Genomic DNA, 127934 nt, shown 5'->3' on the forward strand with positions numbered 1-127934 from the left:
GAACATTCTTCTTTCTTACAAGATAGGAATCTTAACCAAAATAAATGAATTCTAACTTATATTAATTCTGCTTTGAACTTAATCTGAACTTCTGTGAACAGAACTTTTGGAGGATGTAAGAAAGCATCTCCTGTGCCAAGAGTTAAAATAAATATTACTAAATTACTAAATATTACTAAATCAGACTAATAGTTAAAATAAATATGACTAAATTACTGCCAATAGTTAAGATAAATATTACTAAATCAGATGAACATGCCCATTGTGGTTGTGCAAATGCTGAGTCAGCCAGTGGACTGTGAAAGTGCTTTGCTGATTTCTGCTGACAGAACTTAATAACAGAAGTATTTCTTCATAGCAAATAAAACTGCATTTCAAGTTACCTATTTCATTATTTACTCTATAGATTTTTAATTCATGTAATGCATACCAAAATCTCATGCATGTGGAAGGTTCTGGCTCCTCTGGTGTTTAACCTTTCCTCCCACACTGTGTTCTTACAGTGTTCCTGTCATATTTCAAACTCCTTTGGAGCACAGAAGATTTGGCATCTGGGAAACACGTGAGAGAAATTACCACAGGAAGAGAACAGCAGAGCAGAAGTGGAGATGAGCTGTGTGACCAGGACAGGAGTAACGTGAAAGAAGGAGAATTAAATAGTGAAGGAGTGGAGGCTCTGCTGGATGATGATGGAGACTTGGAAGTGGTCAGAAGGCCTCGAGGTGCCTCTGATTTGCAAGCAGAGGATCTTTTGAGGGATATAGTGTGCCCTGTAATTCTGATGAAAGGGAAGGAAGATGCTTTTGAAGATGAAGAGCAGGAGTGCACTTGCAGTGATGTTGTTAAAATAGGTAAATAATAAGTTTTCAGTCGGGGAGAAATGTGGCAGATACGTTTCAGTAAAACAAAAGAAAAATGGGTTTTCTTTAGGGATGGAACAGCAGTTTGTTAAGTGAAAGAAAATAATGATCACAATACTGTGACACTGCCACAATACTGTGATACTGCAAATAAAAATTTACCTTTTTTCTCTGGAAAGGGTTTAGGCAGTGGTATACCACAGGAAACTCAGTGCTTCTTAGTTAGAGTGGGTGTTTGGCATTATCCAGCATTATTGTATAGAATAAAGAGTGTTTAGTTCTATTTTTAAAAGGGAAGCATAGCCTTAGTTCCAAACTTGCCACTGTGGAACTTGATTTGAACAATTTTGAGGTAATTATTTTCTGTTCTCTCTCCTTTCCACAGAACACACTATGGCAACCCCCTTGGAAGACGTTGGTAAACAGGTACGTGTTCTGCCTTGTAGTGTCTTGATTTTCATGGAATGTGCTTCAGAGCTGGTTCAGTTTTAAGTGCCTCCCTTGTCCCCAGGTCTGGCGTGCTGCCTTCCTTCTGGCTGATCACATTCTCTTTCAAAGGGACACCTTCAGGGGCTGCTCTGTGCTGGAGCTGGGAGGTGGCACTGGAATTACCAGCATTATCATGGGAACAGTTGCCAAGAGAGTTTATTGCACAGGTAAGGCAGTTTTTTCAGTTAAATATTTTCATGAGACTTGCCAAAGCAGTGCTTTCATCCTGGTATTTTCAGACTCATCTGTTCAGTTATAGTTACTCAATTTTATTAGTGCATATCAATTTGTGTTATTTACTGAAAAATAACAGGAACATTCTCAAGGGGGTAAGAAATCTCAAGAGTTTAAAAGCAAGATATGTTGCAGTGAACTCAAGATAGTGTGTCCAGATTAAAATAGGTAGTGTAGGAATATGGCTTCTTTCTTCAAGGCTTTCAGCTTCGAACTGAAAGAGAAAAGGAAGGATTCTAGGGAAGCAATCAGTGGACAGACTTGCTCTGAATTTTCCTTAATCTCATGGGCTTGAGAGAAACTTTGAGTATTAGTCTGAGAGGCATACATGGCCCATACAAAATATTCCTGTTTTTAATATCATTATCACTTCTTTTCCAGATGTTGGTGATGATCTCCTGGCCATGTGTGAGCAAAATGTTGCATTAAACAAGCACCTGATGGAGCCAGGAGGTAGGTGCTGTATGGTCAGACTTTGACTCTCTGCTTTAGCCCAGGTGCTGTGTGAAAAGCCATTTGTGACTGATGTGATCTTTCTTCACCTCCAGGAGGGGAAATTAAAGTGAAAGAACTGGATTGGCTGAAAGATGAATTCTGCACTGGTAGGTGTTTATAATGGCTCCTTTTAGATTGGGCTGGGTGTTTGGTGTTACATGTTCAAAAGCCTCTCTTGGGCCTCCAAGAAAATTCTGGTTAATGACAATATTTGATACTGCCAGTTGAAAAGGTTTTATGTTTATTAGACTTTCAAGGAAAGATTCTTTTAATGAAGAATAATTTTTTAAAAGCATCATAAAATAGGAAGATTAATCAAAACTTATATAAGGGTATACCTGGGGTTTTGTTTAAAGGTGTGCTTGCTTTAATGTATTTAAAGCTGTGATCTTGCTACAGGATTGTGAATTCTGAAATGAAAGAAAACTTTTCCATGCCAGTCAGCCTTGGGAGGGTTGGACATAACACAGAGGAAGCAGAGGACTGGGGGAACTTCAGAAAATGAGCAGGGAAGGTTTTGATTTCCCTGGAGTGCTGTGCTCTGTTTATGGAGTAGCAGCTGCCCACAGGAGCCAAGAAGTTCCTTTTCTCCAGTCATTTGAGATATTTAATCATGTACACCCAAAGCCATATTCTTTCTTTCAGATCCTGAAGCTCCTTATAGCTGGTCTGAAGAAGAGATTGCTGATTTGCTTGATCACTGTTCTGTGATAATGGCAGCTGATGGTAGGGAAATATAAACAGTAAGCTTTTCAATCAAACACTCAAGCATTATGAGTAATAATTTAAATGTACCTAGTTTGCTTTTAAAATCTTATAGGTCAGATCCTTACCTAATTTGCCAAAGCTCTGCCTTAAGTGTTCCTGTCTGTATTTTTCTTTTCTTTTATTTACATTCTGAATTAGCAATTATGAGAACAGATGTTGCAAGCTGTAGCTCTTCCTTTTCTTTGGTGTGTCCTGCTTTCAAAGGAGATCTGGTTATAATGGTAAATTAATTATAGCCTGGTGGGGGTTTTTGTAAGGAAAGAGGCTCTCTACTGTCTGATATCCTGGCTTTTTTTAGCTTTGTAGTAAGATTATTTCCAGGCTGAGAGAATTCTTGTCAAAGCTTGTCAATTGTCTGATAAATTATTCCCATTCTGATGAGAGAAAGCTTAAAGAAAGCCTGGCATAAATAGCAGCAGTGAATACTCTTACAGGGTCAGTTGTTGCCATTAAAAATGTACTTTGCACTTAGAAAAAAAAGTGACTTGTTTGATTTGAGTAATCAAACTAAGGCCTGCTGTTTCATAATGGACACTTCAGTAAATTATATCCTTAATGATACATATGCTCCTAATCTTATTTTTTACAGTGTTCTATGATGATGACCTGACAGATGCCTTGTTCAGAACTCTGTATAGAATCACACATAACTTGAGAAATTCTTGCACAGTTTACTTAGCACTGGAAAAGAGGTGAGTATTACCAAGAACTTAATATAAAACGCACTAAAACTTTGTATGTTTTAATTAAAGGTTGGCTTCTGATTTTCATTGTATCAGATGATCACAGGCTGCAGTATATGTTCAGAATAAGCTCTTTTTTTTTCTACATGCTTAATTTTTATCAGTTCAGGATTTGAGTTTAACAGGAGTTTGCCTTTTGTTGTCCTACCTTTGTCTCACCTCTCACCTGAGATGTCCTCTGTGCAAATAAGGATAAATAGCTGGCTAGATTGATATAATGCCTGATAACATTTACTGTCTATTTTTGAGGTCACAGAATGGAATTAAGTGGTTTAGAATCAGGGTATTTATTTCTTAGCTTGAGCAACTCTAGAACAGTTTCTCTTGTTTGCTTTCAAGGAATCAATGCATGTTTTTAAGTAGTTGTGTGTTGCAGTCCATTCATAAGCTGATACACAAATAGGCTTTGCTTAAATCTCTAGAGATGTGCAAGTAATAACTCTTGCTGTGGTTTGCTGCCAGCTGTTTGTCCAGGAAGCCAAGCCAATGATTCTGTTGTGGCAAAGTGCCCTAAAATCAATGGGAAAGTTCATCCAAGAGTTATTGTGTACTGATGCTGACATAACATCTTCTCTGCTTTTCAGGAATGGGGAGTGTACATTTTTTTGGCTGCTGAAGGGAGTTAATTATGCTGAGAAGATTCTTTTCTTTTTTCATTAGCTGAGGGAAGTTACACACCTATTTAAGATGCCAGTATAGGAGAGATGTTCTAAATGAAATACTCTTTTGCCAGGCTGAACTTCACTTTAAGACATATGGATATTACATGTGAAGCCTACAGTCACTTTAGAAATACTCTAACTGATCTGGAGAACCTCCAAGATGGAAAAATGAAATATACAGTGGAGCACATTAAGCCTGATTTCTGCCAGTTCCTTGTTTATGAAAGGATTGAGCAGTTGGTAAGTGGCATTCATGAAAATAAATGTAATGTGTCAGGCTAATCATCTCAAATTAGTTATCGGCTGTTTATGGAACATGAAGGAAGAACAGAAGAATAAACATTATCTTTCATTTCTACTTAGTTTTTTTTGATTTAAAATGATCCTTGTTTGTGCTTACATAATCTGTACTAGATTGACATGTCCTGGTTTTGGCTGGGACAGAATTGATTTTCTATCACCAGCAGTAGGGTGGCTGAGATTGCACTCAGTTCCTCAAAGGAGAGAGACCTTTCCTTTGTAAAATGCCATTTTTGTGATTGAACTGGAAAATGGGACCAATATCTCTTCTCATTTATTTTCTTGCAGGAGAGCTTTCATTTCACACTTTCAGTAATTGCTTTCCCAGTTCAGAGTTCAGGACATAATGTTTTAATATCTATGAAGAAGTCAATTAGCTGTAAACTTCTGTTTTTGAGAAACATGTCAGATATATTATTTCTGGTTATCTAATTACCTTTCAAGCACTTATGGTTCTCTTTTTCCATTTTTTTTCCAATCTGTGTGCTCTTAGGAATATTATGCAGGGTAACAGCTAACAGACTTCTAGAACAATCCAATCTAATGAATCTTTATAGAGGAGATGCAAATCTTGCACTGGATTGCAAATCTGGTACCATGAAATTATGATGTTGTAGTGAACATACTGTGTGTACACATGGTGAGGTGACAGGGGCCACAGCTGCTTCATGTGATTGATTTATTTTACCTAATGCTGATACCTTCAGGCATAAAGTATGTGTAAAACTTGTTTGAAAGTTTAAAAGTATACAAAAGTAACCTGGTTTATAGATAAATGTGTAAACTCATTCCCTGGCTACTTTGAGGAAGGCTGCTGACCCTTGAAATCTCTGCATTTTTAAAATGCCAATGTTTTTATTTATCATTAAATCTATTGCCACAATTCAGAGACGTCATGGTGAAGAGTGTGTGATAGTCTGCTTAATTATCCTCTGTGGAGCAGACAAAGCATATATTAATATATTCTAAAGAAATGAAGTGATTATGCATTTTTCATCCTTGTTGTCTGTAGGATTGAAAAGGGGATTTGTGTTTATATAAGCCATGCATTTGTGAGACTTTGATTCCTCAGTAAATTATTTCTTCAGGTGTTTTTTTACCAGCATTATTGAAACCATTTGTCAACACAGGCTAAGAAAAATAGCAGGATTATCAGTCAAAATACGTGGGATTAGCAGGATTATCAATCAACATCATGCAGATCAGTGAATCACAGAATCACAGAACATTCTGTCATCCACAAGGACAATGGAATCCAACTCTTAAATGAATGGCCTCATACAGAGACCCAACCCACAACCTTGGCATATAATTATCACCATGCTCTGACAACTGGGCTAATTTCAAACTATTTTAAAACAAACTACTTTTTACTAAACACACATTTTTTTTTAAATCAATGAAGCAATCAGCTATAGTGCTCTGTTTCAAATAATTGTTCCAGGAAATTACAGACATGGATTTGATATCCATCCATGTGATAGATGGATACTATCTATAGATGGAGGTATAGAGTATGTCTTAAAACTTGTCTTACAGTGAGCATGTGGAATTTTTTCATAATTCCAACCTACTGATGTGAGAAAATACCTGTATGTGTTTTTTCTGCTCCTGCAGGAATTGTGGAAGATCATGGCTGAACACCTGACGTGACAGGCCCATGAGGAGAGGGAAGATCTTTACCTAAGGAGAAGGGCTGTTTTGGTGTTCTGTTAAGGATTTTCATCCCAAGAAAAGCCTCTTCCTGGTGGAATTGTGTTCTCAGAAAGTATTGCAATGCAGTTTTGCTTTACTTTTTTGGTTCTGGCACTTCGTTTCTTGGACTTGTGCAGTTGGAAGTGGTTTCTTAGATGTTTCCAAGTACCTGCTGGATGCCAGGCAGTGGCAGTGACAGGGTGACTTGCTCTTTGGGTTGATGACTTCACTTTTAGAGTTTGGCAAAGAAGTATTTACCCTTTTTCATGTGGCTGATTTGCAGATGCCGTGCATTTCCCTTTTCAGTTTACACAACATGGATGGACACTGTTCTCAATCTTATCCCAGTTCCAAATACAAATACACATTATTTGTATTTATGGACACTTGTGAAACAATGCTCTGGACAAGACTTGTTTGTCATGAATGAACTTTAAGAAATTTGTTTATGAAATTGGCCCTTAATTCTCAGTTTGTCCTATATAAATCACTCTAGTTTAGGGCCACTGTCTGACTTGAAAGGAAACAAGATGCATTTTGTTTGAGCCTCTAAAAATACTCCACAGAGGTTTTGGAGTAGGGGAGGTCAACCCTATGTTGTCCTGCAGGAATTTTAAGCTATTCTGTCCAGGGCAGGCTGAGGATGAGAAGATACCACATGAAGGGAGATGTTACAGCTCTTTAAATATTTGGAATTCTACCCTCAGCACACACATGTGAGTTTGGGAGTAGGGAAGTTGCCAAGAATGTCTTGCCCAAACAAAACTGGGCCTCCAATATCTTTCTTTTGGATTAAAATAAAACATATTTATTGAAACTCTCCTGTGTTATTAATGAATCAAAAAATCTGCTTGCACTTTTATAAATGTTATGTGTACTGCTGTGTTTATATCACTTTGCCATGGGAATCCTTGTGCCCACTGCATTCCTCAGCACCAGAAGGGTGTCAGTGATGGAGCTGTTCCAGCCTGGGACTTGTGGGAGGGTGAAAGATGTTCCTTAGAAGCATCTGAGGGACTTCTTGAAAGCCTGTTTTACATTTGGTGTAGGTCAGTTATTGCATAACCTGCTTGTGTGTCTTTAATGGGATGAAAGGTTATTAGATGATGATGGCCATTCCCTGTGAGTACAAAGTAAAAATTACATTATGTTCGTTACATATCTGCCTAGATTAATACAAAAATTCTCTCTCAGAGCCCTCATTTGAACTTCAAAGATGAAAAACTGTATTTTAATCCAAAGATTCCCAAACTAATGTTTGTTGGTTTGTTATGTAATGTTACTAACTTTGGTAGATTCAACTATTTTTGAATGTAGCTGCTTATTTCAGTAGTGATTTTTTGAGGGCTGTACAAGAATGTACAAGGCTGATGTGAAATAGTGTGAGCAGTTACAGAATCCTATGGTTTTTCTCACACAGGATTTCTCAAAGTCTTTGGAATTATCAACAGAAACTTAAGACCTATGAATATTTCTAGTCAGCTGGAGAGATTAAGTTTTCATTTGGAAAACTGATTTTCTCTTTTGCTAAATAAAGTCATCAGGCAGTTGGGAGCATTTCTGGACCTGGTTGGAAAATCCAGCAGTCATCCAGATGTATCATTTTCTGGAGAGAGGAACACAGAGGAGGTGAAGGGGAACCTGTGGAGCCCTCAAAAGGGAGTAGTGTCTTCTTGGGAAGAATCTTCTTGGGAAGTCTGGCAATGGATAGACACATGATCTTCCAGGAGGAATCTGGTTTGAAACAAATGATTTTCACTTTTGTCACTGCCATATGGTGCAACAACAAATGCCTTTTCTCAGTCTCCACCCATCTCCTGTTTTTATCTCTTAAGAGAAGCAAAGGTGACACAATTATAGAAATTAGTCAGGAGAAGAACTTGAACTTTATGTGACACCCAAGTAAGCATTGCAAACTAATTGCATTTATTTCTCAAATCTTTGTTGATGTGAGACTTGGAGAGTTGCTTTGTTGTGAATGTCTGTGTGTCATTTTGCAGTAGAAAAAAGCTGAAGACACTCCCTTGATGGGATAGATTCTGTATATTTATCATTGTTGGGTGTTCTCAAGTGTAGGTGGCTATTTGTAGGCCATCCTTGTAGCTCCATCTGCTGTACAACACTTTGAGTCAAAACATTTTACAGTTTGTTCAACACCCTGTTCCTTTCTAGTTTGACAATGTTGTATTTGGAGTAACAGTTTAGGTGGCATGCGTGGTTCTGCACTTCTCACCTAGACTTGCAGATGAAGCTACAGTGGAAATAATCCTGAAATGAAGGTGGTGTTTAATTGCCTGCTTTTTGGCAGCAGCTTTGCCTCCAGCAGTTTGGGGTTTTCAGGAAATATTCTAGGAAAAAGTGGATGTACTTTTTGTGTGTTGTGGTAGGAACTTCTCATTCCTCAGAAGATGAGGACTTAAATTGCATCTCAAAGTTTTATAGCAGGAAACTATCATGAGATTGTCTGTTCATTAACTCGACTGTTTGTGGACTTCCACATCCACCACCAGTGCCAGTTTTTTCCCCTTTTTAACAGGGAATTAAGGGCTATGTCCCTGGCAGTTGCATTTCTGGGTTTTGTTTTGTTTGCTTTGTTTTTTTTTTTGTTCTAGTAGACAGCACCTTAAAACTTGGAGAAATAATTTTTTCTGAGATTTCTACTTACTGAGCTTATTTTATGTTCTAGTTTTATATTTTCCCCTTTCATGGTGTCGGTTATAGCAATTTTGCAATTCCCAGAAAAACTAATTGTAAATGTAGTTTTCCATTGGATCAATGAGACATAATCCATCTACTCCTGTGATCAGTCAGGGCCACCAGTGGGGATCTGTTGCTGGGGGTATAAAGGAAGAGCAGAGCAGCTGTTTTGATAGCAATGGATATCTGGGTTCACACTGGAGTTATGTGTAACTGTGCTCCCAATGTGGCAGTGCAGGGTGGGTTAGCAAAGCTGATTTTCCTCGGTCCTGTGCCTGAAACCACATTACCCAGTCAGACTGGCACGAGTGTGACAGCCAAAGGCTGCTGGTGGTTTTAAAGACAGTTACTGGTGCTGAGTGTTGGGTACAGGAAACTGAAGAGTGCTTCTGAAAAGTGAGTGCTGCATTCCCGTCTGCTTGTTATGGCAGGGCAAGGAAAGCTGCCTGTCTCATAAGCTTGCAGAGATTTTTCAATCTGCAAGTAGATTGAGAATTATTCACTGAGTGAATAGCTAAATAACTTGTCTTTAAAATGCAGTTCACCTCCTGAGTGTGATCATGGCATTTGTAAGCTGAACACTATGGAGGTTCAAGTGCAGTAGGATCTGAAAATGAGCTCCCTCTTGCTGCCAGGCTGTCATGCTGTGACACAGGTCGAGAGGTTTGTGCTCTTTTACAGACTCATCTTGACCCTGACCTTCTGTGTGTCCTTTGCATCTGTGCTGGAAGTTGATGCATTAACAGAATAAAGAGAAATGTCTGCCTCCTCTTGGTGCCAGCAGTGCAGTCAGCTGTGTCAGTACAGCACATTGCCTCAGAGAAAGTTTCCCCCAGCAGATGGCACATGGAATTTCTTTAATACCAGCACCTAAAGGCAGTAACAAAATATCTACATATATATATGTGTGTATGTGTGTTTATTTACACATTGCCCAGGCCAGCCCCACTGGTGTGAGCAAGAAGAGAGGCAAAGGAACATCCCTAGCTTGTGAGCAAGCTGAGTGTATTCTCGAAGCTTTTTTGAGCAAATATTCAAATGGGATACTCATCAGATAGTAAGATATGCAAAATGTTAATAATAATTAGAAGTAACATAATTTCTGCCTGAAAGTTAAGTAAAAATGCATATAATAAATTAGGCAAGAAAGTTGACAGGGAATTAGACAAGATAGCAGTAAACTTTATGTTTTTCATGCTCTGTTCTTGTTCTATGGGATACCAGTAGCAGGTTTACATTGTAGCATGATCAGAAGGGGCACCAAGAAATTATCTGAAATTATCTGGTCTGTATTCCTCTCAAAGCAGAATCGTATTCATCTGAGAATCTTGCTAAGTGTTTGTTATCAAAGGCTCTCATCACAGAGATCCTGTAATCTGTTCTAGTGCTTCCTTGTCCTTTATGATACAAATAGCTGACTGCCATCTGAATGGCTCAACTGCCGCCTCTCTTGTGATTTTGGGCCATTAAATCTTTCTTACTGGAACAGACTGACAGACATGAGGGTTCTGGGCAGGGTAAGTGGAAATGAGGAGGCGTAGATGGCCTGGCCTCCAGTGGTGTGTGCAGGGACAGAAGGATCCTGTAACACCCTCTGCAAATTGATGGTGTTGCAGCACAAAATAACAACTCTGGCCTCTCAGAGCCTGCAGCGTTCCTGTCTTGCTTGTGGCCTCTCCATCTCTCTGTCTGGTGACCTTCAGCTGCTCTGCCATGATAGCTGCTCCAGGATTCTCCCTGGAGCCTCCCACGGAGGTCCTTGAGCGCTGGGCAGGGTCTGACAGCTCCCATCTCTTGATTTTCTTGAGTGCATCCCTTATGAGCGCTTCCCTTTTACCTTCTTGACTGCATCCCTTATGAGTCCCAGCTCTGAGAAGTCACCTGGACAGGGAGAGGGTGCCCGTGTGCTGCTCACAGGAGAGGGACGGAGGTGACATTTCTCTTACTGGACTTTTGTAGCCAGGTCTTAGGTTTTGAAGAAAACCAAGGCTGTGAATGAGACGTCAGTTCTGTAAGATAAGAGTCCAGGCAGGGTTGGACATGCTTGCCATAGGTTCTGTTGTGGATGAGGTACATAATAATATTTATTACTGGGCTGGAGATTCAGGGGCAGCATTGAGCCTATTGGTGTAGCAGAACCAAGCAGCAATTGAGCAGAAGAGCTCGTTATGGGATTTGGGCTGCTTCAGTCCACTACTGTCCACAACAAAAACGTGTTTTGTCTAGGTCAGGCTTAAATGCTGGTGAAGGTTTGGGTTTTAAGTTGAGTTTGACATAACACTAAGTTTAATTTAAATTTCTAATCACAGATAGAAGACCAAAAGACTTTCTCAGTTGCTGCCTTTGCTAAATTAAGTATATCCTAAGTAACAATAAGGAAAGAACAGTGGGTCTTTGTGGAGCTGTAACAGTGCAGGCACAGACTCCCACCGCGGTCAGCTAAGAGGCTCCGCTGCGCTTCTCGCGGGTGCGCGATGGATGGAGGAACCAGGCTCCGCTACACGGTGACTCCCGGAGCAGGGGGCGCGGGCAGGCGGAGCGGGGGAGGCGGGCAGGGAGAGGAAGGAGGGCGGGCAGCCCTGGCCGAGGGACGCGGCCGCTCCGAGCCCCGCCGCCCCGGCCCCGCCATCCCTGGGGGTCCGGCCGGCCCCGCCCCTCCCCACGGGGGCGAGCCCCGGCCGCGCTCTCCCATTGGCCGCGGCTGGCGCGGGGCCGCGAGCGGCAGCGCTGATTGGCTGCGGCGCGCGGGGCGGGCGGGGCGCGGCGGGGCCGGTAGGACGCGGCCGGCCCAGCGCAGCGCACCCAGCGCAGCCCGGCGCGGCCGCCGCAGGACCCGCGCAGCCTGCACAGCCCGGTGAGCGCCCGCACCGTCCGCACCACCCGGTGAGCGCCCGAGCCCCGCGGGGACACGGACAGACCGCTGCCTTCGCCGCCCGCCGCTCCCGCCCGGCAGCGGGACTCCCCGCGGGGCCCCGTCTCCATCCCCGCGGGCGGCGGTGCCCGCGTTGCCAGGGCAGCCGCGCGTCCCCCGCCGCTCCCCGGTGCCCTTCGCCGGCTCCCCGGCCCGGCGCACCCTGCGGGCAACGGGCCGCGATCGCGGGGCATCCGCTGGCGGGCGGGGATCGCGGGGCCGGTGCCGCGCTGCCCGCTCGGGGGCCCTGCCCTGCCCTGCCGGACCCGAGCGCGGGGTGGATCCCGGCGGAGCCCGGCTGGGCCCGGGGGACCGAGGGGCCGGGAGGGTTCGTGGTTCCCCGCGCGTTCGGCCGCGGCGGGCGGCGGGTGTGGGATGCTCCGTGCTCCGGCAGCGGCACCCGCGGCGGGCGGGGGGCCCGGCACGGACCCGCGGCGGGGAAGGGGGAAAGGGAACCGGAGGGCACCAAAGAAAGCGGCCGCGTACCGGGGGGAGAACGGCGGTGCCTTTGCGGGGAGGGCGCCCTGGCTGAGGTGCTGCAGGCAGCTGAGTAATGGTGTTGGTGGAGGCCTGGTGCTGCACTTCAGCTGGGGTTCAGCCGGGCTTTTCAGTTTCCTGTTTTCCAGCTGGTGCTGGTGATGCAAAACCCAAGCAGGAGCCAAATCTCACGCTTTTGATACATCCTTAGCATCACTTCACTTGCAGCGCTTAAAGTGGCGCGGGGCTCTTCAGCCAGGGCTTTGCCCCTGCCTGGCTTGTGCCCTGTGGTTCTCCATCTCTGTTTATGAAATAAACAGAGAAGGAAATTATATATAAAGAAACTGAACTACTCTGAGAGGTTTCCAAGTAATTTTGTAATCAGTAATGAATGTTCAGGCTTACAAATACTGGATTTTGCCCTACAGTTCAAAGGCACAGTTGATGGATATGGGCTCTTAAAAGGGTCTTTGCTCTTACAGTTTGAAATAAGGAATTTGGTAAAGGTTGAAAGCCAACTGGTATAAAAGGAGGGTAATAGTAGGGTTACCTTCTGGAAGCTCTGCAGTAAGGAAATTACCTATTGAATCCTGTTATAATCTGGTTGTTGTGTTTTAAATTGAATTAGCAATTTTGCAGTGCTTGTTGCACTGGTTTTTTGTTGTAATTGTCTTTTCTGTAGTGTCAGTATTGGGCAAATTCTGTCTGGAGGCAGTTTGTCTTCTCTGACTGGAGTTACAAATGCAGACTTGGAGGTCACTGATTCAAATGCAGGATCACAGCTCACCATACTGAAGCACAGTGTATGCAAAGAAGGCTAACATCTGGATTTTGCAGTGTTTCTCATCTGTAGTGTTTAAAGCACTCCTCAAACATCACTGGTCTGGCTGTATAGATGGAAAAGCTGTTATTGTGCATTGTAATATTGTTATTACATACTGGGTAGCCTTGTGGACTGGGAATCAGTGCTCAGGTCTTCTGTGCCTGCAGTGTGTGTGTGGCTCCTTCTGGACACCCCGAGTGCAGAGGACAGTGATTCAGAGATCTGCAGATAAATGGGGACCTGAGTCAGTAATACGTATGTGGTGCTATCAGACAGGCTGACCTCTTGCAAATTACATGTGGGAAAATGTGATAAAACTGTTTTATTTGTCTTTCATTAGGCCTGTAGTCTTCTGAGGGATGACAGCCTTGGAGGCATACTGTACAGTGAGGTGTCTTGTGCATCCAAACACAAAGTAAAGTCAAATAAGTGGATAAAATTGGATATTTATACCCAGAGGCAGTAAGCAGGCACAGCATGCAAATAAACACCAAGCAGATCAGTAGGTGTCCTGCTGGCAGCTGTGCTGTCATTGGGAAAGGAGAACATCCTGATCCGGATTTTTTCAGAAGCAGGGAGGAATTCAGATTCTTGCCTGTCATGTCTGTGTTCATTCAAACACAGTTCTTGGGGGTCAAACCAGCAGCTTGGGGTTCTCAGGTGGTTCCCTTGCCCTGTCTGCATGGTGTGATGCTTAGCAGCCAAGTCTGAGAGCAGTTTATCCAGTGCCTTCCTTGCCCCGGGCACGCTGGGCAGCAGCCCAGCTCTATCTCTCTGCCTGCGTGGGCAGGTGCAGCTGCACAGGCACCGCTCCTGCCCTGGCAGTGCAGAGTCTTCCTCTGGGTCTGTGTTCTGAGGGTTGGGCCTCAATTAAAACAGCTCAGATCTTGTCATGATGTACCTGTGCTGCTGCTTAGCCTCATAATTTCAGGAATTATTAGGGTTCGCAGGATTAGAGTTCACAGCTGCTCCAAGGCAAATTGGATCTGGTTCTTGGCTTGCTAGCTCTGTTTCATGGATTCTAGGATTGAGAGTCCATTCTAGAAACACTGCTAAATTTTTTTGTGTGTTTCAATTACAAATTAAATTCCCTTTCTTTCTTACCCAAATGAAAGCAGCTTGTGGAAGTGTCTCAGGAGAGAATGCTGTTGAGTGGCAGTGTGTGTAGGTGCTGTATGAACAGGGTGGCACTCACTGCTGTGTCTATTGTAAAGATGCAGCTGGGTTGGATCTTTAAATCTTACTGGATTGGCTGTATACCAAAAACTTTAAATCTAATGGGGACTCTGAACTTGGATGAATCTCCTTTGCTTTTGGTTTTGCCTTTGTCAGAGGGAGCAGGGAGGAGAATAGATCTTGAGTAATTCTCAGATTTCATGTAAGACCTTTCTCATTATTGTTTTCAAATACATTTTTGTTCCTCCTTGTATGTTGCACTTTGTCCTTCTGTGTGCACCACTTTTGTTCAAGCAGGCTTTTCCAGTAGTGCCTGTTCTCCTTTTGCAGTTCTTTTTAAGCTCTTAAGAGTTTTTCAGGCATAGTGATAAGTCTGAATCAAACAGGGAGGTGTCTTATCCCATTTGAAAGAATAAGGAACATGAAAGAGCTGGGTTCCGTCAGAAGGAAAGCAGCTGGTGCTGGTGTGTAGGGAGCTGTGAAAGTACAGGTAAATAATGCAAAAATGGCACATCAGGAGCAGTGAAACTTAAAGACCAAGAATCCACTACATAGATAATTATCACTGTGGGCCCATTGCCTGTGGAAGGTTGGATGTGCTTTAAAAGTTATGTAACAGATTTATCTTTCCAGGGGCTGAAAATACCCTATTCTTCTTAGAGATGGATCTGCTTTCAAATTTTTCTTTATGTATAGAAGTTGCCTTAGGGGTCAGACCTGCTACCAACTAAAAGTAGATAATTCTTCCAGCCACTGTTTTGTGGCTTGAAAACCACCTCTGTCCCCTCTTAGTTTTCTGAATGTTGTGATCGTGGTCCTGTTGCCTGAAATGACAGCTATGGCCCAGGAAAACAGAGAAAGTGATGTTTTCATAGCCATATGGTGTTTGTGCAAAAATAACAGTATTCTGGGGGTTTTCCAAAGCAAGCAAAGTGTCTAAAACAGAGAATATTGTTGTAAACTATTTCTGTGACTTTCTGATCTGTGGGAGTAAGGTTCTCTAGTGTATCCTTGTATGAGATTGCTTGTCTTTTCTTTCACAAATTATTCGACTCTTCATTTTCCATATTTAGCCAGTATTAGAAATTCAGCAGAAAAATGAGGTAGGAATCTTGCTTAAGTGTTGCAGCTCTTGGCTGTGTGGAAGAAGCAGCTTCTCTCTCTTGCTGCCCAGTCAAGGTACATCTGCTTGCAGAAGGGAGGATATTTTTGAGGGTATGATTTTCTTGCTGAAAAGAAATCCCACTTTTTGCAGCATGGAGTTTAGTTGGCTTTTCCTAGTTTGTGCATTTGGAGTATTTTGAATTTTGTGTGTGACAGCTTCTACAGCCATAAATTCTGTTGTGGAAATGGATGCATGTCCAGCAAGGGCAGTAATGATTTTATGGCTCCAGCAAGGAGCTGATCTCATGAAGTGCCTTTGTGAAGGGTGAGGGTTGGGCACCTGCAGTGTCCAGCACACAGGTCTGCCCTAGTGATGCACTCAACTTTTATAAAATAAAAACTGTGCTGTCCTGTTTGATGTGAGAAAGCACCGAAGTCACTCAGCTAAAAGTGCTGCCTTTAGTAAGTGAATGCTGTCAGCTTGAAGAAATGTGAACTTAGTTTTTCACACTTAATTCCTCTTTTTAGTGTCTTCTGCCATTATTTCAGTGAACCTCTCCCAGTTTTTATGCAGGAGATAAAGTATTTGTGTAGTAAGTGCTTGTGTTGTATCAAACTCCTGCTTGGGGCTCTGGCTGAAAGGCAGTGTGCTGTAGAATTTCTGTGGCAAGGTGCAAGGCACTTGGAAAGCAATAAAGCTTCAGACTTGGTGAGTTTCCCATTTACAATTTGTAATTTTCCTGAAATGCAACTTGGCATTGGCAGGGAGTGTTTACCTTCTTGTGACTCTTGGGAAACCTGGCAGTTTAAACACTGACATCTAGTTCTGCTGGTGTTCCTGGGGGATGTTCTGTAAAAAGTCAGCATGTCTCAAATACCCTCCAGGTGACAGGATGAAGTGCCAAACTTACTGGTTTAGCTGTGTAGTTGTAATTCTGGGAGTAGAAAAAACTTCTAAACCTATCTTCAGCTTTCCCTTATCTCAAACACTTAAAGAGATTCCTTATCCCAGCAGGAATTAACCTTGCTCTCTCCAAACAAAGTTCAATTTTAATTTTACAAATGAAAATACATTGCTTTGCAGCTGTTCTGCCGATATATAATTTTGTTTTACGTAGAAATTTTTTAGCCATGGCCTCAAAATGCCTAAAGTTTGAAACCTGGTGAGTTCAAGTACCTTGAAAATTGTCTGGATAACAGAGAAATTGGGCAATCCTGACCTGGCACCTGCTGGAATACAGTGATCCAATTTAACCCTGGCCTGTTTGGGTTGTGCCAATGTGCCTTTTCCAGGGTGTGGGCAGCTGGTGGAACCCAGACTGTTTGGGAATGCATCCCTGGGATGTCCTCCCAGGCAGAAATCTGTTCCTTTTCTCAGGAGGGGGCTGCTGTGTGGGAGAAGCCTGTAAATGCCTCCTTTGGCTTCTGGTGCATTTGTATTCTGTGCTGGCTCCCTTGGGGTGCCTTTGCTGGGTCAGTGGGGAGCTTTGGGTTCAGGTTCCTGTGTCAGTCTGCTCTCTGTTCCCCACAGACCATGTCACTGTCCTGGCTGTATGGGCCATGTTTGGGACCATGGGTGAGCCTGGAATTGGGATCAGAGCTTCTCTCATGTATTTCCTTTCATCTCTTCTGCCATCTGCACATCAGGAGCACCACATTTCCTCTCCTTTCAGCCTGCCCACAGTGTCAGTGCTCTCTCCATTTCCACTGCTCTTCCAGCCCTTGTGTTTATGGTGTCTCAGACCTGTTTTAAGAGCTTTTAGTCCTACCTGTCAGCTCTAAAAGCAGATGCTTCTGCCTAGAGGACCATTATATCTCTGCAGGAGACATGGCAGAACATGCACTGTCCTGCTGGGGGAAGGAGCTCTGTGTGGAGAGGGAAGCAGCAGGGGATGGGGTGAGCTGAGGGGAGCAGTGGGAGAGGTGTTGCCCTGCCTGTGGTGTCAGTGGACAGCTCAGCCTGGATACACAGCCTGCCTGTAGGTGGAATAGTTACAGGACTTTGGTTTCATCACTGATTTCTCACAGAACAGAATGGAGAGAAGACACATAAATTAGTGATGATGTTTTTGTGGTGTCCTATTTCTGATGTTTGGCTCAATTTTAAAGCATCCAGATTCCATCAGTAAGCCTTGCACAGGGCAGCAAGTTCCTCATAGAAATTTCTAACCCAGTGCTGGCTGATTTCATGGTGGCTTTGTTGCTTGTACTCTCAATATAAATCACCCCTTCCTCTTCCTCTTTCCTCCCAGCAAATGAACAACCCTACAGACTTTTTTCACAGGAGATACCACCTCCTGCCCTTCCAGGCCTTTTCCTTTCTGAATGAGGTCGTGCAGGAATACAGGCTTCAGAAGCCACTGAGGAAAACAGGAAATGAAAATTAGTTTGCAGGGAAAGGAAAGAATAATATCCCTCATTTGTATTTGTAACTCATCAAGCTCAATTTTGATTAAAGACTTTGAATATCACCACAGCATTCCAATTTTGGCTTCCTCTTTTAGTGAAGGATGAAATGCGGAGGTTTTTGGCAGCATCTCTTGACAACAAACACAACAGAAATCAACTCACATGTTTTAATTGGTCTGGCAGTTCTACAGAAGTGGGCATAAGTAACATAAATACAATGAAAATTAAGTATTTTAAATAAACTTGGTGTAACCTGATAGCAGTGATATTTTCTGTTTGTATTATGTTTCCTCTCAGTTTGTCTGTCAGGTTCCTTCTCAAATAATGGGAACCAGCCATCTTGTTCTTCTCTGTTTAATCTCTTTCCACATCTCTCAGGAATTACACATTTTTTTGCAAGGTTCTTGCTTCATATTGATGTTGTGATGTTCACAAAAAAAAATTAGGACCCTGGGAGCAAGATGGAGGTAGTAAGTTTGTACTGAAGCATTATTAACAGCTCTCACTGTATATATCTGATTATATAAATGATTGCCTCAGTGGGAATTAGAGAACATGACAGGTAAAAAAAAGCTGTTAGAAACCAAACCAAACTGCTCTGGAAAGATTTCAGGCATAAGATCTTTATGGCAACAGGCCAGAGGGTAATCCTGCCACAGGGGGCTGTGGCCAGGCTGAAAGCCATGACTTCTGCATCCTTAACAGCTGCATCTCTTCAGGCAAAACTGAGCACACTGAGACTCCTGTGGCAGGTGTGAGAGATGGGATTTACCTGTGTGGACTGAGCTGTGGGTGTGAGGGATGGGATTTACCTGTGTGGACCATGCTGTGGGTGTGAGGGATGGGATTTACCTTTATATGGACTGAGCTGTGGGTGTGAGGGATGGGATTTACCTGTGTGGACTGAGCTGCGGGTGTGAGGGATGGGATTTACCTGTATGGACTGAGCTGTGGTGAGGGATGGATTTACCTGTTGGACTCCAGGTGTGAGGGATGGGATTTACCTTTATATGGACTGAGCTGTGGGTGTGAGGGATGGAATTTACCTGTGTGGACTGAGCTGCAGGTGTGAGGGATGGGATTTACCTGTATGGACTGAGCTGTGAGTGTGAGGGATGGGATTTACCTGTATGAGCTCAGCTCCAGGTGTAAGGGATGGGATTTACCTGCATGGACCATGCTGTGGGTGTGAGGGATGGGATTTACCTGCATGGACTGAGCTGCCATTCCCTATCATGTTGTTCCCTCTCAGCTCCAGTATAAAGCAAGCCCTGTTTTTTGCTCCACAGCTATTGCTGCAATGCAGCTTCCTGGAGAGAGAAATAGGATTACACAATCAGAGTGTGCTGGTGGAGGTAGGAAAGCAGAGGATGAGCTGGGCTCGGATGAACTCCACATTCCTTGTTTGCGGGGTGGTTTTACCAGGTAATGGATCTACAGGGGAGCAGGTCTCTGTTTGTTCTGTGGTTTGGGCACTGGGTGTTGGAAGGGGCTGCTGGAATATGAGATGCTTCTGCCTTGGCTGTTGTGAGCAGCAGCTGAAGCAAAGCACAGAGAGAGCTGGTTTGTGTTACAAGGGGAGGGAGCAGAGGCAAGTGGAGACAATGACAAGCAGTGCAAGGGGCTGGATTCATGTTATAGGGCCTTTACTGATTGCAGCAATCTGTGCATTGCAGTAACTATCACTGACAAATCTTGTGCTTTTCTTCTTACAATAATGAAATTCAAATGTCATTTCCTTTTAGCAGTAACAGGAGACTGCTTGCCTAATTTTTCATCAGTAATTTTTTTTTCCTTTGGCCAAGAAGGTGATTGGAAAACACCTCTTGCTTCTGATGCAGGCTGTAGGATTCCTGCTGTTCATTTATCCATAAAAATTGGACCATTACCTGATTGTGTATCAGTTTAGGGTTTGTTGTTTTGCTTCTCTGTAGATTTTTGTCTAGTAGGATTTGGTTCAATCAAAATGAATTTTAGGACAGACTGTGGCCATGGGTGCCATGGGTAGGTGATGTTTCAACACGGAGTCAGCTATGGTGGCTCCTCAGGGTGGACTTCTTGTTCTTCACACTGCCTGGCTCTTTCCTTTCATTGTTTTGCTCTGAGCTGAACTTGTGACTCCACTGGACACCAGAAGGGTTTGCTGATTTTTCTGCCTCAAATTAGGAATATCTCTGGTGTGGATGGGAGACTGAATGATGGGAATAGGAAAGCTAGCTCAAAGTGAGGCTCTTCAGAAAACAAGCTCAGAAGGTGCTACTACCCTACAAATCCAAGGCTGGTTGTATCATTTTGGGATGCAACACTTGCATAAAGTATCCTTTTTTCCCAAAAAATATGCAGAGAAAATAAGTTTCCAGAGTGATGTGATTAATGTTAGGAAATGGCTCACAGCTTCTCTTTTGCTGTTCCAAATGGGAAAGAGAAGAGAAAGGAACTGTTTGTTATATCTGGTCAAAATCCACATGCAGCCTTGCATAACTGATCCTCTGCTCTGCCTGGTGGAGCAAGATTAGCAGGCTTGCAGCTACATTCCTCTCATCTCTTGTGAAACTGCAGCCTCTGGATATCGTTGATTTATTGTCACTGGTTAACAGCAGAGGGGGAGAAGGGGCAGCTTGAGATGATACTGGCACTAACCAAGCATGTGATGGATCTTCTGTGACAAATTACCTGATTACTGATAAATCCTGCAGTTGCATCCATTTGGTGAAACCCTGATTTTATGAAGGAGAAGGGAAATTTGCTGTTGTTAATTTCCTGAGCTTCTGTGACAGTGCCCTCTTGAGAGAGGTTAAGTACCAGTGAGGGCAGCACTCTAAAGGGAACCTCCCTGTCCCATTGTGCTCATGATGCCCTTATTTTTTAAGCTACCCTTAGGAAGATAAACACCTCCCACAAAAGGTTTTTGTTAAATAAATAAACAAGCTGTTCAACCCAACTACTACCTACTCCATACTGATTGTACTCATCCTGATTTGTTATCCTGGATTTTCCCACTGTACATGCAGCCTCTCTTAACATCACAGTAATACAAGGCATCCTTCATTAGTTTCATGATTCTGGGTCCCTCTTCTCTTACCCCAGCAAGTAAACTTTACTTGCTTAACCTGTATTAGCACTTCTATAAAGATTTGTCCAAATCTCTATGGAAGTTTTCCCAAAACTGATCAACTTTTTAACTACCTGAATGTGGTGCATAGAATGTCCACTTGGATGTGCCAGGCTGAAGAGCGGAGCCCAGTTTCTTGTGGGTGTCAGTGTTACCATGAGAGCCTTCACCAGTGAGTTGAGCCATTTGCACACTTAGTAAGCTCCAATTTATCTCCTCAAATTCCTATGCAGGTATTTAGTACCTGTGTGATAAAGCAGCAGATTCATTAGTTTGGTTAAACAGGCAGTGAATAAGCACAGTTCATGCAGCGGCCTTGTGGATTTTTCCCTAGTGGGTAACTTTCAGGTTTTGATCACCAGAGACTCTTCCAGTTCCCAGTTTTTCTACCTTGCCTTTAATTCAGCAGAGTTCTTTGGCTCATTCCCAACTCTACTTTTGTGAATGGGCCCAGAGAAGTAAAAGGGACCACTAGAGAAACATGTATCTTGCTGAATCAGATTGGCACTAGTTTCTTTCTCCATCTGGAGCCCAAAAATAATGTTCTAAACATACTAGGGAATTTAGTAACAGTCTTTTTAACACTGTGTACTTATCTGTGTTTCCTGAACTGTTTTGAAAACTCCCCAACTGCTGTTCCTTTTTACCTATTGCCTGAATAAACAGGAAATAACAAGACTTCTTAATAGCAGAATTTTCATAGTAATTGTGCTTAATTCCTATATTGCTTTCCTTCTGAATGTGAAGTTGTCAGGTTTAATGGGAATGAAAGCAGCTGACACCTGAAGAACAGAGGGGTGATCCCCCTGTGCCTGGGTCAGTGGTATTACAGCAGTTACTGATTAGTGAGGAGTGCAGGGGCAGGTCAGCTGTGCCCTGCACACATGCAACCTCTGACTCTTTCAAGCTCAACATCTGCCCACCAAATGAAATCCCTGCAGTTAGTGGTATTGATTGTGCTGAATTCCACTCTGTTCATGAGCCTTTTAACTTCTTTCACAAAAGAAAAGCTGCCTCTGTGCACAAAGTGTAAAGTTACTGGATGTGCTCGGGTAGGAAGCAGCCTTCTGGCCAGCCACAGGCTGGAAAGCTGCAGTGTGCTGGCTTTCCCACAAAGCTAAGCAATCCCAGTTGTCCTTTTTATTTTGATTTGCCCTTCATGGTAATCCTCTTCGGCCAAATACGATCCTTATCCTACTGCAAATGGTTAGCTCAGATTTTTGTAATTAACTTGGTGTCACCATTAATATAGTCTTACTTTGTTTCCTTCCAACTGTACTGAAATACTTTTTAATATATTTTAAGGTGAACCTAGTGATTACTGCTCACAGTACTTAAAAGTTGATCTGACACTCCTGTTTGTGCTACATTCCTTCTCCAAACACAACAAACCCTTAGGAGAGGCATTGCTTTCCCTCTCCATGCAGGTTTGGGGTCCTGAGACCCTGCTGTTGAGTCTTGTGCACCTCTGTTTTTTGAAGGAGGACTAAGACTTGGTGCATGTATCCTGCATGCTTTGCTCTCTGCATTGTGATGCTCATGTGTTTTGTCCCCATTTCTTGCAGATGTGTGTGACATTTAGGATTTTGACATCTTGTCTCTACCCTGGAGCTGCTGTTTCTGAGTGCTGAATTCTCCTCAAGTACTGTAGCTGTGTTGTTTGAAATGCTTTGTTTTTCTTAACAAAGTGTAGCAGAATCTTTCTAGGGTGTGAGGCAGGGGTTAAGGAGGGCTGTGGAGCTGCTTCTGGAGGAATTTGCCATCATTTGCAGTGAAATGGGCTGGTAACATAGTAACATTCCAATATTTTCCATAAAAACAAAACATCTTTGATGCTAACCATGTGCTTTTATTTGATGTTGTGGACCAGCCTGGCCAGAATCTGATCCCTGTTTTGTTTTGTATCATCATTGTGTATTTCAGAAGGATGTTTGTAGCATTGATACAGAGAAATATACAAACAGTTGGTTCTGCTGAAGCTGGAGATTACTTTCTAGCAGTGAAGGATTGTGTACTGAGTGAATCTTCCTTTGACAACTGCAAATCAGAGCAGAACATGAACTTAGTGCAGGTGGTTGGCCACATCTTTCCAATAACAGACTGTTTAAACAGATTTCTTTACCAATATTCTCTTGATTAAATCAAATGCAAATCCGTGGGGTTTTGGTTACAGCTCCCACTTTTGTGAACTGCATGTTTTTAATACATCTTAAATAAATTTTTAATAGTTATAGTTATGTCAAACCAAGTTTTTTGCCCTGCAACAGGACTTAAATAGTCATTGTCATCCTCTTTGTGCATGCAGCCTGCCAGGCAGGGTAATTGTGGGTATGGAGGATGAAAGCAGCCATACAGAGCAACAAGAATTCAGGCGTTACTCAGGAAGAGGCAGTTTGGTGTTAAGGCATTTGATGCAAGGGTTAAAGCAAAAGAAATCCACTACAAATAAAAGTCTGCAAGGGAGCTGTTGTCTCTGCAGGATGGGTTTCCAAGCAGTTGGACACAACATGACTCAGCATGAAGGGGCTCAGTGCTGACTGGAGTCTCTACATGATGGTGCCATATAACTTGTTAGCACTTTGCAGCACCAAGTTCTTCTCATCCAGCATCATTTTGGTTAATGAGTTCAGCCTCACATCATCCAAGGAAACACTCAGCAGAGGCACAAGAACCTCAGTCTCCCTTAGGAGCTGTAATCCTGATTATTACTAGTAAGAAATCACTGACACAATTAATTGCTCTTGAATTCAGTGTTTTATACATGATGAGTCTAAGCACCCATAGCTTTTCTCAGTTCTTGCCCCTCTGCTTTGTGATGTGTACCTGCATTAACCATCTGTCTGAATAAGATTGTGGCACTTTCTGTGGTAGATTATCTGGCTAACAGGTTCAGTTTAGAGCCACCAGTTTGTTCTAATGATTGGTAAGCAGTACAGGCCAGTTTAAATGTGCTGTTTACAGTCTGTGTATGTAATTAATAACAGATTTTAGATTATGAAGAAGGTGAGGAGTGAGGTTCAGTTTTTGCTTTGGAGCAAATCAACTGCTTGTTATGGGACCTGTCTTACAAATAACTGCAGTCAGGGCTCCTTTCTTGGCAGCTGCTCACAGTACTCACATGAGATCCCAGACTACAGTCTCCAGCAAAGGAGAAGGGAACCAGAACAGGATTAACCACGTTGGATTCTCTTCCTTGTTGGTGTTAGTAGCATATTGATTGGCAGTTTGTCTGGATGCTGATCAATTGCCCATTTTGTGTAAAGAAGCTCTGGAAAGCAACATGGTGACTTTAAAACTTGTACTCTCCCATTAATGGGTGAAAAGGTTGTGTGGATGCTGGTGTTGGTCTGTCAATGGCCTGGGCCAGGTAGTGTTACAGGAGACACTGCAGAGTGTGTCTGCTCTTCCTGCACGGCTTTGTCCCTCACTGTTCCTGTGTTAGCACAGTGACCATCACTGACTGTCCCTCACTGCTCCTGTGTTAGCACAGTGACCATCACTGACTGTCCCTCACTGCTCCTGTGTTAGCAGTGACCATCACTGACTGTCCCTCACTGTTCCTGTGTTAGCACAGTGACCATCACTGACTGTCCTCTGTCCGTGTACGCAGTGACCTCGACTCCCCTCAGTCTGTTTAGCGCAGTGACCATCATACTTCTCACTGCACTGTTAGCAGTGCCATCACTGATGTCTCATGTCCGTGTTAGCACAGTGACCATCACACATACTGTCCTACGCCCTGTGTTGACAGTGACCGTGTGCAACAGAGCACCACCAGCTAGCCATGCTGCTGCTGTGGCTGCTCTGAGAGAAGGGGGACAGGGAAGGTGATGCTGCAGGAGCTACACAAACTGGAATCATGCAGTTTCCAGGACCTTATCAGCCTCCTGTAAGCATTGCATCTTCCATCTTTGTCCCTTGCTGCTGATATCTGTCCTTGCTCTGCTGCCTCAGGCCCTTCCTTGCACCCAGCTCTGCTCATGCTGAACCAGCAGCACAAGTCTGGGGCTCGCTCTGGCTGCTCCCTCATCTCCCCCCTTGCAGACTGGGTGCAGCACCTCAGTCACAACCCTGTGCTGAGGAAGCATCCTGCCCAAGGCTTGCATCCCACAGCTGGATGTGGGATGGCTACAGAGCCTAAGGCAGGAGCCCCAGCTGGGGTCTCGTGCCTGGCTCCCTGCTGCACTGCAGCCCTGCCTGTTGGGGGGCACGAGCTCCCCCTCCTCTGCTCTGATTACTGAAGTGGGTAAGTCACCACCTCGCTTGTAATAATTACAGATTTCCTCTGTGATTTTTCACTTGTCTGTTGCCACAGCAACCGTGCAGTGGCTCGGCCGAAACGCTGTCACAGGGATTTAAATCTGAAGCGGCTCAGCCTCTCTGCATTCTGGCACATCTTCCCTCTTGCCCCCCAGCACCATGGCAACCTGGCCATGGTAGCCCAGCCTCGGCCATGGCACCCTGTGCTGCTTTTCCCTGCATCCCTGTGCCTGAAGGGAGGCTGCTGGTGTTCTGTGGGTATCCACATCCCCCCATTCCCGTCAGGAGCAGTGTGCAGCGGGCGGTGCTGCTGGGATGCTGCTGCCTGCCGTGCTGCCTGCGCACCACCTGGAGGGAATGAGCCAAACCAAGGTTATTTTGTGACACTCCTGTGCCTGGCTGTCACCCTCGGGAGATTTGCAAACCAGAGTCAAAATAAGGGGTTTAGGGGAAAAACCTGTTCTTCAACTTCCACAATTGTTGGAAATATTTCAAACCTCAACGCAATCTGGCTCTGCCTCTCGGAATTTGCTTTCAGAAAGCTGCTGGGGAGGCTTCTGGATGGACTCAGGCACCCACAATCCAGAGCCAGACCCTCTCAGGTTTGAAACGAGTCGTGTGCTCCTCTCTGCTGGCTTTGGCTGAGCACAGGCTGTAGCTGCCAGGAGCTGGTGCCATTAACCTTCATTAAGTGGGGCATCCCCCCAGCTGAGCTGCAGGGCTGCAGCACAGGGCTTCCTCCGGGTGATGCCTGTCCCCGCTGCGCTGCAAGGGGCTGGCAGCAATGGCATTCCTCACCAGCACAACCAGCAGCAGCCTGCACTGAAGGCAGGCAGGCTGTGAAGCAGGAGCAGCACTTCCAACCCGGGAGCTGGCTGTGGGCAGCTTGGAGAGCTGGAGTTTGGATCCGAGCCCTGTAAGTGCCTCTGCCGTGTGCCCGCGGGCATGGGGTGGGCACAGAGTGTGCCCTGCTGCACCCTCTGTGCCCAGGGGGAACGTGGGGATTGGGTGTGGGAAGGTGTGTGTGTGTTGTGCAGGGATAGCTGCTCCTGCTTTGCTTTCTGGACTCTTTATACAAGAAATCTCCTGCGTGGCTCTGCTGTTCATGTCCTCTGCTGGAATGGGGGTCACCTTGAGAAACCACAGCTCTCGCCCCGGCTCGAGATGTTTCCCTTGGTTTGGCGCAGGCTGGCTCCAAGTGAGCTGTTTTATGCCTTATGGCACAGGAAAATAAATTGTGCTTTTATTTGGTGCTGTTTATCTATTTTCCTGATCTCTGAGGAGGCAGCAGTAAGATGCTAGGAGTGAAATCTTGCAAGGAATATAACTGAATTTCTTTGGAAATACCACTTGAGGGTGTTTTGCAATACTTTCATTTTTTCAAAACTACAAAATGCTTGTGGAGCAACTAAACTGATAAACACGACTGTGCCATAATTTGTTTAATCCGTTGTGAGCTGGGCTGTTTTGGTCTGGGAAATGTGTGGAAATGAACAGGCATGGTTTGGATATGTTGTTGTCATCTGCATTTAAAAGAATGGATTTAAAATATGCTTAAAGGGGTGTTTAATATAGGCTTGAAGAGATGTTTTTATATGTACCTCACTGGTAAAGTTCACTGAAATATCAATGTGTAGGTTTTTTCAGGGGGAACTGCAAAGAAATTCCTAAAAGAAATTAGAATTTTTTAAGCTAATGTAAGTTTTCTTGTACTTGTTTTTTTTATCAGCATTTATGTGCCATTATACCATTTGTGTAGGTACTGTTGGCTTTGCATCTGGAACTCGCCCCATTTCTAGCAGATGCTTTTTCAATTCAATATTTTGTTTTCCTGAGACAATGCACTTTCACAGGGAAGGTATAGGCATGTCTCATCCCACCTTAGCTGTGCCAACAGTTCTTGGATCAGAAATGAGCTGCTCAGAAGTTTAGTGGGTCACCTGGATCCTAGTGTGCCATAATCACAACATTCCTGCCTTGTTCATTGGTTTAGGGACCAGGAGAGTTTCCCTGGCCCATTATTTTTTTGGAGAGAGGGTAAACAGAGACAAGGGCAGAAAGACTTTTATTTTAAGAAAAAAGAAAATCATATATTCATATCCAGCCACCAAGCCCTGCTTAGAGGGCACCTGAGGAGGAGAAATTGGACACATGAGTGTTGTGAGACTTTAGACTCCAAATGAGTTTTAAAACTTGATGGAAGGGCTGAAGCTGTTCTGGCTTTGCTGCTGGTTCAGCCCTGACCTGAGTGCAGGTGCCATGAGGCAGGTAGGGATTGCTGTGTCCTGCTGGATACTGGACAGTAATTCCAAGCTGTAGGTGAGAGGTTTTCATGTTGTGCAGTGCAGTTGGTTTGTGCTTTTGCTGCAGTGCTCACAGCAGACTGACTTGAATGCCAGCTGCATGTGGAGGGAGAGAAGAGCTGTGCAAAACCCCAGTTTATTATGCTTTTGTGTGCAATATTAGCTGTTTTGTCAAGACTTGAAGGACAAAACCAGTCTCTCCATTTCTGTTCTTCTGAGGCCTCGTGGGACTGTCCAACGCTGTTGGTGTCAATAAATAAATAGGCAACCCTGAATAACCAACACTTGAGCTTTACTTGTAACTATGACAACTGTGTCCTTGACAACTTCAGTACAATCATGGAGTTTTCAATTGCATCCTGTTCTACACAAAGCCATTAAGATTATTAGAGGCATAAACAGCCTGTCAGCTTGTGAAGTGGTTTTTGGCAGAATCCATGTAAGGATACACGTTTCCATGTGCAGGTCTGTTACTGGTGGGAATTGCCTGGGTGGGAATTGCTCCTGGTGGGAATTCCTGGGTGAGCTCTGCAGGGACAGGCTCTCCAGGCCTTGGGGACAGCCACACTTGGCTCTTTTTTGGCTGGTGCACATGAAATTGGGCTACATTAAGTGCTGAACGTCAGAATCCTCAGGACTCTTTCTGGCTGGGCCCTGCAGACCCAGCACACCTCTTTCAGTGTCCATCTCTATCCTGACCCTGCTGTGTGAGCTCCATGTTGTGGGGTGCTTGTAACCACCTTCACTTTTGGAGTACAAGGCTGTGGCCTTTGGTGGACCAAGATGGGGGATGAGCAGCTCCTTTATCTTTGCTGTGCCCTCTCATGAGGATGCTGCCTCTGTACTGTTCCTCTCAAAGATGAGTGTTCCAGTTCTGTTTTGTGCTAGGTTTGTATAGATATTTAATGAAAAAATCTAATGCCAGCCTTTTATGAATACCAGAAGTAAATTTTCTTGCAACTCCTCTTAACAGGACTTTTCAATTCTATTCTATTTCATTTGAGATAATTTTGGCCTAGCTCTGAATGAATTTCTAAATTCATGGTGTTACTCTTACAGACTTCTGCAAATGCTGCTGTAAGCTAATCCAAATTTGTTTCAGTACTTTGGGATAAAACCCCAGCAGAAGTAAAAGGACCTGTTGTATTTCATTGTGTGCACTCAGGCTTTGATGAATGCATAATCTATACTGAACTCTTAACTCTGCTCCTGGGACCAAGTAAACTGCAGTTAAATACACCAGCATGCTGCCAGGCCTCTTTATTTACATTGTTTACTACATTTAAGGGGCTAAAGCAGCAAGTCAGGATTTCTGACATCACCCTGTGCTCTGTCACTGACTGGTGAGCTCCTTCAGTTGTTTCCTGCTTTGATCTGCTGCATGAGGACTCCCCAAAGCAGGGTGGGGCTGTGCCATTTTCAAACAGCAAGGGCTGTGTTCTTTGGCTCTTTTTGTGCATGATGACATTGCATTACCTGATTCTTCCTCAAATGCAGACTAAGGAAGGACATGATTATGTTTAACAGATGGCAGCCTTCACTCTCTTCTTGCCCCTACTTATATTTATTTGCATGATTGTGGGGCTGTTCCAGACTCTGGGATCTCCTTGAGCTGTTACAGAAGTAAAATACCTGAGCTAAATCACCTATGTCCATAAAGATGCTTGTTCATGAGCACTACAAACCAGGAGATCTGCGCCCCTTTAACAAGTCCAGGATGGACCTGGGTCCTGCCTGACTTTTAAACATTGTCCTTTTTAGTGACAGCCGATTTGGGTCCTCAGTTTGCAGTTCCTCTGCTGTTAAAAGGCAGAAAGAGCAGTGTCAAAGCATGCTGAGCTGTGAAATAAAGACCCTTGGAGGGGCTCCCTCCTTGCAGCCTGTCTGTGCCAGCTCACCTGGGGTGCCAGGGCAGGCTGGCTGTGGGAAGGGAGGGTTGGCACTGGGGCACAGTGCTGGTGCTGCCCTGAGCTCTGAGAGGGCTCTGCAGCCTCTGCACCCCCCAGCAGCCCCTGTGCAGCTCACCGTGTGTGAGCCTACTGCTGGGTTCACATCCAGGTGGATCCAAGCAGACGGGACTAAGAGAATAGTTAGAGATGCTTGAAATGTCACAATTAGCACTTAGCACGACTGTACCCTTGCTGTGCAGCCTAGAAGAGTCAAGCAAAGGAAAACAGTAAAAAAAGGAATGAATTTGCCTTTGGAATCCTCCCTGCTCCCAAACCCAGTTTTTGGAAGCCTTGTGAAGTAATTGCCGAATGCAGCTTGTGCTGCTGTTTCTAAACCACTTAATTGTTCCTGGTTAAATGGGTTTGGAGCAGCTGAGGGACAGATGATTGTGCCCCCATGAATTTCAAACAGATTTCCGTGTCTTTGGCAGAGTTGCAAGAAAGAGATGCAAATGTGCAGAGCTGACTTCTCCTCCCACCCTGTTGGGTCTCAGTTCTGCCTTTACCTGTGCCCGACGCAGAGGATGTTTGCCAGGGCAGGCTCTGTGAGCTGCAGCCTGGCACTCCATGTCATGCTGCATTAGCTTCTCTGCTAGGCAGTGAGATTGCTGCACAGACTCCTAGTTTGTCTATTTTCTCTCTTGTATCAGGATCAAGCCCCCTCTTTCTAAAATTTTTCCAGGGTTTCCTCCCCAGGAAACACAAGGTCGTTCACTCACAGAAACAATACTTCTTTCTGTGTTCCCAGTAGGCTGCTGCTGCTGAATGACTGCTGTTCTCTCTAGTAACTAGTTTTATCTGTCAGAAATAATCTCTTGGTACAGAAATTTAGCAGCTGCTGTTAAAAAAAATACATCTAATTTCACAGCATGCATTAAAAAAATCCACATATCCTTATGTTTCATGTGTGTGATAAACCAGACCTAGCTTTCTCTTTGAAAATTAAAGTAATTTTTCTTACTAGAAGAATGTGGCTGCAACTTAAACACATGCAGAGGCAAACACAATTTATATAATGCAGAATTACAGACAAAATTATGCAAATGTATTTGGAAAACTAAGGTACTGAGATTCACTTCAGAATAGCAGTTCTGTGGAGTCATCTGCACCGATGGCGTGCTCCAGCTCAGACAGCTGCCAGTGGAGGAAAAACGTTTAAGGAAGACTTAGGGATCTTTTTCTAGAAGGGTGTCACATCTTTGTATTCTGATGGTCCTTCCCATCCCCTCTCCTGTCAGATATCTGGAATTGGTGGCAGTGTTTTGGCTGGATTTGGGGATTTGTGTGGCTGCAGTGGCTGTGGAGCAGCAGGGTGATGGAGCGTGCCATCGCTGCGGCTGGGACACGTGCAGGAGCTGATTCTGCTGGATTGCAACCTCTGCTGCTGCTGCTTGCAGTGCTGGATCAGCCTGGGCCACTGGGAATCGATCAGGAGATGGGTTATGGAGGCAGAATTCAGTCAGTTATTGTGATAACCAAATAATGTGTGCTTAGACTGAGATCCCAGTCACATCAGCTGTGAGAGCCTGTGTGCATAATGGAGATGGAAAAGGTGCTGGGTTTAGTTATAGTCACATGTGGTGTTATGTGATTTATTCTGACTCTGGACTAGAAAATGGTAAAACTTTTTATGTAAGAACTGTCAAGGAAAATTAGGGCTAAGCTACTTTATTTTTAAGCCTCATGCAGTATTTTTTTTTTTTTTTTACAAAGCCAATATCATTCCCAGTTATATTTTTCAGCCTCTAATGAATACTGCAGTTTAGCTATTAAAGGACTTGAGATAAGCAGTAAATATAATTAGAAATAAATAGCATTTCTGGAAGCAGACATAGGTGTGGTTCACCTAGGGAAGGAAGAAGGGAAACCTGGTAGAGCTGTGGAAGGTGTGTTTGATTTGTAGGTGAAGAGGCATCTCATCCTTGTGCAAAAGGAAAGTTGGGCAGCTGGCAGCAAAACCCCCATGGGACATCACTGAAGGGTATGAGAGCAAGGAGTGAACCTTGGTGGGTTGTTAAGTATGTTTGCACTGTCCTTTCGTGAGTTCCTGTGCTCACCTTTTAACAGTTTCCTAAAGACTAAAAAAGTAACACTTTATAGAGGAACTTATGGAGGGAATTGGAGATTGGAGTAATATAGAGCAGATAAACAGCTCTGAGCAGAGGACATCCATCGAGGTGCTGGTCATTTTCTTGTCATTTGGTTTTTGTTAGAGGGTGGCCATGAGATAAGAAATCCATGGTGTTGGGATATTTCTTCACACATTGATTATGCAAAAGTTAGCACAAGTAAAGCAAGAAGCTGCTATAGAAAACATTATGAATTAATTAAACTAATCTTGTCTTATAAGTGAAGTTTCTCTTTACTGAAAACAAAATTAACTAGTTCCCTCTGCAGTTGTGACCCAAAGCCTTAGGAAGGCAATCTTGCTTTTCCAGTGTGTGCACAAGTGTTGTGCAAGTGTTTGTTCATCTTGGCACATTGCAAACTACCTTGAATTTTAATTTGAACTAAGTGAAACCGAGTGCTGCGTCAATTGTCTGGGGAGGCACAGGGAATTTTTTTTCTTCCTGACTCTTAATAGGTCTGTGAATTTATAAATCTCTGTAGGCAAGAAATTTTTTATTTTCTTTTATATATTTTGAAAAAACCCACATGTGAAGGAGAACAAATAGTATTTCACATAAAGACAATCCAGAAATTAAATTTCTGATATTTTAGTTGTGGGTATGAGATACTTGCTGTCATGGTAGCAATAGCTCACTACTTCCCTGCATCTGGTCATGAACATCTGCTGGCATGTTTTATTGATGGCATAGGACTGATGGAAGCTGTGAACTGTGTTCTCTTTCTGCTGGAAGACCAGCTCAACTCTGAGTGTATTTGTTAAATAGAATTTTTTCCAGGTTTATGGATAATAGTGACATTTTGTCACTTGCAAGCCTCGGTCCGCTGCTGCTCCACGGTCTGCATCCAGCAAGGTGCAAATGCCAGGCAAAGGGCTGCAGTGTCCTACACTGAACAAGGGGCCACGCTGATAAGTGTGAAGTTTGAATTTAACCTGTGTCCTGGATAATAATTCAATGACCTGTTTTACCTAATCCTGACTTCCAGCCAGGCTTTCTGCACAAGTGATCCATAGTGAAAGGGAGGCATGTTATCTGTCATGCTGCTTGACTTTCCAAGGTCATTTTTATGTAACCAGCTGAGGTAGAACCATGGAATGGCTGAGCTTGGGAGGGAGCTGAGGGGTCTGGTCCAGCCCTCTGCCCAGCAGTGACACTAAAGCAATCTGCTCTGGACCATTTGAGTTGTGGATATCCCCAGGCATGGTGATTCCATACCCTCTCTGGGAAACCTGCTGGGAGTTTTCCTGTGCTTAGGTGGAGCTCAGAGTATTTTAGTTTGTGCCCATTGCCTCTTATCCCATCACTGGACACCTCTGAGAAGCCCTGGCTCCTTCTTTCCCATCAGGTATTTATTACTCATTGATGGGATGCAATCTGAGCCTTCAGGCTGGACAATTTCAGCTCTCACATTCTCTCTTCACAGAGTTGTAATTAATGGCTAAAAGGCTGGTTTTTTCAGGGGATTTATTTTCTTTTATTTCCTAATGCTTGTCCTCCTCTCTTTTGTATTAGATGAGGTTTTTCTCATAAACTTAGATCAAATCAAAAACGACAGCTTTGGCTTGACTGAAAACTTTTTTTTTTAAAGTTCAACACAGGCTATATATACAGAGAAAGTAGAGAGGAAGAGCAAGGGCAAATAGGTACTGACCTTCACCCCTGGCCCTGCTGAAGCTGGGACATTCATTTAGCCTAGAAGTCATTTACCTTAGCAAGACCAAGCCAAGAATCAGATGTGGGGCTCAATCCTGAGACTGCTCTGAACATCAGCATTAATCCATCAAACCCTGCTCTTGGTGCCTTTGGATGGGAATTAATGAAAGGGGGAATTAATGAAAGGAGTTGAACAGCACAGTAATAGTGGCTGCATCTACAGGGATATGATTAAGTGTTTGATTTTCTTCTTTTTTTTATTTTCCCAGAACATCAACCAGAAAGAAATCTCTCAAGATTGAGTCTTTTTCAGTAAAGAAAAGATAAAATGGCGTCAATGTTGCTTAGTCGACAGCTTACCTGTTGCCTGCAGCAAAACTCCAGACTGCTGGTATTTGGTAAGTGTTTCCTTGCATTTTCCTGCTTTGTACTTGGTAAGTCTTTCCTTGCACTTTCCTGCTTTGTGTTTGGTAAGTGTTAACTTTACTCTGGTGGACAGAATTCCAATTTAAACATTGCTGGGGTTTGTCCTGTGCTGTTGAGTCTTTCGGACCTTGAGGAATATAATGTTCTGTGTCTTAGATAACGATGTAGTGTAGTCTAAAGTGGACCACAATTGTAGTCCAAAGTATATCTGATTTTTTTGTATCAATGTATCAAGTTAATAATTTGCCCTGTAAATATGCTAACTGAAGTAAAGCTCTTCAGCCCTTGGAACTCTGCTTTTACTCTCTGGCACTACATGGTGCAGAGATGAGACAATCATCCATGAAAATGAGCTGGGTTTTCTCTTTGTGCTGTGGAGCACAACCTTGCCCATCTTCCCTTGTGAAGAGGTTTTGTGTGATTGGCATAAAGATGGGACCCTCACTGGGGTTGTGTGTTTCTGCCTTGAGTGAGCTCAAGTGTGAAATGAGAATCTGCCACACAGCTCAAACTACTTTCTTCTAAGTGAATGGCAAGTTTTGGCTTAGCCCTGGCTTGAAATTTAGCATGTGTGTGTGTATATTAAACCTGCAGTCTCTCTGAAATAGATAAAAAACCTAAATTCCTGTTGGCTGTATTGGACAAAGCAGTGTGGAATCTTATGAACATCCATTCCATGTACTATTACACTGAGTACAGTGTGGCTGAATGGCTTTTTTGTGACTGAGTAAATCTCAGTGTTTCTCCTGTCCTTCCACCCTCCTGCAGTGCCACTGTGCTCCTTCTGCCACTGCAGGATAAACCAAGCACACCCTTCCATTTGCTCAGAAACTTCAGCATCATTGATTTCCCTTTAAATAATACACTTCAGGGAGCAGCTGACCTTTGACTGAAGAACACCAAGTCAGGTCTTATAACTATTAGAAGATATTAGGTCAGTGCTTCAGTGCACGATATGTGTGTGTGTTCCTGGGAATGATTCACTGATTTTCCACCCTGGGCAGGAGCAGAGAGCATTGGGTCCATGGTGGGCAGTGGAAAGCAGGCCTGGTTAGCTGGCAGTCCTTGAGATAATCTCAGCATCCCTTAATGCTCCCTGTCCCTCCCAGTGTCTGTACAATTCCTGCTGCTTCCCAAGCACAGAGGTGCAGGTGGCCAGTGGAGGGCAGGTGCCCAAACTCCTCTTCCTCTCTCACCATCAGTGAGGGAGTGTAGATCCCCATAAGAAAGGAAGGCAGCTCTGGGCTCCATTAATCCATCCTTGCTTCCGGGAAACTTCCAAGGCTGCTAAAATACTGAAGCAAATAATAGAGAGCCCTGGCTGCAGGCTGTGTAAGGGACCTGTGGCCTTTGGGTGTGAGTGAGCAGAGGTCAGGAATGGTGGAGCAGGAGGAGAGCCCCTGACAGGAGGAGCTGTGTCCTGTGCCCTGCAGCCCCACAGAACAGGCAGGAGGCTCTGGTGGCTGTGGCCAAAGCTGGAGCTCCAGGCCATTTCCCTGAGCCCCACCTCAGGTTCCAGTGCTGCTGGGCTCTGTGGCTTTTAGGGAAGTGCTCAGGGTGACATCCAGGAGCTCTCTGCTCCAGAGTGCTCTCCTCCAAGGTATTTTTGAGCACTCGAGTTCAGAGCTTTACAGGCTAAAAAAGAGACTGTACATTACTCCCACAGAAATCCTGCAGTGCCATTTGGGCTGGTACATTTATTTTTTTTGTGGATAATGAAATGACAGTGTTGCCAAGGGGGGTGGAGGTGGAGAGGAGGGAATAGATTGCCTCTTGGTAGGTCTTTGTGTCTGTAGGCTGACATTTTTCAGTTGTATGTGTGCATTAAGCAAATCCTCCTGTTCATCTTGAATCTACGATAAATTTATTTACACAAAGAGATTTTTTTTCATCCTGACTATTTCTCTAGTTGGAAAATCTTTGTTACTTAACCACTGCACACTGTTCTCCTTACTCACACAATGTTAAACCCCGGCAAGGAAGCTAGAAATGGAAAATGGAAATCATTTAAGTTGATCAAAAGCAAAAGCTAAGCAAAGCACATGATAATATGTAATAAATGATAAGCAATACCCAACTTAAATCTTACCCAAAAATGTGAAGCCTGTAAGTATCATGCCCTTCTTGAAAATAAGCCCTTAATCAGGTATGCTTTTGTTTTCCCTCTCTGTTTGATCTGCCTGATTGTTTGCCCTCAAAGACAAGGTTCACTAGAATGTGAAGGGTGGCAGAATGACAATAGAGTGAGTAACTAACCTAATCCTCCTTTTACAAAGCCTCTGCATTGAAACCTCTGTGGGAATCAGCCAGGCAGGGCCAGCAGAGGCAGCTGATGGAGAAATGAGGGTGTATCTTGGTGTTACCATCTTACCTGAACTGAGTTCTGTTGCTGGTGTGCTGCAGGCTGATCACAGCTGGGAGTGTGCATGTCAGTGGTTATTCCCTTTGTGCCAGCTCTGGTTTTGCCAGCTGGGCACTGCAGCAGCAAGGCTGCTCTGGCTCCCTGCTTTGGGGGCAGTTGGTTGTTGGCTGGTAGGGCACTGCCAAAGCTATGAGGACAGGCTGGCATTCCAGAGATGTGGTTCACTTTCCTGCTGATTACCCAAAGGGCTTGAATTTGTCTTTGAATCCTGCACTGAAAGCATGGCAGAAGGTCAGGCTGCTGCCTGAAGGTAGCATCAGTTTGCATTAGTGCCTGCCCATGCCCTTCTACGATGCTGATCTGTTCTGCAGCTTCTGCAGCCTCCCCAGGCAATTTGCTTATTGCTGGACTGACCTTACCTTTAAAACTTTTTTCCTAATATTTAGCCTAAGTTTCACAACAGGAAAAAATCAAATCCTTGCTGTTTGTCCTGCCCTCAAAGGACCTGGAGGCTGGAATGTTTATTTTTTCTTTGCAGCAGCCTTTTAGATGTTTGATAACTACTGTCTCCCCCAAGACCTCACACTTTTCTCTCTGCTGAATTCTGTTTGAGTCTCTCCTTGTAGGTCCAGTTTTTCTCCTCCAGAGTCTGTGCCCTTCCAGTGCAGTGCTCTAGCACTTGTTGAGGCTGTGCCTCACCTAACTCAGCCTGTTTCCTGTCTCTCTGGAGAGGATAATAATGTTTAGCACCTGGGTGCACTGCAGTAAAGTCTGAGAGATGTTCATACTAGTTATTGACTTGTTCCCATCACAGTTACCACAAAGAGGCTGGAAAGCCATGAGAATGATTTATTCTCAGTCACACTTTTGTCTCCAGTATTGATCCTTGCTGAGACATTTTACTTTTTTTATTTGGTTTGTACATTAAGAGCATCCCTAAGGAAATCAGAGAGAACAGGCTGGATTTGTGTGAGGTATGTGTGGCAGAAGCAGAGAACAATCCCTTTCTTGGGATTGCAGAGGTCAGCCTGAGGTCAGCTTCCACTGGAGCCCTGGAAACTGGAGTGCAACCTCTCCTGCTGGACTGAGGAACGTTTACTCTTCTGTCTGATCAAACACTTCTACAAAAAGCTGAGCTGTATAAAAACAATCACATAAAACCTGTTGTTGTAAGCAGGCTCTGGTGCAAGGCAGAGTCCAAGCTGGGACTGCTGTTCTCAGTTCCTTTGGTGAATGTGATACTCCTATCCATTTTTCTGTGCCACAAAGGGAGGCTGTAGCAGTGCTGGCTGGTTTCCCACCTGGCTGTTCCTTGTGGTTGGCTGTTCACCTCCAGAGGTGCCCTGGTGAGCTCTGTAGCTGATGACCTGTTGGAAGAGAGAGGATGTTACAACTGGTTCAGATCACAAGAACTACAAGAGCAGTGGTTGGATGGACCTGTAACTCTTCTGAGGAGTTGATTTGGGATTGTGCTGGGATGGTGAAGGGAAATTTCTCTTGTTCTTTCTTCCAGGAGTTTCCACTTCTTTATGGCCTGTGTGGTATTAGTTTTTTCTTCATCTTTGGAGAATCCAAAGTGTGCATGTGGGAGTGCTGAAACACAGGCAATCTCATGTGGAAGAGCTTCTGATCTTGCAGCATAAGCACTCTGTAAATAGCAATCTCACTTTTCACAATGTTATGCAATAGTGATGTTCATTTCCCAAACATCTCTAGCTAGCCTGGCCTTTTGCCATTCCCTTTCAAGATCTGTTAGTAACAGATTCTACTTGTAACACATAAAGAGGACTCAGAGGAAATCACAGTCCTCCTACTTTTGGCTGTCAGGGCCTCCATGCTCTAAAAATCCTGTCTGGAAGGTGCTTTGATCGACACTGTGGAGGGGAAGTGTGAGGGAGTTGCCTGTCTGCAGTGGTGTGGCACAGGGCATGTGCTCCCTGGGCACTGCAGAGCTCCCCTTGCAGCCCTTCACAGCAAGACACTTGCGTCTGAGAGCTCTGCTTATGCCAGCATGGCCTTTCATTCCTCTTCTTTGCCTTTTCCTTGCAATTGTTCCTTCTCTTCATTACACCCATATCCTTTCAATGCCTCCACTGGAGTTTCTTCCAGCCAATATCCAGTTGTACACTCAGGAACTGTGTTAATGGGAGTGTTATTTTTGGTCAAACACATGAGAGGCTCAGGCTCTTTCTATCCCTGCCTTGATTGCAGCTCTGTTATCAGAGATCAGCTCTCAGCACAGACCTGCTAGCAGTGGTGCTTTGTGACTCCCAGCATCCCCAAATTAGCAGGGTGCACTTATATTAATTATGTTGCTATAGCAATGTGGCACTTTGTTAAAATTGCTGACTGGGACCCCTGGAGAGCAAGGGGGGCAGCGTGGGGAAGCAGAGTTGGGAAATGAGCTTTGCTGCCTGCTAGCAAGTGATAACATCCTGTTGGATGAAAAGGAAGGATGTGATAATTTGCTGGTGTTATTCAAGTGTTCAGAAAGATGATGTGTGATGAGAACTTTGAGAAGTCTGCAAGAAAAGTAGAATTTAACTTATTATGCCCACCTTCTTTAAGTAGGATGGGTAGAAAATTCTGTGCAAATTGTTCAGCCTGTGTGCTCTCTGAATGAAGTTCATTAACCTATGCTTGTGTTTTTACTTTTGCCATATAAAAAAGAGACTGCTTGGTTTACCAGGGATGAAAGGGGTGCTGGTTTTGGTCATGTCAGCTAAATGTAATTTAAGAGCTTTGGTAATGCTTCTTTAGAGAAGGACACTTGGTCAGAGACCATTAGCTCTACACACTTGGAACCTGAGAGCTGAGGTTATGTCATTTACTCCTGTTCTTAAGACAACATAAAACAAAATCCCCTTTTTCTAAGGCAGTTTGTTCACATGTCAACAGAAAATCAAGGGATTACCTTTTATTACAAAGTTAATGCTGTTAATTCACTGAAGGATGAGAATCCCACCAGGGATTCTCAGTTCTCAAAAATACCTTGCTTGGTCATAGTGACAACCTCAGTTTTTACCTGTCCCATCTCTGCTGTCTTTTTGGGAGGCAAAAACCCAGTCCTGGCCCGCAAATGTCTAAAACTCCCAAATATCCAGTTGGAGTAGCCTGAATTACATTGTGTCTCGTATCTTCAGGGTTTCTGTTGCAGGGTAAGTTGATATTAAAAAGTCAAACAGTAAAAATTCGGGCTGAGTTGCAAAGCTCATTGAGTACCTTCAAGATAGAAATGCCAGCTGAGCAGAGCCTGCTGCAGTTTCCCAGGGGATGAAGCACTACACTGAGTGACCTGATTTATTTGCATTTTCTTGCACCATCAGGAGACTGTGGTGCTGATGCTGGGGCTGGGGGGAAGCAAGGGAGACAGAGCATGGCCTGAAATCCTCCTCCAGGCTAAACAAAGCAGGTATTGATGCAGCCATCCATCACCCTGTCCAAGTGCCTGGAAAGCCTTTACAGGAGAGCAGCCACCTCCCAGAGCTGTGCTGTGAGCAGGGCCACAGCACTGGGGAGCAGGGGGCAGAACTGTGTCCTGCTGTTCTCCAGGGCATGCAGAACAAAGCCTTGCAGGGGGTGTGGAGAGAGGGGAGCCAGAAAGCCATGAGTGCCCAGGCAGGGTTCTGACCTCCTCTGTGCCTTTGGAGAGTGGCCTGAGCTCCTGTTTGGCTGCAGAGCAAGGGCAGTGGTGAGGCTGGAAATGAGGCAATGGGCTGTGAGAGGGAGCAGGGCTGGGGCCATACCCTGTGCTCAGAAAACTGCTGAAGTAGTTCTCAGCTGCTCCAAACTGCTGGGCTTCTTTGCCTTTGTCACCACAAGGCTTTGGACACGTCCCTGAGCACCAAGGGAGCATTGGGCTGCAGAAGTCTTGGGCCATGTGGCAGTAAGAGAGTTTGTGTCTGTGCTGTTCAGGTGCCCTTAGCCTGGAGAGCTCTTTGTGTGTCAGTGCTGTGGCTGGCACAGCCTGGGTGTGCCCCCAACATCCCCTGGCTGTGCCAATAGAGTCACCTTTGATCTTTTATATGCAGTAGCTTTCCCCCCCTCAGTGGAGCAGTTGCCATGCAGTCTCCAATTTACATGAATGTTAAACAGAATGACACAAAAGTGGTGTTGCTGTAACAAAACCTATTAATAGCTTTGCAGAGAGGCACTGACGCATCTGAATTAAAGCTGGGGAGAATAATCATCTTTGCAGACTAAGTTTTCCCAAGATGAGCAGTGACTTTAAGTACTCAAAGATGCTTTCAAAGGGCGGTGATTTTCCAAATAGTTTCTTGAAATCAGGCTTGCTTGAGACATCCCAGCTTGGGCTGATACAAGCTGAGGCAAATGTCTCGAGTCACTGTTGGAAATTTCAGCTGAATGGCTGTGCTCAGAGCACTGCTGAGCAGTATCACAGGATACCTTCTGTTTTCCTTCATAAATATTTGGTTTATTTAACAACTGTTACTTCCAAACCCAAAACATTTTCAGCACATTGCTGGAACAGAGCTCTGCAGTGAGAGGTGGGTATGGATGGAAGTGTACTGCCAGGGTTTCTGGTGGCAGTGCTGCACTCCAGGGATTTCCATGTGTTCGACTGCTGGCCTGGCAGCCCAGGCATCTCCCTCCCTGCCCCTCTGCCAAACTTGGCTGCAGTTTATTGGTTTAGCACCTGGCAGCAGGGCCTTGGCACAGCAGGATGTGGTGAGTGGTACCTGCAGACCCTGCTGCTCCAAGTGCCCCGGGCAAGAGCTGGTGTTGCCTGACTTGCCATGCTCAGCCTGGATCTGAGCTGCAGCTGGTGACAAGGAGAGCTGAGGATCTTCATGTTGGGCCATCCAGATTGCACCAGCTAAAATTTGCCTACCACAGATATTATAAAAGTTATGCCCTCTTCTTTCAGGTCTGAGTGTGATTCTCCCAAGTTAATACTCTTAAGATCAGTTTGTTGTTGATACCATGCTGGATAGAGGCTTGCAGATGCTCCATGTCAAAAATGTAATTGGCAGGAATGTTGCTTTAGTTCAATATGTAACCAGAGCAAGCTCAGTCTCTGCTGGTCACCTTGGTAGAGCTTTGGAGCCTGTACTTCCTTTTTTTGCAAATGTACAATCCCCATATTATCCCATAATCCCCTTAATGGAATATGTACATATTTGGAATACATGCTTACCAGAACTGACTCTCATATGAAGTTTGCCTAAACTCTGTGTTTTAAAACAATTATTTCAGAAAGGGAAGCAGAGCCTGTTATTGGTAAAGCACAGGATAGTTTTGCCTTGTGTTTTCATTAAGATGTCAATGTTATTACGTTTCCCTACACATGTGGATAAAAACCAGCAAGATCAGAAGGAAAACTGGTGCTGACTGGGACTCATATTTCAGAGCTGCACTGCAGGATGCTGGTTTATGTGAGACAAGGCCATTTACCTTTCTGAGACAAATCTTTCCCGAAGAGTGTTCTTTGGGCTATTGAAAAGCATCATACTGGATTTTTCCTGTGGACTCCATCAGGCTTTTTGGTTATTACTGGTAGTTGACCATCTCTGTGTAGGAGTGGGGAATTTATGGCAAAAGCTTGCACAGGGCATAATGGAGAGACTCAACAAAAGAGATGGAAAAAGATGTGCTCTCAATCCTCCTGTGCTTTGCCTCTGTTTCTCTAGGGTTGCCTTGTGATTTCCCTTGGGATTTTTTGGTTTGTTGTTTGTTTTAAACCACCTCACTGGTATTGGTTTTATTTTAAGACTGGTCAAAAATGAGATACATAGTTCACTTCAGACAGCTCAATGTAATTGGTCTCATCTGTCAAGTGTTTTCAGTCACGCAAGGTATGGATGTATCTTCTAAAAGGAGAGCACAGAAAATATGGTCTGTACTCAGATTTTCATTATTTCTTACAGGACACAGGTATATCAGTCAAGCTGCAGCTAAAATTGATGTGGATTTTGACTATGATGGACCTCTGATGAAGACAGAAGTTCCTGGACCACGATCTAGAGTAAGTTTCCAAAGTAGAGTAACTTGGTTTTTTTCTCTTTAGCTGTGTCTGACTTGCTAGAAAACAGATTCATTTCAAACCTTAAATCTGATATGAATAAATATAATTCCATAAGTCTATGCCCACATTTATCAGGAGGTTGAGAATGAAAAGATCATTAATAAAATGCCCCTCTCTGAGAGGCAGATCTGAATCTCAACTGCCAAGTTCCCATATAATAATAATTCCCATAAAATAATTTCAAAGCAAAAGAGCATCATTTTAATAAAACATCTGATCAGGCTTGGTCAGTTGTGCTCCTGTTGAAATAGAAGGTTTTCATTATGTGAAATAATGCTTTGGTTTTGAAATGAAGCAAGAGTTTTAATTTACTGGATGTTGTTTTACTCTGGCAGAGTCAGCATTTGTGCATTGTGGTGGGTTTTGGTTTTTGTGAGGTTTTTGTGTTGTTTTTAATAAAAAGGAGCTGTCTTTCTAGAACCAATGTACCAGTATCCCTTCTGTGTGACTCTGGCTTCTCTTATTTTCTGATTTCTCTCTTGTTTTCTCAGTTCAGTTGGTCAATATAGAAGAGGCAGCTTTCCCTTTTTGGAGATTTACAGTTAAACTGTGTTTGCAGCCCGTTTAGCTCTGCATGCCACAGGTCATAGTTTTGACTGTAATATTTGCAAGATGCACCATGAAAGTTCCTGTGGCAAGTAGAGTTGCCTGGTAAGCACACAGGACTACAAAGTTTGCATAAGATTTATAAGATTTATGGGATCATAAAAAAGAAATAAACATTCTCCATCAGTATTTGCTAATTACACACCTGAGACTGTGACATTTGTTTTTGTGCAGGAATTAATGAAGAAGCTGAATGGTATTCAGGTAATTTGTCAAGTTTTCTGTGTTTTGGGGGGTGTTAACACTTTGATTTCAGAACTTGTTTTAAAATCCTGGTTTGTATGTTTGTGCCACAAGGGAAGGTGAAACAATGACTCCAGGTTTCCACACTGAGTACATTATGTGTGGTTTATATATGCATTTAAATAAAATCTTTTGTAGTATATTTGGAATACTGCAGGATCATTTTGCTAGCATCAGGGATTTTTCTTTCAACATATGTGTTTAAACTATGTGTGTCTAAAGAAAAACTTCAAAATTGCTAGAGAGTGGCCAATGAAAGTAAGGTATATTATGGCTTGAGTTAAAAAATATGTCAGCCTGAGTACATATTGCCTTCCTAAGATGAGCAATTTCTCCATGCCTGTGCTTCATTTTTGTAGAAAAAGTAAAGACTTGCCCTTTTAACAGTCATTATAAAAATAGCTGTACAGTAATTCCCATGCCATGAATACAATGTGCCTTTTTATCCTAGCATTAGATATTTTTATCAGATTTGGCTGTGTAACCATTAGTTGCACCTTCCTACATACTACCACTTATGAAAGCACTCATTGTTTTTTTTCCTGAAGAATGCAGAAGCTGTGCACTTCTTTTGCAATTATGAAGAGAGCCGAGGGAATTACCTCGTAGACGTAGATGGCAATCGTATGTTGGATCTCTACTCTCAGATTTCTTCCGTCCCAATAGGTAGGAGGCACTTGTACCAAAGTGTTTTGTTTTGTCCTCAACCTGTTTTGTATTGTTATGTCATTTTCTCATTTTAGGCACCACCAGGGAAGTTGGTTGATTAATTTTAAAAAACAGCAGTGACATAATGAACACCTTGTTGTGATCAGGGACAGCTCACTTCTGTGTACTGTGTAGTGGTGGGTTTGAATAGTTGGAGGAACTACAAATTCTATACTTAAAGCTCTCTTAAAGTGCATAGTGGTGCCAGGAAGAGATCTAGTATTAATCTCAATTTGAATGTGCAAGTTCCACAATTCAGGTTGTCTTTGCTGGCTTGGATCTGTGACTTCATGACTCTGTAATAGTATATTACTGTTTTAAACATTAATAAGCATAATGTGGACATTTTTAACATGAAATTATATGCTTTAGTTAACAGTTCTATCTCAAAGTAAGTAGGAAAAAAAACAAAGGAGTGAGCTATGTGGGCTGCAGCAGGATGAAACAAGGCCAGCACTGAGCTGTGGTGCTGACTGAGAGCAAAGGTGGCAGCTCATTTGTCTGGGGGAGCAGGCACAGGGCCTGGCAAGTGCCTGGGAGAGTCAGCTGATTGCTTTGTGAGGCCTTGCAAGCAGAAGCAAGGCAGAAATGTGAGCCCCAACTGCAAGGCATGCACGTTTCAGTAGGAGTTCACTTCAGTCCACTTTGTTTGCTCCTCATCCATGGCTCCTCTCAGCTGCATAAAAATACACTCCTGCAGAAGTGCTGGGGTAATTTAAAAGGTAGATCTTGTTCTATGTATAGAAACTGTGATGACTCAAAATCATCCCTACAGGCCTCCTTTCCTGGGAAACAGAATTTGATGATGTTCAGGTTGTTAGCAAACTTCAGGCATCTGAGACCTTGTGACTGCTGTGGGTGTTCACTTACCCCAGCCTTCTTTGCAGCCAGTGTTGTTGCTGTCCTGCAGCACTCAGTGAAATCATTCCAGAACCCTGCAATGTCTGTAGCTTGTTTTCTCCATCACAAGTTCTCACTGCTTTGTATCTTTCAGGCTGCACTGAGATAATTTGGCCTCTGCTCATGAGGAAATAGGGGTGAGACACAGGAGCACAATGCTTGGATACCAGTGAGCTTGGATTTTGGGTTCTGGGAAAGGAGATGCATTTACATGGATTCCATTCTTCACACAGGAAATTGATTTGGAGAAACAAACCTCAGTCATGTAGTCAAATGCACGCTCCAAAGTATGAAAGTCAGTGCATACTCCAAAAGCATGAAATTGTACAGACAGTGCACTGGGGCTTTCTGACCTTCTGGAGCTGGATGGTGCAAGCACAACTCTTTTAATTCAGTTTTGTGTATAAAATATTGAAGTATTAAGGAGGGGATATTTTCCTAATGGGCAGAAATGGGCAGGGGCTCTGCAGTTTGCTTTCTCTGGTTGGTTGAAAGTGGTGAATAGAACAAGACTCCAGTGCTGTGACTGACCTCCTAAGCCATGTAGTTCCTCCTTCTCATGAGGCAATGCCCTCCCAAGGACAAGCTGGGTTTTATCCTTGGGAACTCATTCCTCAGTCCCAAAGGAGCTACAGCCCAGTGCTTCTTGCACCTTCTCAGATAATGGCTCTGGGAGTGCAGCAACAAAGAGTAAATGGATACTCCATACTTACAGGCTGACCTCAGCCTAACACACAACTTTAATTTATATATTTCAGTTGTGCTGAGTGACAAGATTATCTGAAGCTGCCCAGTTTACTAATAATGTCCTTCTTGGTGACAGAGGTAGGGCCTGAATTGGGAGAGCAAAACAAGATCACAAGGTGCTTGTTAGTCATCTGTGCTTATCTCTCTGCAAGTAAATACAATAAAACCTTTCATGAATCTGTCAGGACTCCCCAAGATTTAATAATGATCTGTTACACTAGAATATATTTATCAGCAGAGGTTGAGAAGTAATAAGTGCCTGTGTGGAGAGATAAGAAATAAAGTATAAAAAAACCCTAGGCAAAGATGCTCTAGGTTGTATCTTGGTGAAAAACAAAAATTGAAATAGTTTTTTACCACAGTTTTATGGGCAGTTGTAGCACAGCTGTCTTTTCATCCTGCATCTATTCTTTCTAATAGAGTTAGAAACCCCATGGAGCCAAATGCAAGAAGGATGTTATTGACATGTTTGCCAGCAAACACCCTGGAATAGCAAATGAAACAATGTGTTTTTCAGTGCTGGGAAGGTCTGCTTTGTTTGGGGAGATGCAGAGAGGAGTAGTTTGATATTATTGACAGCAGCCTGCTGCTCAGTTCAGAGGATTCTTTGGGCTTTCTCCATCTCATTATTTGAGCAGGCTCTAGTTGTTTTTCCTTTTGCAGACAGGCACATTCATGAGCCTGGAGGACATGTACGTTCCTGTCACACTGATCCAGACACCCAGCAAGAGAGATGGAGCAGGTGTCCTTCCTTAGAGCCAGCTCTGGGAGCAGATTTGTAGCCCTGCAAAGCCCTGTGCTGCTCATGGCACTGCAAGGAGTTCGTGCCTGTGTGCCACGCCAGCCTGGAGCTCTTTGCCTTGTCCACCACAGTTATAGAATTGTTATTCAAGCATTTACTTCTTCCTGGTGTCAGTTGCTGCCTGTGAGCCCACATGGCAGCTCAGCCCCTGTCACACAGCCCCTGTCACAGCAGCTGGGCTTGCAAGGCCCTCCCCTCCTTCCCTGGGGCCCCTCTTGAGGCCAGCCAGGGGCTCTGTACAAATCACAAACGGGACAGGGCTGCTGAGGAACTGCCTTGAGCTGTTTGATTTTCCACCATCACTCTCATTACATGGTTATGACAATGGAGAGATGCCAGCAGCTCACATCCCAGGCAGTAGACCAAGGATTTAATGTTACAACTTACTTTATAAGTTTTTTGACCAATCACACAAAGCAAAAGCACATTAACAGTAGTTCTATCTAATCACTATAAGCACAGGTACCTTTGGTTAAACAATGCTTGCTTATTTTAAATACAATACCTGCTTGTAAGCCTTAAAACACAATGCACAGAGCTCCATTATTAAGCTTCAACCTTCCTAATATCTTGCTAGATAAACTTTTCTGTAGCTTAGGGAGTTATTCTAGACAGGCGTTAATACACAGACCATTGATCTATTTGTCCTTGCTTTTCTACAGTTTAAATAATTTTTTTGCTGACCAATCTCATGGCTACTGATAAGCTAAGCTAATCACAGTTCTACTGCCTCTGGGGCCTGCCTTTTGGCAGCTTTCCCAAAACCCCCTAATTTTGGGGATTCCCACACCTCTGAGGAGGCACAAGGATGAGGGGATGCTAGGAGAACACCAGACCCTTGGCCTGAAGTGAAGAGAATGGGAGAGAGGTTCTGTGTGGGTGCAAAAGGGTAAATGAGGAGCAAATGAGAGGTTTGTGTTGTGTGTAGAGAATGACATCTCTGATACAATGGCATCTATGCATGGGAACACCAGCAACAGTTCTTACAGCAACGCCAGAGCTGACCCTTGAGCTTCCTGAGCAATAGGAGCTGTGCTTTGGAGGTTTCTAAAATGCTTGATTTGCTCTCAAAGGGGCTCTCAGTGGCACCCCCAGGTGCAGTTCTCAAGGACACAGCTCTCAATGTGTCATTCCCTCTTCCCATGACAGCAGATGCCATGCAGATTTAGCTGTTCTGTGTCCCAAATAGCCAGTATTATTATCTTCATAATAATTTTAACAGATTTATCAGCATGACATGCTGTTAAAACAATATGGATATTCTTTTGTTTTCAGCTAATATATTCAAAACTGCATTTATAATTGTTTTGTTAACACAGTCTCCTAATGCTCCATTGCTCAAACAGGATAATCAGGGCTGTTGTCATTCCACTGGAATGGGGATTCAGAAGCACAAAAAGCTTTTGTAACAAAATTACCATTGTCTGACTTCTTGAGCAGTAGGGAAGATGAGGTTTCCAACTGTTTCTACAAGGAAATTTAAAAGATAATGTTAATCTCTGGCATTGGTATTTCATACATTAGAGATCAGGCTCAAAATGAAATCTCTGGCCTCCTTCAAAGATTATTTTTCTTAACAGCAGATAAATCGGTTTTGCCTGTAAGCAAGCAAGTTATCCTTTAGACTATCAATGGGTATAAATTACGCACTGAAGCTGTCTTAGTTTCTTAGTAAGAAGGATAAACTGTTGCATCTTTTTTGCATCAAGCAAAATTTTGTCACAGTAAGGAAATGTGTGTGCCACAGCTCCCAGCAGCAGTGCTGGGCTGTGCCCTGTGCCCAGACAGGCTGCTGAGGGACAAAGAGCCCGGGGGTTTGTCCTACTTCAAAAGAAGTCCCATTATTAGCAGTTAAAAATATACAAGTTATACATAAACAGTCAAGCATGAAGTTATGGTTATTGTCTAGATTATGCTTTGCATTACTTCATTGAAACCAGATAAAAAGAACTGCTTTCTTTCTTTGTTCTTTTTAATTAGGTTACAGCCATCCCTCTCTGATAAAGCTTTTACAGCAGCCCCAGAACCTGGTAAGTGAATTAGAACATGAAGGACGTGAAGGAGTTCTCTCTCTCCTTGTTGTTGGCTTTCTCTTTTTTCCTCAGACTGATAGTGAATGCTAATGATTCCATTAATGTATGATAGGATCTGCTTGCTGTACTTCTCACTAGATGAAAAGAGTTTTGTGGTGTTTAAGAAAACACCAAAACCTCTGGGAAGTTTTACAAAAAGCAAACATTTGGGTGATGCAAGCACTTGATATATTTGCATCTACATTTAAATCCTAATTCAAACTTACTGTCTCAAGTTAACCATTTTAATAATGTTTTCTGAAGATTTATTTGAGCCTGAAAGCAAGCCCAAAACCTCGAGAGAGAATATAATATCTTGGACATGGTGCCCTACATCTGGAATGCTGTGGGAAGTTTAAGGATTTTTTTGAAGTTGGGGATAGTGACTGATTCCCATCTCCTAAGTGCACTCCAGCAGGGCAAAGAAATGCAGATATTTGAGTTCTCTGAGCTGATTTCCTTTATGGAGTATTCTTGTCTTCAAGTGAGAAATTCTGCCTTTCCCAGGACTGATACTTCTAGTTAAAAAAACCAAAAACAAAAAACCAACCAACCAAAAAAAAAAAAACCAAAACAAAACAAAAAACCCAAAACAAAAACCCAAACAATCAAAAAACCCCAGAACTAGAAATGCTGGAGTTATCAAAGGCAGATCTCGATACTTTGGAGGATCTGATATTTATTAATATTATTAACTCTTTATTAACTTTATTAACTCTTTATTAACTTAAACATCTTTATTAACTCATAAAGATGATTTCTGAGAATAATATCTTCACTATAATGCAGCAGTAGGCAAAACCAGATTTAAAAAACAAGCAAACAAAAATCCCCAAACCAATTAAAAAATCAAAAAGCCCATTTGCTGGAGGCAGTTGCTGATTTGCCCACTGGCGAAGGGCAGGTGACACTGAAGGAACTCCTCCAAAGTCCCACACAAGTGGCACAATTCCCATTAGTGTTAGCAAAGGGGTTGGTGTTTTCCTGGAAGAACTTTTGATTTGGTTTGTCTGTAATGCTCCACATGCCCTCTCTGCAGCCAGCTATAAACACAGAATGTGCATCTGTTTATTTGAGCCCACAGCAGCTTGATGTCAATGTGCTATTTTTCTCAGTTCTGGCTATCTCATTAACTACAAAAGAAAAATACTCTTTTCTGCTTAATGGCAAATGTTGTCAATTGACTGTGACAACCCATAATCAAATTCACAACAAATTTGTGCTCTTCTCTTTTCTACTTGATATGAACATTTACTTCTGAACTGAGATAAAAAGTCAAGTGTGATTTCTCATAGCTACTAAACAAAAGCTTTGTGTTAGCCTGTCATTAACATCTTGCTTAGGTTTTCTTTTAAGCTTGAGTCTGTTGAAACAGTGTTTTGGAAGTAAGACATTTAAACAATTTACAAAGTCCAAGCACATGCAGTGTTCTGTCTTGTGTGATACTTGGTTTTCCCTAGGAATCCTGATGAAATGTCCTTGCAGGTGCAGTGTGACCCTTACACCCCTAGGAATGAATATTTGTGCTGAGGAGAAGGACTCAAGGATGCTGATAAATGTGCAAGCTTGAGCTGCACTGAAAATATGAGTGTTTGTGGGGAGGCTGTGTGTCCCCTCTGGAGACCCATTGAGGCTTAACTTATCAAAGCTCAGCCTTTAATTTCAGCCATTACTTGTTCAACAAGAAAAACAACAAACAAAAGAAAAAGGCAAATAAAGCTGCTTGGCAGTTGGCAAATTTATTGAGCTTGTCCTTCTCTGAGAAAATTTAATTTAAAATAAAGAGTAGCATGGTATGAATCAAATAAGATTACCCACAAAGACCAAGAGCAGCAATGAATCAATTTTAATCCATGACACAATTTAAATTAATTGCATAAATGTGACATTCATCTCCATTAGTGGACTGGGGAGGCTGAGGGGCTTTTTGCAGAGCTGCTCCCTAGAAACCCCTGTGTGGGCTGCAGGCTGCTGTTCCCTGACACCAAAATTACCTTTCCCAAAGGTGGGAATCCTGATGTGGCCAGTCCACAGCACCACTGACATTAAGGGACCAATGTGGTGTCTTGTTCAACCTCCTGCTCCAAGATGGGTGGCTGTGAGATGGGACCAGGGTGCTCAGGGTTTTATTTTTGGGACCTTGAACACCTCCAAAGGAGCAGCCTGTTTCACTGCTTCACTGCAAAACCTTTTCCCTATACCCAAATCAGTATTTTTCATGGTTTGATTCATGCCCATGGCTTCTCATCTTCCACTGAAGAGCCTGGAGCCTGGTTCCACCTTGCCAGGCTTCCAAAATGGTCTGTCTTGAAGCTCAGTAAGGATGAAAATGCTGCTGTCCTAACTGAATTCAGCTACTAAAACTGAAAGCAAGTCATAAAGATTTTAAAGCATATTTCCTGTGTATAAGGAGAATGGAGATTGAGCAGCTGAAATGGCAATATTGAAGAGGAAATGTCAGTGTGAGTTAGCATGCACCTTTCCTAAAGTGTCCTGTGCAAGAATAAAGTAGTGAGGATTGGACAGAAAAACAAATGCTAAGGCAGGAATAGTAATCCCTAACTTAAAACCACTTGTGCCATGATACAGATTTCTGCCTGGCATTTATGATTAGAATAAAATGGAACTGCTTTGATATCAACATATTTTCCATGTGATAGTAAGACCTAACAATCCTCTTCCTTTGTCTTTTTAGAGCACTTTTATCAACAGACCTGCCCTAGGGATTTTACCTCCAGAAAACTTTACAGAAAAACTGAAGGAGTCTTTGCTATCAGTAAGTTTGAGATATCTGACTGATCACTATTATTATGACCACTGTTGTTATCATTTTGCACTATACTTGTGCTCAGTATTTCAAGAGTAATTTTCTGTCTTTGCTGACAGGTGGCTCCTAAGGGATTGTCACAGGTGATAACCATGTCTTGTGGATCCTGCTCTAATGAAAATGCCTTTAAAGCAATATTCATGTGGTACAGAGTAAGTAAAACATTCAGGTATTTTTGTAGGTTTAGATGCAGAAATGAGTACTTATTCATAATCAGAATTGTTATTGCAAAACAAAGTGAGGCTTGAAGGTTATCTTGCTCATGATGTTATGTTCAATCTAGTGTCAAATCTTTATTAAAACCTCTTAGTCTAAACTTTTACTTTATATTGACACAACTTTAGAAGTTTTAAAGTAAAGGAAATAAATAAAGTTTTGATTGTAGTTAGCATGTGAAAGCCATAGTCAGGCTTGAATTCAGTCTTGAATACCAGCATTCCTGGTTTGTGGTTCAGCCATAAATGCCTTGGTTACAACTACAGGAACACTCATGTTGAGTTGTTTGGGGCTTTTTACAGAACAAGGAGAGGGGCCATAATAATGTCACAAAAGAAGAACTGGAATCCTGCATGATTAACCAGGTAACATTAGTTCTTTAGCACACCTACAGAGGTACCACTGGTTTGGGCTTGGAAGGGAAGATTGGGAGGAAAAGTTTGGTTTGTTACATGCAAAGTGGAATCTGGGCTTTGTACATTTAGGAAATGGTGAAATAGAGACTGCTCCCCAGAAAGATCAGGGAGCCATCAGGAAGCATGGGGGTGCAGCACAGGGGAGCCCCAGCCTCTCTGAGCCCCCAGGCCACCCCCAGGCACAGCCACCCCTCAGTCATGTGCTCCTAATTTGTTTACAAAGTGGGGGACTGTGCTGAAGGCTCACCTTGCCTGAGCTCAGCTGTGCCACAGCATCCACCCCAAGGATTCACCCATGTTAGCCAGGGTTTGGGACCTGGGCCAGGGCTGGGTCACCAGTGTGCTTGCTGAAGGGGGGAGGCTGTAACAGTCTGTGGTGCCTGCTGGAAGGGGAGCTCAGGGGGCTCTGGGGGGATGTTTCTCCCTGGCTGACCCCTCTTTGTGCTCTGCTTGCAGCCCCCTGGCTGCCCTGAGTACGCCATACTCTCCTTCATGGGCGGCTTCCACGGCAGGACCCTGGGTAAGTGTCCCTTGTGCCCCTCAGCTCACTGTGCTTGTCCTTACACACACAGCACCACTGGGGAAGCTGGAGGTTCATTCAAGGTTGCCTTGGGAGCCCCACCAGTGCTGGAAGGGTTGAGTGACAGTAGGAATTGATTTTGTGGTTTTTAAAAAATTCTTTTCAGACAGGCTCTTATTTTCATTCTGAATGTGCAGTTTCCTGTCTGTACTCATGAAAATATAATTCCTGGGCTAAAATCACCATAAACATGCTGTCACTCACTTTTACTGGTTTGTATCAGCTCGGTCCTTGTTCTAAGCACGTTACCTGAGAGTGCTGTAGCTGTGAGCTTTGCATCTTTGGAGGGGTGAAACCCACCTTGTCTGAGCAGCCTGTTCAGACTGACAGGTTCTCCTGCTCTTCTAGAACACAGTGCATGTGGAATCTGATGCTTAAGGTCTAGAGCAATCCATTTAAGCCTGACTAAATCCAATTACCCAGTATTTCAATAGACTGTAAAAACACAGAGCAGTTAAGAGAATTCTACAGTCAGGCCATTTCATCTCTTGGTGGCTTTTTTCTTGTATTGATCCTAGATGGGTATTATTTTAATTTTTCCCTCTCTGGGCTTAGGTTGCTTAGCTACAACTCACTCTAAAGCAATTCACAAACTGGACATTCCTTCACTGGACTGGCCTATTGCTCCATTTCCAAGGCTAAAGTATCCCCTGGAAGACTTTGTGAAAGAGAATCAACAGGAAGAAGCCCGTTGTTTAGAGGAGGTAAAAAATTCCCTGGCAGCTTTCTGTTGTTTTTGATTTGAAATAATGAATAGTGTTGGTAGGATTAGTGCTTTTCACTAAAAGAATGTTTTCAGGGATTGGAACAGCCTGTGATTGGAGCAGCATTCACTGTTGTTTACAGTCAGACCTTTCTCCCTGCCAGCTCACTGGGGATTCAGGGCTGCAAGAGTGACACCAAAGTGAAATTTCACCCTCAGAACTTGGTTGTGTCACAGTGAACTCACCTGCCAGCTCTTGCCAAAGGGCCCTGGGCTGAGAGAGAGCACAGAGTGGGTAACTCTGGATAACCCTCTCTGCAGAGAGCACCTCTAAGAGTATTTCAGCCTTTCCAGCTTCTCCATGCAGCTTCTGGCATAAAGCTCTGATTGTGCAGGGATAGACCTGTGAGTCCACTTAGCCAGACCTGCCTCACTTCAGAGAGCACAGCACAGCACATTCCCTCCCTGGGCTGCCCCAGGGTAGCTCTGCTGGGAGAAATGCAATGCTGGATGCCATTATTTTACAAACAAACAAACAAACCAAAAAGCCAAACATTTTCTTAGCAAGTCCGTGCTGGGTGTACTGCCCCCCTTTGGAAAGCATTGCTTTGCACAGCCTGCAGGGGCTGTGGCCCTGAGGGCTGTGAGAGGGATTTCAGGCACAAACAGACCATTAATTGCACTAGGAGGTTAATGAGAATTATCTGTCAGCCCCTTACAACAACAGGATTTTTTGCACTATTTGATTAATTTTAATATATCTGAAGTGGGTGACTGGAAAAAATGAATTTTCCAGATTACTTTTTCTAATGCATTAGCACAGTTTTAGTTTCTGACACAAAATCTATCCCATATCACTTAGGTGCAATGACAGCAGTGGCACAGTGAGCTGCAGTGGTGCTCAGCACACTGCCAGCTGAACCTGGCTAGAGCTTTTACAGCACTGCAGATAAATGTGCAGCTAGTTACAGTGTGATTAGGACATGGTTTAAACCATTCAGGAACAAGAAGGCAGTGGTAAATGCTGGAGGAACCACTTGTTAATCCTTTGTGCCACCTTTATAGCCAGGAATGTCCATGCAAAGTTGAAATTCTGATGAGATTTAATCTAGCTGGGAAAAAATGTACAAATGTTCTGGAAGGAGGATGTACATTCATAAGTGTTTGATTTGCAGGTGGAAGACCTGATTGTAAAGTACAGGAAAAAGAAGAAGATTGTGGCTGGAATCATTGTGGAACCAATACAGTCAGAGGGTGGGGACAATCATGCTTCAGATGACTTCTTCAGAAAGCTAAGAGATATTGCCAGGAAGGTAATAAAACATTTATTTGAGCACTCAGGGGTAGCTAAAACATGCACTCACACATTGTGGGTATCTGCAGAAGCTTTGCCCTGCCCCAGGCTCTTGGAGGGTCTCACAGCCCTCCTTACCATCAGTCAGGGTATATATGTACCACATAGCAGCAATGCCTGCTCTCTTCCATTTCATTCACACTAAGACTTTCCTCAGTCCAATAAATAATCTTCTAATTTTAAAGTGAGAGGGAAATTACTCTGATTCGTTAGCTATGAATTCTGCAGGTGTGTTCTTTAAATGATCATGCTTGTTGGTTGAGGAGGTTCTGTTTCTGAAGAAGCAGGTTGTGAAAAGTATAAATTTTTAATTACATGGTTTTAATTGGAAAAAAAACCCTAAAACTCAACTTGAAACAAGCCATAGTGCTGATGTTCCAATAAAACAATGAAAAGGACAGATGTCTTGATATTTGGAATGTAAAGTTACTTATTTAGAAGCTATGACCCTCAGTAATACTTACTCCATGCTTTTTTTCACCCTCAAAACACTGTGTGCTGAAGAGATGCGGCCAAAAGTACTTAGCTATTGTTTTTAAATAACAGAATTATGATATAGTTTGCTCTCCCTGTCACAATTTTGGACAAAATAGTCCTTCATATAAAAATGTAGCTTTTTCAGCAGAATTGTCTGAAAAGGCAGCTTTTCATGCCCCCCAAAAAATGACCAGCTCATGCTGCTGGTACTGCCTCTTGCCACATAATGCCCAACTCTGGGCACAGAGACTTCATATTTCCAACAAACAAAGCCCCTAGAAATTACACTCTGCTTCCCTCAAGGGCTTTGAAAATGCCACCTCTGTTCTTCCCAGATGTTTTCAGGTATCCTCTGGAAATGCTCAAGACTACATAAAAACATGTACTTGATGAGTATGGGTAGAAAACAAATTTCTAGTTTTCAAGTTTCTAGAATTCACCTTCCTGAAAAAAGAGATGAATTTTTGTGGAATCTGACACGAGTGGCATTAGTGGAGTGGTTGAGGAGGGCAGTGAAGGGAGAGGAAGGAGGGGTGTAGCCTTGGCTTGTGCTGATGTGCTCACCAAGGGAGGTGTTCCTGGTCTGGAAAGGGGGGCTCACACTCTGCTCCTGGTGTTGATGAGCTCACCAAGGGAGGTGTTCCTGGTCTGGGAAAGGGGGCTCACACTCCCTGCTCCTCTCGTGTGTCTCTGCAGCATGGCTGTGCTTTCCTAGTGGACGAGGTGCAGACAGGAGGCGGCTGCACAGGAAAGTTCTGGGCACACGAGCACTGGGGCCTGGATGATCCAGCTGATGTGGTGACATTCAGTAAGAAGATGATGACAGGAGGATTTTTCCACAAAGAGGAGTTCAGGCCAAATGCTGTAAGATTTTTAATGAAACTTGGACTCTGTGCAGGTTGGTGACCCCCTGAGGAGTGACTGTGACATCCATGGAAGGGACAAGGTTTCCCCCAGCAGTGCAGGTTCATCTGGATGGGGCTGCTGTTTGTTCACACAACAGTTGTCATCACCTCTTCACTTTTATTCCAGTTGTTGTCAGTTACCAAGGTCATAAAGCTGATGGGGGGAGAGGAGAACTGGGTTAAGCCTAATGGAATAAACCTTCAGTACAAAATCCAACCACAAACTGACACCTTCTCCTGTAGGGCAACTTGGGAATTTCAGAGCTTGTATGTCAGCATTAGAGATTCTGTCAGCAAAATTTCTTCTTTGCACTAATGACTTTTTAGATGTAATAAATTAAAAGTCAAATAAAGGGGAAGAACATAAAGCTTGATGTAAATTCTGTATAGATGATGCTGATTTCCTGTCATCTGTAGCTGTGTTCCAGTGAGACATCAGAGTAGCAAGGCAGAGTGCACTAAATGAGAGGCATGAATTCATTACCCTGTGTTTCAGCTCAGCAATGGGATTTTCCTTTACAACATAAAAAAGGGGGGTTGGTGAGATTAGTGGATGCCTTTTCATACACCATGTTTACACTGCCAGTGTGATGCCTTTTCTTAATTTATAGTGATTTGCCTGCTAACATGTTCCACAATTCTTTTCCCACTCTTTCCCCAGCCCTACCGGATTTTTAACACTTGGCTTGGAGATCCATCCAAGAACCTTATGCTTGCTGAAGTCATTAAGGTTATTAAAACAGAAGACCTTCTAAACAATGCAACCCATGCTGGGAAAGCACTGCTGACTGGGCTGCTGGATTTGCAGGTAAACATCTGGAAGGATTGTGGATAAGAAGGAGAAATTGGTGCTGCAGTAGGATCTGATCTTATCCAGTTTAAACATGTGGGCTGAGGAGCTAGAGCTGGGGTCTAGACCATAACAGTAACTTCAACACAGGCTGAATAACTGTGTCCCATCTGGAATTGAAGTAAACTTTCTTTTACTGACTTAAAAATGCTGGGTTTGTGTGGCTTAATCCAATATAAAGGGTGATTCCCAAAATATCTGAAGATATGCACTGCAGCTAATTAAAGTACTCTGCTAGGTTTTGTTACTGTAAGCAGCTGGTATTTCCTTGTCCTAAAGTTCTTTTCAAAGGAAGGTCCTTTCATATTTTGTTCCAGTTCTGATGGGCTGTTGAAATAAGAAAATTGTATCTTTCCCTCCCTTGTTTAAGGGAAATTCCTTTCAGCTTCTACTGTGGAACTCTACAGACAGGCATTTAGAGACAGGCTTGCAGATGCTCAGCTTCCAAAGGCATTTTGCACAGAATAATCCCAAACACCTCCCCACACCTTTAACACATAGCAGGCAGGAGACAGAAAACACTATAATCTCCTGCTTTAGAGGGCAGGAATACAGCAAGTCCTATCCAAAAGATTGCTCTTCCAAAAGATGAGGGCTGTGACTGAGAATAAGTGATGCAGATACTCCTGGCAAGTGTCTCAGTGCAGGGTAAGCGTGAGCTGGTTTCCAGCCCCAGTGCAGATGGTTTATGCTCAGGTTTTCCTGCAGTCCACTGTAGATGTAAATAAGATGTGTTATGCTTGTTCCAAAGAATACTTTACTTGACCCAGCTCATGAGTCAGACTCACTCTCCCTCCCTGCTTTGTGTGGGGCTCTGCAGGCTGAGCAGAGCACCATGTGAGCCGTGCTCCACTCCAGCAGAGCGAGGAGGCAGCAGGGCTTCCACCTGGCACAGCCAGCCCTGCCACCAGTGCCCTCTGTTGCAGCACCTGCCATGTGCTTGTCTCTCCTCTCTGCAGGCTCGTTACCCCCATCTCATCAGCAGAGTGAGAGGAAGAGGAACATTCTGTTCGTTTGACACTCCAGATGATGCAACTAGAAACAAGTTAATTACAATAGCCAGAAACAAAGGTAAGAAACTGTGTGTGTGTGGATGAGCTACATCATGTGTAGCATTCACATGTGAAGGTAATGCTTCACATTTTCCTTTTCATATCCTGCATGAGTATTTCAGTGTCAGAGGACAGTAGGGAAATGACAAGGGTGAATTTAGACTTTCTGGAAATTATGTCAGAGGCAGAGCAGTCTGTTGCATGGTGTGTGTATTTACCAGCCTCTGCAGGTCTGAGGTTACTGGAAAAGATCTGTTTATGGGATGAGATTTTGTGACAACAGGTTCAGAGTCCTCTGCAGTGGCTTTAGGTGCCCATGGACATGGCTTACTTCTAGAAAAAGGAAAGTTAGATGAAAGTCAATGTCACTAAGGAAAACACAGGGAGAAGAATGATGAGTTTTATAAATACATATTTCCTATACCTAGGAACACCTAATGATTAAATACAAGTGCCTAAAATGGGCACAGATCTACAGTGGCATCCTCTTTTCCCACAGAACTGTTAACAGCTGCAGACAGGCCCAGGTATCTAGAGGGGAACCTTGGGATCCACACCTAAAATTCTCTCTTTAACTGTGTGGGCCCTGTGTTTGCTGCTATCTGTTTTTGCTGTTACTCCTATCTGTTGAAAGAAGCAGGCAGGGTACACCTAAACTGTGGTGAAACCTAACTTTTAAAGTATAAAAGAAAGACACCATTTTTTGTTCTTGGAAACTAAGCCAGCAGGGAGAGAAGGCAAGTGGTTTGTTTCATGGTAAACCGAGGTTCTGCTTTGAGGCAGGGTAAGCTCAGCTTAGTAATATGGGTTCCCATTCAAACATTTCTAAAAACTTATTTTGAGCTAAAAAGTTCATTTAAAACACTGCTGGGAGAGGTTTGCAGACACTGAGACATTTTAACTTCTTGTCATTAAAAACAAATTAGTTTAAAAACCAATGCAGAGAAACCTCCTGTGTCTTGCTGTGGCACCAGGACACTTGAGCAGGAGAGTACTGCAGCTCTGAAATCTCAGATGCTGTGTGAGCTCTGTGTTGGATGCATTCCTCCCACTGCTGTCAGGATTAGTCCCAATACTCCAAGTGTTTTATAGAACAGCCCCAGGCACCCACAGTGTTCTTCTAAACTGCTGTGAAGCACAACACAATGTGCTGTGTCGTGGTGTGGCTAGCAGGATCTGGGGAGCTTCTGTTGGCCCTCCACAGTGAGGGTATCCCCATTCACAGACCGGAATTCTTCTGGATACTTGGCAAAGATGGAAATGACTAGAGGACCTACTGTGTTCTCATTTCAGGGGTTGTCCTGGGAGGCTGTGGAGACAGATCCATCCGTTTTCGTCCCACGCTGATCTTCAAGGACCACCATGCACACCTCTTCCTGAACATCTTCAGTGACATCTTAGCAAACTTCAAGTAAAAAGCAGTTCCCTTGCACTGAACAGCTGATTATGAAATTAGTTTGCATTAATTCATGTCTTCTCTACTTACAAGATAAGTGTAAAGTCATAAACTGAGGTTTGTGTTCTGTCTGTGATCCTGCCCAAGGCAAGCTGCTCCATGCACACGCGCCCCAGGCAGAGCATTGGCACTGGTCACCAGCAGGGCCATGCAGCTGTCCCTCACTGTGCATCCCCAGAACCTCCCTCTTCTGGCCTGGGCCATGCTGACTGCAGAGTCCTCCTACAGCCGTGTCCCTGACTCTGCCCTGTCTGAGCAGGACCTGAAACACTCTGTTTCCACGGGTGACCCTGGTAGATTTGCCTCCAGAAGCAGCAAAGCGTGGCCAAAGGCTCAGAGCCACACTCCTGCCACACAGAGTGCCCTTCTCTAATGGCAGCTGGGATCAAATCAGTGTTCAAGGAAAGCTCTGCTTTCCACCACTGCCAAGCACAGTATTTTACAGAATAATTTCCAGCTTTATTCCCTCGAGTACAGGCATCTGCCACACCAGCTGCATCAGGGCAGCTCTGCCCAGCCTGCACTCACTGCTTCAGGGGCACTGGTGCCCTCAGCCACACCTGCAAGTGGCACTGAAGCCCTTGTCCTTTTGTCCTCATCACACGGGATGGGTTTTAAAACTTTTGACTTCTCTTACAAGCAGACTTGTACAGAGAAAACTCTACCCTGAGGTATGTAATCTGACAAAGCTTAGAGAACCATGCAAAGCACATTCTTCCACTTCTGCCAGCAGTCTAGAATGATTCCAGATTATTTTACTATTTGCCCAGAACACACAATAGCCATTAATTTATCTATTATAACTTCTACACGAATACTTGAGGTATTTTGTAAAACTAAGCAGAAATGCCATTATCTGGTATCAGAGCCACTACAGTGAAGGCCTAGTCCTGCCTGCACATTTATAATGCAAAGTAATTCTATTTTTGTTCTAATAGTATATTCTAAGTCATGGATAGTTCAGAGATCTTCTAGAAAGCCACAGGATCAAAAAATGTGTCAACAGTTCATTGATTTTTCTTCAGAGTTTTGGATGTCTCTTTACTGTTTGCTGAAGGCTGACTTGAACTAGATCTGGTGCCTTTCTTTTTCTTTTTCTTGGTCAGCATCTGGATTTTGTTTACTAATTTTAACTTTTTGTTGTGCACCAAAAAACAGGGACCACAATGGACTTTTACAGTTGCCCTTTCAGGACCTGACCACAATTTTTAAGTGCATAATAAGAAACAGAGAAGTTAAAAGATTTACATGTTTAATACAACTACCAAAATGTGAAAAGGTTCCTTACTTGCTTTGAGAAGTATTAATCATTGTTTTCCCATTTTAAAGTACTGGTATTGGGAAACTCAAGCACAGTCACTTCTGCCAGCTTAAACCCAGTGGGGTTTCTGTAAACCTCTGCAGAAAGCAGAATTCTGGTGCCAGCTGGGCAGAACCTGAGCAGGTTTTTGAACAGAGGTTGTAGAAATCTGGGGGAAGGACTGGTAAAAATTGGTGTTCAACAAAACTTCATTGTCATCGCTGTCCTCGTAAGCGTACTATCAGCAAAGGAAAGTCAAACCAAGAACTGGATTTGACAGCATTTTGGGAATTAGTTTGTTCAACATATCAGTGCAGTAGTTTTAGTGAATGTCTCTAGCAAGTCTTGTACTTTTACAGAAGCAAAGGTCCAGTAATTTGAAGTCTTACCACATCTTCACTTTTATTATGACTACTCTAGGTGTTTTTATAATTTTTACTGACACTCAGTAACTGTATAATTGTGTACAACATGTTGATGAAATCGTTAGAGAATACCATAGAAAGCACTGCAGCTCAAGCATATAAAGTTAATATTGTTTACAGCATACTGTAGACAGTGCCAAATAAATGTTTAAACAAATACTTAAGTACACTTCATGGTGTAACTAGTAACTGTACACAGATTCATAACAATGACATCAATCATGTGTAATCAATATTCTTAAATAAAATATTTATAATTGAACTTCTCCAGGGCTTTTCATTTTACACCCAGTACATGCCTGAACTGAGCCACTAGTGCATATTAAAGACATTCTGATTAAGATAAACCTCAAAAAATGCAGTATACCTGTACAGCTCAATGTATTTTGTTGTCATGGTGTTTACACCAAGGAATATTTGGATTTCTTCTGATATTGCTGTGCTACACAGTATCAGCCACAATTTAAACTCACAAAACCCCATTAGGAAAAGTTAAACATGAGAAATAGTAATTCAGGGTTACCCTGTGCTCTTAAATGGCAATTTTACTTCACTGATCCTTTGCTGATCTGCCAAGAAACAGAGGTTTCACTTCACATGAGGAAAAAATAAAGAACACTCCAGATTATTGGTGAGAGTCAGTTTATTTGCCAGTTTCACATTAAGCTAGAACTAGGAGGGGTGTAAGGAGTTATCTTGCTTCTGACAATTTAAAACATGTGTTACACATTATAGGTGATATATTTGGTTCTTTCTTGGGTTTAAATTCCTCATTTCTACCAAGATTTCAGAAAAGGAGAACTCATATCATTATCATGGAATAAGACCACAGTCCTTCATGGAGACAGGTGCTGCTTTTCCCATTCCAATGAGGAATGGCAATTCCTGTAAGAGGCTCCTGAAATATTGTCCCAGCCTTGAACTTAACAGCTGAGCTGCCAGTGTCTCTTTTGCCCAGCTCCACTCCCATCCTGGAGGACCCTCCTGAGGCCAGGACAGCTCACACACCTTCCCATTCCCTCAATTGCACTGATACATGAGCATGTCCCTCTCTGACATTCAGCAGTGCCCATCATATGGATGCACCAGACCAGCTTTAATGTCCAGAGGCTTCCCAGCCAACCTAAAATGAGCTAAAAGAAACACTGAGGTTGAAGTGAGGATGCTCTGGCAGCTCCTGCATTTCATTTCAAGAGATTTTTCATATTTCATAACCACCAAAGAGGCCAGTTTGGCCTCCTATGGCGCATTCCAAGGACAGTTCAGGCTTGGAATGCTGTGACATTACTGAATGCTACATGGAACAGACACTCCTCACACCACACACAAGCTGCAGGACCTTTAATCCAGTGGGCTGTGCCTTACCACTGTGACTTTGTACACTGGGTGCACTTACTGCAGGCTTTGCACAGGAAATGGACAGGGATGTGTAGTTTGGTGAACTATTTAAACCTCGTGGAATAAGCACAATGAACAAGGAAAGTCATTGGAAATGAGCTCTGTGTCACACAAATTCTCCAAATATTTGAGTAAATTTCTGTCTGTCTACAATCTGGCCATACTTAATTGTAAAATACAAAGTATCTGTACTGTTATACCGCTTGAACTGGTGAAGAAGCTCGTCCTTGCTATCTCCAACTTCATCCAAAGTCACCACTGTGTCTATGGGACAGTAAATGTCATTACGTCTTCCCCAAAATGTCAAGTGGGCCACTCTGACAGTTTGTCCAGTTTCACTTAAGTAGATTAATCCAATGATTCTTCTGAAAAAGTAGCTCATACCATACAGCATTGCCCCAGCAAAGACAGCAATGCCAGTTGTGTAGAGCAGGATATTCTGGGACACCTGGCCCTGCAGGTAGAGGTAGCAGATGGGAGGCAGCATGATCATGGAGGTGGCAGTCTGCAGCAGCTTCAGTCTCGACAGGATCCTGCAGTATTTTATCCCTGGGAACCTGTAGACCAGTTTGAACTCTTCTGTCCTGCCATGCACAGCCTTCTGCTGGACCACAGCAGCAGGGGCCAAGTGGGACAGACACACGGACGGCTCTCGTGGGCTCCTGAGGTAACTCCTGACACCGTGAGCTCGCTGGGCTTGTGACTGCAAACACTGCCACGAACCAGCAATCCAGGGCAGGCGAGCAGCTTCCCTTCTCCATGGCCTTGTCCAGAGCTCCTTCTGCAGCGATCTCCCAAAAGGTGCTGCTGTGCAGGCTGCGGTCCTGACAGTGCAGAGCCAAGCCTGTAAGGTAACATTCCCACAGGTCATCGTTTGAGTCCTCTTTAAAACCCAACCAGCGAGCTCAGAGCTGGTCCCTCGGGCTCCTACAGACAGTGAAGCACAATCCCGGGTCACTGTAACCTAAAACCAGTGATCTGATAAAAAAAACTGGTGTTTGTGCTCGCATCCCTCCCTGCAGACCAAGAGGGAAAACTGTGCTAACACAGCTGGTATCAGTGAGCTCAGTGACCGACACTGGCACACTCCCTGCCTCTCGCTGGCTGAGCAACATCCCAGCAAAGCTGCTGGAATCGCCGACTCGTTAAATAACCACTTAAACAGCAGTTTTAAGGAAACAGAAAGGTGGACTAAGCAAAGCACGGTAAAGGTGAGGAGAGCGCCATCAGGCCGAAGGAAGGAGCGGACGCTGGGAAGGCGCAAAGGCAGCAAGGGAAGTTCCGCGCTGCCCCCGCCACGCCGTGGGACACGTGGCGTGCAAGGACCCGTCACCGAGCGACCCGCGACAGGGATGGCGACAGGGATGGAAAAAGGGAAAGGCAAGGAAACGGGGAAAGGGGAGAAGGAGGGGAAGGAGGAACAACCCGCGCCAGCAACCCCGATCCTCACCGCCGCCATGGCCCCGCCGCCTCTCCGCGCCTGCCCCGCCCCGCCCCGCGCGCGGCCCGCCGGGAGGGGCGGCCCCGCGGAGCAGCCATGGCGGCGCCGCCCTCAGCGCTCTGCCTGTTCGACGTGGATGGCACCCTCACGGCGCCGCGCCAGGCGAGTGCGGGACGGGGCTGCGGGGAGCGGGGCGGACGGCACACCGCGGGGCGGACGGCACACCGCGGGGGCCCGGCTGTGCCGTGTGCCGCGGGCTCCGTGAGCGCACTTCATTCATTTAACGCTGCTTAAGGACCCGCACGGGCTGGTTGTTGCGGAATGGAGGCGCTGGCCTCAGGCAAATCTGACGGCTCTGTTTTGGACCGTAGAAAATCTCGGCGGAGATGGCGGCGTTCATGCAGCGTCTGCGGCAGAAGATGAAGGTGGGGGTGGTGGGCGGCTCGGACCTGGCCAAGATCCGCGAGCAGCTGGGCGAGGACGGTAAGGGCGATCCCTGTGGGGCGATCCTCAATGAGGCGATCCCGCAATGAGGTGATCCCCCTGGGGCCATCCGCGCTCCGGGCCCCGGGCAGCCGCCAAGGACACGTGGAGGTTGAGCCCCGTCCATCCCCTTCTTCCCTTGCTTGTAATTGTCTTCCTGGGAGTGCTGTATTGCACTCAGGCTGTGGGGAGTGCAACCCGACTTTGGAAATCGCAGGCTGTTTGCGCTGTGCAGGTATCTCGATATTAAATTAACAGGTTGTTGCTAGTGGTGAAATCCTGCCTTGGTGTCAGAGCTTTGTCACTCTGCTGTGTGCAGTGCACGCCTGTATGTGACATACACGTGTGGGCTGCTCAGCTGCCAAGCACATCCCTGAGGACCTGGATTTGTTCACTGTGGGGTTATGTAGCTATGGATTCTTGCCTTAGTCCTGTATTCTTAATGGTCTTTACTTAATTGATGCCACTGACAGCCTCCTGTAGTGCCCAGGCAGCTCAGAGTTTGTTTGCCTTCCAAGTGGTCTCCAGTAAACCATATCATCTTGTGTGGTGCTGAGACTCACAGCTCCCAGACATCTGCTGAAGATTAGTGACACTGAGGAAACAAACCTAAAAGGGCATTACCTGACTTGCTTTCAGGCCAGGCCATGTGCCAGGTGTTTGATCATTCCTTTACACTTAATGCAAAGAGTTATACACCTCTAAGTAAAGCCACAGGTAAGTCAACTGACTTCACATGATTTGAGGTGTGTGTTAATCATAGTGAGAAATGGGACTAGCATTAATCGTGTGCTTGATGCTATGCTGCTGAAATTCTCATGCTTTAGGAGCTAATGTTTGCTGTATTTTAAGCTGTTTAACATTTAAGACAATTCTGCATTAAGCATTGATGGGAAATGATGAGTTACTGTCTTTTTGCTTGTTTGCAGTGATTGAGAAATATGACTATGTGTTCTCAGAAAATGGCCTGGTAGCATACAAAGATGGGAAATTCCTGAGCAAGCAGGTGAGTGTGAAATTTCCAACAGTGAGAAAAAGAAATTTTCTAAACAAGATTTTGATTTATTTGTACAGTGTAGTCCTTTGTAATCACCCTTTCAAAGATCAAAGTTTCTGCTGCTTTCATATGTTAGTCCTGTTAATGGATCATTCATTTGGCATGTAATGTTTAACATAAATAATGGAGAGCAAACACTTAAAGAGATCCTGGCTGAATTTGCTGCCCTGACCAGTGGTTCCAGTTTACTGCAGGAACAAGCTCCATTTCTTTGTGCTTTGCTATAGCACAGCACATGCAGACATGTGCAGACATTAAAACCCTTTTTGTTTAGGGCTGCTGCCTATGGCACAGTTTCCTTCTGAAGCAGGTACAACTAGGAATCATATTAAAGGATAGTTTGGTGTTATAAAGTGAATAAAAATGAGAGCCTTTAGCTAGTACCATGTGAGCCTCAGCTGATGTTACTGATTGAAGGCATGTTTGTTTCTCTGTGGTATTAACCATGCCTGATTACCCAATGTCTGTGTTTTCCATGTGACTTGCTTTTAGAATCTCAGATTCTGGACCCTTGGTTGAATGGTGTTTGTTTTGTTAGAGCATTCAGGGCCACCTGGGCGAGGACATCCTTCAAGATGTCATCAACTACTGCCTGGGTTACCTTGCAAAGATCAGACTGCCAAAGAAGAGGTATGTGCACACAGACATCTCAGTTCTCCATGGGGGATATAAAGCTCAGCTCAGGGTGCTCAGCAAAAAAAAATAAAATAGAGTAATTTCTGTTTAGGGAACAGCACTGTGTGTGTGAAACAGAGCTCTGGCCATGCATACAAAGAGAGGTCCCCAGCTGGAGCACAGGGATTGAAATACTGATCAGCACTTTGTGTCAGAGGGAAGGAGATTCAGTTTTGAAGCAGGAGTGTTCCCTTGCCATGTTTGGAATTCAGAGATGAGGAGTGCAGCCAGAGCAGCTCTGTGTGTGAGGTGTGAGGTGCAGCTGTGCAGACCCTGAAATGTGCTGGGTGAGGCCGGGCAGGACACTGCCCACACTGCTGGGAATTCTGCAGCTTCACCCCACACTGACAGCCTGGCCTGTCAGGCTCTGGGCTTGATGGGATGCTCCAGTCACACTTGTTAAACCAAATGGTGCTTTTAAAAGCCAGTAAGGATGATGATGAGCTTGCCAGATCCAAAGTCCTAAAGGCTTACTGGTGCCAGAGGTACCTGCATGTAGTGAGACAGCTGATTCCCACTGCCCTTAGAATTAAATGGAAATTTATTGTGATATTTAGTGCTTTGAGCAGTTTTCTCATCTATTTTCTGTCTTGTGATCAATTCCCTTGCAGAGGCACTTTCATTGAGTTCAGAAATGGGATGTTAAATGTGTCCCCCATTGGAAGAAACTGCAGCCAGGAAGAGCGACTTGAGTTCTATGAATTTGATAAAGTGAGTTACAACTCTTGAAAAATCCCCAGCTCTCCTGGAGGAGGCAGTTATGGCCAGGTTATGATTTTTTTTAAACTTTCATTGTTTGTGCAATTCTATTTTTTTTTCATTTTAATCCTTTCCATGTGGTTTAACTAATTTGTTCATTCAGGAAATAAACAATGTGGGGTTTTTTGTTAGAATAGCAAGGATTACTTGCAGAAGAGTGGGTTTGGCTCATGTTTTTAATCCAATATCCAGAGTACTGAACATCCTGCCTCTGGGGTTTCTAAAAAACCCTGTCCTAGGTAAAACCATACTTTATGATGTCCTTTATAGTGTAACCAGCCTGGGTCCATTCAAATCAATAAAACCATTCTTTTTTAGAGGTGGTTTTGGGTTATCTTTTCACTGGTAAATCAACACAGTTACAGCATGTAACTGTTGTTTGGTTTTGTTTTCTTTTTTTCTTAACAGAAGGAGCATATAAGAGAGAAATTTGTAGCTGATCTACAAAGAGAATTTGCAGGCAAAGGCCTCACATTTTCAATAGGTAATACTTTAAAAGAATGTCATTTAAAACATCAATTAATTAAATTTCATTTAAGTCATTCTCTCTTATGGCTGTGACATCCCATCTCATTTGTGTGACAGGTCTCTCTGGGGGTGGTTGCAGGCAAGACTGAGCCTCTTTTTCCTCTCAGCCTTTTATTGGGACATTTTAATTGAAATCCATCAACAAAGAGAACTTCATTTCTTGTCATCAGTTCATTGTCCTTTAATGTCAGTTGTGTGACTGATTCTGCTCATTTTGGAGCATATTAGATGCTTTGGATTAGTCAGAGTTGTTTCTGTGAATCAGTTTTGATCAGAGCTACTCCCTCAGTGCTGTTCCAGTTGCCCTTGGTTCTTCAGCTGTACCTGCACTGTGTGGGAGGAAGGAAAGAATCCAAAAGCAAGTGCAAGCTTAAGGAAAAAAAATACAGTAAGGGGGAATTAAAAGTATGGTTGGCATTAGTGCTAAAGCCCTAAGGCAAAAGTGAACTGCAGTGCAGCTCTCCTCTCCCCTTTATGTTGTAAATACTTTATATAAGGTATTTTTATTTGTTGTAGATACACCTGCTTCAGCTGGGAATCATGCTCTTAGGTATTGGTGAAGGCCAAGGGCTCAGAACTGGAACAGCTGCTGAAAGGGCTGATTTCTTCCCTTTCCTACTCTGAAAGCCCTAGCAAATCTTTTGCCTATGATTTTATGGCTGTACATACATCAGTGGCTGTGTTCATGTGTCCTTTCTATCTAAAAGTAAAAAGATTAAATGTAATTATTTTAAAAGGTTCATTTGGATAGCAGTGAGTGTTTGGGAACATGCTCAGAGACTTTGTTGAATGGATAAAAAAATCTCTGAATCACATCTCTAATAACTGATACCCTATAAAACACTTTCTGTACTTGCAGGACTTAACTCCAGAGTGTCACAACATTTCTTGTCTTCTGCAAAGCTCCCTCTGCCTAAAATCTTGCCCAGTTTAGGGTTTTTTTCACTTTCTCTCCCTTCAGAAATACATTGTTAAAATGTAACAAGTCGTGGTTCCTCTCTCTCCTAGGAGGGCAGATCAGCATCGATGTGTTCCCAGAGGGCTGGGATAAAAGGTACTGCTTAGGAATTGTTGCCAAGGATGGATACAAGACTATTTATTTCTTTGGAGACAAGACCATGCCAGTGAGTACATTAATTTGACACACTCATTTGAGAGCTGCTGTAATTAAACCTCAAGGAGTGCAGGTTCTAACCTTGTAACCTTAATCCTGACAAGAGCTGAAGTCAGGGCATAAACGTGTCCATGTTTACCTGGCTGCAGATGGGAAGTTTTCCTTCTGTTTCCTGAGCTGAACACAGGGTTCTTGCCTTAACAGAGGCTGTTTTAAAACTGAGCTTGTGTAATTCTGTTAAACACCTAGGTGACATGACTGTGTGAAACTGATTGTCCTGCTTGGTTAGTTTAGATTGGTTTTTGTTGGCTGGTGTTTATTAAACATATTTATTTCCTGTCTCATTTAACACTGTGCCTTTGCTCACTGCTCTGTCTCCACCCTGGGGAACTGAGCAGAGTCCCTTGTCCCTCATCATGGGGAAGAGCTCTGCAGGGCAGTTCAGAGGCTTTTAAAAATCAGAGACCTGACAAGAGCTTGTGAGGGCACTGGCAAGCACAAGGACTTGCTTGAAATTAAAGCTGTCTGAATTTGGCCAAAGGACACTGTCAGCCTGTTTTATAAGAAAAGGCTTGGTTTGATAAGAACTCACAGTTACAAAACTCTTAAATTACACAGGACTTTATACATTTAAAAAAAAAAAAGGTTTATAAGAGAAAGACAAGCTTAAAATTTAAGTTTTTTCCCCCTGACATCAGCTGCAAAAGTAATCACCTGTCCCTGTGGCACAGAGCTCACAGACAGTTCATGTCAGACCCTCTAAGTGGCAGTGCAGCTCTTCCAGAGAGTTGAAGTACTGAGAGCTGATGCTGACCTGTGGGAGCAGTGTGGCAAACAGAAATTTGGGAATGAAGCTGTGGATGGAGTTTGGGGATCTGTGCTCATCCAGGGCAGTGCTGGTGCTCACTGAGCCTAATCACTGCAGGCCCTTGGAAAAAGTCCATTTTTCCCTGTTTCCTTTCATGTGTCCCTATTTGTGACTGTCCTTGATGTTAAATAAAATTAAATCATCTTCTGCTTCCAGGGAGGGAATGACTATGAAATTTTCACAGACTCCAGAACAGAAGGCCACAGTGTCACATCCCCGGAGGATACAAGAAGAATCTGTGAAGAGCTATTTTTTAAATAAAAGACTTCAGACTTCACACTTTGAGGACAGTTAGAACAGCAAAATAACTTGAAACATCATCTTCATTCTGGATTGTTTTTATGTAATTGGCCATGAATAGCAGGTGCTTTGCAGGTCAGCCATTACTAAAGGGAAATGTTTTACTTGAAGACCCCTTGCTGCCTGGGGGAACACAGCAGAGCTCATTGAGCACCATCCTTTCAATTTCCAATCCCATAAATTGTTTTCTTTTTGCTTGGTTGTGGGGTTGGGTTATATTTTGGGTTGGTTTTTAAGATATCTGTAAACTTAACTAATTAATTACAATTTAGGGAGGGAAGGGGAGGCATAATCTGCCTCTAGTTGATTCCTGGTCTTAAAATTGGCCTGCAAGGCTTAATCCCTAGTTTTTTACGTTGAGGCAGCTTTTTAAAAGATGCAGTTGATTTTTTTAAATATTTACCTTATGCTATATGAATTAACATGAATTATAAGACACTTTCTTGTCTAAAACTGGAAGATGAATGAAAGGGAAAAGTTTTATTTCTTCCTGGGGTTGGGAAGATGGCACTGGACCAGAAGTCCCTGACTGCCATCCCTAGGAGTGCTGGAGCAGCTGGTGCCAAAGTTCCCTCCTCAGGATGGATGTGGTGCCAAGGCACAACTCAGGTCATGCTACCTACACTCTGTGCAGACCAAATCTAAAAAGTTATTTGTAAAAATTAATTAAAATAACTTCACCAGATTAGCAAAATATATTTCTGCCACTTTCTGATCATTTTCTGAGATTCCTGGTTAAGGCATTAAGGGTAGCTTGAGATTTTTCATACTACAAAAATGACCTAAACTATGTTTCTGTTGAAATTCAAGTCAATGTCTGACATTCTGTGTAACTGTTAATTACTGTTAATTACTTTTCTCAGCTGGTATTAGGAAAGTAATCTTGAGTATAAACGGTTTGATTTAGTAAAGGAGAATAAAATCTGATTTTATCATTAAAATACCCTGTGTTGATTTATCATTATGGAAAATAAAATACTTGAAGCAGACCTGTTGCATGCTGCCTGTCTGTACCAAAATATTAATAATTTGAATTTTTTCAGTTCCAGGTTCACGGGATACTTGCACAGTAAAAAAGCAGAGAATAGAATCTTGGTACCACCCAAAAGGACTTACAAAATCAGAGGGGGAGTGCAGTGCACCTCATGCACCAAAACTGTTTGATCTTCCCTAACTAATTCCTGTGTTAATGGGAGCTGACTTAGGACCACAACCATCCCTAGTCCAAGAATGCTGTTTAAGGACAGTTTAAGAGCTGCTGCTTTGATTGTTTTCAGCCCCAAAGACATTTCTGGCTGCTCTGTCCTGGGAGCCTCCTCTGACAGGTGCTGGCCTTGTTATTCCCTCATTGTTCTGCTAAGTGCAGTCAGTGGCTGGGAAAACATTTCCTTACATAAAACTGAAGTCACCACACAGGGGTGCCTGTGCAGGCACCTGCATTTTCCTCTTTAAAGCTGATCCTCCTCAGCACCAGCTACCCAGGGAGCAGACTGGAACACATGGAAGCACTGAAATGGTTGCATTTATTGTAAAGAAAGCAGGGGGTGATATTCCAACAAGCTGCACAGTGATAAACCCACCACTACCAAGGCTTATGGGTCATAAAGACAGAACCAAACCCAAACCCCAGCACACCACAGTGTAACAGGCACAGCTAAGGGAAAACAAACCAGCACAGCAGTTCTGAGCCCACATCACAGCTGGGCACAGATCAGCTGCTGTGAAAGGCTCAGGACAGCTCCTGACAGCCAGCACCTCTTGGTGAAGCTCCAAACACACAACTGAAGCTACACTGTTTCATACAACTAACAAGAGTTCTGCTTTTTTTTGTTTGTTTTTATTTGCAAAGTCAATAAAAATCCACTGTTAGGAAAATAACAGAAAAATGCTTCATTTGAAAGAAAAAAATATATATGGAAGGCAAATAGGAACAAAACCAATTTAGTAGCACTACAACTACACAAAAGTCTGGGGAAGGGTGGCCCTATCACATCCTACCAAGGGAGTTTGCCAGGGAAACAGATGCAGAATTTACTTCACCAAGGCAGCTGAGCCTGCTGAGAACTCAGTCAGTGTTTAACACACCTGGGCAGCACACACCTGCTGTGCAGCAGTGCAGGTGCCCTGCCTGCCCCTGGCACACCATGCCAGTCAGCTGCATGCAGTCTGGAAGGCAAATCTTCAGCCTGGTCAAAATTCAGACACCCTCTGAGGCTGTGAAGTATCCACTACTCTACGGTTTTCTACCACTTACCTTGGAGCAAATTTAAATTTGGGATGGATTTTTTTTTTTTTTTTAATACTGGCCTATAAAATCTGTTGCTAATCAACCATCAAGGCACCTAAGTAAATTCACAAACAACCCCAGCTTTACCAGTACAACACAATTTCCACACCATTTGCAGGGGTGCACCTGATGGGCATCTGGAGCACAACCCCCTGATGGAGATTTTTCACCCTGTGGCAGCTGCTCTGTTTGTGAACTTCCTTCCATGAGGAAAACAAGTCAGCAATGAACACCTCTGTGTGCCAGCCAGGGCATTCAGGCACTAAATCAGCAATAAAGGTACTGCAGCCCTGGAGAGCAGCCCAGGGGGCTCAGGGCTCAGAGCTGGGCTGGACCACCTGCACAAGAAGAGCTCTCCTTGAAACCTCTCCCCCCTTCCCCTGGGCATTTCCTGGAATCAGTTCACAAGACAAAAGAAAACCCAAACCTCCCTTCCTCCACCAAGCACACAAACTAGGTCTCTTTAAATACATTTCTTGTAAACACATTACGCTAGATTTTTTCATTAGCATTTGAATTGCCTTTTTTTTTTTTTTAAATCAGGCCAGCTGTAAAAAGTGGTAATTTTGGCCTGCATCTGCTTTATTGACAATGCAGTATTTCCTCACACACAGAATTCTTCAGGCAGGTCCTGCAGCCAGTTGCTGAGCAGAGCCCACCTGGCAGCAGCCACGCTCCAGGGGACGCCTCAGGAGCTGATGACGTGCCCTGACCAGGTCTCGTGCTTGGTGCCAGGGGCCAGGTGGGTGATCACCACCTCCACTGCCTGCAGCTTCTCGTTCTTGGGAGGGATGGTGCACATCTTGTAGGTGACCTCGTCGCCTGCCACGGGAACGTACTCGCCTTCAATGCTGTGGAGGGAAGCTCCAGTTAGTCAGGAGTCACAGAAACACTCGTTCTCTTCTGCAGCTGACTGAATTTTTTATCGTAATTGTTAGCTTAGATGCTCAAAGTACTTCAGGGATTTTATAGAGCCTGTCATCTGTCAAAGTCTGAGGCTGATTTTGGTTGTCTCACAATGAAATCCTATGAAAATACCATAAACACGACCATCACCTTAAAAAATCAACCAACCACAAGAAGTACAAAATAAAACCCAGTAAAACCCACAAAAATCCCCACTTTAACCTGCCTTAAAGAATATTCAGGTGAGCCCAGGCTTGGACTGAGAACTGTGCACCAACGCCTCACTTGAGCAGCACTAGAGGGCAGGGCTGACACTTACTTCAGGGAAATGGTTTTTAAACTAAAGAAAATTGATCTCTTTTTGGCTGGTTTTCCCCCCACTTCTCACTTAGGCTTTTGAAGTTTCAGTTTGGGGTTTTTTTTTCATTTTTTCTTAAGAAGAACTGCACCATGTAATGGCAAGATTTTCCCTTTAGGTTACTCCACCATAACACAGTTTGAGGTATTAAATAAAAAAGGAGCCCAGGTGAGATATGGTATCAAATATTTCAAAATTACTTGCTGTGAGAAAAGAGAGTGTTGTCATCTTATTGCAGGGGTTCCATACTGTTGTCTCCTTATCACAACAGTTCCATACCTTCTTGGTGTTTCTCTTTGGCATCTCCTCACAGCACTGACTCTTTCCTCTTCCCAAAGCAGCCACTGACTCCAGTTCCCTTCTCACCCAGCCACCCCACTCTTTTCTAGCACTCTGCTTCTCATTGCTTACAGCTGTGGCCTGGTAAAGTCAGGCCTGCTCCTGATCTTTGATAATTGGCCCAGCTGCAACTCCTTAGGGGTGAAATTCCTTTCTACACTATCTTTATTCTCTTCTATTCTATCCCCCTACAAGAGAGCCCTGCTATCCTGATGTATGAGCCTGCACAAGCCTCCACCCAGCACTCAGGGGCATTTCCAGGAGGCTCCTCCTGGCCTCAGCTCCCCCAGAGTGATGCTGCAAGACCTGCACTGTGCATTTGCTACTGCACATGAGCCCGGGTTTGGAATCAGTGGGAGATGCCAAAGGAGCTTCACCTTCTGTTCAGAACAAGGTGCTGATGGCACAGAGAGCTGCAAACAGCCCTCCTCACCTCCACCCTGTGCTTGAGATCAGAGCTTTGTAATAAAAATCCCAGCATGTGCCACTGAGCACTGGCAGAGATTCCTCCCTCCTGCCTTGCCATGAGGCTCTGACAGTACAGAAGATGCCACTTCACCTTTCTTTAAATGTACCCACACCTACACGCTCAGCTTCCCCTGCCCTGAATTTCTCAGTGAAGGTTTTCAGTGTTTCTCAGCAGTATCTGTATTTTGGAACAGATCAACACTAATAATAAATTCTACTGGATGCCTAATTGGTGAGACTTGCTTGTGAACTCCTGAAGTCCAGATTTGGGTCCAGCAAAGAAAAAATAAGTGGTCTAGGTCAGGAGTTTGTAGTGCACCACTGAGTTTGGTATTTGCCTTCTCTGAGAGCACACTGGGAGACTGATCACCCCACCCAGGAATTTTAACCCATGTTTTGTTTATAGCAGAAATCTCAGATTTTAGCAGTGCCCTTCATATCCACTCTCATTTTGTGACCCATTAATCTTAGGGATTTTCTATTGCAGGAAAGGCTGGCAGGACTGATAGGAGGCAAACACACTGGTCCCTACTGGGAGTTCTAACCTCACATCAGAGTTTGCTTCTCCCCACAGTTCTGCAAAACTTCTCCAGCTTTGCTTCTCCCAGCCCTTCCCCTTTTGAGGGCTCCTGTGAGAGCCCTGCCCTGCAGGTCAGCTCAGGCTGTGGGGAGCCAGAGCAGCCCAGACAGGACAGGGTAACCAGGCAAGTACAAGGGAAGCTGAAAATGACCCCTACATCAAGACTTCTCCCATGGGAAACTCAAAAGAAAAGTCATTGTTTGCTAGCTGATTGTATCAACATGATAGTGAAAATGCTCCTGTATCTAAATATGAATCTAAAACTTGCTATGAGGAGTTAAAGGCACTCCCAAGGCCTGGGGTTTGAAATGTTTGAGGGAATAAAGTCTTTAAGAGTTTATTTCCCTGGAAATGCCTCTACTCCAGAGCTGCCCTGACTGTGGCCATCAGACCCAGCAGGGAATATCCTGAGCTGAACCCTTCAGAGCAGTGCCTGGGAAAATGGGAGTAAATTGAAGGCAGAAGAAATATTTACAGCAAAAATGAAGATAAAGCCTCCTTCATCAGACCTGACAGCCCTTTCCAACCCACACAGGCTGATCCAGCTGACCTTTATTTACTTCCAGAGTCTGCAGGCCACCCTGTCAGCCCAGCCCAGCATCACTGGACAGGCTCTCACATCTGACCTTTGCTGTGCTGTGCTCTCCAGTCACTGCCTCCATCTGTGCCCCATTTCCCCCAGTTCCAACAGGTTTAAGATCCTTTCAGGTGTGGAGGGATTGCACACCCAACCCTTGCTGTCCTTCCAGGAGCAGACACTAATTTACCTTTTCTAGTGCCACAGAGCCAGAAGGTTACCCTGACCTTGAAACAGCAGTTTTGCAGTGAGGATGTACGGGAACCTGATGAGGGAACATAAAATCCCCAACAAGAGACACAGGAAAGGGTTGAAAGAGTCAAACCAGAAGTGAAAATAAAAATGGCATATAAAAAAAATAGCATCACCTTTCCTACTTAAACCTCTTGAATCTCGAGGAGGATCAAAGGAGCCTTGATCCTTTGTGGCAAAAAAAAATAAAAAGAGAAAAAAAAATCTTGCTATAAAGCTAAAACCACTAAAAGTGAACCAGATCTCCCCTTGGTGCTCCAGGCACCAGTGCAGAGCCCCTGGCCCTGCGGGAGCAGGAACTCATCACCACAGCACAGCCACCCCCAAACGGATGCCCTGCCCAGGAAGGGATCTCAGGTTTGGCTGAAACATCTTTTTTTTACACAAACAGGAACTTTACATGTTTTTTAAAACCTCTGTAAAACAGGATAAGCCACGGTTAGTGAAATAAACATTTGAAATCTGCAAAAGTAGGTAAATATGGTTAATGCAAAAGGAAAGTGGATTCACAGTCTCCCAAAGCACCAATATAAAAAAGCTTTAAGCTCCTGAAAAATGGAGGTAAATGAGGAATCACTTGATTATTCAAAATCAAGTGAGGAAGAAGTACAGCTTGAGCATTAAAAAGGACGGGTGTTTTGTTAGGGAATGTTTTGTTTAGATGGAAATATGAATATGTACCTGGACAGGTTCAGGTAAGGTGTGTGCTGCAGGTACACTGGTAACAAAGTGATTCTGCTTTTCCAAGAAATAAGAGCAAGTGAATCAGTACACACACACACAGGACGTGGCTAATACAGCCACACTGCAGGCAGGGAGAGGAGAAGCAGAGGCCCAGCCTGCAGGACACACTCAGCTGTCACTGGAAGCCACCACGTCCCTCAGGCCAGGAGGGGACTCTTGGGCACTGCCTGTTAGCCCCTGTCTGCCAAGGAAAAAGAAAAAACCCAAAATATTTGCTGACCCCCATTTCTTATGCTGAATCATGAGGTTGAGTTCTCGTGTTCCTGCTACTGAAGGGATGAGATTGTGCCCAGAATGTGCAGAGCCCTGAGCACTGCCCAGCCCAGGCAGGGGCACTTTTCTCTGCTAGAGAGCATTTCTTGCAGGGCTGAGCATTATGCTGACAGCATCAGATCCTTTCTTGGTTCCACTGCTTGTCCAAGCTGACACTACAGGTGACTGGGGCTTGTGATAAAACCTCATTCAACCCCAGGACAGCTTCATTTGATCCCTGCTTTTCTGTCTTTCCTCACTTGTTGAGGTGACCCTACCCCTCCTTTGCATAGCTGTGTATAAAGGTTGTGGCCGCACAAACATCTCCAATTTCATTCTCTGCTTTTGGCCTTTAAACCTTCCTCCCACATATCAGATATTCTTTTTTCTCCTGCAGGTTTGTGACCCCTAGCTATTTTTGGTGCCCAACAAACATTAGATCATTAGCTCACTGCCCCCAGGGCGCAGGAAAAGCAGGAGGACAAAGGTCTGCAGGCTGAACAGAGCTGAGGGTGAGCAGTGTCCCCTGGGCAGTGTTTGCCACTAAAGCTGCTGCTGGGACAGACACAGAGCCACTCCAGCCCTGCTGCCACCACTTGTGATGCTTGGGAGGAGAAACAAACCACACCCAGACTTGTGGAGGGATGCAGAAAGGACAATCTGGTGGCACTCAGAGGGGGTGACACGGTGGCAGTGCAGGCAGAGCCCTGCACAGAGCTGGGGGAGATCCTCCAGCAGGAAGCAAACCTCCAGCACTGGGCAGGAAATGAACTGGAAAAGATCAGAGAGAGTAAACAGAGCTCTTGGAACACTCAACCTACAACAGCCATTCTGTAAACAATGTAAGTTACCTGGAAAATTTGGTAAAGGAAGTTAAACAGGGACTTTTTTGATGTTACATGTTGATTAAATAATTTTAGATCTGTATTTTTTACTTTCACGCTCCATATATATTAAATGTTGATCTAGAGGAATGTGGAGGTTTCCACTGCTGTTTGAGATATTGGAGTGCACTTTCAATTCAAAATGTTGAATATCTACATACCCAGGAATCTTAAGACACTTCAACAACTTCAAATTCAAGCTAAAAATAGGAAATGCTTCCCTGATGTCAGAGTCAGAGAGAGACACAATAGAGTGAGTTTTAGATTATCCAGCACCTCCCATTTCCCAGCTCAGTGCCAGTCTGGTATGGTGGAGCATTTTATCCTGCACTATTTTTAGGGAACTGGGAGGTTATTAGGAAATTACCTAAATAAGGAATGTTCTAGTTCTTCCTCCCCACAGCTGCTATTCATATTCCAGGGCTCTAGTTAAACCTCTTGGGACACAGCCAAAGTCACGTGGAAACATTTAGGAACAAGAGTTTTCAGTGAATTCTGAGCCTTGCTGGTCACCAAGCCTGCCATGGGTGACACAATGACACCTCCATGGGCTCTGTTACCTCCTGGGCTTCTTAAAGTTCATTTAACACCTTGACATTTGCTTCAAGAAACCTGAGGTGTTTTTAACAGCAAGATACACCAGAGTAATGAACCACTGTGAGTTACTAATCCCAAATGCCCTCCCATGCACTCCCTGTGCAAGCCAGCACAAAGCCAGCAGTGACTCAGGGAGCTGCAGGGCTGCCTGTCCCCACCAGTCACACCAGGGACTGGGACAGATGAGTGTAAAGAGGCTCAGACTGAAGAATCCCAGCTGTTAATATCCAAGGTCTCTCCTCCAGGATCCCCTGAGCTGGAGCAGAGACACTTCCCAGCTGCCCTTGTCTCCCAGTTCAGTGGATGCACATCCTGTGCCCAGCTCTCCACTGGCCATGGTGTGTGAATCCCCATCCAGGGATAGTATGGCTCCAAATCTGCTAATTCCAGCACAGACACCCTGTGAGGAGGGAACAGGAGAGAGCCTTGCAGGGATGCCTCTGTGGGCTCAGTCACACACAGACACCTGCTCCTGCACACAGCCAGCCTGGATCCTGCCACAACCCCACCCAACACAGTTTGGATCATGGAGGGGGATCATTATTGCATTATTCACTGCAATAATGACCACAGCAACCTGACTCTCCTGCATGCAGCACTGCAAAGGGAGTTTTCTGAGCCAGGTGTGGAGGTGGAGAGCCATTAGGAAAAAGATTTTCCATGTTCTATTCATTTCCAAACCCCTCTTGAGAAAGATCTGGAATTCTGCTGCCTCTCCTCCCTGCCCCAGATAATTTACCTATTTCAGACCCTTCACCCTGCAGCAGAGCATCAGAAGGGGAGCCCATGAGGAAGGATGTGTGCTGTCCAAAGCATGTAATCCATCCAGGATTTTGGAGGCAATCAGAAAACTGAGATTTGGCTTCCCAGCACTCCCAGAGCAGTTGGCTGCAGTCAGCAGAAACTGCTTTGCTGGTAGCTCACAGAAAAGCCAGAGAGGCCAGAGAAGTTTGTTCTCTCAGCTCAGATTCAGCTCTCAGATCATTTAGAATTACCAGATAATTTTAATTTCCAGCCCATATTGTTCCACTCCAGCAGAGGAGCAGCACCACAGAGAAGCCAGGAGATGTGGCACTAGTGCTGTGCACCAAAGAGTGATCTGGCAGGAAATCAGAGGAAAGGAAGCTGGAGTGCAGCAGCAGAAAGGGACATCCCCAGCTGGGAGCCCAGAGCCCTCGGGTGCTCAGCCCTGCTGAGTTACAGACACTGGGGCAAACCTGAGATCACACCACGATGGAGAAGTGAGCACAGCAATATGCCCAGGATGTCCCTGGGGTGCTGTGTGCCCGTGCCCCTGGGGGAAGCACAGCATCAGTTCTCCAGAGCCATCACTGCCCACGGGTCAGGAGCCCAGCCTGAAGGACAGCCTGAAGGCCTCTCTGCAATGCAGCATTTTCCCCTTCAGAGCCAAGTGCTGGCAAACTGCAGAAAACCCACAAGCACTGAATGTTTTTTCTTTTCATTAAATATGCTGCTTTTGCAAAACAAAATCTTTTAAAACACCAAGAGTGTGGTCATTCATCCATCACCGCTCTCTGATGAGCCACCTCCTTGCCTTGCCCTTGCAGGTACACAGGCTCCAGGCCAAATCCCAGATAAATGCAAAATCCTGGGGCACAAAGCATCTCCATCATGTGCCCACTCCCAAATGCTCAGGGGAAGCAGAAGGGTGGGTGCAGTGCTCTGATGCACAACACTTGGTCTGCTCCCGCAGGCTCCCCCATCCCTCAGCAGCCCAGTGGGAAGGGAAGCTGGTGTGAGCCTGTCTGAAACAGCGACAGCCAGCACTGCAGGGATTGCTGTCTGCCCTCGGGGAACATCCCACAGCTACAGGTGGGACAGCAGGAGGGGGAGAGGGAGGCCACCAGAGGCACTGTGTGTGCTGACAGCCACAGCAGGGAGCGTCTGGGGAGCTGAATTACTCCTGGCAGGGAACAGGAGCCAAGGAGGTGGCACACAGGAGGACACAGCTCTCACACTGGTGCTGTAACACCACCATCAGTTTGGTGACAGTGGAAATGGAAGCACTGACAGTACATGTTGCTATTAAAAATGTAATTATGGTCTTTTTAAAAATTTCACTCCAGGCAAATGAATTCGCCTTTGCTTCCTGCTTTCCAGAGATGTTATCTGAATTACTATCTCAGCAACTCCTCTGCCTCCATGCTTGCCAGCTAGGGGTTTATATTCACTACAGCAAGCACATTTTGTATTTGTTCTAGAGAGGGGTGAAGTATGAATCTGAGAAAAACAAAACCTCATCACACCAAAGAGCCATGACATTTCCCTAGCACAACTATTTATACCAAGCTGAGAACTGTCTGCAGTAAGCACAAGGATGCAGGGCTCACTTGTACCCAATCAGTTAAAAAAGAGAAGTGGCTCCACACAAGTGTTATCAAACACCAAAACAAATCATCTCTGCAGCCTTCAGAGCCACTCATTGAATCAAAGCCAGCAGACAAAAAGCCCCTTCCAAAGCCATGCAGGCAGACCCTGGCAGGCTGCAGGACTGGGCAGGGAGCAGCTGCTGAGGTGCAGCACAGCCCCGGGCAGGTCCTGCAGCTGGGGAGGGACAACCCCAAGCGCCAGCACGGGCTGGGCTCACCCTCTGGATGGCAGCTCTGCAGAGAGGGACCTGGGCGTGCTGCTGGGTGACAAGTGACCATGATGTGCCCTGGGGGCCAGCAGGGCCAGGGGGAGCCTGGGGTGCCCTGGGGGAGCGTGGCCAGCAAGGCAGGGAGGTGACCCTGCCCTCTGCCCAGCCCACTGAGGCACAGCTGCAGGGCTGTGTCCCCTCTGCCCAGCCCACTGAGGCACAGCTGCAGGGCTGTGTCCCTGTCTCTGCCCAGCCCCACTGGGGCACAGCTGCAGGGCTGTGTCCCTGTCTCTGCCCAGCCCACTGAGGCACAGCTGCAGGGCTGTGTCCCTGTCTCTGCCCAGCCCACTGAGGCACAGCTGCAGGGCTGTGTCCCTGTCTCTGCCCAGCCCACTGAGGCACAGCTGCAGGGCTGTGCCAGCTCTGGGCTCCTCAAGGAGCCACCAGAGAGGTTCCACAGAGGCCACAGAGATGGTGAGGGTCTGCAGCATCCCCTGAGAGGAGAGACTGCAGGAGCTGGGCCAGTCCAGTTTGGAGGAGGCAGGACTGAGAGGGGATCTCATCAGATGGAATTATCTCAGGCAGTTGCCAAGAGGATGAGGCCAGGCTCTTTCCAGTGGTGCCCAGCAACAGGACAAGGAGCAATGGCCATAAACTGAACACCACAAGTTCCACCCCATCATAAGGAAGAAATTCTTTATGTCAAGGGTGACTGGATCTGCCCAGGGAGAGGTGAACTCTCCCTGTCTGGGGACATTCCAAACCCACCTGGATGCATTCCTGTAACCTGCTCTAGCTCACCCTGCCTTGCCAGGGCCATTGGATATTCTCCACAGGCTCCTTCCAACCCTAACAATTCTGTGATCCCATATTTCTACCCACATCTCACAAGTACAACTCAATAAAGCAGATTTGGTGCAACTTGCACTAATGAAACATGTCTCCATGTCCACATTCCTGAACATATACACAGAAAATTTTGCAGACATGAAGTGAAGCTTTTCAATGTCACAAACATTTGACTTTATTTCTGGGCTAATGCTCACTTATAAAAAGAAAATGCCAATCCAAGTGTTGCTATTATCTCACAAAAAATAAAGAAACTTACAGGAAACAGACATCCCATCCTGTGGAAGACATTTTCACTAAAGTATAACCTCAGAGCTCCTCAAAGCTTAGGGGAGAAAATAATTTAATTCCTCAAATTAAAAGTTTATGTTGAAAATCATAATAATCTGCATGTCAGGCAGCTGGTGCCTATGCTTAAAACCTTCACTAATCATCACAGCTTAGTGATGAGCACAGAGGAACAGTCTATCTTGGTGAATCCAAACTGGCATAACCATTTTATGCAAGCTCCTGAAATCCCAGCTTTTGGGAAGAATTTGGGAGGAACAATCCGCTTTCATTTCATGAGAAGATGCCTGTACCACACTGAGACAGTGAACAGGCTAACATCTCCCTCACATTCAGGTTTAACTGAATAAATAGATGGAAAAGAATCACTTGATAAACATGAGGAGGATCTGAAAACTCTGTGCAAACCAGAGCCACTGGAGTCCCCTGAGCCACAGGCCTGGTTACAGAATGCTGCCACAAAAAGCAATTCCAGTTAATAAAGAGCAATCTATCAAATTCACTGTGAAATAAACTGAAATGAAAGGCATTACTAATTTGTCCTTCCAGTGTTGCCTTGCATCAGAATTAAGACAGTGACACCATCACCCTCCAGCACTAAAAGCTGTTTCCAGCAACTCAAATATACTCTGAGTAATTAAAGAACACAATGTGCTGAAACCTTCAGTACTTCAATAATAGCACTTTTCACTAACAGGTTGAGGCAGAAACATCAGCTATTTTTGAACTGAAGCTCTGAGAGAGTACCTACATGTGAAACATTTCAAACAGGGGCCCATTCCTGCTACAATAGAAAATGCTGTTGACTTCAAGAGAGCAGAATTGACCTAGAGAAGCTGGAAAAACACAAAACACTTCAGTCCTACAAAATCTATGTGAACTAAGATGTTTCTGAGAGAGCAAGGAAAAGAGCCTTAGAGCACACAGATTCTGCCAGAAGCAGGGCATGGTTTGCCTGCTGTGAGAGGGGAGGAGAGGTGGAGGTCCACGGTGAAAGCCAAGTCAGTAAACCCCACAAAGGGCTCAGAGCCTGTTTGGGGCAGGAGGAGATCGCCAGGGAGGGAGAGGACCCTCAGCACTGGGCCTGCCAACCATGGGGTGGGAAAAGCCTCTGCAGAAAGGCACAGGTGCCACAGGAGTGGGTGGGGAACAGGAGGTGCCCTGCAGCCTTCTCCTGCAGGGACAGCACAGCACATGGAGCCTGCTCCTGGTGTGAAAGGCACTGAAATGACACAGCTGAGAGCAGAGAGAGCCAGGCTGGGCTGTGTCTGAGAGCCCAGAGCTCCCACCCTGCCCACAGAGCAGCTCTGCCCCTCTGAGCCCTGCCCTGCTCAGCCTCCCCACACAGGGTGGTGCAAGGATGGAGGAGCAGAGAACCTCCAGTGCCAGCCAAACAAACACTGCAAACACCTCCACAAGTGGGGCTGGCCATAAACTTTTACAACCTTTTGGCTGGTTCAGGAGGGAGGGAGTGGGTGGCAGGCAGGGGAGGGTGGCACAGCTCTCCAGTTACTCCAGTACAGTTTATTATTGATGGCTCTCAGAGCAGTGTGAGAGCAGATGGGATCAATACACCAACAGCACAGCCCACCAGAGGGGACTCCTGTCACAGGGGCCTCGCACAGAGCACCAAAAATCACACAAAAATCACACAAAGCTATTTTTGTAATGTCACTTGGGACCTCAGCATAGGAGACATATGGGAGTCTTAAACAGGGAAACAGAAAAAACATCTCTGGAGTTGCTACTGAGGGGAGGGGAATTGAGGGCAAGCACACCTTGTGCACCCAGAATCAAATCCAAGATAAAGATGTGTTGGGCCACAGGATAGGAACCTGAAAGAGCTGTTCACATTTTGTACAGACAAACAAAACAGCAACCCCAATCAAAAAGTCATCCCCGGGGTTTTAAAAGGAATAATTTCACATAACTGAAGAAAATTTTACTGAACTAGTTGGAAGAGAAAATGTACAAGGAAAAAAAAAAACATGACTGAAAATAGACAGTTCTTTAAAAGGAATTCATTAGAAGGCTGAAAATTCATGTTTCTGCAAGAAGGCTGTTGTAACTGAACCCCTGCTGATCAGTAACTGTATAGGTCAGACTAGATGTTCACAGTTAAATTTTTTAAATTGTGACATAGGAAATGCTATTTTTAAGTTATTCAGAAAATGAGGAGAAATGGTGCATTTGCATTAGACAAAAGAGAAAGGAGATATTAAAAATGTCACTTCCTTGGGTTGAACACAAGTCAGACCACTGAACCTATCTGCACCCATGAGCCCTACAAAGCTCTGGGTTGTCAATGCCCATGGTGCAGCAACATTCCAGAAACCTGGAGGAAAGCCAAGTGCTCCTTCTCCAAGGACATGTGCTGCACACACAGCCAGGAAAGACAGCTGGGGCAATGGGAGCAGGTCTGGTGAGGTTTTGTTGACTTACCACTGGATAACTCTGAACAACAGATAAGGATTTTACAGCTTCAGTACTGTGAGCACTAGGTAAAATAAAACTGGTGGTAGATCTAGAAGAGGTTACAGGAGGATAAACATCAGTCTTAACACACACCCTCAGAGACCAACAGCACTGGTCAACATCCCAGCCTAGGAACAAATATTAAAATTGCCCATTAAACCTTGCAGATTAGCCAGGCCATAAACACCAAGGGCAGAGTGTGGGGTGTGCTGGGCAGGCAGGGAATGTCCCAGGGGATGTGCTGGGCAGGCAGGGCTGTCCCAGGGGATGTGCTGGGCATTGCTGGGCAGGCAGGGCTGTCCCAGGGATGTGCTGGGCATTGCTGGGCAGGCAGGGCTGTCCCAGGGGATGTGCTGCCCTGCAGCCAAGCCAGGAGCCTCACATCCAGGAATCAGGAATGCAGCCACGGCTGGGAATGCCAGGCTGGATCTGCACCAAACTTTGACACTGCAGAGGATGCTGAGGTCACAGCAGGTAAGCAACTCTGCAAACATTGGGGATAAAGGGCTAATGCGATTATGGGATGTACAGAAAGAGAAACAGAGCAGAACTGGAGGAGATTTTATCTCCTTACACTGTAACTGTGTGTGCAGTGTATAGTCTTAACATTATGCTTAAATTCTTCAGTCTCTTTTCTAAGCATGCAGCAAAGACTGGCTTAGACTGGAGAAAAATTCTCAGCAAGGGACTTAAAAAGCTTTATCTGCTTAGTTTATCAAAAGGTAAATTCAGAGGGGGTGGTTCTCAGTGTGTTCAGAACAAAAAGGGTTCAAGCACTAATGAACCCTTTAACAGAGAAAGCTTCAGCTATAAATTGCTCACAACCTAAGCTAGATAAATTCAAGGAAGTAATAAAGTGTGACTTTTCTCAACAGTAAAGGCAATTAACCTTTAGTTTAATAATGGTACAAGCAGTGTAAAGTAAAAGTAGTGAATTTTCAGTGTTATAAATCTTTACATTAAAACTAGATACTGCATGAAATATTTGCTTCAGGTGAATGCAAGTTTCTGGGTCTGGGCAAAACTCATAGCTTATTCTAAGAGATTTAAGGATCATCTTCTAGTTTTTAACTCAACAGATTTATAATAATAACAGGAAAAGAACTGCATAATCTATGCTGCCAGTAACATCTGCATAACCCTTCTTTGCTGGAGTGAGGATGACAGATTATAAACCAGATTGTGCCTGAAATGTTGAGAGCAGTTGGTAATGAAGGCAAAGCAGAGCTGCAGCTCCCCTTGGGCATATACTGTATTTGCAGGGAACCCCTGACGAGGGGGAGAGAGAAATGATGCATCTGACTCCATCTTATCAGAAGGCTAATTAATTATTTTATTATACTGTATTATTCTATACTATATTACATTACATCTAAACTGAATCTGCCAAGCACTCAACTCTGCACACACTGCCCAGAATCTCGTGACTGTCAGCCCACACACACACACACCTGGCCCTGACAGGCCAAGGAAACAAAACCCCATCACTCAGGGTAAACAACCTCCACATTGCATTCTGCTTTGGCACAAACACAGGCACAGCAAATGAGATAAGAATATTCTTGGGAAGAGCTGTGCCTTGCTTTTCTCTGTGCAGAGCAGTGTGGGGCTGGAGGCAGACAGGCAGAACTCACTCAGAGATGTGCACGAAGATGTCGGGCCCTCCGTCGGCGGGGGTGATGAAGCCGTGGCCCTTGGAGCGGCAGAAGCACTTGCAGACCCCTTTGTAGATGGGCCCCTCCGAGGCTCTCACCGTGCTGCAGGAGGAAGCACAAAGAGCAGCTCAGGGCTGGGCACGCTCCCACTGCCACCAGGGCACACTGGGCAAAGGCACAGTGGCCAAGCCCTCCCTCCCTCCCTCCCTGTGAGCTCTGCAGCAGCGCCCGGCTCTCACTGCCACACACTGCACTGCCGGGGCCTTTGGAAGGGACACGCAGATGAAGATGATGTTTGCTAGCATATAATGCATCAACTGCCATCTTGAATTGAACTGCTCCATCACTGGATGAAGTTTTCCTCCAGACAACATACTAAATGTGAGAATCTTCCACTTCCAGACACCATCCTGCCTTTGCTTCCTGCTTTCCAGAGATGTTATCTGAATTACTATCTCAGCAACTCCTCTGCCTCCATGCTTGCCAGCTAGCAATATTACTATTCACTGTATATTCACTACAGCAAGCATATTTTGTGTTTGTTCTAAAGATGGGTGAAGTGAAATATGAATCTGAGAAAAACAAAATCTCATCACACCAAAGAGCCATGACATTTCCCCAGCACAATTATTTCTACCAGATTGAGAACTGTCTGCAGTAAGCACAAGGATGCAGGGCTCCCTTGTACCCAATCAGTTAAAAAAGAGAAGTAGCTCCACACAAGTGTTATCAAACACCAAAACAAATAATCTCTGCTAAATGTATGAATCTTCTACCTTTCATGAGTTTGGGAATACCAGTGTCTACCTAAGTGCTGTGCTTTCACAGATTTCACAGGAAGCGTGAAGCCAGCTGTAGTGCAAACAGCCAGACTCATGCCTGAGCTCCTCCTCCACTGCCAAGGGACCTGTATTTTAAATGAGACACATTTTCAGAACCTGCAATACTGCAATACTGCCATCAAAAAAAAAAAAGACTTGTCCTGAAAATTGTGTGGTTAAATCCTTTTCTGCATCAAATACACTGATCCAGGGTTTGGATCCAGGGATCCAAGCTCACTCAAACACTTCCATTAATGAAAACCCACTGGTTTAGACATATTATGGGTTTTACTCTGAGCATTGCTAGCTCAGAACCTTCTTCATGCCAGGAATATCCAGTAGGTTCCATGTTAGAAGAGGATTTTGTTGCAATTCTTCAAACACAATGACAGTGCAGCCATTTGTTTGTGTGCATCATGGCAACTTGAACATCATTGTCCCAAATGTTTAAATTTTACTGAAGTCTAAATGAAATTGTTTTTAAAAAATGGTAACAGCTTTGTTCCTTAAATCAAACTAACAATAAAGAAATGCAGTTGAAAGCGCTAAAGAAAGAAATCTCCATTAAATCACTTCATTTCCAGCTCTATAAAGCTGTCAACACACCTGACCTCATAAGTGCTTGTTACACAGAAAAGCACTCACTGTCCTAAACAAGCTATTAAAGTTCAATTGCATCTTTCAAAGAGATATGGCACTGTGGGGGATGAGGCCCCCCACTCTCAGTGAACCAAAATTAAATAATCCCACTGAATAATAAGCCACTGCCTGTCACATTTGTCTCTTTATACAACTGCTCACCTAGAGCTCGTTTAAAGAGGACACACACACAATTCAGAGCTATTTTGGTTTTCAGGACAAACAAATACAGCAAGATTCCTACACTAATTAATGATTAAAGAACTGTGGAAGCCAAATAACAAATTCTTTCTTTTTGTAAGAACCAAACTAAGATTAACAGCTGAGAAGATTTACAAAGAGTTCATTATTAACACAGCACTGAAGCAAGCTAGCTTGGACTTGCTTTTCAAGGGCAACCCCAATTATTAAGTCAATTATGTTCCTTTCAGCAATCTACTTCCATCAGGAAGTTCAGGGCATTTGAAAGCTTTTGGAACTGACAAAATATAAACTTTTTTTCTGCTTCTCTTCTTTTTTTGCCTCATTTTGAATTCAGAAGTAATAATATGAAGCATCAGTGAGACTTATTATTTAAATCCTCATGGATAACTCTGGAAGAAAAGAGCTGGATAACACTGCCAGAAGTAAAAGGGGAAAAGCACAGAAACCAGAGTGAGTGGCCCAAAACAGGCTGGCTGTGGGGCAGAGATCTTACTGCCACAGCTTTCATTCAGCACTGCCAGACCTTCCTCACACAGAAATAAAAGGCTGTGGCAGAAGCTTCACATTGCACCCAGATTCAAAGGCTCTGAGATGAACACAGGAGCCCACATTGCCTTCCTCAGGTCAGCTCCTCACTGGGAGGCCCCTGACAAGCACTGGGAATTCTTTGCAATGGCCAAACCTGGCCACACCATCCTCAGCTGCTGCACTGGGGAGGGGATCCCTCTGGACAGGGCTCACAGGAGCCTGCACAGCGCCATAGGACCCCAGGAAAGACCAGGGAAAGCCAGCTCTGCTGAAAGATCACTACTAAAAGCAACAAATATTACCTTGCTTCATGGAAAACCTCACTCAAAAAACCTTAGAGAAAGAGATATGGCGTGACACCCTGATAACCCATATTCTTTAACAGGTCTATTTGAACAATCTTAAGATGAAGGCATGAAAGGTGAATAAGAAAAGGAAACAAGGAAATAATAAATAACCTCACTGAATAATAAGCCACTTTCCTCTGAAAAGTGATGGAGCATCCCTAAAATGTACCCTTGATGACATTAGCACAGGTGTCAGGAGTAAAAACCCAAAACTTCCAGTGAAGTTTGGTCCAGTGCCTCAGGGGCAGTGAGAAGGGAGACCAGGCCAAAAAAAAATCTGGATCTGAGAAGGAAGCACCAACACAAACTGGTCCTGGAAGCGACAACTCAATGTCAGAAGTGAAGCAAAGCTTCAGACAACAAACTCTGTTTTGATAAATCTTGGTGTATTTTCCCCTCTCTGTAAAACTTTTGTCTTAAAGAGCCAAGTGACTTCAAACATCCTTTTCTAAAACAGAGCATTGAAAAACTGTAGGACATTTGGACAAAGTCCAAAGGCATCAGAACTTCTTGGAGAAGAGTATCACAAAGCATCTTCAGACACCAGGCCCCCTCCAGCCCTGTGCAGGGGCTGCTGGTCGTGTCCTGTTACTGCTGAGTAAGAAATGACACAGATTATTAGAAGGTTGGTTTGCAGAACAGTAGTTTCAATATGAAAATTCTCTCCTTTTATAAATAGATTTGACATATTCTACTTGATTGGTTAATTAATAAAAACATTTTTCTTCTCTTCTTTTATAGATAGTTAAAAGAATATTGCAATTCTTTTATGGATAGATGTGAAAATTCTCTTCTTTTATAGATAGGTTTGATATTGGTTGGTTCTTTTATAGATAGTTAAAAGAACATTGCAATTCTCTTCTTTTATAGATAGATACGAAAATTCTCTTATAGATAGGTTTGATATTAGTTGGTTCTTTTATAGATAGTTAAAAGAATATTGCAATTCTCTCCTCTTATAGATAGATATGAAAATTCTCTTCTTTTATAAATAGGTTTGATATAGGTTGGTTCTTTTATAGATAGTTAAAAGAACATTGCAATTCTCTCCTCTTATAGATAGATATGAAAATTCTCTCCTTTTATAAATAGGTTTGATATAGGTTGGTTCTTTTATAGATAGTTAAAAGAATATTGCAATTCTTTTATAGATAGATATGAAAATTCTCTTTTTTTATAAATAGGTTGACATTGATTGGTTATTTTAAAATTAAGAATATGTTATTAATATAAATTCTCTTTTTTATATATTAATTGTTGGTATTAATAATTAAAAAGTATTAATTAATAAAATTTATTAATTGTTGGTTAACTAAAATAAATAATTTAATTTTATATAAAAATTTTTTATTGTGAGCCTGCCACAATCTCCCAGCAGCTAGGAAGCCAATAGTCCACACCTTCATTAAACCTCCAGCTGGCTCAGGCGTGCTTACAAACACTTTTTGAAAAGAACAGAAACAGAGCAGGGAAACACCGCTTGTAGGTTGTTTACACCAATAAGTTATCATGGTTCTAACTCTGTAGAAGCGCCCCAAATGCGCGGTGAGAAGGGGCATTTCCCGCTCCCAGAGCGCCCGGCGGGCGGTACTCACGCCGAGAAGGTCCGCGTGCGGCGGGTGGGCAGCGGGCTGGGGATGAGGTAGCCCCGCAGCGGGGACGGGGAGCGCTCCCGCGGCCGCCGGCTCTCGGGCAGGTGCAGCGAGCTGGGCGGCGCGGGGCCGGGGCACGGCGGCGAGGAGGAGGAGGAGGAGGAGCTGGGCTCCGCAGACATTCCTGAGGCCGGAGCAGAGCCTGGAGAGACGAGAGATCTGATTTAGCCCCAGACGGGGATTGTCATTAATGCTACAGATGCTTGCGATGCTGATTTTGTAAGCGTGACTCACTTCCTGCAGACGTACACACGGACACGGCTCCACCAGCTCTGCTGTGTATCAGTGAGCTGGTGTTTTGTAAAGTTTATTTCTTTTGAAATGTCACCGTTTTGTCAGCTGTAGTAGGAAGCTCCTCTGCAAACAGATTACTCCACAACTAACGTGTTTGCTCACTCCTGCCTTACTCACAGGCTCTGAGCCCCAGCTCCTGCTCTTGGTGTGCCCCACACACCTCCCACACTGATGGGCCTTGACCACAGAGGAGTTGCACACAAACACACACCACAAGAAAGAAGCCCTTGAAGAAGAAATGCTGAGATAAAGCTGCACCTCCAGTGCTGCAGGTTGGTTTTGCTGTGTGATCACCATGATAACTTCATTGCTGCTGCTGCTCACTTATTAACACAGCTCTGTCAGCTCATAACACCTCCAGCCTGACTGTGAGTAGAGAAGCAGAGGAGAGCTCCTTAATTCCCCTCAGACTGAGCCAGCCAGCTGATTTGCTGTGCCTGGGAAGGAGCACAGCAAAGCTGGGAGGCAGTGCCAGCCCTGAGGAGCTGACCCCTCCTGCCGGGGAGGTCTGGCAGACCCAGCAATCCCCTTTGGGAGCTCTGAGCCTGCCACAACCTCCCAGCAGCAAGGAAGCCAACAGTCCACACCTTCATTCAAACCTCCAGGTGTGCTCTTGCTCAGGTCCTACAGCCCAGGAGGGAGAAGATGCCCTTCTCAGCACGCCAACAGCAATACATCTCATCACACAACAGGCAGAACTCCCAGAATCCATGCAAGGGGCAGGGTCAGAAACAGCAGCACTTTCACACACACAAATGCATGGCTCACAGCAGCAGTGGCAGAAATAAGAGGAAATAACCAGCACTGCTCTGATATTACTATGCAAGTCCCCAGCCACACTGAAAGGGGAAGATGATTTGCAAAAATAACCAATAACCCACTACAGTTTTACTTAAGAAGACTAAAAATATCTGGTTATCTGGATGAGTTAGCAAAAAATGTGGCCATCTGAGACAAGAAAATATCACGAAGGCAAGAAAAGCTGCCTTTAAGACCAATAATTTAATTGAACTGAAATCTCTCATATCCATTATGCACCCTCCTCTTGACACCCACACTCCCCAGCCCATGAATTATGGAGTGGATCCTTGACATGACATTTGAGAGATGCAGCCTTCTTGTCAATGACAAATCCATATTATTTCTTCCTGAAAATAAAGACTAAAATTAAAAAGGCTTCTTAAGAATGAAGTCACCAGGGAACAAAGGCTTTTGTCTTTAATTGCTCAGGGTGCTCAGAAGATAGAAGTGAATAGACAGTCATACTCCCTCCTCTACCAGCTTGAGCTTTCCTCACTGTTCTCAAGAACAACTCAGCTAAGAACAAAACCTCAGCTTTAGGGATGGAATTTCAAATATGGATGGTATCTGTCACCCATGAGCTAATGCCCTGCCCAGTGTCACAGCACAGACCGAGATGATAACACCAAAGGGTCAGGATTTTCCAAACTTCCTCCTCCTCAAAATAGACCTGCTGTGCTGGCTGGTACAGAGGAAGTCTCAATTTTCTAAACCCCTCTCCTCTGGACACCTTGCTTTCAAGGAATGTGCTTGACAGGGCAGGACCATAGCCCGAGTAAGTCACAGGAAAAATAACAGCAAACAATTAAAACCTTATTCTGATAACTCAGCACACATGGGCTGAGTGAAAACATAGCTTTTAGAATCACATGCTTTCTCTCCTCATCTAAATATAAACCAGCTTGTCAGGTGACAAGCAAAATGCAGAGTATTCACCCATCTACTGCAATAGAGCCACAGAGTGCTGCCAGTCCCCTTCCTCAAACAAGGCTAGAGAGGCAGAATTTTCCCTCCTTTCTGCAAAACACAGACAAACCACAAAAATATTCACAAATAAAGAAGACTAAATGGAGTTAGAAGTGTGCTACCATGTGTTATTGTTCCCATTTGTATTATTTTGGTGCCCTCTGCTCCGCACACATTAAATAAACCAGTGATGTAGAACATTCAGTGCAGTGTCACTGTACAAATGTCCTTTTTGTTCTCTGCCCACAGTAAAGGTGCATGAATAGCCTCAACTCTCATCACTTCTATTACAGGAGCCCTGCATTGTGCTCAGAGCTGGGTGAGACCTGACCCAAAACCACACAGCTGAAGGCAGACAGCAGCAGCCACACTTGGCTTCACCATCACCACAACCAGTGGGGACATGGGGGATGCAGAGCCATGCTGCAGCTCAGGCTCTACAGGCAGGATGGTGCATCCCTGCCCAGGAGAGTGCACTGACTCATCCCTCTGCCCCTGGGCTTCTCTGCCAGCTGTACAAACGAGTGAGAAGGATGGGAGCCTGACCGACCGAGCTGAACCGTGTGCGTACTGCAGGATGGCAGCAGCTCCCACCTCTATGGCAGAGGATCAGCTCATCTGGACCTTCACAAAGACAAAGGTGCAGCTGGGCTGTCTCAGTTGGTGCTGGTGTGGCCACTTGTTGACGTTGTTCATGCAGGATTAGCTCATTTCCCTTGGCAGCCCTCCTGCAGGAGCACAGACACTCTCCCCACTCGCAGGCGCAGCTGGAGGCCGGGCAGTGTTGACACAGGAAGCCTACAGCAAAAACTCAAAACAAAACAAAACCCACACCCCAGCCCTCCCAGCCACCTCCTCACAAATGCTTTGCCTTCCCGAGGCAGTTACCAGCAGTCTGCAGAGATGTTTCCCAGATGTTATCCTGGGCTCTGAACTGACTCCTGTAAATCAAGGATCACCCCTGGAACTTGGATGGCAGCTCTTCCTCAGCACCCACAAATTCCTTCCTCTCTTTTTGACTCTGTGACTAGCTGAAGAAACTTTCCTGCAGCTCTCAGAAGCCCCCTACATCTCCAAACTGATGTCCATCAGGTTTTCCCCTAAAATCAGGGAAACCCCTGGTTTTCCTCCAGCCCAGCCAGCACTCTCCCCTTGGCCACGGCAAGGACATCACCCCACAAAGCCCAGCAGCAGTGCAGGCACCCCGAGCTGCCAGCAGCACCCATTCCCCTGTGCCAGCACTGCAGAAAGGGCAGCAGTGAGATCCCAGCCAGGCCAGGGAGCAGGGACAGCACAGCCAGCAGCTCTCCTCTGCTTGAGCCAGCAAAACGTGTGCCTGCGGGGATTTACAGAGTGAATGCAGCATGACGTAGGGTGGTGATGTTTTCAGGCTCTTTAGGAAACTCCAGCCACGTGCCACATTACCCTGAAATCGCCCCATATTTCAACATGCATCATTTATCTTTCTCCAATGAGATTTTTTAAAAAATATTTATGTTTAGGAATGCACTGAACTGGAATAGAAATAAAATGAATTACAGTAACGTCATGGCAAAAGTAGACTAATTTAACATTTCAAAGCAAAAATATTTTTTAACATACCTCTTTTAGAAAAATAGGCCAATGTGTGCAGAAAGAGACCCCAAAATGTCATCTACAACAAGTGACCTACAAAGCACCTGTAACAAGTGAACTACAAAGAGCACAATACATGCAGGAGAAATTTCTGAAATTCTCCATGAAAAATAAATTTTAAAAGTGATAAGGTTGGGGGTATATAAATGTCACCATAATTTCTCTATACATCTATACATCCTATTTCTCTTAAAATGTGCCCCATACCTCTAGGAATACCCTAAAAATAGCAGGTTTGGGGAAGTTATCCATTCTGACCAGCACAACACTACCACAAAAATCTTATTTATCTCAGAAATCTTATCTCACTACCACAGAAATCTTATCTCAGAGCCCTTTGTGGCACTGGGACCCCGTGCACACAAGGATCCCAGCACTGCCCCTGCACCTCAGGGTGTGAAGCACTTACAAAACACAAACAGTTACGAAACAGCTTCCAGAGCTTCCCCTTGCAGCTCAGTCTGCATGACTAACTTTCCACAATTAATACTGGTATTTCAATTAGCACTGAAACTCAGAGGAGTTGCAACATGCATGTGACATGTCACAGAGGATTATGGTATAGGCATGATGCTCTTGGAGGCTGCAGAGTGCCCACACACTGGAGTGATTTGTCACTTAATGGAGACCAGGACATGTCCAGTAAAAGCCTAATTATAAGGTAAGCAAAATACAACAAGGAAAATTTCTCTAGCTTGTTTGGGTGTACAAATTAATTTGGATTGAAACAGGGTTTAGTTTACAAACAGCAGCAGCTATTTCCAAGCAGTCTCAGCACTGAACACTTTGTGCCCAGATGCTGGGGGTGCCCTTCTGCTCCTGCAGTGAGCAGTGTCTGTGTCTGTGTCTGAAGGAAACCCTGCTCAGGCAGCACAAACCCACCCTGCCCAGCAGTGACCACAGAGAGGGATGGGGAGGAACCCAGTCAGCAGCAGCCTATACAGCACACTGACAGAGATGACTGCCTGCAGTCCCATGTTTTCCATTGTTCATCAAAGCTCAAAAAGAAAAAAGGTTTAGGTGAAGGAACTGGATGGTTAGTCAGGTTAAGTACATGTTTCAACTGGTTTAGGATTATACTGAAGGATATATGGCGATACCCTGTGGCTCATTTCATCAAAAATACAGAGGAATCAGGATTTTCTCTCACTGGAAATCCAGTATTGATAATGCACAAACTTGTTGCTCCAAGCTGAGCAGAGCTAGCCAGGGTCCTCCCCTGGAGTGAGCACAGGAGGCTGTCACAGATGCACTGTCAGCTGCCAGGGGACAGAGTGTGCAAAATCCCATGGCAAGGACCAGCTTCCATCCTGCCCCTTGTAAAAAGGGTACTTCAGTGGGACCAGAACAGTGGTAAGGCAACTTCCTCAGGACGTGGCACAGAGCTGTCCCAAGGCCAGCACTCCTTCCCTCACACTCTCTCACAGGAGAAGCCCAAGCCCTCAGTTTGCTTATAAAATCTCTTTGATCCAGCCCCTTCTGTTTAAAGAACAGATTGCAGGAGGTGGAAAGCCCTCCCGAGCTCATGGTGAGCCTGGACAAACAGTGACAGGTTCCAGACAAGCATCCTCCTCTGGGAGCTCTTGCAGGCAAGGATGAAGATGGTGGTTGAAGATGATGATGATGGTGGTAATTAGGTGCAAGTGTTGCCCAGTGACTTAATTTGCTGCGCACCTGTAGTATTGGCTGATGTAATCAAATATTTAAATGACAGCAGAAAAGGGGTGGGGGGGTTCTCACCTGGGCAGGACACCACAGCCTGTCACCAAGCAGGCAGGTGGCAGTGTCCTGTGGGATGGGCTGGCACACCCATCCCTGTGCCCAGAGCACACCCAGGGGCACTGAGCCAGCACCAGCCTGGGGTGAGATGCCCAGCATCCTGCCTGGCTTTTGGTCTGCCAGTGCCTGCTGGGTGAGCTGCCAGGCTCCAGCGCTGGCTTTCCTGTGGCAGCAGGGACACCCTGTCACAGCAGTGCCCAGCTGCTCCCAAAGCCACTGCCAGCTGGGACACCCTGTCACTGCAGTGCCCAGCTGCTCCCAATGCCACTGCCAGCTGGGCCACCCTGTCACAGCAGTGCCCAGCTGCTCCCAAAGCCACTGCCAGCTGGGACACCCTGTCACAGCAGTGCCCAGCTGCTCCCAATGCCACTGCCAGCAGGGCCACCCTGTCACAGCAGTGCCCAGCTGCTCCCAAAGCCATGCCAGCAGGGACACCCTGTCACAGCAGTGCCCAGCTGCTCCCAATGCCACTGCCAGCTGGGCCACCCTGTCACAGCAGTGCCCAGCTGCTCCCAATGCCACTGCCAGCTGGGCCACCCTGTCACTGCAGTGCCCAGCTGCTCCCAAAGCCACTGCCAGGTGCCCCCACAGTGCCAGAACCCAGAGCAGAAGCACAGACACCAGCTCCCACAGCCCAGCCCCAACCCAGGTGCTCCTTCCCTGAAGCCAAGGACACAAGAGGTCACCCCCAGGAGCCAGTGTTGGTGTCCCCAGTCTCCAGAGAGCTGTGATAAGGGTACAGGGCAGTGTGAAGGGAGATCCCAAAGCACCCTGGGGAACATCAGGATGACTTTACTTGATCCAACACTGGTGGCCAGGTGAGGCAGCCCAGGTCAGAGTTAAACACAAGGTGAGTGCAGTGTGGTGCTTATCTCAACACCTTTCCTGCATCCTCATTTAAAGAAATGGCAAACTAAAGGTTGCATAGTGGTATTCAATAACCTGCTAGTAGAATTTTCAGGCCCTTCCTGAGCTCATATAATCTTTTAACCTCTGCAGTATCCTGTGGCAGGAAATCTCACAGCTTAACTGTCTATGAAAAAAGGGCCTCCACTCCTTTTAGTGGACTGTGAGGAGAGGCCCTTTTGACAGGGAAATTAAGAAAGGACAGTGAGACCAAAAGGCAACCGCAAATTAGAAAAGGAATATGTAAAGAAACAAATGGGAAAAGCATTAGCTTGGAGGAGCACACAAGAAAGGGTGTACAGACTTATTCAGAAATCAAACCTTAAATTTTCTAGCAGAAGTGACATAAAGAGGGTAGAGAGCAAGAATGGTTACAAGCTATTTCTGGTGATTTTGCACCCCTCCCCTTTAAATTTCCGAGCACAAATGAAAAACCCTGTGCCTTTTTAAAACAAAACACTCCCCACTTTGTCACTTGAATGGCTGCCATGACTCTTTCTTAGACAATAAACCCCACTAGTATTAAATATTTCTGAAGATTTATCTTTGTCAACAAGTTGGCTGGTTTGGGCCAGAAAGCAGATATTATCTATTCAATGTTTTGTGGTCCCCAGCACAGAACCATTGTGCTGGTCACTCCAAGTTCCTGCTGCCTTCATCACTCCTCCATCAGCCAGGGCTGGGAACTCTGCTCTGGGATAGCAGAGGCAACACTTCATATATCTCATCCTAAACTTGTTAACATGCTCAGTCACAGTGAGCTGATGTGTTTCCCAGACAAAACACAATATATGGCAGAAAAGGGAATTTTCTGTCCCTTCCAGTGGTTGCTTCCCTGCATTGAAACCCAGCTCCTCCTTCAGTGTTTTTGCAAGTCTGAAGATTTCCCTCTGCCATTGCTTCCATGCTGGAGCATCCTCCGTGAATTTATTCCAGGATTTATTTCATATTGGCAGAAAATATTTATACCAGAACATGAAAATCTCTCATGTGTCTTGTGTCTAAGCATCTTAAAACTCATCTACAAGGCAAATGGGTTATGCAGTGTCATACTATTATAAAGAAGTTATACATATGTAAATCCCTAGGCACTTTTGAAAAGTTCTCCCCTTTTCAGCCTCCTCTGACATCACAAAACTTCAGGCACAATTGTGGTTAAGTTTGCTCATGTGCAACTTTGAGCCTTTTAAGGCTACTGAAATCCCCTGAAATATTTATGTGGCTCAAGTGTTACTCAGAACAATTAGTTCACTGTGTTTCCTCCCTAATCAACATTTTCAATAGGGGAAAACAGTTCACATTACAGAGATCTATAACCATGGAAATTTATGAGGCATACGTGTATTGGCAAAGAAAAATATAAATCCTCTGAGAGTATTTCATCTGCCAGCATTGCAGCAAGCTGCAGTTGGCAGGGTACAGAGTCAGAAACCACTCAAAACCAGCCTGATCCTCACACCAGCTCTGTGAGGCACCCAGAGACCCCAGATGCCCTTCTGGACAGGCCAGGCTCTAATTTCTGGTTCTCGCAATGCACAGACCACGTTCCAGTCTCACTGCCTGACACTTTCTATGCGTATTTTTAAGCATCCCAGGCTAATAACTTGGGTCTATTTCAAAAAAATCACTCAGAAATCAATTAAACAAAATGTTTGTGATGGACATAGAATTATGAACCTACATCAATATCAAGTAATGGCCAAAAGAAATAAAATTGACTGAAATACAGTAAGAAACAGAGCTTCCCAGCTCTGCATTTGATGGAATGATAGACCTAAAATTTAATGGAGAAACTTATAGATGGATGGATGGAAGGATGGATAGATTAGATTAGATTAGATAGATAGATAGATAGATGTTTAAAGATCACAGGCCCACTTAGAAACTGCATTTGTTTTTTCTTCCCTTCATTACATCCATCAACACAATTTCCAGTGTATCTCACCATGCTGTACCCAAGTTTGTGCTTGTGACCCCGAGACCCCTCTCAGTGTCCTCATGCTCCAGCAGGAGGCAAGTGCTCCATCAACACTAATGGTAAAACTAATGGTTACCTCTTAACTCTCAGCTAAAATTGCCTTAATATGTTTAACTGAGGTCTGTAAGATAAGAATTACATAAACATACACAATTCACAGGTCTGGGTTTTCTTACATAGCCAAACAACATGTGGAACAGAGAATATGTAAGCTAACACAGACAACCAAACTCCTTGGCTGAACAGAAAATGCTGCATTTTGCCTCACAGAGCTGCTCAGTGCTGGCAGCACACCCATCCCCACTGCCAGCTGCTGCTTCACAGAGCTCTGTGTGATGTGATGTGCTGCACTGACAGGCAGCCCCTCCACGTGCAGACCTGTGGGCATCCAGAGCACACCCCACAGCTCACAGCCTCCAGAGCTGCTCCAGGGACACCAGCCATCCCAATAAACACCCCAAATCCTCTGCCTGCTACACACCCTCCATCACATCCTCTCATATGGCAGCTGGGAAAGCACCACCACTGATGATGCTGTTTAGAGTTTTAGGGAAAAAATTCTTTTTAAGTCTCAAACATGCTTACAGTAGCCCTAGTCCAGCCAGCAGGCAACACATGGGGAAACAGGCCTGTGGGGAGTGTGACTGCCCTCCCTGATTATCCTGTGTGCACAAACCAGTCTTTCTGGCTCAGCACATCCAGCCTGTGCTCTCAGCAATGGCAGAAGGAGTCACACTGTGCTGCAGTGGCTGCAAAACCGCAGAGCCAGCACGGGCACGTGTGCGGGGCTGCGTTTCGTGCCTATTACACACAACAAAACTATTCACTGCCTGTGAGTTCCAGAGCCACGGCCCCGTGCTGTGCTGGGCAGCACAGAGCTGTCCAGAACCACAGGCACTGTTGTTGTGTTGTTTGTGGCTGCTCTGTTAGTGCTCAAAAGCCAGCACAGACCACAGCAAGGGAAGGGCTGTCACTGCCATATCTGCTGAAAAATCCCTCACCACGATTTCTTCTCCTGGGAAGATGAGAAGCCTCAGAGAAAAAAACAATATTATCTAATTTGCTTCTCCCTCTTTTGCTGCTTTGGAATGTGGCTGGAGATTGGTTACCAACAGGTGCAGGTTTGATTGGGTTCATGCGAATTGTTTTTAATTAATGACCAATCACCATCAGCTCTGTCGGACTCTGAGGAGTCAGTCACAAGTTTTTTATTATCATTCCTGTTAAACCTTCTGTCTGTACCCTTTCTCTGTTCTTTAGTATAGTTTTAGTATAGCATTCTTTAATATAATATCATAAAACAATAAACTAGCCTTCTAAGAACATGGAGTCAGATTCATCAATTTCTCCTTCCTGGAGAGATACCACAGGAAATACCTGGAAATACCAGGAAATTTCACCCCCAGCAAATACCACAAAGGGGCAACTCAAGCTTTTCAGGCAAGGTAAAAATCAAGTGTTATAGTTGAAAAAAAGCAGGCAAATCTTGAGGCGTGTACATTCTTCAGGTATAAAACTAAACTTCCATATAGCAGCACATGTTTAATAGGAAATTATACCAAAGTTTTGCGTTAGAGTAATCACTACCACAAAAAACTGCATCTACTTCAATCACAGGGGAAATGGGACACACAAGCAGAGCAAACACTGCACGCAGGAGCAGCAGTGAATGCCTTTATGAAGGATTGTTTTGATTCAATTTACCTGTTTAGCCACATGCTAATAGCTACATGACCTTACAAAACTGGGCCAGAGCCACTACCAAGAGAGATGTGAGATCAGTAAAGAAACAAAGACAGGGATATATTTAACAGTGCCTTTGTTATTTTTATCTAGAGCAATGCTTTGTGTGAAACCCAGTGTTACACAGCTGAGGATCCTCAGGGTCTGCCTGCCTCAGGAACAAGCCCCAAGTCCAGAACAAGCCATCTCATGGGAGTGCATGCACATCTCGTGGGTTCACCCTGGTCCTGGTGGCCAGGAGAGCCCAGACTGCACAGCTCCACATCATGGGGTACCAGAGAGGGCTCCTCCTCAGGATCCATGCCAGGGAACAGGCAATGCAGCCACACTGCAATGTTCAAGAACAAATTTGATTAAAATCCCAGATCCCAGCTGTACCAGTCTAGTGAGTGTCCAGCAAAACCACTTTTGTCCCCATGGGGCTGTGGAAAGTGCTGAGACAGCTCTGCACTACCTTTGTCTCTAATTTCATTCCTCTGGGATGTTTTTCAGGTGAGGTTTGTCTACCTGAAGAGCTTGAGGGATGGAAGGGAAGGTGAGCTTGTGAAAAATGGGCAGTGCAGGCAGCAGCATGGTGACATTGTGATGCTGAGATGCTGCTGGCAGTGCCTGGGCAGCAGCTCTGCCAGATTCAGCCTGGACTGGGTTCCAGCAGTGAGTTCCTGCCCTGAAATCCCTGCTGCCATGGCTAAAATACCCTGCAGTGGATCACACATCCCCAGGGACAGAGACCATGTTTGTCTAAGGCTGGTACAGGGAGGAAAGAAAAAAATCAATGTAAAAAAAATGTATCAGAAAACAGTGGAACGGCACAAATATTTAAGTATATCAAGATACTTCTTCTACTCCTGGTGTCCTAAACATTGGTGAGAATAATTTCTAGGACTGACACAGTTCCTAGGGTAGGGAAAAATCATCCTTCTGTATAGAAAAAAAAGAGAACATCTTACACATGAGACCTGTGTAAGATTCAAACACACTTTCTGGAACATCATATAGCAGAAAATCAATATTCACTCTATTTTCTGTCTCCCCAACCTGTAAAATGAAGAATCCACTACTTTAATAGTTTGAAACAACTTTAAGAACTGCTCCTACCAGTCTCCATCACAAAGAGGCTCCATGAAAAGTCTATCACCATGTTTCATTATTCTCATTGCTAGATTTCCTTCAAATATTGGAGAAAATAAAGTCACAGTCTCCACAGTTGAGTAAATTTTGCCTTTCCTGGCTGAGATCAGCAGAGCTCCTGCTCTGGACCTGCCACTGCCCAGAAAGGCACTGCCTTGATGAGCTGGGTGAGAAGATCCAAACCATGTATTTAATGTGTATTTACACTCCAGCAACAGGCATAAATTTTGTAAACAGGAAATTCTTTGACGTTGCTTTCTGGCAGTTTCATTTACTCTTTTAAGAAATTGACAAGTTGAAATCACGCCCAAGACTTACTTTTATCAAATGACTGATGTAACTGAAAACAAATGCCTTTGACCAGCTTTCTGAAGTCATATCATGAAGGGAAAGGCAGCAGACAAGAAGCACTGAGAAGGCAGGAGCTCATAAAACAATATAGTCCATTTTGCCAGAGGGCCTCCATCAGCGTGACTGGCTGTGCAATGTAAACAAACCAAACATTAAACCAGGACTGACATAAAAAGAAAATTCCTCCCCCACTGGACAGGCAAGATTAAATGTTTATTTCCTGGACACAGTCTAGTCTTAGTCTAGTCATCTTAAATAGCAAATGGCAAAGAATTTGAAACCTTGGGAAAAGCAGCACTCCTGGAAATCAGAGTTGTGCCTGGAGGAACACCCCATGGCAGAGGGGTCACCATGCCTCCCACCCTGCCTAAAGCCAGCTCTGGGAAGACATGGTGGACATCAGATGCTGAATGGGCTGCAAACCTCCTGCAAACAGCCAACTGGTATACTGTCTTTGGAAGCAGAGGTTCCCACTCCAGTTCTCAGCAATTTCATGTTTTGGTTTTGCTGTTAGTCACCAAGATCTGCAGTTGCAGCAGGCAGCTGCAGCCTGTCCTCCACCATGGGATGAGTACACCATGGCTGATGTGACAAGTGGCTGAGAAGGACAGACCCTTTGCTAGAGGCTCTGCCAGCGTGCTGTGGGAGCTCTCCCCACGCTGGCCACGCTCCTCTGGAACCTCCTGGCTGCAGCCCCATCAGTGAGTGCCCCATCCAGCCTGGCTTCAGCTCCCAGGCAGTCCCATGTATTTTGGCACACAAGCTCTCACCTGGATAACACCAGCACACACTTTGCTTCCCTCCTCAGGACCAGCCTTAACTCTTAGTGCTCTGTCACTTCCCCAGTCATGTGCTGCTCATGAGACATGGCACAGGACCAGCAAGGTTTAATATTCCAGAGGAAATACCAGGTCAAGGTTCTCTGTTTCCCTTGGTCCTGCACAAAGCGCTCTGTGATCAGATCAGGCATGGAGCCATCGGGGTAGGGAACACGTGGTGCACACAGGCCTGCTTGCTTTTTCCAGAGAGAGGTAATAGAGCCCTCCCTTGCAGTTCCCAATCCCCTGGGGATTTAACTGCAGGTTGTTTTGTTCTCTCTGTGCCTTCACCCCTCGGCTATCTGATCACTGGGAGGCTGCAGCTCAAGCCCAGGTTTACCTTCCCAGATCCCAGTGCTGGGCAAGAAGTATGGTCACAGGCCACCAATTATTGCCCAAACAGCTGGGCAAGCACCCAAAGGCCAAATTCATAATTGCTGTCCTTGAAACAGCCCTATTTAAACATCTGTTGAGACCTTGACCCTATCACCAGCTCCTCCCTGCAGAAATACACAATTCAAGGTGAGCAGAGCCTAACACTCGCACCATGGGTCAAAAATTTAATGTTCATTTTCTTTAGACTTCTATTCAGCTTCCAAACTGCATTAATAATGCAAGAGCTTCAACGTGAGTGGCACTACACCCAAGACAATCATTATTTTTTAAAGATTGGATAGGTTACTTTGTTATATATATATTTATCTATCTATATTTTAAATCGACCCAAAGAAAAAAAGCTGCTGTGCAAACCAGTGACAAATAAAGAACCAGCAAAGCCCTGGAATCCATCAGTAGGACCGTAGCACTGAGGAACCACAGGGATGCAGCTGATTTCTGTGAGGCAGGAGGGGTTTGCAGGCTGCTGAAGCCTGTCCATTAGAGCAGGCTCAGGCTCCCGGGCAGCACCCACGCCCCACCTACCCCGGGGCACTGCAGCCAAGCCTGGGCAGATGCGATCTGACTCACATGGGATTGCACAGCTTCCCTCGGGGGGGCAAACACACCACTTTAGTGTGCTCCACATGCCCCAAAAATGACAGAAACGAAAGCTGAGTGTCTCCCTGCACAATGCAGAGACAAAGAAAGCGTCAGTTTGGTTCCTCTCCCGGCTGCCACCGAGGCGTGCACGATGCTCCGAGGTGTCACCTCCTGTCAGAGGGGATCCCATCTCTGCATCTTCTGCACCTTAGCCTTTTTCTCAACCAGTAGCAGAGGGGAAAAACCAAGATCACAGCAGAAAGTGATCCAGCTCTGCTTGTTTACAAAAGCCAGGAGGCATCTGTTTATTCTTGGGAAAGGGAGGCTGTGGGAAGCGATGGTGAACACAGCGCCGGCTGCTCGCTGGGCTCTGCAGGCCAACGTGGGCTCCAGCAGGCCAGCCACAGGCACACACGGCCAGAGAAGGAGAGCAGCACACAGACAGACACTGGAGCTGCCTGGCCTGCTGAGGATGGCTCAGACAGACCCTGGGAGCTGCTGAGGATGGCTCAGACAGACCCTGGGAGCACTCCCTGGCCTTCTGAGTGTGGCTCAGACAGACCCTGGAGCTCTCTGGTCCGCTCAGGGTGGCTCAGACAGGCCCTGGGAGAGCATCTTGCCCAGCTGAGGCCTCTCCAGCCGCGCCCAGGAGCCCCCACAGCCCCGGGAGCGGAAAGCTGGGAGCTGCAATCACTGCGGGAGGGGAGGAAATAAAGATCACTGATCCCACATGGGAGTTGCCTCAGAAACCAGGAAAAGACACAGCGAGAGGAGGAAGCAGAACAATTGTCTCTGCCCTGCTCTGAGAGAAAAGGCAAAGCAGTTAGTCAGATGAATGCTTTCTGTTTTTCATTCTATCTGGACAGTGCTGGGGACTGATGCATCATGCAAACCCAAATCACCTCTCTGCAGCTCTCCTTTCTTTACAGTGCTTCAGCTGGGGTTTTTGTTTGGTTTTCCATATCAACCTGTTGCAAAAAGCAGGATTTCAGTTTTTAAAACTGTTGTGCAGAAAGAAAAACAAGCATTTCATTCCCTTTTTTTTTTCCTCTTCAAAGACTGCCACCCCTGTGCTGTGCACAATGCTGTTCCCAGCCTACTGGCCCCAGGAGGTGGCAGCTGCCACCCCAGGATGGGATGTGATCCCCACTCATCCTTCCCCTTGATGTTTATGGGCTTTACACTTTGCAAGCTGAATTCTTCTCCTTAGTCTCTGCCAGAAACCTTCCAGATGAGGGGCAGATTAATCAACAACTCTCACCACCAACATCCAGAATATTTATCAACCTAGACTTGAACAGTTACGATACCAATAAATTTTGCCAATGCTGATCCCCATCAGTCCTTTCCCAAGTTTCAAGCAGTTACTATCAATCTCTGCCAACTCTACTCCATGCTCAGTGATTCAAAAACCATTCCTTACAGAAATTTGAGACAAAAATAGACAAAAAGATGCAATAAACAACTTCAGCTTTCACCCTGAAGACACCCCAGCCACAATAAAAGAGACCCCAACCCCTTCTGCACCCCACAGCCCACTCAGGGTGAAATGGAAGCAGGGGAAGGATTTATTTACTTCTGTCACTGTCAGGCTTGGCACCAAGAACAACCTTGGCACAGCCTGCTGGTCCTATCACCTGGAAAGAGCCCCACACACCACATTTCCTCCCAGGAACCACATTTGGTGGGGTGCACAAACAGGGCCTGGCAGTTTAATGTTAGAGAGCTCTACTGAAGCAGATACCTTCATGTTCATGGTAGGTTTCATTTTACAGCTGGATATAAAACCTGGATTCACCCTAAGGACAGCACTACCCAAAGCCACAGTGGTAAGAGACAGAAGGCAGCATCACCTGGCCTTATCTGGTTAATTTCAAATTAGTTTCAGGTAAGCATTTCTGTGTTACATGCACATAAAGGAGAGGATGGTGCTGGTCAAAACATTTACAGCCCTGGGCACAGCAGAGGCAGAAGCTCAGGGCACTGCAGGGTAGCTGCAGCCAGCAGCAGGTGCCCAGGACGGGGGGGACGGGGCAGCATCACAACCATGCCCTGGGTCACCTCACACGTGGGTATCACAGCACACACGGGCCGTGGGACGAGCTCCTGCCTCAGCTCTGCCCCTGCAAGGGGCCACCTGGGAAAAACGTGCTTTCTCTCCTTTACACCCCCACGTAGAAAGTGAAAATAAACCCATTGTCAGAGAACAGGCTCATCTTTCCCACAGTTCCTGTGGCACACACAACTTTTTCTTCCTGTAAACACCCAAAGCCTTCATATGAGTTGGGGCTTTTTTTAACTTTTTTGCTGTATATTAGTTAAACCTCTTCAGATTTAATGATATACTAAGAGGTATTTGTGAAAGCCCAAGCCCTCTGCAGCTACATTAACAGGCCTTGCTATCGTCCATTATTAATAATCAACAGAAGGAAAGAAATTATGTTTGCCAAACATAAGATAATAATCAGAAAGTAATGGTTAAGAACAGCAGTCAAAAAAATCCTTTCAACCTCGCAAAAATTACAACTAGGAGAGTCACGTCAAAGCAGCCTGAAAGTTTTCTGAGACTCTCCAAGAAATCAAATCTAGCACCACAAAAGATTTCGCAAACATTTCTCAGAAGTAGCTCGACAGATCCAGCAAAAACAGTATCAGAAAAGAGCTCCAAATCCCCTCCTTGGAAGCCAAATTCAGAGGCACAGATCCAAAAATCAGCCTCGGAGGCTTCTCTGCAAGAGCAAGAAGTGACACGCACACACATCCAACATGCCAAGGGAGCACGATTAAAGGGTTGCTTCCCGATTTTTTTGTTTTCCCCGTTCTCCTGAGCAGAAGCGCTGACTGTAAGAGCGGGCAGTTCACGCTACAGCCCCAGAGTGTTTAGCGAGGCTCCGAGTTCTGCAGTGCCCCTGTGAGCAGCCAGCGCTGGCTCCTTTCTCTCCCCAGGGCTCCAAAGCGCTGGTTTAGCGCTCTTTGTCTCGCTCGCCATCTCCAAAACGAGCCATCCTCCGAGTAACAACATCACACCGCCGCTCCAAAGCGCAACAAGACGGCGAAAGTGCTAAAAACCCGCAACAAACAAACAAACCAAAACAAAGGAAACTGGCGCTGATCTCTGAGACGAAATCAATCCACCACTCCGGAGGAGGAGAGGGCGGCACCGGCACCTCCCGGGCGCTCCCCGAGCCCGCTCCCCCCGGCCCGGCCACCCAAACCCCCGAGGGATGCTCGGTCCGAGCCCCCGGGACAGACCCCGCTCACCTGGGCTGGGCTGGACGGGCTGGCGGCGGCCCCGCTGCCCGGGCTGTGTCGGGCTGGCCCGCTCGCTGTGCCGGGAGGGCCGGGCCGGGCCGGGCCAGCCCCGCTCCGCCCCGCTCCGCCCCACTCCGCCCGGGGACACCTGGCCCGGCCAACAGCGCCGCAACTTGTCCGGGCTGCTGCGGGCACAGAGCGCCGGCACGACAGTAACACACAGCAGCCGAGTGGAATCGGTGCGAAGGGAAGGATGGCACGGGCACAGGGCTGAGTGGAACCAGCGGAGTTCCAGATGGATAATCCTGCCTGGTGAACCCTCCCCAATGGTGCGGTGGGGACGCGGAACGCGGCTGTGCTGTGCGCTGTGCCGAGACAGCACACGGTGTGTGCTCTGTGCTGGCATCGTTTGGGTGTGCTTGGCATCCCCTGCACGAGCAGAGCTGTCACACAGAGCCTGCAGCAGGACAGCTGATGGCACAGCCCAGGGCGGCAGTGACAGCAGGCTCCCAGTTAATGGTCACAGACTTTACTGGGAGCACAAAAATCCCCCAGAGATCTTGGGACAAAGCGTGCTGTCTTCATCCAGCATCCAGCTTCAGCAATGCTTTCATTTGTGAATTATTTCCCTAGCTGATAATAACCCACAGTATTTTTAAAATGGTTTTACAAAGAGAGCTTAGAAAGTTAATCCATTCTAGTTCTTTTCCACTTGTAGATACCAGACAAAGCATGCCCTCATATCATTACAAAGGTAAGGCTATGGAGACAGAAGTATACACTCTTTTAGCTGGCCAAAATCACACAAGAAACAGCACAAAACAATTTGTGATAAAACTACTGCGCACAAGCCTTAGTAGGGTTGTTTTTTTTTTTTTGAGGAAAAGCAAACAGAAGACCCATAACAGAGTGTGTTTGGCCTGAGACAGAGCATCTAGAAAAGGCTTCATAAAATGCAGCAACCAGCTTCCTATGTCAACCACATGGTTCCCTTCCAAAGTACTTTACCTCTCCATGCCATTCTGTTCCACACAAGATCTCACATCTTTCTAAGGTACAGTTACAGGACTGATGACTCCTTTTGCTTAAAATATTAATTAAAGCTACAATTAAATATTTATTCCTGGCAATCTTTTCTCCTTTGTTTTGTGTGCCAAAACTGCTTTTTCCAAGGTGGAGGAGGATGAGTGCACTGCATGAGCAAGCACTGTTCAGAGCAGTCCCCCAGCCACACAATCTGGGAATGCAGCTGTGCTTTCCTCGAAGGTTCAGCACTCCTGAGTCATCCCCCTTGCTTCCCTCTCTCCCTCTGTTTCTCAGACACAGAGCTCATGGGAGTTCCATGGTAATGGATGCCCCCAGCCTCAGGCTGGTTTCCAACAACAGGGGGGGGGTTTGAGGGACCCTCCTGTGGGTGTGAGTGCAGTGTACCCCCAGCTAGGAAATGGGAATTTGCCTACCTCTTTTTTTCTCCAACAGCTGCTGGAGACAGGAGTGGTTCCAGCTTCCCCAACTTGTCTCCCCGTTCTTCTCCTTTCTCCCAGCACAATTACTGGCCATCAGTTAATCATTTCCAGCCCTCGTGCCTACCTTGCTCGTCCTGTCGCTGGCGTGGGGGGCCGGCAGCAGGGCAGCTCCTTCCCAGGATGCAGGCAGGGCTGGGGATGTTCCCCAGAGCCAGTGCTGCTGGCTGGGCCAGCAAGGAGCACCTCGCAGCTGGGAGGAGGGCAGGAGGAAGGCCAGAGCTGCAGGACTCACCTGCCTCTCTCCTCCCTGCTCACTCAGACACAGCTCTGGGCTGTTGCAGGGACTGAGCACTTCCCTCAACAGTCCTGACAGGAAAAAAAAACCAGAAGGATTTCTTGATAGCATAGCATCATTATACCCCTTTTCATTCATTTAAAGTATTCAAAGTGCAATTACTTACACAATTTGAGTCAAGGAAATGAGTGTGTAGGGGGAAGATGTATCAGGTAATGTGATTCATTAGTAATGGTGGGTGATACATGTCCCTGTGCTGCTGCAAGGATGAGGAGGCTTCAACAACTCTTAAATAATTAGATGGGTGCTGCTTGTCAACACAGGGCAAATATTGCCCACCTTTATTGAAAAGGCATGAATTGGTCTAGGGTTGCTCCACACATCACAAAGGCAATCCTGATTTCCAGTTGGGCTTCAGAACTATTTAATCTGAGAGCTATGGTTGGCACAAGCACAGGGAGTGTAGGCTGGACATGAATGAACTGTGCCTGGAAATTAGGAACAGGCTCTTAAAGATTAGAGCAATAAGACTGTAATAGAGAATAATAGGAGGAAAAGTACCCTTAACTCCTTGAATATGAGGCATATTAAGTATGCTTCAGTCCAGATTGCTCTATTGCACTTCATGCTCTCATGTCCAGTCCCAGTGCTGGCTGGAACCCACATTGTGCCAGCCCCAAGAGTGGGATCTGCCTTTCACTTAAGGCTGTTTACTACATAATGGGATACACTCATTCTATTTTACCAGATCCATTTTTTCCTATCAGGCATCTGACAAGTTATTGTGTGCTCTCACTATCTTAATCATCTGTAATTCTGAATCATGCTTCAAATGAGCTCTGATCAGTTTGCAAAGCGTAGGAACTGAGGATGTCTCTGCTACTCAGATAAATCATAGCAGCAAGACCCAGGGAAAATATACTCGCAAAGAAACAAGTCATCCTCTGTGGTTAGGGTTAAAATTCAATTCACGTTTACAAAAAGTAGAAATAACCTTGCAAATAGTTTACAGAGATTTGAAATAATAAAAACAAAGACCCAGATTGCCATATAGTCATCAATAACACTGTGTACTGAGAGTAGCACTAACACAACCTTCTCAAAAAGAATTTAACAAACATCTTTCCACCTTTCCCTCAGGGGAGGATTTAGCCCCCACACTTAGTTATCAAATCCAGAGCACTCCTAATAATAGGGTGAGGAATTAGTTCCTGAGCCCCACAGCCAAGCCTGGGACACAATGTCACGGACAAGGAGTAGGTCAGCTCCAGGCTGTAATCAGCTCCCATTTTGTCATCCTGGAAGGTGTAGCAAAACCCTACCAAACAGGTATTGCTCAACTCCTAATCTGGCCAGCTGGCTATTTCATTTGCCTAGTGAAACACTGACAGCTGGCACAAACTTGCCTTGAGCAGGGATATCTTCTTATGTTCCTTTTTCTTTTTCTTACACTAAAACAGTTCCAGGTTCTTTATCAGAAAACAAGGGGCTCCACACCAGTGCAGAAGTCATCAGTGAGCAGGTTGGCAGGTGGCACAACCCACCCAGTCGCTGCAGATTATTTTTTCTCTTTGCTATCTTTTTTTCAGGTTCCCCTCCTTCTAAAGAAGAATTATGTTTATCATGAGCAGAGGAATCTTTTGATGCTTCACATCAGTCAGAAGCTACACAGCTACCAAAGATTTTAAGGTCAGTCAGGCTGTCTCTCTGTTGGTCCTGGTACAGTCACCTAACATTCAGCTCTCAAATCTGATTTTTCAGATCGTTTGTCTTCACAGTCAAAAGGATAAGTTTTTTACTTCAGGAAAAATAACACCTATGGATTGTGCTGAAGTGGAAGCACAGAAAATCTGAGCTTTTCAGCAAGGTGAGCTCCAGGGAAATTGGGATGTTTTAAGACCACATCTTGTCTTTTTGATGGTTTTACTTCTCATGCAAAAGGCTTCCTTAAAATAACCCAGACCCATTCCAGTAGAAAAACATGGCCTTAAAGAAGAACTCTTTCTGTAATTTGCTTTTTATTTTGTTAATATTGACTGCCTGACACAAATAAAATACTGTCCCCTGCTCCCTGCTCTTCAGCTGCCATCTTCTACCCTTACTCTCAGTGGTTATCCCCAGCTGCCTCAGTGGCCACTCTGCCTGCCCTGTGCAGACTGACATCCCTCAGCCTCTGCCCTTCCTGAAAGCCTCTCCTGTGCTTCCAGCCAGCCCTGGCCAGCTCAGCACTGCACCCACCCTCAGAGCTGTTTGCCAGGAACTCCGCACCACGTGCCAAGCACCTTCCTTTCCATTCTTCACTGAGACCCCAGGGTTTGCATGGGGCAGGCTGAGGGGCAGGCAGGAGCTGACAGGCAAAGGCATTGACATTGGAGAGAGATGCAGCAGCACAGCTGCAGTTTCCTTTCCAGCACAGAGTGTCACCAAGGGTTAATCCACAAGTGCAGTGCAAGGCACAAAGCAGCCACAAGCACTGAGGAGGGGTGAACCTCCTGAGTGTGCTCCCTGTGAGCAGCATTGAATCAGGCAGCTGCTTTTTGGAGTGCAAAATGTAAAAGCAGCTCCTCAACAAACACATTGCTCTGGCCTTCATACGAGTTTCCAAATGTGAACTGAAGCAAAGATCAAACTGACTCATATTTAACTAGTTCTGACAGTTGTCATGATCCAAGGATGGCAACAAGTCAGACTGCTGAGCCACTCTGACAAAATTGCACATATATATCATGTTGTGTTATCTGCAGTCATTTAAATACGTTTGTTTCACCACACACTGGATGATAATATTCATAATTCACAATGATGAACAATGATAATGATCACATAATTTGTAAGGATGAAGAGAAGAGAAAAGAGAAGAGAAGAGAAAGAGGAAGAGGAAGAGGAAGAGGAAGAGGAAGAGGAAGAGAAGAGAAGAGAAGAGAAGAGAAAAGAAAAGAAAAGAAAAGAAAAGAAAAGAAAAGAAAAGAAAAGAAAAGAAAAGAAAAGAAAAGAAAAGAAAAGAAAAGAAAAGAAAAGAAAAGAAAAGAAAAGAAAAGAAAAGAAAAGCGGCAGCTGTGCTCTCTCCAAATGAACATATAGGAAAATCTTTGTGGTGAAAAAGAGCCTACAAACAATCCTCTCCCACACTGTGGGTTGGGTTGTTGTTGTGATCTGCCTTGAGAGATGGCAACTGCCTGGGGGGAGTTACCTGGGGGAATTTCCACATTTCTTTTTCCCTCACTACCTGTCCATCCTCAGATTATGCACTGTTCTCCTCCTTTCCCAGTCTGTCTATTCTGTTCAGATCCCAAATTGCACACAGAGGTCACATCTGCACTTAAATTCTATATCCTGCAAAGAGTTCTGTTCATTATCAATAGACATTCTGTCACAGCTGTGATTAAACTGATACAAATATCTTTTCCTCCCTTTTGGTGAAAGACTGACTCTTATTAGCAATAAGAATTAACTGGACAAATAGATTCTGCCAAAACACTTGAAAATGCAGCACATTACACAGCAAGACAAAAACTATCAATAACTGGAATATTTTTTTTCCTGAGAAAAGGCTTAGCTAAAAATTCCCATGGTGCTAGAACTATCAAGTGAATGAAAACAGAGATGGAAAATAATACGATGGGGAGAGAGCAGTACCAGGCTCCAATGTCCCAGCATCCAGAAGATTCTGGGCTCTCTTGTTTCCAGAAGTTTGGAGCAGAAACCACAGCCACAGTCCATGTAACAAGATGCTATTTCCTGTGTTAGTGATCAGTGTGATATATGGGTTAGAATATTTGTGTTTGTTTAATTTTGGGCAATGATCCCATCAGCATTTTCACTCCCACACCAGGGAGGGAGAGATGCATTTTCCCAGCTACATTTTTTAATGTATGGTTACTTGTTTCAATCTACAAGACGCAATTAAAGGCACAGTCTCTGTCTTCTTTTTCCCTTAAAAAACACAGAATATTAAATCTCACATACAAATTACCTCAAGCCTTCTGAAAACTGACAACAGCAACTTAGATTTGGCAAAACAAGGGTGTTTTCACAGGCTGCCAAGCCTGCCCTCTTGAAAGCCTACCAGGTTTAAATATTTAATGATCAGTCTTAGCATTCATTGTCCTAATCAATTCTTTTTTTAGATACAAGTCTGTAGAGTCTCAGAAAGTGCAATCAGGCTGAGCTGGAGACCTGTAGAGGCTTCTCACACCAAGCAGCCAATGGCTACACTTGCCAGGAAAAGAGATGGGGAGGCAGAGCTCTGCCCTGTTCCATTAGAGGCACACTGAAGCCACAAAAGGGCAGATTGCCTTAAGATAAATTGGCTTTGACAAAGCCTTTTCAGAATATCCTTCATGTTCGTGGCATTTTTTTTACTCAGAGTTAAATGAAATGGAAATTTTTACAATGTTGAAATAAGGCAAATTCTTTCTTGGAAGGTGGTGGGCAGATGTAAGGCCCTCACATGCAGAGGAGCTGTGCAGAGGGTGCATTGAGCACAGACATGGGCTGGGTTCAGCCAGCTACTGGGGCACACCATTTGTTCCAGAACCACATGGAGCACACGTGGGGCTGATGGAATATAGGAAATAAAACTGACAAATAGTCAGAAAAGAGTGTCTGAAGTCATCTCTTGAAAAGAGCTGAGAAACTTTCAGCCATTTGCTCCTCCTCCTCTGATTGGGGTTCCCAACCCTCCTTCCCTTCAGGAGCCAAATATTTACCCAATTCTTTTCTGCAGAACAATAGCCAGAGGGGGATTGGTGCTTTCCCCATTTTTAGTGTCCCATCCCAATGAATGTGAGAACCTCCAGCAAGGGCAGCTCCTAGGGAAGAGAAGACTGCTCGAGTCTCTCAGCTGGTCTCTGTTGGCCCAAATGTATAAATCATCTCAGGGGGGATTGCTTCTGGACTCTTTTCATCCAGAAGATTCCTCTCATCAGTAGATGATCCTGTAATCCCTTCACCAATGGATTAATAAACCTTGGACTGTTCTTAGCAAAAAGAGCTGCACTGACTGAGAGCTTCAGGGCTGAAGACCACACAGACCCCCAAGAGATTCACATTCCAGATGTAGACTCAGATCAATTCAGACAGAAGAACAGACTAAACCCCACTCCCACCACAACTCCAGTGAAGTGCTGAGCTTTATGACATCTTACATTGCAGAGAATAGTTCCTAGGAAATTATTTTGCTCTAACTGAAGCAAACGAAGCAAACTGAACAGTGCTCCCTGCCCTGGTGTTTCTCTTCAGCCCCATGGACAGAAGCTGAGCTGTGAGAGTTTATTAGCACAGCCTTCCTTTGGGCCCAGGGTTACACCCTGCATTTGATGCTTAGATTATGATGCACCATGAATACTCATGTCTAAATAACAGAAATCAAAATTGGTTTGAAAGAGATTTAGTGAGAATTCTGGTTAGCAGGAGAAGGGGAATGATGTATGCAAGGATAAAAACCTCTCCTTACAGAGCAGCAGGATTGATCTGGTTTGTTAAAGCTACCCAATAAACAGTGGGGCTGTTGTTTTTTTAACTGCAGCTTGTCCTTAAGAAAGAAGCTTGTTTATGCTTTCCACAATGTTCACAGGTTCTTTTTATGGCACTTCATATTTCTCTACTGCACAACTTGAATAGAGATTAGGAGAAAATGTGGCTGAGCTTTATTTCAAAGGGCTGCACAATGACAATTGCACAGTCCTTGGGTGAAGTCCAGGACAGCCACAACTGATGGCATCTTACAAACTGATGGGTAGGATGAGCTGATAAAGATAAATATGTTTAAATATGATTGTAACATTCTCAGAGAGTACTTTTCTAGATCAGATGAGTGATAACAAAATAATCATTAGTGTATTGGGTTGGAAATGCAAGGGACTATTTTCAATCATTCTCTTGCAGAGCTGCACTTCTCCATTTAAACTGCTGCTGCATTCCACCTCAGAGGAACCCCTCCAAACATATAAAGAGGATCCCAATACAACCAACCATTTAATCCTGTAAATCAATATATAGTTGAATGCACAGAAACTGCACAGAGTGGGTAGAGATGTATCACTCTGTATTTTATATTGACAGAAACATTTACATGTGGTACAGGCAAACATAAACAACCCTTGATGCAAGGAGTTCAATGTACTTTCTGCAAGTCTCTGTGCAAGGAAAGACCAAATGCTGACAAAGAAACTGACAATTAAGAAAATGAATAGAAATTGTTCATCTAATTTTGACTCTTCTCAGGAGCTCAAACATCAGAAAAAGCTGCTCAAAAATGCGCGTGTGTGGAGGGAGTCAAGGACAGGTCAAATCCTCTGTACAAATTCGATGGAGTAAGGGAGTAAATGTATTAAGTCAACAAGTAAATGAGATTTAAAATCTCCAGGCAGCGCCATGTCCATTAGACGGATGAGTATTGAGGCTCCCTGCAGCCATTGTGGGGAAGGATCTGGAACAAGGGTGCTGCAGCTCCTGCAGGGAACCCCTCAGTGCTCACTCCCTCCCTGGGTGTCCCTGTGACCTGGTTTGTGCAGCCTCCAGAACCTTCTGTGGCACAGAGGGTGGTGAGTTATCCTCAGCCTGGCCATGGCTCTGGAGATGTCACACACACACATTTCCCACACTGACCCTGCTCCCATCACCAAAGGAAATGCTTCCCAGCCCTTTTGTTTCAGATAAAGCAAACAGGAAATACTCAGATACCTTGCTCCCAGTCTTTTGCCATCCCCTTCACTGCTTCCTGCCTTTCTCTGTTTTGGGAGAGAAATGTTTAAGAAAATTCCTTTTTCCACAGTTCAGGTTTCTCTTGTGGGGGCAGATTGAGCCTTCAGTGTCTCCTGGGGTTCTCCCTCCTCCTGCCCTCAGGGTGGGGAAAGGGCAGGAGCAAAAGGAGGATGAAACCCAGAGGGCTCACAACATCTGCTTTTAGTTTTAGCCTTTCCTTCCTTTCAACAAGGGCTGTTCTCACAGCATGGAGAAATTGTTCACAAAAATTCTCTCTGTAGTGACTGGCTGGGATCCTTTGGCAGTGGGAACTGGCCATGCAGGGACAGGCATCACTGTATTTTCTTTTTAACTCTTAAAACTGACAGTTCCAGGTGTTTGATTTCATCAGTTGTTTTAGCAGAGTCAACCACTGGCTCTATATTCTTGAAAAAAAAAACAAAACAAAAACAACCAAAGAATTTAATGCAGCCCAACAATTTCTTGTTATTTTCAGAAAATTCTGAAGCATTAATGCAACACTAAAAAAATTAACTCCTCTTTGTATGGTAAATACAAAAATAGAAGGATTTTATGTTTGCATCACACTAGGGTGTGAAGCAGGGGAAGATTGGAAACATAAGAGAAGTGTTTGCACAAAGATGACAGCTTAAAGTGCTTGTCCTTTCTGCTTGTGATGAGCTTCAGTTGTGCAGAAATGTCCCATCTTTGTTGGTTTTTTAGGGAATATTGAAAATTACTTTATTTTGCCAACACCATGGCAGTTGACAAGGAGAAAGCCAAAATAAGAGTGGTCTGATCAGGGAATTTTTTATATCTACTCTCTTTCCATCAGCCATATTTCCTCAAGATGCAACAAGCCATTGGAAACCACCAAAATTCCTAGAGACCTTGTTTGAATTAAATTATATCTTTAAGAAGAAATCAATATAACACTTCCTACTACTTCATCAGGTCAGTTTGCACCTCATCCTTCTCTCCAGATTTGCGGCTGCAGAGCTCTGTGTGTGTTTAATTCCTTTCTGCTGATCTCTGATTATCTTTTGACCCCAGGAAAGATTTCACAGTCAGCCTGTAGAGAGTCACTGTTGTACAGTGTTTTTTAGGAACAATAACCCCAATACATGCTCAGTTTTGTATGGGTTAGTGACAGCTTTGGGATGTGTCTCACATCCTTTAACCTTTGGGAAAACAGAGCACACATGAGGCAGAAGCTCTTACCAGCTCTGATTTTTTCAGGGTAATATCAAATCAATATTTGGTTCAATTAAACATTCAGATGATGCCATGACTACCTCCAATTTCTGCTGAAGTAAAGAGCAGTAAATAGGAACAAACAGGAAACAGCATCATCAGGAATAACACTAAAGAAAGAAGAGGGCTCCTGTTCTCTATGTTTTCTCCAGGTATAGGCTGTATCCAGGTGACAACAATATTGCAGCACTGCTCTGTTTCTTTTTACAATTTTCTCCTGTAGCCTTGTGCTTTTCCATTCATCCTCCACCTGCACTCTCAAATTCTGGATCAATTCACCAAAATTTGCTGTATAAAGGTTGATTTATTAATCATATAAATTTTTGTACGTGGTGCAATACTTAACCTAGACACATAAATGTTTCAGTGGACATGAGAGGAATAAAATCTCCTGGCTGACTTGGAAAGTGCTCACTAAATTAATTCTGTGAGCAATGAGGTGATTCCCCATTCTGAGGTTAAATCTGCTGCAATTCCACCAATGCTATCACTGTACTGTAATGCCAACCTCAGCAATAGGTTTAGACTGTTGTTGTTGTTATTATTATTATTATTATTACTATATGAATGTCTTAAATGCTGCATCATGGCAGAGATGCTTTATGCCAAATGCAATGATCCATTTAGTGCAACCTGTATTTTCCAGTTCAGTCCATGTTTTGTTTTGAGCTGATTCAGAGTGAAATTGCTTTCAATTTTTCACTTCAGCCAGGCAATGGAAGAAGCAGCCCTGCAGACTCACCACTGTGCTGCCACCAGGTACCCAATTGTTCAGGGATGACTTGCTTTTCTTTTGAAAAAATTGGTCAGCCCCAGATCTCCCTTTTGTCTGAGACATTCACAATCTATGCATGTGAAAAGAAAACAAACAAACAAACAGAGCCAAAACCCAAACAAACAAACATCAAAACCAATAAAAACCAAAATAAAACAAAGCAAACAAACAAACAAAGAAAAAACAAAGTAAAACCAAACCAAATCAGATATTATTCATATCTTCAAGTTCCTCATGATGTATTCAGGTGCTTTCATAACAAAGGAAAATGTGCTGATAAAACAGACTTGAAAATAAAGAGAGGTAATCTTGTTGAAGTTCAAATACCACAGCAACATCTGACACTCCCTGCTCATGGGTTGCAGCATTTACTCTGAATTTTCCATAATTTGGTGAAGGTAAGCATCTGCATGCCAGCTTTTTGAGCATCAGGAGACCCCAGGAGCAGGATCTGAGCAACAGCCTGCTGAACACACAGGACTCCCATCCCATCCCATCCCATCCCATCCCATCCCATCCCATCCCATCCCATCCCATCCCATCCCATCCCATCCCATCCCATCCCATCCCACAGCCTGCTGCAGTTTTTCCATCTTCTCAAGCTACACACATTTCTCAGCTCTTTAAACCCTCTGCTGTCTCTCAGGCATAAAATTGGGGGCAGCCTTGTTTGGCACAGAGGGGGAAAGTGTCAGAGGAAAAAGCACAGAAGCAATGGCCTTTGGACAAAGCAGCTTCACAGCTTTGATGTTTCCTCTCTCTCCTTTTCCCTAATTATCTCCATGGCTGCTCTCTGCACAGAACCCAAAAAATGCTCTTGCATTGGAGCAATCTTGGTATTATTTTGGGCTTCTCATCTTACCATGTGTGTCCAGTCCACACCAGTGTTTTACAGCCTGTGGTCTGCAGGGATAATATGGACTATGTCTTAATTTGGGGTGTTGGAATAGGGACTATTTGAGATACTATGCACTATTTCCTATGGTAACACAAAAGACTACACTATTATCAGTTATTCCAAATCCACTGTCCCAGGGCCAAAAACTCAGCTATTTCCCAGTCACAGGAACCAGGAAGCTGCCAAGCCAGGATGTCTCCGTTTCTGCCAATGCTGACACAATTGTCAGCTCTTTAGGAGTCAGCATCACCCTAACAGGCAAATATTTACCCTGCAACTGTTGTTCCAAAAACGTAAAGCTCACAGGCAGGCAGTGGATTTCATTTTAAACAATGTGCCTGTCTTGTGGCTCCATTCCTGACTGAGAAATTGCTTGTATTGGTTTTCCCTCAAGGACCTCACTTACAGTAAACACAATTAGGGCTAAAGATATTATCTATTATAAATCATCATTAGAAACTGCCTGTTGCTTTTAGCTTTGCTTTGGGTGTAGTCTGCTCTAGACACAAGCCATCCCTCAGTGATTAGGATGCTGCAGCTCCACATCTTAAAACCCTTCTTAACTAAAGGGGTGGACAGCCTTAGATGCTGCAGACTCTAAGTCACAGGATAATGATTTTACTCAAAAAATGCTGCAAAAGGTTTTTAAAGCTGGTTATAAATTCAAGCTGGAAAGGCTGTGCTACTGCTGGCTGGAGCAGCAAGCTGGCTAAGGAAGGGGAACGGGGTACAGAGTTCTCAGGAATGTGGAAAACCATCTTGGCACTGTCCTTGTGCATCAGCTTTGGTTTTATGCGAGTGACTGATGAGTGACTCTGTCAGGAGTGTGAGAGGCTTAAATCAATATTTCCTGCCTTTGTCCTGGAAGTGCCTTCATTCCCAGAGGATGCCACTGGGCAGGGTACTGATAACCAACCCTTCCAGATCTGCTGGGAGGGACAGAATTTTTCACACTGTTTGGTTTCAGTAATTCCTCTGCAGAAAGCACATCAGAGCCAGGCACAGGCCAGGGACACTCCAGCCAGCAGATCCGGGTACAGCCCCTCCCCAGGAACCCAAACCTGAGCCCCCTGGCTCTGTGGTGCCCAGGGAACACCCAGGAGTGTTTCAGAGCACAGCAGGAAGCTGACAGCTCAGCCAGAATGTGACTGCTCAGCCCCTACAAAAGCATTGATGAGGCAACTCTGGGTCTTTCTCTGTCATTTGGGTTTTGTCAACAATGCTGATTAATGCTGCTACAACAATCCAGAGACTTGCAAAGGCAGATGGGAAAGTGTCACAGCTGACAGACAAAAAAGGAAAAAGAAATGGTATTTCTGAGCTTCTTAATGCACTGGTGTGTCTGACTGCTCCAGGAAATTCTGCGCCCTTTTACCATGAGCCACTGAGAGCAGCACTCAACCAACAGCACAGCAAGAGAAACACTCCATTTCCTCTGCAGACAAAATTCTGCATTTCACATCATTAATCAATTAATCAGTGATTTGACCACTTTCTGAGAAATAAAATGAAATGGATGCTGGGAGAAAAGGGGTCAAGGAAAAAGACTAGGTTCAGCCATGAAAGGTTTTATCATCTTTTAATTTCTTGCATAATGTCATTGCTCCTAATTGATAGAGGCACCATGAAACAGATGAGTTATAATACATTTCTCTGACCAGTAATTTTGCAAGAGTTAATGAAAGACAGAGCAGTGCAAAGCATATCCAGAGGTACATAATCTAACTCACTCTTGTTTAATTATTATTTTTTGAGAAGAAACACTTCCCCTCCAAGCAGGGCTGCTCAAGAGAAGCACACTGTGTTCAAATTAATCTGCTCTCTGACCTGTCACTTGCATGAGTTCCTCATGCTCTGAAAGTGAAATCATTTGGTTAGGAGCACCAGTGTGTCTCTTGATCCTTCAGTACATAATCACTGGGCACCTTGCCTGGCAAAATATCTGAGAAGCAAATAGAGCAGCTCATGAAATCCTCCTGAAACCAGTGCCCAGTGAAATACAGCTGGCCTAGGTCAGAGTTTTGTGCTGAAGGAGTTCTCTGTTTCTTCTCTTTCAGCCTAACATACTCAAAACCACTTAAAATTTAAAAGTGGCATTACAGAGCTTCAGACACTTCAAAACTAAGCTGAACTCACAACTGAAGCACTCAGCTGGTGCTCAAGGTACCCTGTGCTGGCACAAAGTCATCATCTCTCTCCCACAGTGCCTCGTGACAGCACTCACACAAATTAGCTTTGGATGTGCTCTGCTGGAATTATCGCCACCTTCCTGGGTCAGGATTTTAAGGACCTTCCACAAGAACAACCCAAGGAGTTTAGAGCACAATAACTCTTTCTTTGACATATTCTTTTGCCTTATTCTTTTTTCTTTCTGTGCACACAGCTCACACACATAGCCAGGAGAATTCCCAGTCCCTGCACTTTTTGGATTACCCAGCCTGGTCTGTGCCTGACTCCTGGTCCTTGGGGGTGTTAATTATTTTGCTGTCCCCAAACACAGGGATGTTCCATGGCTCACCCAGCAGCTGGAACAGCTCCCATCCAAGTGCAGAACACAGCAGCCCAGCCAGCTGGTACCACAAGAGTAAACAGGGGCAGAGTTTGTCTATTCAGGCCAGAAAATAAAGCTGGATCAGTGTGGTTTTCACTTGCCCACGGTGATCACAGCTACCAACACCTGCAGGGTACCTGGCTGCTTTTTCACAGGGCTTGCAGAATAAGGACTGCATTAAAAAGGGTGGAATTTCAGCAGGTTTTAGGGATTGAAACCTGAAATAGCAGAAAATGGCTTTAAACTGAGCAGAAGTGACTTGTAAATGAGAAGGGAGATACCCCAGCATAAAGATGTGTTTCACAGCCTGACAGGAGAGCATTAGGCAAATTCTACAGTACAGTAAGTACCTTAACAACCATCCTGCTTACAGCTGATTTCAGGATAATTCCCTCCCTGATCTCCTGCACTACTTGTGCACACCTTTAACTCTCTACAAGTCCCTCTTGACATAGTTTCAAGACAGATAAACACAGGCTGATAAACATTTGGACATTGCTGGACAAGTTTCAGAGAATTGTTCCAGCCACAAGACTAACTTCCTGCTCTATCATTGTTTCCATCAGGAAAAGCACTGCCTATAAAGTAGAAGGGATCATTTTAATTAATAAGGTCTTGATACCTCAGCTGCTGCCCAAGGCCCAACAACAGGGTCATTCAGATAGGAGAGGACACCTGGAGCAAGTCCAAAAATAACTTTAAAGGCACCTAAACTGTGAGGAAGGGATTATGAAGGACTGCAGGTTCTGGCATCAACTTCAGCTACAGAAGAAAATCCCATTATCCTGTCCCCACACAGATCTTTGAGTGGCCTACTTTGAACTCAGTGATGGAAAGGATTCATTGCTTTTAAGCTGTAATCTTCATGTAAGAGAGGAGATCCTGGGCTACAGACCTAGTGAGTGACCATTGATAGGCAATACTACTTCTTGTTTTATTTCTGATGGAATAGATGATAAAAGATCTAAGTAGATGGCTCCGTGTTTTTCATTACTTCTGTTTGGTTTTGTAATTCAGTAATTTTGTTAACTATCCTGTAAAACTACTTGGAAGCAGATATTTTGGGATATCAAATACGAATACATTCTCACCTGAGGCTCCTAATAGCAAGCAGCAGATGGGGCAGAGGTGCCCTGGCTCTGTCAGTGCTACAGCCCCGAGCTTGGAGCCCTGCAGGCTGCAGAGGGCAGCAGCCTCTCAGCAACCCCAGCAGGGTGAGCTGCACCCGGGACAAACCAGGACAAAGCAGGACAAACAGGAGCTGCCGTGTGTGCTCCTGGGCTGGGATCCACTCCTGCACTCCGACTGCTGGGCTGGCTGCACAATTCCAGCCACAGCTTTCCATCTTAACACAATTTGCTAATGGAACACTCATGTGCATTTTAGTTTTTGATTTTATGACGTCGCTTTCTACATATCACAGTCACAATCTCAACAACTGAAGTTGCACATAGGTAAATTTGCATGTAACTTGTGTAAATTACTCTTTGGCCAGCACCATCTTCATCAAGACACAGAAGGCACACAGAAAAGATTCCTTGTCCTTTGTTCAAGTCAGAGCACAGGGAATGCTGCTCTCCCTAAGTGGAACCTCTTTTCTGGCAGATTTTTTGTTAAGTGCTCTAGAAGTTCAATCAAGGGAAAAAGGTAAGAAAAGACACGATTGTGAACCATAAAAGAGGAACATATGTTCTCTTATAAAATGTCATTCTTTACCTACCAGGCAGGTGAAGCAGTCTTCCAAGAAAATGTCAGCATAGAAATTCCAAGAACACTTTGCATTTCCAGGGATTGACTGGCTGGGATTTGTATGGCAGTAACTCAGCCATTAACCTGCCACAACTGCCAGCAGCTGTGCTGAGCTCTCTCCATCCTTTCTGTCACAGGAACGATGCTCTAACCAGCTGCTCCTTTCAAATGAGGAAATTGAAGGAAGGTCCAGGTGTTCAAGATTTAAATTTAATTTTCTTGGAAAGAAAAAAAAGCATAATTTCCAGATAATTCTGTTTGCTTCCAGAAGCTGACACAGAATATTGCAGGTTGGGAGTGAGCTACGAGGATCATCAAATCCAGCTCTCTGCTCTTCACAGGACTACCTAAAATTAAACTCAGGATTCACAGACCTAAAAAACCAAACCAAATAAAAAAAAAACTCCATCTAAACTCATAAACTATGGATGCTCAAAATAAAAAAAAAAAAAAAATTAAAATTAAAGTCAACCCAGTCATATCCTGGCCTGTTTAAACTGTGTTCAATCTCCTTTCCACGTTGTGTACTTGTATAATTAAAATAAAACAGAGTTCTAGGGACATCTGGAATCCTGGGATTCTTTTTCCTGTGGTGCACCAAAGTTTGCAATGAGACAATAATTCAGGCTTCTGACCACACACTGTTTCTTACATCAGAAACATCCCAGACTTGCAAGCCAGCTCTGCTGATCAGCTGCTTCCAGCATCTCAGTCCTCACCACTGGAGTTAATTAGCTGGATGTGGATAATGAACTTCCCAAATGACCCTGAGGGTTAAGGGCCCACTGATCTTCCTTCCCAGACCAGCATGATGACCTATAAGGTGTTTTTTGTCATGTGCATCATGTAGGTGGCAATGCTGTTGATTCCTATGGTTAGGAAAATCTGAAATCCCTTTAATTCAAGCAGAAAATGTGACACCTCTTGGACATGCCAGGCACAGCCCAGCTGTATAATCAGCACTGTCAGCACCACAGTCACCTCAGCAGAGCGGGCTTTGTTCTCCCTGCATGAAATTTCACAATTCCCCCTATTTTTTTTCCAGTCTGTGAGTCTAATCCTTCATGGTTCTGGCTCTAGGAGTTGTTAAGGTGTGATAATAACAGGAGATGCAATTCCAGGCTGTGACAGGGTGTCTGTGGGGTTTCACACTGTGCTCCATCACCCCAGGGCTCCGAGGGCTCAGCAGTGACCCCGCAGCTCCCCCTGCCCTGCCCACACCAAACTGCTCCAGGCTGAAAGCACAAGGATTTCTGCCCGTGCCAGGGATGTATTTGCAGAAAATCAGAATTTATTGTGAGTGCAAGGGCTTCTCACTTAACAGAATAGTCTCCACAGTCTCCACCATTAACAGCCATGGTGTTCAAAAACAGCAAAAATTTTTAAAAATGAATTAATTTTGAAATGTTCTCTGACTTTTCTCATGTATTGTTTCAAAACTTTTCAAACACCGAGCTAGGATTGTGGATTTTTTCAAAATCCAAAATAAAAATAAGAAAAAAATAAAATGCTTTTTGTAAAGGTATTCCTTGCCAAGCAAGAGGGACATTCACTCATTTTCCCTTGATTCAATGATTAATTTTGAATTGAACTGTTAAGTGTTTTCTGCCTCACATCATCAATGAGTAAGACTACATGGATGTATAAAAATCTTTCTGACACCAAGCTCAGAGCTATTAAAACTGTTTTTTAAAAGGAACAAAAAGAAAAGGGAAAACCCATGATTGTTGTGCTGTTAATAAAACTGGCCAATGGCTGAGGTCTCAGATCAGATGAGTTGCAGAGGGTACAGTGATTTTTCAGATTCCTGCATGATGTGCTGCTGGTGCTCTTTTTACATCTTATTTCAGTAAGCAAATTACCAGAAGTCAGTGTCCAATTTGTCATGCTGGAGATAATTTTTCATGTGGAAAGCATGGCACAGAAGTGGTTTCTGCTTGAAGCTCTGTGCCACGTGTCACCCAAATATTTACTTTGCACATTAAAGTGACTCATCTCTAGATCTTATCAGAGGAGAATGGTGTTTCATATCTGAGTCACTCTTACCCTTCTTGTGTAATCAGTGTTCCAAGAAAATGCTGCATTCAGATCCCGAGCAGGACAGGTGAGCTCCAGCCAGGGGGAGCTGGGTTCACCTGCAGTGAGCTGGCATTTTACCTGGGACAGGAATTCTTCCTCCCTGCACTGTATTTATGGCAGACAATAGCAGGGATATTCACAGACACTGAATTTCTTGAATTACAAAACACAGCTCCAGATCCCACTGGCTGCACACAGATACCTGCTGCTGTAAGCAGGGGGGAATTGCACAAGGGCTCTGCTTTCTGCAACTGGAAAAATGCTTCTGATCTTTCCCCAAGCTTTATTAGCCAAGGACCTGCACCCATTGCTAGTTTTCCAGTAGCACAGAAGTCATATCAAAATATGAGTTATCTGTAATAAGATCTCAATTCAGCTTTATTTTTGTCATGCTTTAACAGAGGTTTCAGTCAGCTGGGCTAGATCTGAACATAAAACAGCAAGAAAGAGGCAATCTCAATTTAAAGAACATATGAACCATTTAAATGTGATCAAAGAGAGAATGAAATCTCAGTTTCACCCACCTACAAGTCAGGAGCACAGCATGAGCCACTTGTCTGAGGCCCCCCTAAAGTCAACGGAGAGCCACAAAAATTCCTTGGTGCCCCATTCCACTGCACAGGTGGGTGAGCAGGCGCTGTCCTCGCTGCTCTGATGGGTGCCCTGTCCTGCCCTGGGCCAGGTTCAAACCTCCCAGAGCCTCCCCAGAAGCAGCTTCCCCCACCTGGGTCAGGGAGGGTTTGATATCCAGCAGTGTCTGCAGAAATCCCCAGGTGAGAACTGGCAATTGACAGTCCTTATCTCACACTAAGATCCTTCTGATCTTAACTCCACAGTTACAACATCCATGATCAGAAACAGGGCTACCAACTTCATGCAGGAAAAAAAGCCATAAAAATCTTGAATCCAGTATTCCCATCCTCTGAGAAACTGTAAACAAAAATGGGGAAGAAGCCACCAATAATGGTGAACAGCTCCTAGATGCAGCAAGTGTTTTTTTTTTTTTAACAAGGATAGGAAAAGCAGTCATCACTTGATGGACTAATTTATAATGATTATTGCACCCTGGTTTGTCCCTGATAGCACACATGATATTCAGGGGGCTGATAGCATCTCTCCCCTCCCAAGCCTCACACTGTTTCTGCTGCAGCAAGCACTGTAATCAGGGTTGGGAAACAAAGCCAGTGATGCACATGTAAACCAAAGTTCAAAACCCCCAACTTCCCCCACAGGCTGGGGCATCACTGGCAGGGCAGCACAGAGGGACAAAGGCTGCTTAGTGGGAGGCAGGAGGATTTCTGCACCCCTCTTTGCACCCCTCCAGCTCAGCTGCACCAAAGGCTGCAGCAGACACAGCACCCAGTGCCAGCAGGAGCAGGCACAGAGCTGGCACTGCTTGTCACAAACATCTTTTATGAAAAATCCTTTCCTTGGGATTTTTCCTCCTGAGACGCTGAGAGGCCTCAGGAACAAAATATAAACATTGATTATCTGCTGCTGTGAATTGCAACAGGTGCATCTGTGATTGGTCTCCTGTGGTTGTTTCTAATTAATGGCCAATCACAGTCAGCTGGCTCGGACTCTCTGTCGGAGACAGAGCCTTTGTTATCATTCTATCCTATTCTATTTGTAGCTAGCCTTCTGATGAAACTTTTTCTTCTATTCTTTTAGTATAGTTTTAATGTAATATATATCATAAAATAATGCATCAAGCCTTCTGAAACATGGAGTCAGATCCTGGTCTCTTCCCTCATCCTGGGACCCCTGTGAACACCGTCACCCCTGCCCCCTGCACCAAGGCTGGAGGTGACAGAGCACCCAGTGCCACCGGGAGCAGGCACAGAGCTGGCACTGCCCCTGCACAGAGCCCAGGGAGCTGCAGCCAGGGCAGGGCTTGCCCAGGTGCCAGCCGGGCAGCACAGAGGGATGAAAGCAGCACACTGAGGGAATGAAAGCTGCTGGAAATATTTAAGCACTTAAACCATCCTACCTCACAGCCAGAATTTCTTGTGCATGAGTACTTCTGGATGCACTTATGGTTTCATCATTTCTTCTCCTCTGTTGTTCAAGGACAAGGAAAGACACCCATCCCCTAAAAAATGGCCCCTTTCCCCACACTGATTTCCTGTTATATAAATATATAAAAGGACTCTTCTTAAATCCATTTTTTTCTACAGATATTACTGTTTTGACACTTCTCCTTTTTTTTTCTTCCAGAGTGTTTTCCCTAGACCTCAAAGCACCTCTTTAAGAAATTGCAGTATGAACATGCAGTGACATTTCTAAGAAAATATTGTCAAAATAAAGCCTCTCCACAAAGTGTTTGAATTTCAACAAAGCAGCATCTTAACATTTCTATTGAAATTGATTTATTACAACCAGTCTATTATTTTTCTTCACATGAAGTCAACACAGAGGAGTCAATATCACATGAGAAACTTGTGAAAGAGCAAAGATTTGAAAGGCAGAAATGGGATCAGCCACAGTGACTGTCAGCAATCCTTTCATATTTCTAGTTTAGCCTGGAGATGTGACTCTTGGGAGGTGAGTCTGCAGCTGCTGGTGATGTGTGTTGTGCACTGAGTGCTGAGCCTCCTCTTTGGCAGCGAAACAAATCTGAGTAAGAGCTCTGTACCTGTCCTTCATGTCTGGGGAGAGGCAGGTGATGTGCTGTCACCATCAACAGCACCCAAACCCACCAAAACATAACAACAACAACAAAAAATCTGTTTCCTAAGTGTCGCAGTTGAGCTGAAAAAAGGGATATGAAAACTTGGAGTGCACAGCAGTTCCCTCCCTTCTTCCTGTTCCCATGGCAGTTTCCCAGCTGTACTGGGAAATATAAAATTCTATTTTGCTAATTATTGTTCAATCCTGACTGTCCAAGCTCAGGGGCTTCCTGCACTCCTGCAGCCCTTTCTCAAACAAGATTTTGGCCAGGGACTGAGCCAGCAGCATGTTCTGTGCTGGAGATGTGAGTCTGCCAGACAAACCCAGGGCATCCTGCTCCATCCTTGCAGGGAGCTCTGGGGATGGATTCCCAGCTGAGGAGGAGTATCTTTGTGCAAAACAGTTCTGCAGGAGGTTCAGATGAATAAAAACAATTCTGACTGAGAGGGTAACAGAACCACTGTTATACTTAGAGGTGCCAGATGTGTGGCATCTGAGGGAGATGGTTTTGTCTCTATTTCTCACTTTTCCAAAATATTTTAATTGGTAATAAATTCAATTATTTGAATTGTCAAGTCTGCTTTGCCTGGGATGGTGATTGGTATGTGGCTTCATCTCACCTGAAGAGCATTTCCATCTTATTTCCACTGTTGAAGAGGAGAACAAGAGCATCTTGGTGGGCATCTGGGAACCCACCACAAAGCATTTATTTAACAAAAATCCAGTTCAGCCACAGACCTGGTTACCAAGAAGATCCCAGCTAAAGTATCAATATTTGCCAGCCTGCCCAGAGATCCTTGTTGATCTAAGCACACTCAATTGGTCAGAAATTTAAAGAGATCACTGATCTCAGTAATAAAATATCAGAGCCCCAGATCCACCTGTACCTATTTTCTCATAGAGAAGCACACATTTGGGTGGGACACACTTTTCTCTCCATTCCCTCAAGTTATTTCTGTGCTGCTTCTCATCACTCCATTAGCTTTCAGCTTAGCACAAAGGAAAATTTCTGGGATATTGGGAATAAAACAAACCAACCAAAACATCCTCTGGTGGAAGCCAGTCCCGCAGCATTCCTGGTGTGACAGAGCAGGTGTGAGCAGAGGCTGGGGCAGTGACAAACTGGGCTAATTACAGCCTGTGCAGGGCTGGCTGCCGCGGGTGTCACAGCAGAGCGGGGCCGTGTCCCTGCCCTGCTGCTGCGGCTCTGTCCC

The 127934-nt window shown here is 44.7% G+C and overlaps 5 protein-coding genes and 1 long non-coding RNA gene across 11 annotated transcripts in view; 4 read left to right on the forward strand and 2 right to left on the reverse strand.

The window, feature by feature from the left end:
• METTL22 (methyltransferase 22, Kin17 lysine) overlaps positions 1–7063 on the forward strand; it is a 10849-nt gene extending 3786 nt beyond the window's left edge. Inside the window, exons 3-11 of the mRNA XM_064725754.1 lie at positions 504–851; positions 1246–1286; positions 1372–1516; positions 1965–2036; positions 2132–2185; positions 2724–2804; positions 3436–3538; positions 4323–4491; positions 6169–7063. Of these exons, the coding sequence (XP_064581824.1) occupies positions 504–851; positions 1246–1286; positions 1372–1516; positions 1965–2036; positions 2132–2185; positions 2724–2804; positions 3436–3538; positions 4323–4491; positions 6169–6204 (1049 nt within the window). The 3' untranslated portion in view covers positions 6205–7063. The remainder of the gene's footprint in view (positions 1–503; positions 852–1245; positions 1287–1371; positions 1517–1964; positions 2037–2131; positions 2186–2723; positions 2805–3435; positions 3539–4322; positions 4492–6168) is intronic.
• Positions 7064–11704: 4641 nt separating this feature from the next.
• Positions 11705–60984, forward strand: ABAT (4-aminobutyrate aminotransferase). 4 transcript variants are annotated; one of them, XM_064726307.1, is made up of 16 exons: positions 11705–11826; positions 33519–33647; positions 41926–42023; positions 42864–42893; positions 43481–43598; positions 48070–48119; positions 50857–50937; positions 51048–51140; positions 51507–51569; positions 52077–52140; positions 52756–52904; positions 54079–54216; positions 55431–55598; positions 56301–56447; positions 57449–57560; positions 58835–60984. In XM_064726307.1, the coding sequence occupies exons 2-16, from the start codon at positions 33578–33580 to the stop codon at positions 58954–58956; spliced, it is 1503 nt and encodes a 500-aa protein (XP_064582377.1). In that variant the 5' UTR covers positions 11705–11826; positions 33519–33577; the 3' UTR covers positions 58957–60984. The 4 variants fall into 4 exon arrangements, with proteins under 4 accessions (XP_064582377.1, XP_064582379.1, XP_064582378.1 ...); XM_064726309.1 differs by having other exon boundaries at positions 11709–11797; XM_064726308.1 differs by lacking the exon at positions 11705–11826 and adding an exon at positions 19132–19268.
• A 789-nt stretch (positions 60985–61773) lies between these two features.
• Positions 61774–63601, reverse strand: TMEM186 (transmembrane protein 186). Its single transcript, XM_064726312.1, has 2 exons — positions 63571–63601; positions 61774–62964 (listed from the first exon to the last, which is right to left on the reverse strand). Exons 1-2 carry the CDS (start codon positions 63577–63579, stop codon positions 62227–62229), a joined length of 747 nt encoding a protein of 248 aa, XP_064582382.1. The 5' UTR covers positions 63580–63601; the 3' UTR covers positions 61774–62226.
• A 1-nt stretch (position 63602) lies between these two features.
• Positions 63603–70334, forward strand: PMM2 (phosphomannomutase 2). Its single transcript, XM_064726313.1, has 8 exons — positions 63603–63723; positions 63933–64044; positions 64974–65050; positions 65640–65731; positions 66388–66487; positions 66944–67019; positions 68072–68187; positions 69202–70334. The coding sequence occupies exons 1-8, from the start codon at positions 63658–63660 to the stop codon at positions 69304–69306; spliced, it is 744 nt and encodes a 247-aa protein (XP_064582383.1). The 5' UTR covers positions 63603–63657; the 3' UTR covers positions 69307–70334.
• A 516-nt stretch (positions 70335–70850) lies between these two features.
• On the reverse strand, positions 70851–108083 carry CARHSP1 (calcium regulated heat stable protein 1). Of its 3 annotated transcripts, none has more exons than XM_064726217.1 (4): positions 107869–108083; positions 89590–89788; positions 85435–85557; positions 70851–72483 (listed from the first exon to the last, which is right to left on the reverse strand). In XM_064726217.1, exons 2-4 carry the CDS (start codon positions 89766–89768, stop codon positions 72321–72323), a joined length of 465 nt encoding a protein of 154 aa, XP_064582287.1. In that variant the 5' UTR covers positions 89769–89788; positions 107869–108083; the 3' UTR covers positions 70851–72320. The 3 variants fall into 3 exon arrangements, with proteins under 3 accessions (XP_064582287.1, XP_064582289.1, XP_064582288.1); XM_064726219.1 differs by lacking the exon at positions 107869–108083 and adding an exon at positions 106288–106441; XM_064726218.1 differs by lacking the exon at positions 107869–108083 and adding an exon at positions 89881–89905.
• On the forward strand, positions 84086–93472 carry LOC135454257 (uncharacterized). The gene is made up of 3 exons (XR_010442049.1): positions 84086–84274; positions 90060–90212; positions 92001–93472. It is a non-coding gene; the product is annotated as an uncharacterized LOC135454257 (long non-coding RNA).
• Positions 108084–127934: the final 19851 nt, after the last annotated feature.

The sequence above is a fragment of the Zonotrichia leucophrys genome, chromosome 14 (genome assembly GCF_028769735.1).
Source record: "Zonotrichia leucophrys gambelii isolate GWCS_2022_RI chromosome 14, RI_Zleu_2.0, whole genome shotgun sequence".
Classification (NCBI taxonomy): domain Eukaryota; kingdom Metazoa; phylum Chordata; class Aves; order Passeriformes; family Passerellidae; genus Zonotrichia; species Zonotrichia leucophrys.

What these genes read in the sequence shown, in the direction of transcription:
- ABAT (XM_064726307.1), top strand. Translation starts at nt 33,578, where the DNA reads ATGGCGTCAATGTTGCTTAGTCGACAGCTTACCTGTTGCCTGCAGCAA. An exon ending in AATCCTGCATGATTAACCAG is followed by an intron (nt 51,570 to 52,076) that starts GTAACATTAGTT and finishes CTCTGCTTGCAG; the next exon opens with CCCCCTGGCTGCCCTGAGTA. An exon ending in AAGCCCGTTGTTTAGAGGAG is followed by an intron (nt 52,905 to 54,078) that starts GTAAAAAATTCC and finishes TTTGATTTGCAG; the next exon opens with GTGGAAGACCTGATTGTAAA.
- PMM2 (XM_064726313.1), top strand. Translation starts at nt 63,658, where the DNA reads ATGGCGGCGCCGCCCTCAGCGCTCTGCCTGTTCGACGTGGATGGCACC. An exon ending in ATCAGACTGCCAAAGAAGAG is followed by an intron (nt 65,732 to 66,387) that starts GTATGTGCACAC and finishes ATTCCCTTGCAG; the next exon opens with AGGCACTTTCATTGAGTTCA. An exon ending in TTGGAGACAAGACCATGCCA is followed by an intron (nt 68,188 to 69,201) that starts GTGAGTACATTA and finishes TTCTGCTTCCAG; the next exon opens with GGAGGGAATGACTATGAAAT.
- CARHSP1 (XM_064726217.1), bottom strand. Translation starts at nt 89,768, where the DNA reads ATGTCTGCGGAGCCCAGCTCCTCCTCCTCCTCCTCCTCGCCGCCGTGC. An exon ending in CGCACGCGGACCTTCTCGGC is followed by an intron (nt 85,558 to 89,589) that starts GTGAGTACCGCC and finishes TTCCTCCTGCAG; the next exon opens with CACGGTGAGAGCCTCGGAGG. An exon ending in ATCTTCGTGCACATCTCTGA is followed by an intron (nt 72,484 to 85,434) that starts GTGAGTTCTGCC and finishes TTCCCTCCACAG; the next exon opens with CATTGAAGGCGAGTACGTTC.